The sequence below is a fragment of the Puma concolor genome, chromosome B2 (assembly GCF_028749965.1).
Source record: "Puma concolor isolate L17-30 chromosome B2, mPumCon1.1.hap2, whole genome shotgun sequence".
NCBI classification, from domain to species: domain Eukaryota; kingdom Metazoa; phylum Chordata; class Mammalia; order Carnivora; family Felidae; genus Puma; species Puma concolor.
This window is the reverse complement of record NC_141671.1, coordinates 17,934,876-18,043,176: the sequence shown is the minus strand read 5'-3', so window position 1 is coordinate 18,043,176 and position 108,301 is coordinate 17,934,876. Positions and strand designations below refer to the sequence as shown.

The 108,301-nt window shown below is 41.5% G+C and overlaps 1 protein-coding gene across 1 annotated transcript; it reads right to left on the bottom strand.

Moving 5' to 3' along the window:
• Positions 1–3,784: 3,784 nt before the first annotated feature.
• Positions 3,785–69,524, bottom strand: ELOVL2 (ELOVL fatty acid elongase 2). The gene is made up of 9 exons (XM_086708370.1): positions 69,371–69,524; positions 68,847–69,256; positions 22,666–22,729; positions 17,849–18,036; positions 13,480–13,557; positions 9,717–9,888; positions 6,676–6,800; positions 6,060–6,194; positions 3,785–4,278 (listed from the first exon to the last, which is right to left on the bottom strand). The coding sequence occupies exons 1-9, from the start codon at positions 69,522–69,524 to the stop codon at positions 4,153–4,155; spliced, it is 1,452 nt and encodes a 483-aa protein (XP_086564496.1). The 3' UTR covers positions 3,785–4,152.
• Positions 69,525–108,301: the final 38,777 nt, after the last annotated feature.

Below are 108,301 nucleotides of genomic sequence, written 5' to 3'. Positions count from 1 at the left end.
TGCACGGAGGGAGCAGAGGTCTGCCTCACCTGGGCTGCCGAACGTGACCTGGCCACAGACACCTTCCTCGAGGGCTCCCCGTGAGCTGCTCCGCAGATCCACGATGACCTGCGCCGACAAGCTGCCTGATGAGGGTACAAATTTCAGATTTGCGCCCTCCTGCTCTTATTCCAGTGTCCCCCTCTACACGCTTTAACAGGGCAAAATGACCTACACGTTGATCACGTTTCCTCTTCTCCATGACTGAAGGTGAAGAAGGTGAAGGGATATCTTAGGTGACCGTAGTCTTGTACGAGTGCCTCTTTGCCTGGGAAGACAGCCGTCCCCTAAGTATGTGAACGTAGCTGATTTTGAAGAAAGCCTGCTGTAATAAAAACACATGGCAATCTTCTTTGTATACAGAAACTAGGAAATGTGTTTAGGTGAATGCTTCCCACGTGTCAGGCAGCTCTTTCACTCTGCAACGAATTATTAGGCCTTGCCACAGAGACAAAAAGGTTTCTTTTTACACGTGAATTGGTTCCACCCACTGTTTAAAATGAAGCCTCAGTAGGTTACAAGGAAACTTTTTAAAATGTCCTCTCCCTCCCCCCCCCAAAAGCTCGGGTCCCCGTTCAGATAGCGAAACTGAACCTTCTCCCCTTCTTGCCACCTCTCGTACCCTTTCTCCCACCCCTGCCCCATCCCTGTTACCATCCAGGAATTTAAGCCATTTCGTAAACAGACTTTGAGCATGGCCTTTGGGCCTGTCTTGTTCTCTTTGATGTAACCATTCAAAACTCTCCATTGATGCACCACCCATCGGTGATCCTGCCCCATGACCTTGACTGACGTGTCTTTCCTGGGCTTCCCCATGGTCAAAGCTCACATCCCACTCCTGAGCGGAAGCAGCACCCTCTCTGCTGGTCTGGGCACTCTACAGAGTGATGGTCAGAGGCTCCAGAGCACTGTATGGTGTTTCTGCCTAACATCGTCCCCTCAACCAAGCTGGTGCTCCCACACAGTAAATTTAATATAACCATTATATTAAACCATTAAATTTATAATAGCCATTATAGCCTCTACTCCTCTAATTGGTCCTACGTTTTTCTTGTAATGACCATTTTCTGAAATAGTTTTACATAGTATTCATATACTAATAATGCTACATAAAAGGCCGTGCACTTTTTATTGAAATGAATTAAATGTCTAAAATTAATTACTAAAATATCCCTTTATTAAAAAAAAAATTCCTGAGTAAAATTGGTCATTTGGAATACCACGCAGGCACACGTTTTAACTTCTTGCAACCAAATAAGAATAATCTCAACATGCTTTGCTTTAGTGTAAAAATTTATTATACAACATACAGAATGCTTTTTATCTGTCTACAAAGAAAAATGGCTTCTCCTGCTTCCCTGTCCACCCCAATCATGATATTATGTTCTCAAGTACTTTCAAAAGAAAACAAAAAAGTGATATCCTTATTTTCCAAATAAGGAAGACTCTAGAAACATCATAAAATGATACGGAAGTATCAGAATGGTCTCTTACAAAGTGCGGTTCTGCCCATCACAGTAAATATCATTTTTCCTTACCAATAAAAATAGATACCTCTGACGGGGATAGGGAGGACCTTATCTTTCAATAAGCCTAACTGGTTCAATGTATAATTTTGATGGGTTGAAAATGTCTCATTTCCATTTATCATTCCATTTTGTTTAAAAAAATTGAATTTGTAACATGTGCTTATAGTATTAAATATTTTCATTCTAATGAGTAAAAGGAAATTCAGGCACAAAAGTTTTTAACAGATTAGAGAGTTTTTTTCCTGGTTCTAGGAAAATCACATTAAATGTAGACTTTTTTTTTTTTTTTAATTCCAACGCTTAAAGATAGGTTAAAATATTTACCTGATTCAGTTTTTGTGGCTAAGACTTCATAGCTCTTGTATCAGCCCTTGAATGGTTTAAGGCTAGAAGTGTTTGGTCGGCTTCACAAGAATGAAAGCCCCAGTGGGAAAATAGCATCCTAACGCCTCTAAGTTGAGCTTGGAAGTACCAACTACCCACGTTTTTCCCTTCGATCGAAGAGGTTTCGAACTGCCTTGTACTTACAGCTGTCTGGCTTTGCCATTCTGCCGAAGGCTGGCTTCCCTCCTTGCTCTGCCAGTATGGGGTCCGTGAGGTCACCAAAACTGCAGGTGTGATGCAGAGTCTGAGACTTTAGGGCCTCACTGACATTTGAGAATAAGCTGCTTACGATGAACAACCAGTGAGGTCTGGCTTCCCTCTGTGTCTCATTTTTACCTGGAATGCACTTTGGTCACCGATTTCAGCCCTTGTTTGGGACCCCAAACTGCACTGGAGTCCAGCTCGCGTTTTATTACAGAGGAGAAATAACAGAACTCCTGGAAGCTAGCCCTTGTTTTGAAACAGGTTTCTGGGAGAAGACAATACTCATAACACTGTTAGGATGGGATGGGAGGAAGTGGGGGTTAGGCACCCTAGAAAAATCAGCTTTAGAAAACTTAGAAAAATAAATCCAAGAGTAAGTGGGTGTCTGTTCGATAAAAATGGACCAAGTGCCCACATGTGACATGCACGCATCTGCACAGCACGTTTCCCACGAAGACCAGCTAAGGTCAGTCACCTTCTGCAAAGCAGGCTGGGCCTGAGAGGGTAGCGGCCACGAGCGGGAAGTGGGAGACCTGGATTGGTGTCCGTGCTCTTTTTTAAACGGGGGAAATAATTTTCAGACTAGAAAGCAAGGGGGGGATAAAGGACAGAGAGGCACTCCCAGATTGAACACTGGGTAATGGCGAGCATGCCTTTCTGGCACTTCCGTGTTTGACCTTAACATTATGACCTCAAAGTTATTTTAAAGGGAAGAGCGGAAAGAAAAAGCGTCAAAGTTGGCAAGTCTTTTAGTTTCATAGGGTATAAATCTTCCTCACATCTTCAAAACATATTGCTTCCATGCTTGATGCAATTTAGTAGTAAAAGTCCAATATTTAGGGAGGAAAAAAATATGTTTTCCTCCACTTTTGTGCCTGTTCTCAGGAGAACTCGTGTTACCTGGGCAGGGGTAGGATATACCGGGTTTGCCAAATTGGCACTTTTCACTGTGGCTCATTACCAGCCCAAGGCTCAATGTTGGGATCTTTCCATAGTCCTCTTTTTCTTCCTGTTTTCAAAAACTTAACCTGAAAAGAGTGACAGCAGGTATTTGGGGATAATACAAGAGTGGACAAATTCAATGTCTATTTTGCCCCAACTGCTCTGATTCATAAATATTCCAGTGGCTTAGTCTTCCAAGGAGAAGGGAAAATTCCTTGATCCGAAAGCGGGCAGCCAGATTCAGATGCTGCTTTTAAAACCGATCATGGTGTCCATTTACAACCTAAACTAGGGTAATTTAACATGGGAGGTTGACAGGACTATGTGAATAGTTAAGGAAACCAAATTAAAAAGTGAGAAACTACTCCTATCCGAAGCCCCTGAGCTATGAGGATTTGGCAGAAGAGTTTTTCTTCTTAGGAAAAGTAATTGTCAAAATCAAATACAAATTTCATTACCATATCACTAAGTTGAGACTTAGTGTAGGAATTTGACAGACTCTACCTTAAGAGAGAAAAGTTGTGCTAGATTCTCCTGTCTTCCGTTTAAAATCCATTTTCATATTTTCTGGGGTCAGGTCCTAATGGAACAAATGGACTGATTACACACTGGCGAGCAGTGCTTAATATAGATTAAGACACCCTGTAGTTAGAAAGGTAATTAACATTTTGTTTTAAACACTTCAATCTGAATAAAACTTTTTATTTGAAGACTGGCTTCGGAAAACAAGGCTCCGTGTTTCCTGGCTTTGTACGTGTATAAGGCGTTATACCGACGGTTCTGGTGAGGGGGTCAGTCTGTGGGGAGGAGACAGAGCCGCACCAGTTCTGAGGTCTACAGAATTCGGTGTCTGAGGTGACACGTATGTTGACGGAAGCATTCAGTTAACAGATTAACCTAATAGCAATATATTAATACATTCCGGGTACAAATGATTTATAAACTCAAAAGAAATTAGTTTATGCTAAAACATATATAACTTTCAATTCAGTCTTTGCTTTAAAACAAGCGAATCTGTGAGGCTATTATATATGCTTTGTCTATTACTGGGCATTTACTGTGCTTTCTTGTTTATTACCCCATTAGTTGCAGTGAAGCAGGCTTTGGAGAAACCATTCTTAACTTCTTTCCCTGCAGGTGGCTCTTGCGTATTTTTCTTCATTGGCTTTTTTCGGTACGTCTGTTGGATACATATATTTTGAAGAGAGGGAAAAAAGGATTCTTGAATAAGACTTCGACATGGCATATAATCTAAAACAGTTCATGATTTTATTGGGTATTGGACAGGTAATAATTTTAGTTTATCTATTTTGAGAGAGGGAGCACAAGTGGGGGTGGGGGGTGGGCAGAGAGGGAGGGAAAGAGAGAGAATCCCAGGGCTTGAACTCACGACCTGTGACCTGAGCCGAAATCAAGAGTCGGATGCTTAACCGGCTGAGCCACCCAGGCCCCCCACCAAAGAAGAATTTTTGTCTGACAATTTTTAAGCTAATGGTTAAAACTAAAAATAGGGTAAAAACTGAGACAAATGTGAATGAATTCCAATGAAAGGTTGTTTCTGTCACCTTCTCTACACTGGTTAGGATTTATGTATTACAGGACTGGCATTCAAATTATTCTGCATTAGTTGCTTACTTGCATTTCCTAAAAATTAGATCCTTTCCAATTCAAGTTGGAAAAAATGCTATTATCTTAAAAGTACCAGTATCCAGGATTCTGGCTTGATTTGGTTTTTGGCATATCCTTCTTATTCTGCCCAAATACCTGATTTTGTCTCATTTTTACTTTTTTTTTTTTTTAAAGCACCTATATTAACAAGGGTCAAGCCTGAAATTATATACTCAAGTCTAAAGGAGTAAGACTGTGTGAACCAAAAAGTAGGGTCAACGTTTTGAACGCCCACTGCCCACCCTGCCAGCTACCTGCTCATCCTCAAGGTTCAACACCAAGTGCCACGTTGACTCACTTAGCTTTCCTGTTAACAGTCAGTTTTGCTGTGTGAGTTGTTTTTGTTTTTTTGGGGTTTTTTTTTTTTTTGGGTGGCTTTGTTTGGTTCCATCAATGGTTATTTCTTCAGAAATTCTCAAAGGAAACTTCTATCTGTTATAAAAGACAAAGCCTAGCCAGTCCAATGGCGCTGAAAAGACTGTCAGCAGTTCACTTTCCCACAGTTGTACTTTGTGAGAAGCCACCACAGGTTAACCTTTAGCAAATGCCAACTAAAAAAAAAAATGAAGCATTTATTGTCTAAAGAAAGAAATACAGTTGATTTCAATTTGGAAAGTACTGTTTGGGATAGAAATGTATGTTCTCATCTTTTTTTCATGAAGCTTACTTTCTATTTCCCCAGCCCACAAAGGAGAGCAATTTAAACTCTACCACCACCTGAGGCCTGCACTCTGCTCCCCCTTCATCAGTTTTTGTATTAATGGAGTTGCTTTGATGTCGTGTTTTGGAGCCCTGTTCCATTTAAATTGTTGATTAAAAAGAAAATGACATTTAGTAAAGAAAAAGCCAATGTGACCTTTCCACGGTGGCTTGCCTTAAAAGAATTTTTTCCAGATCGTGAGGTTACAACATCACCGTGCTGATATAGAAATGATTTTTTAATATTCAATTCATTCAGCCTAAGTTCTTCTCCATTTGTATAGAGGCCCTGGATTCAGATATAAGACCCTGTTTCATGTTTTTGTCCCATGTTACCAATGTGTGACTTCATTCAACTTTTTATGCATGCACTGAAAAATGTTTAATAAAATGCCCACTAAGGCTATTCATGGTGGTTTTCCTTCAAGGGGAGGGCTTGGGGGCGGGGGGAGAGTTAGTTTTCACTCTCTACTTTGCGAGCCTCCATCACCGACCAGCACGTGCTAGTGGATTTCCTCGGGCAAATTAAACACCAACGTAAGGCGAGAGCGCAGTCTGCTATGTTCCGCCACCGGAGATGTACATTTCACTTACCTGAACGTAAAAATTTAAGAACAGGATGACTAAGGTGAGCATGTAGGACGACTGGAAGATGAGACAGCCGAAGGGGAAGCCGCAGGGTTTCACCACCGCGCTCAGCGTGTGCGTGATGGTCAGCACGAACTGCACCTGCGGGGGGGTGGGGGGTGGGGGGCGTCACTGGGGGGCGGCCAGGCCGAGCCACGCAACACACCATTTGGAAATACAAAACATTTAGAAGTCGACTCCTGTTACTCCCTAGGTTTTGCAGGAAGAAAGCAAAACTGTGGAAGCAGCACACTATCCTACCCAGAAATTTCGCTTGAAACGATGCTAGTCAGTATATTTAATTGCCTGCTCGTTTTCTCATGGAAGAGTAGCAGTTGCACTTATTTAGATAAAAATGAATCTTAAAATTAACGTCTGTGTTAAATCACTGTCACTTCGAAGCAAGGAATAAGGTAGCTTATTTCGACACACTAGATTTTAATCCTTAAAAGGTTCTTTTTAGAGGAAAACAGGCAGCCTCCTCACACGTAGCAAAGCCTCTGCATATGGGGACAGATTTCTTTCCTCCATGAGGATATTCGATGCTTCACAGGGAGAGGAGCTGAACGAAGGGATAACATACCAGCTGAGCCTGCGTGAGGTATTTCTTCCACCAGAGATACTTGTGCATAGATGGAAATACAGAAAGGCCATAATAGGAGTACATGAGAATGTGGATAAAACTGTTCAGTGTGGGTCCAAAGAAACCTGTAAAAGTATGGGATAAAAATTACTGCTCATTCTTCATCAAATGAGACGGATTCTTCCTGTGCAGCACGGCTGAAGATGAGTCACACCTGTGGCACTATCATCTGCCACAATCCACACGGTGAATTCACCCTCGTTTCCGAGCTCTTGCTCCAGGATTCCGCAAAAGTCACCGAGATAGGACAAAACTGGATGGTTTTTCAGTCAGAGTGCCAACCAAACAGGTAATTCCTGATTTGCAAAGGCTTTACTGTCCCTTAAGCTGTTGTTACTATCGAGTGATCAGGGAGAAAATGAAATGTTAGCTTCAAACCGGTGGCAGAATTCCTTTGAAAGAGAAGTGTCTCTGCTTCCACTACGCCTCTGATGAGCCATTCCGACTGTGGAAAGAGGGCCTTCGGTATAGGGCTTAACAAGGTGCTAAAGAGTCCAGGAGATCAGGCTGCTCTTTACATTTAATAAATTCTACCTGAAAGGGACCTAGAACCAGGAGAGCTAGAGCAAGGTGAGAGAAGCTGCAGCAAGAGAGAAGGCTGGGACGGGATGGGGCGGGGGGGGGGGGGGGGCGCGGAACGGACTGGCCAGTGAGGCTTCCCAGTGGCTGGACCATCTCATGGACTTCTAGGACAAGGAATATCTAAAATCCAATTGCAGGACATTTCTGTTCTAACTTGTGCCGTTATCACTCCCCTGCCCCTGCCGCCACCTTCGTGAAGTCCCTGTAGCTTCCGTCAACGTGGGCAAATGGTGTTTCAGGAAACCAAAGGAAAAAGAGAGAAGTTCTATGTTGCTCAGCTAAGAAGCAAAAGGATTTAGTTTGAAGGGGTGAGATGTCAGAGACGGGTCTATTTGTTGGAAACCGGGAACCCATTGTCGTGAGGATCAGACCAGTCGATACACACAAAGTGCTCACGACAGTGCCCGGCAAAGCAAACACTACCTCTGTTACTTTGGGATCCAGATGGCTGGGCTGTGAGCTCTCAGTCCTGCGGTGGAAGGGGCTGTGGGGCTAGAGGACCCCTATCAGCTATGTCCCCTTAGATACATTAGTTTTACTTTGTAAATTTTGATTCTGTCACCTGGGAAATGGGCAGGACAGTAACTGGCTCTCTGGGCGGTGCTGGGATTGAGTGCATGATGCTACGGAAACTGAAAAGTGCAGTACCTACGCTGGCTAATGAATTTAAACTCTGTAGCCTGGTTTTCCCAGTCTAAATCAAGGTCTGGTTAGATCCATGCAAATCAATGAATGAGAAACAGGGGTGTCTGGGTGGCTCAGACACCACCGCCAGAATCTAGTAAGTACTCAGCAAACACTGGCTGGAATAACCGGTTACAGCAGTATTTCTTTACCGCGTGAGCTTTCATTACTGTGAATTAATGGGGTATGATTAAAAAAAATTTTTTTTAATGTTTATTTTTGAGAGAGAGAGAGCATGAGTAGGGAGGGGCAGAGAGAGAGGGAGACACAGAATCCCAAGCAGGCTCCAGGCTCCAAGCTGTCAGCACAGAGCCCGACGCGGGGCTCGAACTCACGGACCGTGAGATCATGACCTGAGCTGAAGTCGGATGCTCAGCTGACTGAGCCACCCAGGAGCCCCTGGGACATGATTTTTATAATATTTTAGGTTGACTGTGAATTGTCACACACACAGCATTTCATCTACAAGAATCCCAGGTCTTTACACGGGGATTACATGAGAAGGAGGTTTAGATGTTGAGTGATTTGTAATGAAATTGTTGACAATCACAGAAAATACTTAAACTTGATAATTGCTTGATATTGATTACGGTCTGTATATTGATGACAGCATTAAGTCTATCATAGTTTTAATCACTAAACTCAAGAAGCCAGATTTGGTCCAGGAGAGAGTTAAAATAAAAACATCTTTCTGACCACTTCATCTCCAGCACTTTCCTGCTTCACACTCTGGTTTTAATTTGCATCTTCATAGTCACAGATATATTCCAAATATCCTTGACATTTTATTTATTTTTTTAAGTTTATTTTGAGAGGGAGGGAGAGAGAATCCCAAGCAGGCTCCACACTGTCAGCACAGAGCCCGACGTGGGGCTCGATTCCATGAACCGTGAGACTGTGATCAGACGCTGAACCGACTGAGCCACGCAGGTGCCCCTCTCCTTGACATTTAAAAAATATCTCTAAGATCCCCAAATCATTTTGACTTAAGTTTTACCTGTTCTGAGTTTTCACAGAAGATTTTTAAAGCTGGGGATATAAGACAATCACATAGAAAGTACCACTGTCTGCACTGCAGGTCAGAAGGGACCCATTAATGCCTATGAAATCAATGCAGTGAGAGCGGTCATCAGCTTTTTGAAAAAGTGCAACAGAATTAATGAAATGACAACAACAAAAACCCAAAGTGCATCACAGAGCTAGGGTAAATAGCTCCTGAAATTTCTGTTCCACACAAAGTGCATACACGTAAAGAGGCTGTGATATAAGGCGCATTGTAGCTCTCAGTTAAAACAAACGTTGGAAGCCACACAGAGATGTGCCTTTAACTTTTCAGAATGGAAAAAAAAAGTCCAATCTATAGGACAGCCGAGTGATGACCTCCACCAAGTGGAAGGTGCTGGATTTGTTTCGACAGGAGTCCTTCAGCCCCTGGTGCTGGAGTAAAATTACTCCAGCTGGGGTGCGTGCTTCTGGCCCGCGGACATTTGGCGCAGAGGGAAAACAAAATGTATTTTCACAAATTAAGGTAACGCTCCCATTCTGCAGGAACGAAAGACGCGAAACTGGCCACGCGGGCAGCCGCGTGCTGCGCCGTGTGCCTCCCTCTTCCGTCTCCAGAGCCACATCAGTACAACAATATTCGACCCCAGGCACCCACTAGAGGCCTCGCGAGACCCAGGACACGGAACTGAAAAAGCAACAACAGAACTTACTTTGCCCGCAAGGTATCCAGTTCAAAACACACCACCAGATGTTAAACATGGAGGCATGATGGTATACGTGAAGAAAAGTAATCTGACTGGTTTTTTTCCGCAAAACAAAGAAAATTGTGTCCAGGAACTCTATGGACTTGGAGAAGTAGTACCACCACAACACCTTGGCTACCTGTAAGGATGTTAAAACAGGAAAAAGAAAAGGTGAGCGAATGAAAACGCTCCCCCTGGCTGCCCCCCTCCCCCCAGCAACCTGCGTGATGCCGCACTCCACCAGTGGGCGTTTCTGTCTCAGGCCATCACCAAAGCACCTTCCTGGCATCTCTGCCCCCAGCTTCTCCTCATTCCCAGCAATCCACCCCACTCTGGTGAAAAGGAGTTGCCCCTCCCACACGCGTGATCTGATCAGGTGACTCCCCTGCACCCGCCGAACACGGGCTTGTTCTCCAGCCTGCGCCGGCAGGGATTTCCAGCACCCTCTCTGAGCACAGCACCGGGCGCCATCAAGGCCGTCTGCTCCCTCTTCCGGCACTCGCCGCCAACGGGGCCCCTGGGCCTCCTGGCACCCTTCTCCCCGCGTCCACCCTCCTTTCCTACCGCACGCCTGGCATCCTTGAGGAACACCCTTAAATGCCTCCTCCTAACCCTCGCCTCGCCTTTTCTCAGGCCTCATCAGCCACGTCTTCCTTTGCATTTGAAAACTGCTTTATGCCTCCGTTTTCAGTAACCATGGCTGTGTAGTGAGGGTTAATGCCACCGAGGGCAAATCACACAAGGCAGGGGCTGTCTCATCTCTGCTCAGGGCTCAGCACTCAACAGATCGCTGCTGCTCGTTACACTAGGTCTTAATTTTTTCTCTAGTTCCCTACTGTGTGCGTGTTTGGTCTCTTAGCTGTGCTGGAGCCCAGGAGCCGTCTGTAAGTGGACGACTACTGCTTTCGTGTCTCCTCCTCCTCGGAAGATTTAAAATTCAGGTGCTTCCAGGTGTCATATGGAGTGCTGAATCACTACCTTGTACACCTGAAACTAGTATTACACTGTATGTTGGCCAACTGGAACTTAAGCAAAAGCTTAAAAAAAAAAATCACGATGCTCCCCCCTCCTCACTGACGTGGTTGGTGGGTCGGGATTCCTACTTTCCCTCCTGAGCCCCTTCCAAGTCTCAGCCACAGGGAAATACTTTAACGGCAGTGTTTTTAGCACTAACATTTAAACGTATGAGGAGAGTGTGTGTAAAAGGAACTCTGAAGTCAGAATATCATGCTCTATTGTCTGCCTGCCAAGAAGACAAGGAGGTGTGCTGGTTTCCATCTTAATGTTTGAGAGTGTGATCCAACTTCACAGATATTAAGTCAAACACAAATGTAAAACGACAATGACCTTTAGAGAATTGTATGGTAGCCCAAAGTGCGCTGCTCTGTGATAATACGTTAGAAATAAAATGGGTGCAGAGAAACCTCTATATATACTTTTTTCATACTACGGCTTTGAAGATGTTTTTTAAAATGCATTCTGAAATGTACATCTTACTATGAAAGATTTTCATTAAAAGGTTTCTGCTAATAAGCATGTTTTTCATTATAGAAAATTTCAATCAAGGAGAGGAAGTATAAGGAACCTGTGTTACCTATCACTAAACTTCAAAACTTTCAATATGGTTCCAATTTGTTGGATCAATTCTATTTCTCAACATTTTTAGGGGCTGTACAGCATATTCTAAGCAAAGGCAAGGTATCATTTCATCTATAAAAACTACCAACAGAGAGGAAGGAAACTTTTACTTCACCATAACCACGATGTCATTAGCTAATAAAATCAGGGACTCCTTAATATCTACCAATAGCCTCATCCATGGTCAAAGTGTCTTAAAAATGGCCTTTTAGAACTGATTTAAATCTGGATGCAACCAAGGTCCAGCTTGCACTGATTTGATAAAGTTTGTTAGTCTTTTCTAATCAGTAACAGTCCCCTTTCCTTGCTTCCCCTCTTCCCGTCTTTTCTTCACAAAAACTAGATCAGTTATTGCATGGAATTTCTAATATTGTGAATTCCTAATGTTATTTAACTTCTCTATCCCCCACATTTTCTGAAGCAAAGCAATGAGATTTAGAGGCTTGATGGACTGAGACTTAGGGAATTTGGCAGGAACTCCGAGTCCATGGTTCTGTGTACTTCCTGGCACATCACGCTGGGAGGGCACATCATTTCTGGTCGTCCCGCTGGCGTTCGTGATAGAGTTCAGGTGTTAACAGCCAATCCAATTATTATGAAGTTCCGTTCAGCGTTCACCCGACAGTTTTATCCCTTATGGATGACGGCCGAACAGATCCATGATTTCACTAGGAGTTGCAAAAGGGTGATTTTCTAGTTCTCTCGTTACTTATGCACTTTTCTATAGAGAAGAGCTCTCTCTCTTCCTCTATTTGGAAATTCACACGTGAAAAGCAAAGATCAATGTTTGATTCTTTCCCTTTAACATTTTTCCCCTAGAAAGAGCTGGTGTTCTAGCAACCTTCAGAAGGCAACAATGTGTTTTTTAGTATCATTTTAAACTCATGGGTTTTTACTAAACTTGGTATGCTTCAACCCATTCCAGTCAGTATTCTTTTTGAATTGTCCCATCTTGCACGCTGGGAGTCCCTTCAAGATGGCTCCTCGGTCTTTTTGTCATGACCTGGGTACTCTGGACGGCTTACGTGCTTTCTGTCACCAGATGTCCTCGATTTTGCTTATACACATTTCCCACCCCAACCCAGGAATTGGCCAATTCTCTAAGAATCCTAATCCCTTCTGGTGGAAAATTATATTTAGAAAGCACAATCTGGGTATTCACTCCTCACTGCACTGGGCTGTCAGAGACTAACTAGGCCTTTTCTGTAGATAGAGCTAAATAACACATTTGTTTTTAGAAAGAATAAAGCTAATTCTGATATTTCCAATTTGAATCTATGATCAGTGTTCGCTTGACTTTTTAATTGGTATCTCTTTTCTAGGTCTCAAATACTAGTTGTAATGATATTAAGATTATTAAATACTTAACTTCATCCTACAGTGTACCTTTAACAGTCTCAGAGAAGCAACACCAGTATTTTCATTAATAGCAATCAAAAAAATTACTGAATACTGTTAAGATACATCCCCGAGGGATGGTCAGTCAAAACACCATGTTTTAAAGTCACTTAATACACGGGTATATCCATTTCTTTGAGTTTCCAAGTTTTGGGAGGAAGGCTGCCTTGCTTTCTTTTTAAAATTAATTTTGTTTCAAATAATGCAAAACACTTAATGGTTCCAAAATCAAGTATTCCATCCCTACCACCTCTGCCCAGTTCCTTCACCCAAAAGGAAACACTTTGTTGGGTTTTGGTTTATTCTACCATGGTTTGTTTTAAAAGCAAACACACACACATATATTCATATCACTTCTTACACAGAAGGTACTATATTACAAACACGGTCTGCAAGTTGTTTTGTTTTGTTTTTTATCTGAGATCACGTCCCAGAGATTACTCTGTAACAGTATAGAGATCTTCGTCATTCCGTTTTGCAAAAGGAACCATTCCTGGACAAGCCATGGTTTATTCAATCAGCTCCCCCATGGTTGGACATTTGAAAAACATTTTTGTTACCAAGTATTTCTATCAGAACATGACTCCCTTTCTTATGTAATCCCAGCTCCATCCTCATATCTGGAAGGATAAGGCCTCCTCTCCTTTTCTAGGAGAAACGGTTACAGATGGTCTATTAGTTTCTCAAGACTTACCCGGACATCGGCTTCCCCTGCACTCGTGAGATCTTGACACTGTAAATTGTAGCCTCCTTCCCAACTGGAGAGAATAAGCTGCCAAAGAAACAGAGGGGGAAAAATTAACATGAACATTTGAAAGAGAACTAGATTTCCCATTCATGTTCCTGACTGGCGTCTGTCTGTTCAAGGTCTGAGTAGAAACTTCCCAGCATCTGACTTTCTCAATCCTGTCCCCAAACATGTTATCAAAGGAATTAATTCTTGCTGTTGAATAGATACCAATAGTTGGTATGCTTTAATGGGTACAATTTACTTCTGAACTTTACATTGGCCCAAAGTAACAGAGTTTAGCTATTATTTGAGTAACAAAATATTTTATGTAAGGAATCATCTAGTCGTATGTTTCCACAGGTAAAACACAGCATTAAATATAAACAAATGCAAAAACTACACTAAAATTTTAATAATACTTTATATTGGTTTATATTTACCTTAGCTGATCATCTCCATAATTTTATTACGTACATATTTATTACCATTTTACAGATGGGAAAACAGGGCTCAAAGGTTCTTAAATCATTTTCTTCACTGTATTTATGCTACTTGGTACTCAATCATGTGTGTGATTATAAATGATTAATATTTATATCCCTCATTATGTTCAAAAACCAAAAGTCTCCATAAAGATCTGTGTGTTTTTTGCTCATCTTTGAATTCACCATTCCTTGCCCAATGCCCAGCACATAGAAAACACCCAATAAATTATGAGAAAATAAGCTTTTTATACTTTGTGGAAAATTCTGCCAAAGAAGTTCTCTCTCTCTTCTTTCTGGCTATTACTGTAAAAACTTAAGATTCTAGAATACAAAGCAGGTACAGACGGTATTTTTCCCCTTCATCAAATTTTATTTATAGGAAAATGTTTAACCTTTCCAACTTCAGCAATAGTAGGCAGTCGTTTACAATTGCTGAATGAAAACTATCTCTGGATATAAAAAGAAACCTATGCTCCTGACAAGTTTGCCAAGGACTTCTGCATATTTGATATTTGTGTATATTGTTAAATGATCACCATGAGGAGTCTAGTTAACGTGTTACATAAGGTATGCAAAGGCCTACTATTTGTGGCTGCTTATCAGAGATGTGTAAAGATACACCCTGCAGAGAAATACACAGGGGGAGTGATAGGATGTTAAAATCGAACACTGAAAGCCATCAAACTACTAAAAAAACCCATTCAGATTGTTTAAAACTGTCTGACAATTTAAAACCTAAATAGAATTAAGCAGCCGCTCTATGAAAGACTCTGTGCCTTGCACAGGTCCATTGCTTATCCCCTGGGGGGCTTGGCAGACGGGAGCCATCCATCCTGGGTGTTGAAGCAAAGGAAACCAGGCTGTTGGACAGGGTTAGCCTTAGGAGGTGGAGCCTAGCTTGCTCCAAAAGAGGTCTAGGATCCCTCTGCTTCTCCCCATTTCCAACTCCTCAGTCCAGGCCACCGGCATCTGTGACAACAGCGCTCCAACCGTCTCCTGGACTCTGCTTCCGCTCTTGCCCCCAGCTCACTGTCCCAGTTCATTTTCCATGTAGCGGACGCAGCCATGTATCCGAGATGGAAGATCGATCACTCCCCTCGTTAAAATCCCCCAGTGGCCTGCCACGATACTCAGAATAGAAGCCAAACTCTTTACAAGGCCCTCTATGTTCTGCCACCGCTCTGCCTTGTCATGAACCATCCCCTCCTCTGACCACGGAGGTCTAGCTGCACTGTTTCTTTTTTGTGGTCTTTGAACATCCCAAGCTTGTTCCTGCCCCAAGGCCTTTACGTTTGCTGCTTGTTCTGCACGAACACAGTTCCTTCAGATCTTCATATGCTTGATTTCTGCTCAAATATCAGAGGTCTTCCTGCCCCCCCACCAGCCCACCACTGGTCAGCGTTGCAAGGGGAAAGGCGGGGTTGTAGAGCCTAGAATAGAATCTGACACACTGTAGAAACTCCATACGTATTTGTTGAAAGACTCTAAGTAATTTTAGCAGTACCTTCCTGGCCCAAGCAAACATCTGAACTGGGCTTAACAAGTTAGCAAGGTTCAATCAACCCATCAACTAGTGGCTGTTACACATACCCCAAAAGTGTCTAAGACCGTATGCCTGCCCTGAAGAGGCTACAATCAGAGGACAGCAGGAGGCAATCAACAGCGGTAATTTTGAACCAAGAGCTATAGGAGTGTGAGAAGAGCACAGTGGACAAGCAATGGATAACATTCTTGTAGGGAAGGGACTAAGTACCGACGTTCTCCCTAAAAACGGGTCGAAGCCATTTACTTGTCCAAACACTACTGTTCTTATTCCTGTTAATGGTGAATAATATTCACCTTAATATTTACACAGTTTTTCACATTCATGAACTCCTGCTGTATACTGGTCTATGAGCTTTTCAAGTACAAAAATCACATGTTACCCATCTTAATATCTCCTTGGCTGAGTATACAATTCACAGCACCTAGTGGATGCTCACAGAATGTTGACTGAACAGAACTGACTAATCCTACTAGCAGACTCATGAGTTAAGTAGAACGAGGACCAAATCTCCATTTGACCTCTATTTTTTTAATGTTTATTTTTGAGACAGAGAACATGAGTGCAAGTGCGGTAGGAGCAGAGAGAGGGAGACACAGAATCCGAAGCAGGCTCCAGGCTCTGAGCTGTCAGCACAGAACCTGATGCGGAGCTTGAACTCACGAACTGCGAGATCATGACTGGACACTTAACTGACTGAGCCACTGAGGCGCCCCCCATATTTCCATTTTAAAGACAAGTCGTGTAAGGGTCAGAGAGCCTAATTAACTGCCCCAGAGTTACAGACAGTGACACCTGCATTCGCATCTGCTGACTCCACTACTCCAAAGTCTCCAGCTGGTATTCGGGCTTCCGGTGTGGTCAGACATTCGGCTGCCCTTCTGACACAGGTGCTGCTTCTGAAAACAATCTAAGGAAGAATATCTTTCCCTTTGTTTCTTCCCCAAGAAACTAACCCTGTCAATCACTGTCTCGCAAGCTCCTCTAGTGAACTAAGATTTACCTCGTTGAAAACCTACATAAAAATTCCCCTTCCAGAGTCAGGTAAATTAGGATCACTGATGCGACAGGACTATAGGGGGGGCTTTCTAGACCCTGAATTCCATCTGCAATCAGATCACGGAACTGTGGGCATCAGTGTTGTAAGTCATGTTAAGTAATGGTTATTAAGCATCTTCAGAATGGTGCACAGCAGAGCAATGCACAGATTGAACTCTGTGGCCGAGAGGATCTATATTTTACATGAGGATTTATCTTCTTTTAGAATTCAAGGACCAGGAAGGCAACTATACTTGTGCCATTGTCAGCCATTTGTAACTGACATGAATGATTTTATCCTGTTCCCTAAGAAAGGTTTTGTCTTGTTTTTGTTTTCCCTCTGCTTGCTGGAGCAGGTTTATTTGGCACTTGTTGATTTTCCTTTGTGGCAGGCAGAGTGAAGCAGGCTTTGGGTTGTACAGAAAGCGCAATTGTTACTTGTTCCCTTTCTTGTAAAATGACTTGGGTTTGGCACGTTACAAAGGAACGGGCGATGCATGATGTAATGAGGGCAGCAGGAGCGGGGCTGGAATCTCAGCCTGGGACTCCGAAGTCAGTCCTCAGAAACCGCGATGCCCCCGTCACGGGGGACCAAAGATGGAGGGAGTAGTCTTTAAGGGACTGTGTGTCTGTATTTCCAACTAACTGCATTTGATTTTTAACTTAAAAACTGCTCTGTCCTCAAGAGCCGTCTATTCTCAGGCAAGTCATGTAACTTTTCCAGGCCTCAGTATCATCATCTGTAAAAGGTGAAAACTGGCACATATGAGCTTTAAAGGCCCATTCAGATCTAAATTGTGACTTTGAATTATAGTGAAAGACTAAGGATTCAAGAAATAGGCCTAGGGGCGCCTCGGTGGCTCAGTTGGTTAAGTGACTTTGGCTCAGGTCACCATCTCACGGTATGTGGGTTTGAGCCCCACGATGGGCTCTGTGCTGACAGCTAGGATCCTGAAGCCTGCTTCAGATTCTGTGTCTCCCTCTCTCTATGCCTCCCCCCTGCTTACGCTCTCTCTCTCAAAAATAAATAAACATTAAAAAAAAATTTTTTTTTAAAGAAAGAAACAGGCCTAAATTGGGATGAGAAAAATTCTCAGAAACAAAGATTTCCCCAAGATTTTCTGACGAAACAGTATCAGACGCTGGAACAGCTCCTGAGATCTTGAGGAACGGTACTGAGAGCAGCGCTGGATAGTTCTGGAAGGCCAGATTTACTTCTCAGAGACGCTCACTTACCAGACTCCAGCGTTCCTACATAGACACTTACCTCTGCCAGCATATATACGGAGAGAAGTGTGATTCCGAGATTATACAAGGTGAGGATACCCCTGAGGGAGAGAGCATGTCTGTTCTTCATGTATTTGTTACCCAGCCATATTGAAAGCAGATACAGGACAGTAAGAAAAAAGGTAGGAAGGTAAGAGTCCAACATGAACCATCCTCTGACTCGAGAATCTGAAAGGAAACAAATACAGTGAGAATCCTAAAGGGGGGTGCTTCTGTTTAGTTTTAAAATATTATCACATGTATTTAAAAAGTTTTGGGTTTTTTTTTTGTTTGGCCTTTTGTTTTTTACTGAGGTAGAACATGAGTTTCAGGAGCACAACACGATTCAATATTTGCACACCCTACAAGATCATCACCGCAATAAGTGTACTTAATATCCATCACCTTACATAGTTACAAAAATTTTTCTTGTCATGAGAACTTTTAAGACCTCCTGTCACATATATTGTATGTTCCACACTGGATACAACAAATAACAATACGACAAGAACCCACAAGAACCCGAGTAATAAGCCGCGATAAACAGGACTGGAGTTACAGTTCTGAAGAAGAAACCCCTGGGGTGGGAGGAGTTAAGGAAGATCTCACGGAGCAAACAGGGCTTAGGCTGAACCCTGAGTGACGGGGACAGGTGATCAAGGCGGGCGGTAAGAGTTCTAGCGTCTTCTCCGGAACGGTTACTATGTTTATTTATTCTAACTCTGTAAACAGGACGTGCCATCATGCCATTCTGTGGATGAAAAACAGCTCAGAAAGCTACAGTAACCTGCCGAGGCCACACAGCAGGGGACAGCAGCGTCAGGATCTGAATTCACCTCTGCTGCCCAGCACGTTCCACCCGGTGCTGCCTTCCTCCGTGGAGTCTGGAGTAGGCAGGAGAGAAGGGGTATCGACAGCGTATACTGGTTCACACACCCCACACCCTGCAGCTCGGTGAGGACCACCGTGCGGTAAACCAGGCAGAGTTTAGAGCTCAGCTGAGCCAGAGCCGTGGGACTGAACCCAACAACCACGGGAAGCTGAAGAAGGCAAAGCCTTGGGGGCTGATGATTCAGAGGTGAGGGCAGAAAATATAACCGAGGACTGAAACCTGACCATGGACTAGAAGTATCAATAGCTAGGAGGCAAGAACCAAGATACAGCAAGTGTTCCTTGCTCTGGAGGGTGAAAACGTAAAAATCTACATAAAACACACATAATAGATCTGTAAGATAATTAGTTAACATCTGAATAGAACGGTAGGCACAAAGTGATTTTAGTTCTCTGTTCTACTCTTTTTTGTTGTTTCAATAAAGCAAATAATTTGGCCCACAATGATAAAAACTGGCACGTTGTTTTTAATCTCTGTAAATGCGGTTGGAAGGAGCTGGTTTCTCCAGCCCTTTCCTCCCTCTCTCTGCTCTCCCCAGGCCTCCGCCCCTCCTTCTGCTCTACTCTACCCCTCGCACGCCAGCCCCCCTTACTCCACCCCACCTGACGGACAGCACAGAGGAAAGTGCCTTCTCAGGCTCTGTCCCATCACCTGTTCTGTTGTAAACTCCTCCAGTTGTGATGGAGAGAACACGGCAGGTGAGGGGCCCACCTCAGCATTCGTGTGACTAGCAGAGACCTACCTTCACACAACCTGCAGGAAATCACTGGTCGGAAAAGTCTGTCCCATGTGCCACTTCCTAATGTTCACCTCTGAATCCAAATCCTATGCACCCATGGGGCGCCTGGGTGGCTCAGTAAGTTGAACCTTGATTCAAGAGTAAGTTGACTCTTGATTTTGGTTCAGGTCATGATCCCAGGGTTGTGGGATCGAGCCCCGTGTTGGGCTCAGTGCTGAGCCTGCTGAAGATTCTCTCTCTCCCCCTCTGCCCCTCTCCCCCACTCGTACTCTCTCTCTAAAATTAAAAAAAAAAGATAATAATAAAATAAAATACATCCTACGCATCCTCTAAAAACCAGATAAATGTCCTGCTGTCGGAAGGGAGCTGCTTCTTCTTACCCTTTCCTACCACAGCTCTCCACCTGCGTAACAATGTAATTATAATTTTATAATTAATGTGTTATTATGGCTGGAACACTGTTATCACAATTTATATTTACTGAACACTTAGTCTGTGCCAGGCACTGTCCTAATAAAGCTTTTTACATGTATTAACTTAATTCCCAAAGTAATCTAATTATATAGTTGATATCTCAAATAGTTTTGAGGTATAACTGATAAACCTGTACATATTTAATGTGCATAATTTGATGGGTTTGGACTTATGCAAACTCCCACGATGCCATCACCACAGTGCAGGTAACAGATGCATCCACCACATAGGTGATGTAATTATTGCCAGTTTATGTTTGAGAACAATTGACCCACAGAGAGTGAAACAGTTAAATATTTGCACTAAACTGCTACCCCACCTCTTGTTACGGTGTTATGGATTGAACGGTGTCCCCCAAAAGATATGGTTAAGTCCGAACTCCTGATACCCGTGTGACTGTGACCTTACTTGGACATAAGGTCTTCACAGGTCTGACCCAGTTAAGAAGATGTCGTACTGGACTAGGTGGGCCCTTGCTGTGACCGGTGTCCTATATTACAAGCGGAGATGTGGACACAGGGACGCGAAGAGGAGAAGCCACGTGCAAATGGAGGCAGAGAACAGGGAGATACATCTCCGAGCCAAGCAATGCCAGAGATTGCCGGCAACGCCAGAAGCTGGGAGAAAGGCAGGGAGCACTCTTCCCTAGAAACTCAGAGGGAGCACTGCCCTGCCAGCTCCTTGATGTCAGACCTGTAGCCTCCGGACCGTGAGAGAATCAACCACTGTTGCTTTAAGCCACGTGGTTTGTGGCACGTGGTTACTACAGCCCCGGCAAACCAACACACGTGGTCTGCTTCACTGCTTTGCAATTACCGTCGAGGTGGCAGTCTGACCTCCCGCCTAGAGACAGACCCCAGGTCTTACGCTCCCACCGTGTCTCACCCATACCTCCACTGAGTTCTGAGTCATGCAATCTAGGCCAACCGGCAGGATGAGCCCAGTACAAAATACAGCACCTCCAGTGGTTCGTTTTCTTTTGTCATGGTCCTGTAAATGCTTGCCGCTTTTGTCAAGGAGGAGAGTTAACTGTCCCAGCCCAGAGAGAGGAACAAATACTTGCAGTAAGATTTATCCTACCTTTGGGACGTTAATGGTTAACTGCATCTGCATCAGGTATCTGCCCAGGACAAGATCCCCTGATGCCAACGTGGAAAAGGTGATTACAGAAGAGACTTGGGGACACCCGGGAAGTCTGCTAGGTGGCCTGCCAGTCAACTTAAGCTTGTGCCACTTTTGGGAAAGGGAAAGGGATGCTGGACGGCCCAGATGCTAGATTCCCTGTCACCGTGGAGGTCACCCGACCCAGTTGTCAACTGTCAATCTTCCCATCTCCTCGCCACAAAGAACCTTCCATAAACATGACCAGAGCTGAGTAAACAAACTGCAATCCTCTCCGTACGTGGACCCCTAGCCACATAGTTCCAGATCACAGCAATCTTAGCAAAGGCACAGCTCGGTGTGAACAGAGACACTGTTGTTCCACGCTCTGGTGCAAGTGTCCAATAGAAGCCACAGTTGCCAAGAAACCCTGCGTGCCCTCTACGTGAACCGTCCTCCTCTGCACCCACAAGAACTGTGAGGCAGAGAACATATTCAATAAGGGAGCTTATGCGATACACAGATCCTGCCTTGCCTACCCCACGGGGTCACCACGAGGACAAATGGTGGTGGGGGGGGCCGGGGGGGAGGCGACTGAAAATATTTTTAAAGCTCTAATAATCACACAGCACCATTATATTAAAATCATACAAACAGTCGTTCATCAGACATTTATAAAGCCTAGGCAGAGACTGGAGTGGTCTAAGTAGTCTCTAAACGATGCTGTTTAGAGGTTTTTGAGAGACAGGAAAACCTCATTTCCCTCCATTTCCCTAACCCAACAGTGCTGAGGAAAGAACCCGGAGAGAGGCACAGATTCGCCACGGTTTGTGAACCAGCGAGGCCTAAGTGAAACGAAACACGTTGTTTGGAAAACATCCACTTGTTTGCGAGCTATGCAGGGTGACTAAGATGCCCAGGGAAGCGTAAGAAGCGCTGCAGGGGGACGGCACGCTGCAGTGAGTCTAAGTGACGGGTGACACACAAAAGGGGGCGCGCAGGGGCTCCAGCCCACAGCACGGGCGGAGCGAGCTCACCCCCCCAGACACACGAGGGCGGAAAGAGGGGAGGTGACTGCGCGGGTGAGGAAGGTGGAAGGTGTGTGGGCGGTGGCGCCAGGAGAGAAAGTAGTCCCGGTTAGCAGGTGGCTCCGGCCTGCTCTGGTGGCCCGAGAGACACGACGGGAAGGGCTTCGCTGCATTCTGTCCCTGCTTGTGGCTCCTGGAACTTTAATCCCAGGAAGGTTGAGCGGGTGCACTGAGGCTTTCTAGATGTTCTGGAGAAGGATATCAAAGGGGAGGGAAGTTAGATCTCTAAATGTTAAGTACCATACTGTCCTCAAGGTACCAGAGGGGTGCCTGGGTGGCTTAGTCGGTTAAGTGTCCGACTTTGGTTCAGGTCATGATCTCCCAGTCTGTGAGTTCGAGCCCCGCATCAGGCTTTTTGCTGACCGCTCAGAGCCTGGAGCCCGCTTTGGATTCTGTGTGTATGTCTCTCTCTCAAAAATAAAGAAACATTAAAAAAGAAAAAGAAAAAACACCAGAAATGACAAAACCCTCTTCTGCAACTAAATAGTTTCCTTCCACGTGAAATTCTCAAGTAGCTTACTCACCTCGAGGTCCAAACATATTGTCCAAAAAAGCATTGATTTCATCATCAAAAGCCTTTAGATGCTCCTGAAAAGATAAAAGAAAACATTATTTAACTCGGTTTTTTGGGAAATTCAAAACAGACATGTAGTTGCCAGAATCTCCAAGTCCTAGCTTCAAGGACTTTCGGCTGCAAACACTTACGGGAAGGGGACCAGTTAAACGCAGCCCCATCCTTCACAAGCTTGTGTAGATTTAGAAGGAAAAAATTCTGTTGCCTAAGGAAAGGAAAGAGGCAGTCCTGAAAAACAGGCTTGGTACATTTTTAAACACTGAAGGATTATTGACCTTAATTCCATTTCCCTCTAAAATGCTTAGAGGCAGAAGCTTTTCCATAAGCAACTTCTATTGTTGCAATTAACAGGAGTCACGTGCAAGCAACAGGGAGGGTCTACACCTGCAGGATATAATGTAATTGTTAAATAAAAATTCAGCTGAACTGTATTTCACGAAGTTCAATCTAAAGCTTTAAAGGGGACTTATTTTTCAAATAAGGCAATGAAGCACTATAGCTATTTTTTCCATAATCTAAAAACCTTTATATTTTGTTCGTTTTCAAAACCTTTCTTATACATGAATATATATTTAATATTACAATAAACAGCATCTCTAGGGTACATCAGGTGATTACTGCCACTTTAACTGGATTCAGGATAGGAGAATTTCTGCTAAGAACCTTATGGTTGCTAAACTGGCTACAGGCTCTGGATTTAGCTCCTGGTCATTCTGGTGTGCTATTATGTTGCTCAAAATACCTGTGACGGTGTTCCCTAACCTTGCCTACAATGGTCTAGTGCACCTCCTCAAGCAAAGGGAAGAAAAGACAAATTTGCCCAGTGTTCGTGGGAAAGGGATCTTTGATGATGATTTGGGGCTGGTGGATTGGTGAGGTGAGCGTCATCTCTCAGGATGTTCATCTAGAACATTCTGTATAATCAGCCACTGGAGTGCAGTCAAAGCATCTCATTTGCAAAGAAAGCGTAAGTGCCAAAGAAGAGAATTAACTTGCTGGCATTTGAAAAGAAGATCTGCAGGTTTGGTGATCAGCCTCTACCATTTAGACCTATTTCTTACTTGTCACTTTGATCCTGAGAAAATTTCAAGGAAACTTAGGTATTTGCGGACTTTAGGAAGCTCGAGAGAGTGGAAGAAGATTTAATGACAACATCTGTTAGCACCTACACCTGCTGGTCATGTATTAGGACCTTTATTATATCATAGTATCTCCATAAAAGGTATCTGGGCTAAACCAAGATTGGAAATGTTTAGAGTGTTTTGGTTTCCATGAAGGATATCTCAGGAGACCTCCAGTCTTGAAAAGGTCGCTAACCTCACATTTCAGTGTGACAGAGTTAAGATTTGTGTTGCCATTAGAACAGAGAAGATCTGTCCTGAGGCCTCTCATTCTTGAGCAAAGAATGTTAATCTCACTGATATATCCACCTTCATAACAAATACCAGTGAAATCTTCCTCTCATTGCCACATCCACCCACACATGTTTAAAGGTTTTCGGTCTGTTTGCTACAGTCCAAACTCCATTTTCCAACATCTGGAGGTCTAAGAAAACTCTAAAGGTCACAAAGCTTGTATTCGTTCTACAATGTTGCAGAAACTAAGTCACAGTAGAAGACCAGAAATAAAAGAAAGCAGAGGGGAAGATAATGAAGAGAGAGCAGAGAGTGAAAAAAATGAATAAGAAAGGGCATTCTACACCAATACCCTGATAATAAAACCAGACAAGGCACTACAAAAACATGACAAAACAAACAAAAACTACAGGCCAATAGCTCTGATGAACATAGATGCAAAAATCCAACCAAATATTAGCAAACTAGATTCAACAATACATTAAAAGGATTATTCACTACAATCGTGTGGGGTTTATCCCAGAGATGCAAAGGTGGTTCAATATTTGCAAAGCAATTGATATATCACATTAGTAAGTAGAAAAGTAAAAACCATATGATCATCTCAATAGATGCCAAAAAAGCATTTGACAAAATACAACATACATTCATGATGAAAAAAACTCTCAACAACATGGGTTTAGAGGGCCCATACCTCAACATAATAAGGGCAATATTTGAAAAACCCACCAGGAGCTAACATCATACTTGACAGTGAAAAACCGAAAGTTTTTGCTCTAAGATCAGGAACGAGACAAGGATGTGCACTCTTACATTTATTCAACATGGTATTGGGAGGTCATAGGTGCAGGAATAAGACAAGAAAAGAAGTAAAAGGAATCCAAGTTGGTAAGGAAGAAGGAAAAGTGTCACTATTTGCAGATAACTGAAATAGAAAACCCTAAAAGACTCCCATCAAAAATCATTAAAACAAATAAATAAATCCAATAAATTTGTAAGATACAAATTAATGTACAGGAATCTGTTGCATTTCTATACACTAATAATGAAGTAAAAGAATAAATTTAAACAATCCCATTTACAACTGCATCAAAAAGAATAAAATATCTAGAAATAAATTTAACCAAGGATGTTAAAGATCTGTACTCTGAAAACTAGAAGACACTGATGAAAAAAACTGAAGATAACAGAAACAAATCTAAAGATATACCATGCTCATGGATTAGGAATTAATATTGTTAAAATGTCCATACTACCAGAACAATCTACAGATTCAATGCAGTCATTATCAAAATACCAACCATGTTTTTCATGGAAATAGAATAATTAAGTATTAAAATTTGAATGGAACCACAGAAGACCTCAAATGGCCAAAGCAATCCTGAGAACGAACAAAGCTAGAGGTATCACAGGTCCAAATTTCAAGATATACCACGAAGCTGTAGTAATCAAAACAGTATGGTACTGGCATGAAAACAGACACACAGATCAATGGAAAAGAAAAGAACCCAGAAATAGACCCAAACCTATATGGTCAATTAATCTATGACAATGAAAGCAAGAATACACACAACGGGAAGACAGTCTTTTCAATAAATGCTGCTGGGAAAAATGGAGAGCTACAGGCAAGAGAGTAAAAGTGAACCACATTCTTACCACCATACTCAAAATTAAAATGGATTAAAGACCTAAATGTGAGACCTGAAGCCATAAAACTTCTAAAAGAAAACATAGGAGGTAATTTCCTGGACACTGCCGTTAGCAATATATTCACGGATGTCTCCTCAGGCAAGGGAAACAAAAGTGAAAGTAAACTTTGGACTGCACCAAAATAAAAAGCTTTCGTACAGCAAAAGAAACCATCAACAAAACGAAAAGACAACCTACTGAATGGGAGAAGATATTTTCAAAAGATGTATCTAATAAGGGATTAATATCCAAAATAGATAAAGAACATGGACAACTCCACACCAAGAAACAAATATTCCAATTAAAAAATAGGCAGAGGACATGAACAGACATTATTCCAAACAAGACACACAGATGGCCAAAAGACACGTGAAAAGATGCTCAACGTCACTCATTGTCAGGGAAATGCAATTGAAAAATGCAATGAGATACCACCTCGCACCTGTCAGAATGGCTAGTATCAAAAAGACAAGAAATAAAAAGTGTTGTTGGTAGGATGTGGAGAAAAGGGATCCCTCATGCACTGTTGGTGGAAAAACATATTGGTGCAACCACTGTGAAAAACAGCATGGAGGTTCCTCAAAAGATTAAAACTGAACAATCATATAATCCAGTAATACCACTATTGGGCACTTACCCAAAGGAAATAAAAACACTAATTTGATAAGACATATGCACCCCTATGTCTATCGTACCACTATTTACAATGGCCAAGATATGGAAGCAGCCCAAGTGTTCATCAACAGATGAGTGGATCAAGAAGATGTGATGTATACACACACTGGAATATTAGCCAGCCATAAAAAAAAGTGAGATCTTGTCATCTGTGACAACATGGGTGGACCTAGAGGGTATTAGGCTAAGTGAAAGAAGTCTGACAAAGAAAGACAAATACCACATGATTTCACTTATATGTGGAATCTAAAAAACCAAAGAAAAAAATATACTTAAATACCGAGAACAAACTGGTGGTTGCCAGAGGGGAGGTGGGTGAGGGGACAGGCAAAATACATGGGATTAAGAGGTACAAACTTCCAGTTATAAAACAGATAAGTCATGGGGATGAAAAATACAGTCAATAATACTGTAATAACATTGTCTGGTGACACACAGTGACTATTTATCATGGTGAGCACTGAGTAATGTATAGAACTGAAGCAATATGTTGTGTACCTGAAACTAATAGAACACGGTATCTAAATTATGCTTCAGTAAATAAAAATAAATAGCTCAGTTTTTGTGGAATCTAAAAAAAAAAAACAAAAACAAAAATCCCAAACTCACAGATACACAGAACAGATTGGTGGTTGCCAGAGGCAGTGGCGTGGGGAGGGTGGGCAAAATGGGTACACACTTCTGTGTAAAATGAACAAATCATGGGGACATAATCTATAGCATGATGACTATAATTAACACTGTACTGTATATTTGAAAATTGCTAAGGCAGTAAACAGATCTTCAAAGTTCTCATCACACACAAAAAATTTGAACTGTGTATGTGAATCAGACTTAGTGTGACAATCATTTTGCAATATATACAAATACTGAATTATTATGTTGTACTCCCGAAACAAACAAAAGAACACAGAGGTAGGAAATTTAATATAGGTCTCTTAAAAACAGAAGCCTTCCAGAAGGAGATGCTACTGCTGTTGAGTTCTGAAAGACTCTTAGGACATCGTCTAGATGGAGAAGGGGAAGAAAGAGCATTTCAGGAAGAAGAATCATCATATACAAATAGACTGAGAAGGGATTCACTCAGGAAATGTTTATAGCCAGGGTCTCTACTGACTCACATGATAGGTGGAAATAAAGTCAATACTGAGAAAATCAGAAACTGGAATAAAAATGACCTCTTTATTTCTGGACTATTTAATACAGTTAGCAAGGATACAATGTTAAGAGACAATGAGGAGATAAGAACAAATGAAAATTTACCCTAGATCAGTAAACCTAAGTGTAGTAAGTACAGAGTTGGGGTAGCATTAGTCAACTAAGGATGGAGGCTTAGCACAGCAGGGTAGAGCACCGCTTGGGTGATGCGTTAATAGCTGCTGTAAACGTCAAAGCATGTTTTACTGTAAACGTAAAAGCATGCTGGCTGATGTCCCAACACTAACACAATAACCTAGGAGCTAAGACAAATCAGCAAACTACAGTACATGCAGCACGTCAGTCATTCAGCCAACATTTTGAATGGCCATTATGTACTAACACTTTGTCAGACATATGAGGACAAAAAAGGCATAGTGATCAACTCAAAAGCCTACAGGCAAACTGGAAAGTGAGACCTACAGAGAAAGGCAAACAGCAAACAACTGAGAGGAAGGTACACAGAACTGCCACACTGATGGAAGACACTGCAGGAGTGAGGACTTAAGGTGGTTAGAGTTTGGACAGACTGGAAGAGAAGGGAACAGCACTGTCATTAGACCCATGCAAGGGGCATGCTGTCCTGAACTCATACTGCAGAGGGCCCCATGCTGGCCGTCCCAAGGCCATGCCCCTCGACACAGGAAATCCTATGAGCCAAGGGAGATGCCCACCCCTGGTCACAGCTTCCCCTTCAGACTATGTTCCAAGTCCCCCAGGCCACAGAATTCCCTGCCAAACATTCTCCCATCCCACTTCTAGAACAACCTCAGGGATTTCCCCTTGCCCACACGGTAATAAAGTCCACATTCCATGACTTTATTTTATTGAAGTACACTTGTTATGTTACATCAGTTACAGGTGAACAACGCAGTGATATGACAAGACAACTCCACAGGCTACGTTGTGCTTACCACAAGTGCAGCTCCCATATCACCATCCAATGCTATTACACTATCACTGGCTACATTCCCTAAGTGGCATTTTTCATCCCCATGACTTACCCATTCCATAACTGGAAGCCTGTGTCTCCTACTCCTCTTGAAGCATTTTGTCCATCCCCTCACCCACCCTCCCTCTGGCAACCATCAGCTTGTTCTCTGTATTTGTGGGTCTGTTTCTGCTTTTGTCTGGTTGGTTTTTTTTTTTTTTTTTAATTTTTTTTTTTCAATGTTCATTTATTTTTGGGACAGAGAGAGACAGAGCATGAACGGGGGAGGGGCAGAGAGAGAGGCAGACACAGAATCGGAAACAGGCTCCAGGCTCTGAGCCATCAGCCCAGAGCCCGACGCGGGGCTCGAACTCACGGACCGTGAGATCGTGACCTGGCTGAAGTCGGACGCTTAACCGACTGCGCCACCCAGGCGCCCCTGTCTGGTTGGTTTTTCAGATTCCACACATAAGTGAAATTATATGGTATTTGTCTCTCTCTCTCGGACTCCTTCCACTTTCACTCTAGGTCCATCCATGTTGTCACAAATGGCAAGATCTTGTTTTTTAAGGTTGACTAGTATTGCACTGTTGATATAGATCACATCCTCTTTATCCATTCTTATACTGATGGACGCTTGTGTTGTTTCCATAGCTTGGCCATTGTTAACAGTGGTGTGCTAAACATAGGGGTGCATGTATCTCTTCGAATTAGTGTTTTTGTTTTCTTTGGGTAAATACCCAGTGGGATGTTCCATGACTTTCAATTTAACTTATGGCTGTGTATAACAATATCTGAAGGATGGAAAGATTGGAAGTACAGCCTTCTTTAATTGTGTATTCCTGCGTGCTTACCACAGCTGCTGAGAATGTAAAATGGTGCAATCACATTGAAAATTTAGCAGTTTGGTAAAAACACATGATCTGGCATGCTACTTCTACGTATATTTACTCAAGGAAAAGTAAAACATATATCCTTGCAAAGACCTGTACACAAATATTTATGGCAGCTTTATTTTTAATAGCTAAAAATGGAAACCGCCCAAATGTCCATCAACAGGTGAATGGGTAAGCTCTGGGGTATCCATACAACGAAATATAACTGGGCAAAAATAAAGAACTATCGATGCACAGACAACATGGACAGATCTCAAAATTATGATGCTGCATGAAAGCTAGACCGAGAGAGAGAAAGAGAACATACCGTGTGTTTCCATTTACACAAAACGTGAGGAAATATGAACTTACATATGTGACAGAAAGCAAATCAGTGGTTGCTCGGGGACCACAGGCTAGGAGGACAGAATATCCTCCAAAAATGAAAGTGAAATGAGGACGTTTTCCTATTACGCGTAAGTGAGAGGCTCTGTAGCCGGCAGAACCGCACTGCAATGTGTGCTGGCGATAAGCCTCGTGCCAAAGGGAGAGAATTCCATATGGGAAGGATTTACAGAAGAGGATCAAGAACACCAGAAGTGGAGTCATCTCATGGAAGAGCCAGAGCTCAGAGCAAGCCAGCCTCCACCACCTCATTCCCAGCACCGTACCCGCCATCACCACCCCTCACACCCTGCTCATCCCTGCCAGCGGGAGCAGCGCTGCAGAACACCCACGTGATGTCCTGCACCTGCTCCTTGCCCTACTCCCAGCAGGAAGACCAGCACTTGGAGGTAGCGGCGACCCACCTGGACTGACTCCTTACGCGAAGCTGAGGTGGTCTTCCTAGCTATGTGCCGTGCAACTCCCAGTGCCGGTGGACACGCTCACCATGCGCTCCTGCCTCGGCTGCCATTTTCTGAGAGAACCTGGCAGCAGGAGAGCCATGAAGAGCACACCTACTTTTTTGCCACCACAATGCTGATTGGGACTCCCACCCAGTCCTGTGTCCGTGGAACTCCACTCCTTCCTCCCTCTCCTTCCTCTTCCTGTCTTCCTTCCCCCCCTTCCCTCATTCCTTCTCCGTGTTCCTTCCTTTATTTGTGTTTTCGGCATTTTGTGGGTTTTAGCATTATCTATCATGGGTATTATATCGTATAATGCAATGACTCAAGATCTTGGTGTTGATACAGTTTTGTCAATACGGCTTCGTGGAACCTTTAAAGACCCTTAATTCGATCAGAATAGTCATTTCCCACCACCAACTCCTTCCTCATTTCTTTTTAAAATGAGCAAAAGTCATTAAAGTCATGAGACAGACTATTAAGTTTGTAAGAAGACACACTCTCCAAATCCTTACCTTTAAAAAAAAAAAAAGTTTCAGAGAAGATGAAATCGGAAGCATTTGATGACGGCAGGCTAGGATATGGGATCCAACCAGCTCAGGAATGTGTCATTCTCACACTAACCAGACACAATCTGAAACATTCCTGGGACCCTCAAGGTCAAGGCTGAGTTGTACAGAACTGAGAGGGAGCTGGCATCTCCTTCCACAGACAAGGGGCACAAACCGGATTACTGTCACGCAACGAGGTCTCTGTGTTGTTCCCAGGGCTCAGGATGGCTGTCTAATGTTGCCAGTTCTTTTGACGGACCCTGAGGGATGGTTGCCAGCCAGTCTCTCGTGTGTTTGAAGAATCAGAATGTGTTTACATTTGTGAATAAAACCAGAAGGTTTAGAGAATGGCTAGAAGCGAACACATGGAATTCTTTGGCTTTCATGCAGCTGACGTCACATCATGTAGATTTACGTGTATTTTACGCTGAAACACCTGCCGGCTCAGCACCTACCTCCCAGCACCGTGCTCTGGAGGAAGCAACTAAGTGAGACTGAGGGTATGAACTAGGTATGGAACTCTTACTCATTGGTGGGAACTCTTACTCATTGGTAGGAACTCTGAATTGTTATTATTTGTCTTACGAAGTAATCTTCGTGAGGCTGAAACCATCTAAGCCAGGTATTGAAGCATCTGGGGGAACATATTTGGTTACCACGGCTGGAATATAAATGAACTGACCATAATGGTGAAGAATAGCAGTAGCACCTGCCAATCACTCATGCGCTGGCACTGGATATATATTATCTAGGACTTTCCCGGTAGCCATACAAGGTGCGTAGTCTTCCCAGTTTACAGATGTGGAAATGGACACCATGAGCTCAAGACTCGCACTGTTGTGTGAAATGTGAACAAAGTGCAGTAACAATCGGCAGTTTGATCCCTTCGGAGTGGGAGGTTTCAGAGCTGGGGTGGCAGAGGAAGGACTCTTTGTGGAGCTCCTGCTTACGTTTCCTGCGCTGCCCTACATCCCAGGACAATAAGCTGACAAAAAAAAAAAAAAAAAAAAGGTCGATTTTATCTGCATCCTGGGGACCCCTGAGGCCTCACAACAGTTTCACTCAATTAAGGAGATGAAAGGTCTATTTAGAGCAAGATGTGTGAGTGCAGTTTTGTTTGCTGCTTTCCATTTCCCCCACGCGGCTCTTTGTCTCATTTCGTTCAGTGTCTGGTCAAATGGCAACTCCTGAGGCGCTTCCCACAGCCATCTCTCTCGGGCCTAATTGCAACGGAAGGAGGAAAGCGTCTGCCTTGTGGTGCAGAACCAGTCTCCATCTCTTTGCTCTATTTTTTTCTTGACAGCACCTCTACAAACTTTCACTGGCGAGTTTGTTTATTGTCTGGGTCCTCCAATGGGCCTCCAACAGGCCGCTTTATCCCCAATTCTAAGAACAATGCCTGGCACATAATGAGCACTGAATACGTAGTGAGTGAATGAACGCAACTCTCATTGTTCTAAACCTTTACGGTATTCATTTGATACTTACATTCATATTACTTTGCATTCCTACCTATATTTTCCTATGTGCAATCTCGTTTCCAGTACATTGGGAAAGATCCCCAACGTCTTTTAACACCTGCTGTATCATCGGGGTATTCTGGACTCAATTTTATTTTTTGAGTTTTTCAGAAGATTCTTTCTTTCTTCCAAAAAACAACGGAAAAAAATGTGTATATTTTTAAAGTAGAATGAATCTTATTCTATTTTGCAATTAACAGGAGTCCAATGGACCCTATTATAAACCTGAATATCTTGTGGGATCTTAGTAATCTTATACTTTCTATATTTTCAAAACATTTTGCTATTTAATCATCCCAGAAATTAGCTCATTAATCAATCATCTAAATTTGTGCCAAAAAAAAAAAAAAAAAGATGAAAATGTAAGAATGACAGAAATGCCTAGAAGGACAATGAAATAATCACATAAGCCGTCACTACTGCACTGTTCTGCATTTTTCTTGTTCTCTACCCAAGAAATGGCACCACTCTTTAAGATAAGAGACACTTAGAGACATCTTCATAGCTTTTTAAAGATTTCAGTGAACACACCTGAAAGTTCACAATTTTTCCTGCTCTTAAACTTTAATTAAGAGCAGGGAGGGGGCCTGCATTTCTACCAAACTCCCAGGTGATGTCGATGCTAGTGGTCTACAGACCACACTTTGAGTAGCAAGGATTCAGACTAGGGTCTCTTGAAATGTGTTTGGAGTATAATCAAGGTATTAATGATTTATGTGCTTTTGTTATAAAAATACCAAGTTCTTGCTTACTTGCTACAAACCCACTGAGTATTTTATTACATATTCTGCTCGATGAAATTTACACTTGCTATGTATTATTATACCAACATTCACTTCACAGGCATTTTAGTAACTCTACAAACTCAGACAGTATCCACGTTATTCCAAACAGAAATAAAACCAGTGGTTCAGTTGTATTCTCCTTATGCTTGCTGTACCTGCATACGGTATTCTGAAAGCGGCCTACTCAGGAAGAGTGCAGACAGATCATGGCCTCTTCTGAGGCTGTTTCTACTGAGGCATCAGGAGATTGCATTCACACACAGTGCATCAGTCAGTACTTGTCAACAAGCATCACCAGGAGCTTTAGATGTTAACTGCTGTCCTTATACATCCTATACTTATACAACTCATTTTGTTGTTGTTGTTGTTTACTTAAGTGGGATTTTAAACTGTGGTTCTTTTTGATTTTATCTTGTTTCAGCTCTACCTTTGCGCTCTGATAAGATTATGCAAATTCTGGACTTCCAGGGAAAATGGTGGAGTACAAGGACCCAAAACCCACCTAGTCCCAGGGATACAATTAGCTAACACCCGCATCAGTGTAACAAACTGGAAAATGACCCAAAGACTGGCAGAACTGACTCTTCACAGACAGAAGAGGCCACATCAAAAAGGGTAGGAAGGGCAGAAACGCAGTCAGGAGCAAAACTGACTCACGAGACTGTCCTTGGAAGGAAGGGACACCACAGGTGTAGAGAAGGGAAAGGAGCAGAACCCACATCAGGCACCCCAGGCACAGGGGACCCACACTGGGAAGACAAATCCTCAAAACACTTGGCTCTGAAAACCAGAGGGACTTAACTTCATGAGTTCTTACAGTCAGTGGGGCTTAACACCTGAAACTTTAAAAGTCAGCAGGCTGGCTCTGGGAGAGCCAGGGGGTGAGAGGAAATGAGTTTGCATCCTTAAAAAGCACAACCAATAGCCCGCAGAGATATAGTATAGAAGCAGCAGTTTGAAAAAACCCCTGGGACATACTGGGGGGAAACTTTTTTTTTAATGTTCATTTATTTTTTAAGAGAAAGAGAGAATGCCAGCGGGAGGAAGGGGAAGGGGTGCAGAGAGAGAGAGGGAGACACAGAATCGGAAGCAGGTTCCAGGCTCTGAGCTGTCAGCACAGAGCCCAACATGGGGCTTGAACTCACGGACCACGAGATCATGACCTGAGCTAAAGTCGGATGCTTAACTGACTGAGCCACCCAGGCGCCCCTGGGGGGAAACTTTGCACTAATCTCAGAGCATGTGCTGGTGGGGCAGGGATCTTTGGGAGACTTCTCCAAGAACAAAAGAGTTGGCAGGTGCCATTCCCTACCCCCCCCCTCATTCTCCTGTGGACTTGACCGCTCCAATATGCCCTGGGTCAGAACGCATCCAAAGTGGTACCACAAGCTTGGCAGTGTGCAAACACCCTCAACAGGGGCCAGTAGCACTCCAGAATGACTCCTACACTGGGATTGGGGGGAAGATAACCACACACACCAGCCCTACTACAGCCCCAGCCATGGGCTGGGGGCAGACATCTGGCTTGACTGCAGATCCTGTACACATACAAAAGCTTTTCAGGGGACAACATAGGGAGAGCACCTGCAATTTGGTGCTAGTGAATCCTAGACATATGCCTGGTCTGACTCAACTCAAGCCCAGTGTGGTCGCATACTGGCCCACTAACAACACAGGGACCAAATCCTGCCTATGGCAGGCAAGGAGAGTCACTGACGACAGCTGAAGGCAAATGAGGCTCAGCCACAAGAGCAGAAGGCAGGCGACACACAGAGGAGACACCCCTGAAGTTCCAGGCTCTGATGAACAGGGGACACCGCACTGCAGGGCACTACAGGACTTCTTCATGAGGCCACTACTTTCAAGAGCAGGAGACATAGCTGACTTTTCTAACATACAGAAACAGACACAGGGAATTAGACAAAATGAGGAGATAGAGGACTATGCTCCAAATGTAAAAGCAGGACAAAATCACAGCAAAAGAGCTAAACAAAATGGAGGTCAGTAGTATGCCTGATAGAACATTTAAGGTAATGATCATAAAGGGGCACTTAGGTGGCTCAGTCGATTAAGTGTTTGCCTCTCAATTTTGGCTCAGGTCATGATCTTGCAGTTTGTGAGTTCGAGCCCCACATCAGGCTCTGTGCTAGCAGGGTGGAGCCTGCTTGAGATTCTTTCTCTCCCTCTCTCTCTGTCCTTCCCCCACTCATTCTCTCTCAAAATAAATAAACAAGAAAAAAATTATAAAATAATGATTATAAAGATACTGGCTGGGCTTGAGAAAAGAGTGGAGGAACTCAGCGAGACCCTCAACAAAGAGATAGAAAACACGAAAAAGAACCAATCAGAGATGCAGAACTCAATAACTGAAATTAAAAATAGACTAGATGGAAGAAATAGTAGACTAGAGGAAGCGGGAGGATCAGTGGCCAGAAGGACAGAGTAATGGAAAGCAATCAAGCCGAACAAGAGATAAAAAAGAATAATGAATGACAATAGATGAAGGGAACTTAGCGACACCATCAAGCATAATAACATTCCCATTACGGGGATCCCAGAAGGAGAAGAGAGGGAAAAGGGGACATGCATTGGAAGCAAATGCATTGGAAGAAATAATAGCTGAAAACTGCCTGAATCTGGGGAAGAAAACAAACATCCAGATCCAGGAGGCAGAGAGAGCACCCCCCCCCCCAAAATCAATCCAAGGAGGTCCACACCAAGACATATTAGTAATTAAAATGGCAAAAAGCAGTGATCAAGAGATAATTTTATTTATATTATCTATTTAACAGGAAGTTAAATTTTCTGCAAGAGTAAAATGATATAGCTTTATATTTGGGGCCAAAGAACATTGTAAAAGATCTATATATTTCACACCATCCACCTGCCTACCTCCCTTTTGGCAACCATCAGTTTGTTCTCTATGGTTAAGAGTCTGTTTCTTATTTCTCTTTTTTTTTCCTTTTGCTTGTTTTGTTTTTTTCAATTCCACATGAGTGAAATCATATGGTATTTGTCTTTCTCTCTGACTTATTTCATTTAGCACTGTACCCTCTAGCTCTATCCATGTTGTTGCAAATGGAAAAATTTCATTCTTTTTATGGTTGAATTATATGTATGTGTGTGTGTACATATTGATCTATCAATAAATCAATGGATAAATAACATGTGTATATGTATATATATACACACATATATATGTATACATATAGACACACACACACACACACATACATATACACATGTTCTTTATTCATTGATTTATCAATAGACACTTGGGGCTACTTCCATATCAGGGCTATAAATAACACTGCTATACATATAGGGGTGCATGCATCCCTTCAAATCAGTATTTTTGTACCCTTTGGGTAAATACTCAGTAGTGAAATTGTGGGATCTTAGGGTAGTTCTATTTGAACTTTCTGAGGAACCTCTGTACTGTTTTTCACCATGGCTGCACCAGTTTGCATTCCCACCAACAATGCAAGAGTGTGATAAAGAGAGAATTTTAAACACAGCAAGAGAACAGAGTCACACACAAGGGAAACCACAAGTTTCCAAAACCTTTGAGAAGAGCAAAAGCTCTTTTTTAGAGGCAAGTTTATAACAATACAGGTCTACCTCAAGAAGCAAGAAAAGTCTTAAATAAGCAACATAACTTGACACCAAAAAAAGCTATAAAAAGAAGGAGAGCAACAACAGCAAAAACCCCAAGTGAGGAGAAGGAAGGCAATAATAAAGATTAGAGCAGAAATAAAATGAAACTGAAAGCAATACAACAATGAAACCAGAAGTTGGTTCCTTGAAGAGATCAATGAAAGTGATAAACCTTTAGCCAGACTCAATAAAAAAAATAAAGGGGGAGGAGGGTGGAATGCTCAAATAAAATCAGAAATGAATAAGGAGAAATAACAAGTCACACCACAGAAATACAAAAATTATTACAGAATACTATGAAAAATTATATGGCAACAAATTGGATGACCTAGAAGAAATGGAAAAATTCTTAGAAACATATTACCTCCCACAAGTGAAGCAGGAAGAAACAGAAAATTTGAACAGACTGATTACCAGCAATAAAACTTAAGGAGTAATCCAGGGGTGCCTGGGTGGCTCAGTCGGTTGAGTGTGCAACGTCAGTTCAGGGCATGATCTTGCAGTTCATGAGTTCGAGCCCCGCATCAGGCTCTGTGCTGACAGCTCACAGCCTGGAGCCTACTTCAGATTCTGTGTCTCCTTCTCTCTCTGCCCCTCTCCCACTCACACTCTATCTCTCTCTCAGAAATGAATAAATGTTATAAAAAAAAATTAAGTAGTAATCCAAAACCTCCCAACAAACAAAAGGCTTCCCAGGGGAATTCTACCAGACATTTAAAGAAGAGTTAATACCTATTCTTCTCAAACTGTTCCAAAATAGAAGAGAAATGAAGACCTCCAAATTCATTCTATAAGGCAAGCATTACCCTGGTACCAAAACCAGATAAAGACACCACAAAAAGAGAGAACTGGCCAATATCCCTCGTGAACATGGATGCAAAAATCCTCAACAAAATACTAGCAAATCAATTCCAACCATGCATTAAAAAAATAATTCACCACAGTCAAGTGGGATTTATTCTTGTGTTGCAAGGGTGGTTCAATATTCACAAAGCAATCAATCTGACACATCACATCCACAAGAGAAAGGATAAAACCATTTGATCATTTTAATAGATGTGGAATAAGCAGTTGACAAAGTACAATACCCATTCATGATGAAACCTTTAACAAAATAGGTTTAAAGGGAACATACCTCAACATAATAAAGGCCATATATGACAAACCCACAACTAACATCATACTCAATGGTGAAAAACTGAGAGCTCTTCTCCTAAGATCAAGAGCAAGACCAGATGTCTATTCTCACCATTTTCATTCAACATAGACTGGAAGCCCTACCCACAGCAATCGGAGAAGAAATAAAAGGCATCCAAACTGGTAAGGCAGAAGTAAAACTTTCACTGTTTGCAGATGTCACCATACTATAGATAGAAAACCCTAAAGACTCCACCAAACTATTAGAACCGATAAATGAATTCAATAAAGTTACGGGATACAAAAATCAATATACAGAAACCTGTTGCATTTCTATACACTGATAACGAAATGAGCAGAGAGATAAACTAAGAAAACAATCTCGGGGCACCTGGGTGGCTCAGTCGGTTGAGCGTCCGACTTCGGCTCAGGTCATGATCTCACAGTTCGTGGGTTCGAGTCCCGCATCGGGCTCTGTGCTGACAGATCAGAGGCCGGAGCCTGTTTCAGATTGTCTCTCCCTTTCTCTCTGCCCTTCCCCTGTTCGCGCTCTGTCTCTGTCTCAAGAATAAATAAACATTAGAAAAATTTAAAAAAAAATTAAAAAAAAAAAAGAAAACAATCTCACTTACAATTGCACTAAAAATAATAAAATACCTTGGGATAAACTTAACTAAGGAGATGAAGGACCTGTACTCTGAAATCCATAGAACACTGACTGAAGAAAATGACGATGACACAACAAATGGAAAACTATCCCACGCTCATAGATTGTAAGAACAAATACTGTTAAGATGTCCGCACTACCCAGAGTAATCTACAGACTTAATGGAATTTCTATCAAAATACCAATAGTATTTTTCACAGAACTAGAACAAATAATTCTAAACTTCGTATAGGAAGTATAGAACCAGAGGAAGACCCCAAAGAGTCAAAGCAATCCTGAAAAAAGAAGAACAAGGCTGGAGGTATCACAATCCCAGATTTCTAGATATACTACAAAGCTACAGTAATCAAAAAAATATGGTCCTGGAACAGAAACAGACATATAATTTAGATCAATGAAACAGAACAGAGAGTCCAGAAATAAACTTATATGGTCAGTTAATCTGTGACAAAGAAAAAATATGCAATAGGAAAAAGACAGTCTCCTTGACAAATTGTGCTGGGAAAATAGAATAGGTCCATGCAAAAGAATGAAAAGTAGACCACTTTCTTACACCATAAGGAAAAATAAACTCAAAATGGATTAAAGACCTAACGGGAGGGGCGCCTGGGTGGCGCAGTCGGTTAAGCGTCCGACTTCAGCCAGGTCACGATCTCGCGGTCCGTGAGTTCGAGCCCCGCGTCGGGCTCTGGGCTGATGGCTTGGAGCCTGGAGCCTGTTTCCGATTCTGTGTCTCCCTCTCTCTCTGCCCCTTCCCCGTTCATGCTCTGTCTCTCTCTGTCCCAAAAATAAATAAACGTTGAAAAAAAAATGTTAAAAAAAAAAAAAAAAAAAAAAAAAAGACCTAACGGGAGACTTGAAACCATAGAAATCATAGAAGAGACCACAGGCAGTAATTTCTCTGACATCAGCCACAGCAATATTTTTCTAAATATTTCTTCTAAAGCAAGCAAAACAAAGGCAAAAATAAACTACTGGAATACACCAAAATAAAAAGCTTCTGCACTGCAAAGAAAACAATAAACAAAACAAAAAGACAGCCTACTGAATGGGAGAAGATATTTGCAAATGATATCTTTGATAAGGGGTTAGTATCCAAAATATACAAGAAACTTCTACAACTCCATGCCAAAAAAAAGAAAGAATCCAGCTGAAAAATGGGTGGAAGACATGCACAGACATTTTACAAAGACAACATACAGATTACCAACAGACACATAAAAAGATGCTCAACATCAGTCATTAGGAAAACGCAAATCAAAACCACGATATCACCTCACACCTATCAGAATGGCTAAAATCAAAAGCACAAGAAACAACACGTGTTGGTGAGGATGTGCAGAAAAAGGAACCCATGTGCACCGTTGGTGATAATACAAACTGGTGCAGTCACCGTGAACAGTATGGAGGTTCCTCGAAGAAAGTAAAAATGGAATTATCGTTTGGATGTAAATTAAAAAAAAAATATGGAATTATCTTAAGATCCAGTAATTCTGCTACTGGGTATTTACCCAAAGAATACAAAGGCACTAACTCAAAAAGATATATGCACCCCTGTGTTTATTGCAGCATTATTGATAACAGCCAAATTATGGAAGCAACCCAAGTGTCCATGAACAAATGAATGGATAAAGAAGATGTGGTACATACATACAATGGAATATTACTCAGCCATAAAAAAGAATGAAATCTTGCTATCTGCAACAACATGGATGGATCTAGAGGGTGTGATGCTAAGTAAGGTGGTCAGGGAAAGATAAACACCATATTTCACTCACATGTGGAGTTGAAGGAAGAAAAACAATCAAAGAAAAAATAGAGATAAACCAAAAAACAAGCTCTGTTTAACCAACAGGTGTTAACTAACACCTTGATGGTTACCAGATGGGAGGTGGGTAGAAATATGGGTGGAATAGGTGATGGGAATTAAGGACAGTTTGCTCTTATTTGCTCTCTCCCCCAGCCATGTGAGAGCACAGCAAGAAGTCTGCTGTCTCCAAGCCAGGAAGAGCACCTTTGCCAGAACTTGACCGTGCTAGCACCAGATCTCTGACTTTAGGCTCCGGAACTGTGAGAAAATAAATTTCTATAGTTTAGCCACCCAGTCTATGCTATTTTGTTATGACTGCTTGAGTTGGCTAAGACACTGAGTAAAGGAAAAAAAATAGCCTCAGAGAATGCCCTTCTTTTTTTTTTTTTTTAAATTTTTTTTTTTTTTTCAACGTTTATTTATTTTTGGGACAGAGAGAGACAGAGCATGAACGGGGGAGGGGCAGAGAGAGAGGGAGACACAGAATCGGAAACAGGCTCCAGGCTCTGAGCCATCAGCCCAGAGCCTGACGCGGGGCTCGAACTCACGGACCGCGAGATCGTGACCTGGCTGAAGTCGGACGCTTAACCGACTGCGCCACCCAGGCGCCCCCCTTCTTTTTTTTTTTTAATTGTTTTCATATTTATTTATTTTTGAGAGAGAGAGAGAGAGAGAGAGAGAGCAGGGAAGGGGCAGAGAGAGAGGGAGACACAGAATCTGAAGCAGGCTCCAGGCTCTGAGCTGTCAGCACAGAGCTCGACATGGGGCTTGAACCCACAAGCGGTGAGATCATGACCTGAGCTGAAGTTGGACACTTAACCAACTGAGCCACCCAGGCACCCAAAGAATGTCCTTCTATAAGCCTTATAGAATGACTTTGTGTAAGAAATCATGGCTTGAACTCATCTAACGTAAAGTACAATAGAAGCTTCACATGATCAGGTTTCATTTAAATTTTTTTTTTTTCAACGTTTATTTATTTTTGGGACAGAGAGAGACAGAGCATGAACGGGGGAGGGGCAGAGAGAGAGGGAGACACAGAATCGGAAACAGGCTCCAGGCTCTGAGCCATCAGCCCAGAGCCCGACGCGGGGCTCGAACTCACGGAGTGCGAGATCATGACCTGGCTGAAGTCGGACGCTTAACCGACTGCGCCACCCAGGCACCCCGATCAGGTTTCATTTAAATAAACAGTTTAACAAATGTCAATCTATTGGTCTATGCAGGTATATGATCAAGTATATATATGCATAGGAAAAATTTTGGAAAGGGACACATCAAATTGTTAACCGCAATTATCTCTGAGGGGGAAAGGAGAATGACAGGGGCAGGGAGATTGGAAAGAGAGAGATTAATTCTGGATATGGCTAATGTCTTAGAAATCACTAACAATATATTAATTATGTAATTAAAATATTACAACTATAAGGGAAATATTGTTAATGAAATGGCTATCAAGAAAGTTGTACAATTTCCTCAAGTCTTAACCAAAACACCAATCACAGTTTTGGATAGGTTGGTTTCTTCCTATTCATTTGAAATAAAAGATGAGATGAATAGGTACTATGATATAAAATGATTAAAAAATATAACCTTATGTGAAATTCTTGACTAAGTATATGACAGGTCTAAGTTTTCATCAAATATATATTTTAATATTTTGTAGTGATACAAAAAGATTAGTGATTACAGTAATCAGCCCAAAGCTATGTTTTCAAAAGGTAAACAAAATTAATAAAACTTTAGCTAGACTAACTCAGGAAAAAAAAAAAAAAAAGAGAACTCAAAATCAAATCATAAGTGAAAGAGGAGACATCACAACTCCTACCACAGAAATAGAAGGATCATGAGAGACTACTCTGAACAATTATACACTAACAAACTGGATAACCTAGAAGAAATGGATGCATTCCTAGAAATACAACCTACCAAGACTAAGACACGCAGAAATGGATAGCTTAACAAACTAACATGAGTAAGCAGACTGAATCAGTAATCAAAACCCCTCCATCACAGAAAAGTCTAGGACCAGATGGTATCACTGATGAATTCTACCAAGCATTTAAAGAAAAATGAATGCCAAGCCCTCTCAAAATTTTCCAAAGAATGACAACAGGGCACTCACAAACTCATTTTTACAAGGCCAGCATTATCCTGATACCAAAGCCAGATAAAGAAACTACAAAAGAAGGGGTGCCTGGGTGGCTCAGTCGGTTAAGCATCCAACTTTGGCTCAGGTAATCTCATGGTTTGTGAGTTCGAGCCTCGCGTCCGGCTCTGTGCTGACAGCTCAGCGCCTGGAACCTGCTTCGGATTCTGTCTGTCTGTCTGTCTCTCTCTCTCCCCTCCCCACTCAGGCTCTGTCTCTCTCAAAAATAAACAAACATTAAAAATATTTAAAAAAAAGAAATTACAAAAGAAGATTACAAACCAATATCCCTGTAGAATATACATGTGAAATTCTCAAAACAAAATATTAGCAAACTGAATTCCACAGCACAGTAAAAGAATCATACATGATCAAGTGGGATTTATCTCCAGGTTGCAAGGATGGTTCAATACACACAAATCGATAAATGTGACACACAACATTGACAGAAGTTAAGACAAAAATCATATCTCAACAGGTACAGAGAAAGCCTCTGACAAAATACAACGTCCTTTTATGATAAAAATGCTCACGGTATTGGGTATAGAAGAAGCACATCTCACCACAATAAAGGCCATTTATGACAAGTCCACAAAACATTAAACTCAATGGTGAAAGGTTGAAAGCTTTTCCTCTAAAATCAGGAGCAAGACAAGGGTGTCTACTCTCACCACTCTTACTGTATATAGTACTGGATCCTAGCCAAAGCAATCAGGCAAGGAAAATAAATAAAAGGCATCCAAATTGGAAAGGAAGAGGTCTTTGCCTACAGATGATGTGATCTGATATGCAGAAAATCCTAAAGACCCCACCAAAAAACTGCTAGGGCTAATCAACAAGTTGGGTAAAGTTGCAGGATATAAAATCAACAGACAGTTGCATTTCTACACACTGACAACAAAACAACTGAAAAAGAAAATAATCCCATTCCCAATAGCAATTATAATAAAATACTTAGGAATAAATTTAACCAATAAATATCTGTACACTGAAATCTATGAGATTTTGATGAACTGAAGAAGTGGTGAATAAATAGACACTCCAAGTTCATGGATCAGAGGAATTAATACCGGGGCGCCTGGGTGGCTCAGTAGGTTAAGCATCCGACTTCAGCTCAGGTCCCAATCTCATGGCTCATGAGTTCGAGCCCCACGTCAGGCTCTGTGCTGACAGCCTAGAGCCTGGAGCCTGAGTTAGGTTCTATGTCTCCCTCTCTCTCTGCTCCTCACCTGCTCATGTTCTGTCTCTCAAAAATAAATAAATGTTAAAAAAAAAAAAAGAAGAAGAATTAATACCATTAAAATGTCAATACTCTCCGAAGTCATCTATAGATTCAATGCAATCTCTGTCAAAATTCCTATGGCATTTTTCACAGAAATAGGAAAAAAAATCTTAAAATTTGTATGGAACCACAAAGATCCCAAATAGCCAAATTAATCCTGAGAAAGAACACCAAAGCTGCAGGCATCAGACATCTTGAACTATATACTACAAGCTATACTACAAGGCCATAGTAACCAAAACAGTATGATAGAAGCATAAAAACAGACGCACAGCCAAATGGAACAGAATCAAAAGCCTAAAAATAAACCCTCACATATACAGTCAACCAACATTTGACAGGGGAGCCAAGAATACTCAATAGAGAAAGGACAGTCTCTTCAATAAATGGTGTTGTAAAAACTGGATAACTACATGCAGAAGAATGAAATGGGACCTCTCTCTTACACTCACAAAAATTAACTCAAAATGGGCTAAAAACTTAAGTTTTATGTTTTATGGCTAAAACAAAATGGCCATAAAACTCCTAAAAGAAAACAAATGCAGAAAAGCTCCTTGGCCTTGGCAACATTTTTTTGGATGACACCAAAAGCACAAGCAACAAAAGCAAAAATAAGTAAGTGGGACCACATCAAACTACAAAGCTTCTGCAAAACAGAAGAAATAATAACAAAACGAAAAGGGAACCTACAGAAAGGGAGAAAATATTTGCAAATCATGGATCTGGTAAAGGGTTAAGAGCCAAAAATACATCGAGAACTCGCACAACTCAGAAAAACATCACCATCATCAACAACAACAAAACACCCGATTAAAAAATGGGGAGAGGGGGGCGCCTGGGTGGCGCAGTCGGTTAAGCGTCCGACTTCAGCCAGGTCACGATCTCGCGGTCCGGGAGTTCGAGCCCCGCGTCGGGCTCTGGGCTGATGGCTCAGAGCCTGGAGCCTGTTTCCGATTCTGTGTCTCCCTCTCTCTCTGCCCCTCCCCCGTTCATGCTCTGTCTCTCTCTCTCTCTGTCCCAAAAATAAATAAACGTTGAAGAAAAAAAAAAAATGGGGAGAGGAACTGGACATTTTTTTCAGAGACACAAACATGGCCAAAATGCACCCCAAAACACCACTAATCATCAGAGAAACGCAAAACCATAATGAGGTATCGCTGTACCCCTGTTAGAGCCGCTCTCCTCAAAAAGAGTTAACAAGTGTTAGCGAGGACGCGGAGAAAGGAAACCCTCATGCGCTGTTGGTGGGAATGTAAACTGACACAGCCACTACAGAAAGCAGTACAGAGATCCCTCAAAAAATTACAAACAGAACTACCACATGAGCCCGCAGTCTCACTTCTGGGTAGGTATTCACAGAGATCTCTCTGTCTTCATGCTCACTGCAGCATTATTCACAAGAGCCAACATATGGAAACAATCTAAGTGTCCTGGCAACAGATGAGTGGATACCGATGACACGGCTATATATATTCAATGGAATATTATTCAGCTTCTATTAAATACACTAAGCTACCAGAATTCAGCTATCTTCAAAAGATCAGTAACACCCGCAGCTGTCTACTCTAACATTTCTCTACAGGTTTTTCAGAAATGTCTGGAGAAGAAGGGTACAAGAGGGCCTTTGAAATCTTTAGTCAGTTCTACTCTGCTTTGTCCACTAACACACACCACAGGAAAAGACGTCTCGCTGAAGAATGACCTACTCCCACAGTAGAAGGACTTTCCTTCCATCGGAGCAAAGAAAACCAACAGGACGTCCCTCACTGAAGGTTTGCAGCAGTCTGTCCTCAGAGTACTGCGTCGGATTACAATTTAGTTAACAGTAAAAATAGGAGTCTTTTTCCTCCAGGAGATTGTAATTATACAGAAGTCAAAGCCCCAAAGCAAATCTAGTGACAGCCTCATTATTTTCATCGTTGTAAGTGTTGTTACTGTTATTACCAACATTTCAATACAGTGCAAATAGAGAGCTCAGAGGAAGGCAAGTCCATTATATCAGAGGACTGCATGAAGGGAGTCGAGACGCACGTACTATGCATTTTGACCTTGATCCTTGGCATCGACCTGAATGTTGCCGAAGGATTTACAACTTGTTTGGTATAAAATCTGAAGAATTTCAAAAAATCAAAATAATTGTTATTAAATTCTTTGGCTGACTGGGCCACAGTCCAATCACCTCCACCCACTTCGCTAAGCCTCCTCTCCTTCCAGATGTCTATGTGCAGGTGTCCCCTTTGCTCTAGGCACATCCAAGTACCTGAAGTTCCCCCAATGCCCCATTCTCGGTCTGTGCCATTGAAGGTGTTCCTCCTTCTGCCTGGATGACTCCTGATAGTTTTTTGGTTTTCCCTGACCACTCTCCTCCCAAACTGGTCAAGATCCTCTGTGCCCGGCACACACGAGGCGCTCAATAAGTGTCTGTGGAATGCACGTAGTAAGAAATGAATGAGTTTGTCAAAATCATACCAGGAACAGGGTTAGCAGACATCAGGGGTCTACTTTTGACCTCTTCTTTCTTTCACAACACTCTTCTTTGACAAGTTTAGAGAGTTCTCAGAATTATGAATATACAATGGCGAGGAAAGAGTGTTGGGGAGTAGGAAGAGAGAATGGAAACACTGAAAGATCTGATAAAGTATCACTGTATTATCGAGCAGAGGGATATTCAGGCAGAAGTAATTCCAGAATTGTAAAGAGAACCAAGATCCAGCGGAAATCAGCTAGCTAGACTCTAAAATAAAGTATTTTTGTCCCAGATATTTAAAATTTATTTTGAGAGAGAGAGAGAGAGATCACAAGCAGGGGAGGGGCAGAGAGAGAGAGAGAGAGAGAGAGAGAGAGAGAGAGAGAGAGAGAGAATATGAATGAATGAATATGAATCGCAAGCAGGCTCCACACTGTCAGTGCAGAGTCCAACATGGGGCTCGAACTCACACCGTGAGATCATGACCTGAGCAGAAACCAAGGGTCGGATGCTCAACCGACTGAGCCACCCAGGTGTCCCTGATCTACATTTTTAAGTGACGGAGATCAGTGTTTAAAAGTTACAAATTTCAATGATGTATTTTAATGGTTTTCCAGAATGCTGTCAGGGGAATATGTATGCAGTCACCTGCTATGTCTATCCACTGTGGGTGGTGCTTCCGGCTCACCTCCTGGCTTCAGAATCCTCTGCAAACTGCTGGGGCAGTCCACTTGGCACAAGAGCCTGAGCAGCATCTTGGGAGGAAACGCATCCTACGGAGGGTCACTGGTCAGATACTGACAAGGCTGTTTTGGTAACGAAGCTTTGCACACAAGAGGGGTAATGTTAAGGGTTGTCACTTGGGACTCTTCATGGTTCAGTCCCCTGTGGGTCCCAGGGAGAAAGAATGTACTCATGTAAAAAGAGGATGTGCTTAAATCTACCTAAGACATCAGGGTTGTAGGAGAGGAGTGCTCTGCAACCTCCCCAACACAGAGCAGAAAGCAACAGACAGGCCTTCTCAACTTTTCCACAGACTGCTGTGTGGAATCTGGGCCCTGCGAGGCTCCTCTGCACCCGCAGTGGGGCCCAGCGGAGTCTCGAAACCCGACGTAAGCCCCAGCCATCTCTGGCAAGCAGTGACGCTGGCCATCAGCACCCTGCAGATGTAGCGGCGGATGTCTGGTAGCTGTGGTGGCACCGGCCCTCCCCAACAAAGGGGGATCTGCTCGAGAGGAGTATCCCCCCAGACGTCCTGAAACAACTGGCCAGAATTATCCTTGAACGTGAACTACTGGAACTCTTGAAAGAACTGCCCAGGTATGGCTGTATGTCAAAGGTAGACGATACCGCAGGGAATGTGTGAGGAGCTGGGGAAGGAACTGGCAAGACGTAAAAACTAGTACAAAGTACCGCGAGCGAGGGTTCACGTGTGGATCTCTGGAGCACAGAATGGTCCCTGGTTAACAAAGATAGGAGGCAAGTATATCCAAATTGGTAAGTCTCAAAAATAGATTTGAAACACCTTAAAAATGATTTGTGAATTAATCCACTGGTCCCATAGATATTCGCGAAGTTTAAGGAAACTGACATTTTACTCAACAAACATGTATTCGTAATGGTGAATATAATAATATTAGTTTATTTCCAGTTACTTTGCAAATTATGGCCTTCTCTCCAAGAGCGTGGAAATAAAATCCAAAAACCCATTGCTTTCATAACATTCTGGGCTCATTAAAAGACACTGAATAACTTGCCAGTTTTGAGTGACTAAATGAAATCTGCACAAGAAAACAAAGAGTGTCAATTTCATAATTAAAAAATAGAGTCTTTCAGTGATTCGATACTGAATATGTAAGGAACAGAAAAGGCCAGTAACAATGCCATTAAGGTTGCGATTCAAGATACTTGTAATGATTATTACAACTTCTACTTCCACAGGAAGTAGTGAGTGAATATAAAACTCCTTGGAGATTTAATCCAAAGCCAGACAGTTGTATCCAGGACACCCTGGAACTGGACCAGTTTCTGAATTTGGGGACATGGGGAAGAATAAAGCTCTTTCACAATTAACAACAGCAATGAAAGGAGATTCTGTTCGTATGTGCCCTGGTTATCAAGTACGGACCAGAGGGGAAGCAGGTTGGTTATTCTGCATGTGTAAGTGGTATCCTTTTGAATGTGAGAACAGAGGAAAGCTTTTAATGATTTCTTGGAAAAAAATGAGCCAGATTTTATTTCTAATTGTTTAAGCAATAATCATACCTACCTATATCTGTATGTTCTATTTTCTCCCTATATATTTTCTATAATATATTTCTATAATATATTGATTTCGGCTCAGGTCATGTTCTCTTGGTCATGAGTTCAAGCCCCGCATAGGGCTCTGTGTTGAGCATGGAGCCTGCTCAGGATTCTCTCTGCCCCTCTCCCCCACTCACACATGCTCTTTCTCTCTCTCAAAAAATAAATAAATAAATAAATATTGTCTCTATTATAATAAGATTATATAATAAAAATTATAATAGAGAAAATACAGTATTTTATTTTTTAAAGTTTATTTTTATTTTGAGACAGAGACAGAGAGCAAGCAGGGGGAGGAGCGGAGAGAGGAGAGACAGAATCCCAGGCATGCTCCGTGCTGTCAGTGTAGAGCCCGATGTGGGACTCGATCTCATCAACGGCGAGATCATGACCTGAGCCGAAATCAAGAGTCAGACACTTAACCAACTGAGCCACTCAAGCATCCCTAATTTTTCTTTTTAAATATAGCTTTTTAGAGCTGTATCATTCTAGAAATGTTAACTGCTATAGTGTTTTCCCTCCCAACCTCTAAAAGGCAAGGATAAAGCCAGTAACATTAAGAAACAATGATTCTGGGCAAGGGAAGCAGTGGAGGAGAAACATTCCTGGGTTTTCTTCAAGAAGATTCTGGATGCAGACTTGTTTTTGGGAAGATACGGCGGAAGCAGCAACGGCAACAGTTGTAAGAGCCTGGCTTCCATTTCTGCCACCTGACAAATGCTTCTACCTGTGTCTCAAATAGTAGCCCAAATTAGCCTCTGGAGAAGTAAAGACTTAAGGAAAGTTTCCTAGTCTTACTGCATGAAAATAAATGTGTGTTGCATTTGAACATATTAGGAAAGTTAAAGAAGATGTCAGGCTACGAGGTTTTTGTTTTTTAAAGGAGAGAAGTCTGGCCAACTCATCTACATAGCTTTAAAACAGCCCTAGGACTGAAAATGGAAGTGACTCCCACATAGGCTTGAAGGTCAGATAATGCTGTGCTGGGCTACACAGAGGGCCGGGCAGCATGTGGCAGGAAACGCTTTGTGATCCTCCTTGGCTGTCACAGGAGGAACAGGCCAACTCCCACATGAATCCCAGACTCAGGGACGAAGCGTTATATTGCAGATCTCTGGGACAGCCACCAGGAACCTGATTCTTAAGTAGACAGTCTCCTTTGTTTCACTAGACAAACTAGGAATTGTGGGAAAATGGGAGCTGTTTATTAGTATTTTCTTCATGCCCATTGTCTCATTAATATAGGACTCTTAAGCCCAAGAGACTTAGAAGGTAGCAGCTGGTGACAATCAGAAGGAAAAAACCTTACAGTGCTTCCTTACAACTGCAAGGAAAACCTTATAATACTGATTTGCCACTTTTTCTAGCTCTTCCCTCTGAAGGACTGGAGTGAGTTGTTGGATTTTCACCTAACTGTTCATTCCAGCTTACTGCTCCTTCAGTGTCTAGAATCTCTAACATAGGAGTCACCTGAATAGGAGTCCCTTGAATGTATTCCCAAAGAGGGCTATTTAACTCCATGACGACAATGGTCACTTTGGCTTGCATCTTTGAGAATAAAACACATTCATGTCAAACCTGTAAGGACGAGCTTGCATGCACTTAGCAGGATGTCAGAATGTAGGATAAACTCAATGTTATATATGTATACATACACATATGTACATATACGTATACACATACACATATGTACACACGTACATATACGCATACATATATATATATATGTATGCGTATATGTACGTGTGTACATATGTGTATGTGTATATGTACATACGTTAATTAAAAACCCTATTGATCAAAAATGAGCTTTCCCAATTCCATGGGATCTCCTAAAGAGAATGCCCATACATTTAGCTACTTAGAAAACATAATTGCTTCATTATAATGTCAGTAATGTCATAATGAAGCAGAATGTGAATTAAGAAACCCAGGTTCTTGTCTTAACTCTGGCACCAACAAGTTCTGTCATCTTGAACCTCATTTACATAATACAGGGGAAAAAAACACCCTCCCTTCTTAAGATGACTGAATTAGCTGCTGTTAAGTGCCATTTGCTTAGAAACAAAGATCTTATGACAAGTATTCGTGAAACATTGATATGCCTTAAGATGTCCTACTGTACTTTAGAATCAGTAAAATAAGTACACCTTTATCCACGTGTAATTCTAACATGATCAGTGGATTAATGATATGAAATTTTTATCTTTAGCCACACTCTTAACTCATACAAAATCGCCTCTAGCTTTGGACAACATATCAAAATTGAAGAAATAACAGGATTTACTGCCAGTTTATAAACTGTAGCCTGGTTTCTTCATATGAATTTTAACAAAGCTATATGGAGTATTAATGCTATATCTAACAGAGTAACTATCGCTCTAAAGAGGAACTGTCTTTCCTTACATGGAGATGTAATGTCTTTAGGTAGAACAACATTCAAAAATATTTGGAATTTTTCATGCGATTACATCTCCATTTCGCAAACTTAACATTTCTGTGTTTTGTGAAAGATAACTTTTAAAATATTAGAGTAAAAATTAACATATTGGGGTTCCTTTCCCATCACAAAGCACTACAAAGTCATAAAAATTAGCCCTGCATAGTCCAGAATTTTTGTTATGAATAGCCACATAGAAAGGAGAAACACAGATTGATGTTTTAAACCTCAGATGAATCAAGGGGCAGCGTACTGGCTCTCATATCAGAGAATCACAGACCCCTAACTCAACTTTCCACCCAAAGCTGGAAATAACTGCTTTCTACAATAATTCCAATAGAAATTCACCCATCGTACTGGAAAAACTCCAGAGAAAGACTTCTCACTACTTTGCAAGGTAGCACATTCAGTTTTTAAAATGTTTTTTGTTTTTGGGAAACTCTTATTTTGAGCTAAAAAATCTTTCTGTATTCAAGTGTTACCCATCAATCCTGCTTCTTTCCTCTGACATTATACACAGCTAGTATTCTTTTTCACCTGAGAGCCCTTCAGACATTGACGACAGGCATTTCACACCATGCTTCAGCTTTCCTGGCTAACCAGCCTCTGTAAACCCACCTGCTCCCACCCTCCCTCCTCCCTACTGTGACCTCTGACCTTCCCTTCCTCCTTCCAGCCACAAGCATCAGTTGAATGCGTTAGGTAGTAGACATATGTCCATATATAGCACAAGAGCTCTAGACCCTTACACACTTCGGCATTCCTTTCTGGATTTATTCTAGTTGGTCAACGTCTTAAAAAAGTGAGCCCTCAGAAGTGAACATTTCCAGAATGTGACAGAACTATTACCTCTTACTCTGAAAGCCACATTTCTATGGAAATAACCATTTCCTTTTGCTTGTAACTAGATAAAAACTTCCCCTCTGATACCATTCCTCCAAATGGACCCAATTTGGACTTTTTTTGAGGGGTGGGGAGAATCTACAGACACTTGGATTTCTCTTCTCTTCCATCCACCAAATGAGGGCTGTGAGTTTCTTTATAGCAATGTATAAATTGCTTTGGTTGCTTTGAGGATTTGGTTTTGCTTTAGATTTGGATGTAGTATTTTAACTCCATGATAGATTAAAACAGGTCCGTGTCATGGCTGCCCTGATAAGCTACTACTCGACTGAACTATTTACTGACTGCTCAGTCTGGCCACTTTCTGTTTTTCGTTTTTTTTGTTTTTGTTTTTTAACATGAAATTTATTATCAAACTGGTTTCCATACAACACCCAGCGCTCATCCCAACAGGTGCCCTCCTCAATACCCATCACCCACCCTCCCCTCCCTCCCACCCCCCATCCACCCTCAGTTTGTTCTCAGTTTTTAAGAGTCTCTTATCCTTTGGCCACTTTTTGTAAAGAGATTTTATCGTCAGTGAGAAGCAGGTATAGACAAATGGGCTGATTGTCAGAGGACTTCAGTCCAAAGTATCTCCCTCAGAAGACTAAACTGCCTCCAAGTTATAATAATGGTCATAGGCTTTTTCTCTTCCTTTCTTTTCTTATTCATTGGTTTATGAAAAAAAGGATTAAATTCTCCCTCATGAGTTATCTACAGTTGCTATGAAGCTTGCTTTTTTAGGGTATTTTTTTCTTAAAACAATACATCTAGGAGTTCCTAATTTCAGAAACAGCCTGCAATTTCTTCATTACAGGCTGATTGATTTCTTCATTACAGAAACTACTGGTGACAATAATAAATGAAAATTGTTAGAAAGTGCTTAGTGGGTACCAACTGTTGTATTTACTGGGCATATTAATATTACATCCTACTATCTCACTTAATTCTCTCAACTACTCTGCAAGATAGGCATTTTATCTCTCTTGACAGATGAGTAAAGTGGGGTTTAAAGAGGTAAAGCAAGGTGCCTAACTTCAGAGAGGTAGTAAATCATGATCCACCACTGTTTACAGGAATGCTCTGCCTTCCTGCCACTCACTCACACGGGTGTCTGGGGCTGGTGGGGGGGGCGGGTGTCACTTAAAGCTATGGTTCGAAGAGGTAGCCTGGCACCCAGTGTGGTCCATTGCAAAGAATGAGAGTTCACAAGGGGTTCTAGTCTTGATTCTGACACTCAGTGGCACTGTCTCCGAGCAGTATCTTTGCTCTCTATAAAATGAGAAGAGTAACCCTAGTTTCAGAGGATTTCAAAGACATCTATGATAGGCTGGACACTAAGAAGAAGCTAAATAGGGGCGCCTGGGTGGCTCAGTCGGTTGGGCGACCGACTTCGGCTCAGGTCATGATCTCACGGTCTGTGAGTTCAAGCCCCGCGTCGGGCTCTGCTGACAGCTCAGAGCCTGGAGCCTGTTTCAGATTCTGTGTCTCCCTCTCTCTCTGACCCTCCCCCATTCATGCTCTGTTTCCCTCTGTCTCAAAAATAAATAAATGTTAAAAAAAATAAAAATAAAAAAAGAAGAAGCTAAATAGACAATCATTCATTCAGTGTCCTGCGTTTTCAAATCCCAATTCAGAGGCATACCTTATTATCTCCCACTGCCATCATACTTGGATAACCTAAAGGGAGTGACTACACACACACACACACACACACACACACACACACACACACACACACACGAAATATCCCTTCTTTAATTCGTGCTTGTCTCAACAGTGAAAGAGTTCTGTACCTTGAAAAAGTGCTCTCCAAGCATGTGCTATTATGATGATCACCATCTGGGATGCTGCCAGAAGTTCCTCTGAAGGTGCTCAAAAATCGAAAGTGTAATTATTCTATTTTATTTGAAAATGAACTGATAGGGAGTCAAGCCATGCAAGACACTAGAAGTCTCCCAGATAGGAAAGAATTTTATGTTGGAGGGCATCAGGGACTTTGACCAGAAACCCAGAGACTTCATTCTGTTTGGTCCAAAGCAGTCCTCCAGCCTTGCTGGGACCAGTCCTCGATGCAACAACTTCACACCAGCCAGGCTGGCCTATTCGCGGCCCTCAACATGTCTGATGGCTCTTCTACTTTTCCCACCCACCTCATCTTAGTCTCTTCTAACACTGTCTCCTCCTAGATCGGGCAGAAAGTCCTATATTGTCCACTTATTTCGTTTTTACCCATACACTTAAGTTTATAATCAATTTTCACTACTTCTAAACTGACAGGGGAAAGGTGGGAAGAAAAAAGTAGGGAAACAAACATGCATTCTCTTTCCTCATTATTTCCAATACAGTCTACAAATCCAATTTGTATGGATTTAGATTATTATCCACTCTACATAAGGTTTTAGTAACTGAAATAATGACAATCCAGTGGGAAAGGCAGAGAGCGGAAGATATGTTTTCTTATAGGGTAAATTTTTAAGGATTAAGGCATTAGATTAAGCACCATTAAGAAGCTCAAGACATAGGCAATTTGATGTAGGCAGCTGGGCAAACAGCTAAGGTTTAATCTGATTATGTGCAGCTCCCAGGATTTTCTCAAGTTATGATTCAAATCCATGCAACAATTTTCAAACTACATTCCGTTCCATAACATGAGTGCATCTATAGGTAAGAACTATTCAGCAGGAAAAACGGTTTTGTAACTAGCAAGGAGCTTGGTTTTTCATTTTTCACTAATTAACAGACCCCATGCAGCCGGAAGAGAAAAGGAACTAAGTATCAGAGAATGAAATTTTTATTACTCTTTCATTCTCTCCAAAAAAAGTCCTGAATGTTAAACTAAAATCCATTGCCACAGGAATATGAAGATTTTAAAAATGTACGTAAATGTAATCTAGTTTAACAATAACAACAACAAAATCTCTATTCCAGGCGCAGAGAAAAAAAAAACTTAGGATTGTAAAGATGAATCTGATTAAGTTTCTGTGGGTAACAGCCCCAGTTTTGAGCATTCACTATCAGCTAGCTTAGCTTGCATATTATGAGGAACTTTGTATGTAGGTTATCTCATGTGACCCAATCTCCACCATGTGTCATTATACACATTTTATAGATGAGGTAATTGGAGTAGAGAATTGAACCCACGAGTGTGTGGTTCAAGAAAGAAGTTTTTCAAATGTTGACAACGTGAAAACAAGGGAATACTGACATATTAGTTCGACCCCTTTATGACCTCCTTATCCAGGCTCTCCCAGCCCAGGTATTACGGAAATCAGGTTAATCTTCCTAAATGACGCTTTCATCATTTGACTCTCCACTCCAAACACTTCATTTACAAAATCTAGAAGGACCTTCTTAGATTCAAGACTCCTCAAAAATCTGACTTGACCCATCTCATAATCCTGTTGGTCCACAGCCTTCACGATTCAAGACATTTATTGAGCATCTAATGTAAGCTAGGCTCTGTGAGGATATAAGGCCCTGTCTGTAAATTGCTCACAGTAGAGCATTTCTCAAATATATCTGTTATTGCTCTGTGGATCCTTACCCAGTCATCTCCCCTAAATGGAATGTTCTGCTTGATTCTACATTCACCCTTTTTCTTATATATCAAAATCTAACCTAGTCAAGATCCAGTGTCGATCCCAATCCCTTCATGAAACATATGCTAAATATGTTTGTTAGTTCATTCCTCTGATCCCCTAGAATACCAGATTCCAGATTTACGTGGACTTGATTCCTGGAATGCAGATTCCAAAGCCCCTCGCTCAGAGATTCTGATTCAGTGGGTATGGCTTCATCCAGTATGGGAATGTGCATTTAAACACCTGTCTAAATTCCCAAGTTCTGGCCCCCATCTACCCATGTCACTTCCCAGACAACTGGTTTAATTTTTTCTCCTCTCACTGAATTGACTCATCTGAGTTCTCTGGTGTCACAGACAAAACCTTGGCTTCAGCCTTATCAATCCCGATGATTTTGGTCCTCAATTACCAACCACCTCCTGGTCCTGATCACATTCTTGGCTCAATAAAGAAGCTAGCCCTGATGTAGGCTGAGACTATTTTTATTCTTTTTTAACTAGTATGGCTGCTTTGCACTGGTGAGCTTGAAACAGACTTCAGGCAGTTAAATCTCAAAAAAAGTTGCAGCTCATGCCATTCTTTTTAGGAGTCTGAGTACAGAAAAGACCAAGGGGAAGGGGAGAATGCTTACCCTGAAACATTCAAAGAGGTAACAATTCCCTAGCCCATGGAGAAAGGGATGTGAATTGGCCTCTAAGGACAATCTTGACTGGGATGTCCTAGAAGTGGAACCGAGTATTTTCTGACAGCCCAGCGCACCCTCCTTAAGCATAACTGCACCGCTGACATTAAAACAGTCACAAAATATGCAATTCCCCAAATCAAGGAAGCTGCTGACTCCAAGAGAATGAATCTTCCCTGTAACAATTTAAGGAAAGCCCCTGGAATGAGAGCAGAAAAGGTCAAAGTATAGGCTCCTTCTTTGTCCTGCCATGTCTTGGGGAATACTGCACAGACCTCTCATAGGCAAAGAAAATAAGCTGATCAGAACTTTTTCCGGAAAAATGAAAATGACCTAATTTTATTTTCGCATTATGGACAACTTCTGTTTTCTTCTTTAAAGGGTTGAGTTAATTTTTAATCTGACTCTAACTAACTCTATCTAACTTCAGTGTAACTTAACAGTCAATAAACCTTGGACCCTACTAAAAGACTCAGGGTCCCCAAGTGGCCTTAAAAGCTGTTAAACTCAAAGATTCTATTAACCAAATTCTGCTCAGCAATATGGAAAAATCAATAACTTAAGTCTTTAAGTATTGCAAGTCAACTCAAATGATAAACTGTCATTATGAAACAAAACTTACGTGCAAAGCTACCACTCATCTCTCTGATCAATGTCTTAATACTGAAGTCATTCTATTTAAAAACAGCAACCACTTTATTTAGTTGAATATTTATTACTTGTCTACTATATGAGTGTCCTATTTATTATACTAAAAGATTACACTTGTAGAGTATGTATATGTACATACGTTGTCCATAATCACTTCCATTTACAAAAACACTTTCCCTTGCTGGCTCCGCTTTCCACATATTTGAAACGGATCTTTAGGTTTTACATATTTGTGTATATATGTGTGTATATATGTAAGTACACACATATGTAATATGTAAATACAAATATTATGTACATAAATACAAACATATATTTACCTATCTATCTATCCATCCATCTATTCTTATAATTAATGGGGAAGAAACTACATGGGGAAGTCATTCTGATTTTCCTATTGTCACCTATGATAATGGTAAAAAGTACTATTGCTTTCATCAGATTTATATGAGAAAAGTACATTTACACTGGCTCATGGATAAATCTATATGGAATACAATAGGTTATACTTTTGGAATCAGAAGGTTTATATATGCTTTTGCTACCTCTAGTATGTGACTTTGAATAAATCACTTATCTTTTTTTGAAACTCAATTTCCTCACCTATAAAGTAGGTATACTGATACAGGACTTGCCTCTCTCAAAAGTTGTTTATAAGACTTCAAAAAAGATAAATGTTTTTTAATGCAATTATACACACATTAACTGATTAATAAATATAAAATAATATTACCATGCTTATAGTGTATTTAAGCGACTAAAGCCAGAAAAGACAACATATATGTAAAAACCAAAATAATTACTCAGTAAATTCACAAATCATAGGTTTGTTTATACTACTATTAGGATATTCATTTTTTTAAAATTTCGGTAAGAATTTAACACTGTTCTAGATTTCATTATGTAAAGATAACAACATAATCTAGCCTCATCGACAAATTATAACAAGCAAATGTAACTATAGAAATGGATACACATTTTAATTTCAATAAGTATTTATAATAAAATTATACATTTCATTACTCAAAAAGGACATAACCTGACCCCTTCCACAAATACAATGATTGTGAAGTATAAATATAGTTGTAGGAATACAGATGCCTTATTCACTGAAAGGTTACACAAACATATGTGCATGGATAAAACAGCTACATTACTGAAACATGCCTAAGCTAAAATGTGATAAAAAATTGTGAATGCATTAAGAGATACTAGTCTTTAAAAGAACTGTACTGTGGGTATGTTTGCAAAGCAGACTGATGAGAAAAGAGCACTGCACTGGGAACCAGCACAACCGGCCTTCACTTTATCAGCAAACAACTGTTTAGCATTTACTATAGGTCAAGCATTAGCCTAGATGCTTGAGATGCTTTACTGAGCAAGGCAAACAAAAATCTGCCTTCATGAAGCTTGTAAACAAAGGGGGACATGAAGGGACAAAAATCATCTCACATAATAAGTAAACTAGTAAGATGTACAAAGTGCTATATAAATGAGTAGTCATTAGATTGTAAGTACTATGAAAAAATACAGCAGTGTAAGGGGATCAGGCAGGTGTGAATATGGCAGGGCAGGTTTTAGTTTTAAATAGAGTGGTTAGGGTAGGTCTAATTAAGAAGGTTATTAAGCAATAACCGAAATGAAAAATACACTAAAGGGAATCAACAACAGATTAGAGGATGCAGAAGAACAGATCAGCAATCTGGAAGACAGGGTAACGCAAAGAAAGCACCCAAGCTGAACAGCAAAAATCAAAAAGAATAATAAAAGGAGGATAGGTTAAAGGATTTCTTGGACAACACCAAGGAAAGGAACATTTTCATTATATGTGTCCCAGAAGGAAAAGAGAGAAAGTAGCAGAAATCATATTTAAAGCAGTAATAGCTGAACACTTCACTAACCTAGTGAAAGAAACAGACTTCTAGGTTCAAGAAGCACAAAAAGTTTCAAAGAAGATGAACAAAGGAGGCCCACGCCATGGTACATAATAACTAAAATGTTAAAGATTACAAAGAGAGAATTTTGAAAGCAGCAAGAAAGGAGAAACTAATTACATATGTTCATGGTAAATCTCAGGAGGCTGTCAGCTGATTTTTCAGCAGAAGCTTTGCAGGCCAGAAGGGAGTGGAATGATATATTTAAAGTGCTTAAAAGGAAAATGCTTGATGCTCTACCCGGCATCAAGATTATCATCCAGAATAGAAGGAACGACAGACAGTTTCCCAAACAAACAAAAGTTAAAGGAGTCATCACCGCTAAACTGGCCTTACAGGAAATGTTACAGGGACTTCATTAAGTGAAGAAGAAACAGTCATAATTAAGAAAATTAGGAACTTTTCAAAATTAGAAAATTATGAAAAGACAAAATTTCATGAGGAAAGGCAAACACACAGTAAAGAAAATAAACAATCACTTATAGAGCTACTATGCATATAACAGAACAAGAGCAGCAAAGTCAATTATATATTAAAAATTAGTTAAAGGAACTCGTAAAATAGAAAGATGTAAAATATGACAACAAATACGTAAAACGTGATGCAGGAGTAAAAATAGTTTCCTCATAATGTGTGTGAATTTAAGTGACCATCAACTTAATATAGACTGCCATATATTTAAAATGTTATTATGAACCTCATGGAAAGCACAAACCAAAAACCTATAATAAAAACGTTTAAAAAAAGAGAGAAAGAGAGCCAAACATAACACTAACGCAAGTCCTCAAGCACAAGGAAAGAGACAGGAAAAAAAAAAAGAAAAGAAAGAAAAGAACAGAGAACTATAAAAGAAAAAAAATCCCAGATAACAATTAACAAATGGGAGGAAGTATATATCTATCAATAATTACTTTATTTTTATTAATTTTTTTAATGTTTACTTATTTTTGAGAGAGAGTGAGAGAGACAGAGTGCGAGCAGGAGAGGAGCAGAGAGAGGGAGACAGAATCTGAGGCAGGCTCTAGGCTCTGAGCCATCAGCACAGAGCCCAATGCAGCACTCGAACCCCCAGACCTCGAGATCATGACCTGAGCTGAAGTCGGACCCTTCACCGACTGAGCCACCCAAGCGCCCCTATCAATAATTATTTTAAATGTAAATGGTCTAAATGCTCTAATCAAAAGATGTAGGATGGTGGGGGCGGGGGGGCTGGGTGGCTCAGTCAGTTATGTGTCCTATTTTGGCTCAGGTCATGATCTCACAGTCCATGAGTTCAAGCCCTGCGTCAGGCTCTGTGCTGACAGCTCAGAGTCTGGAACCTCCTTTGGATTCTGTGTCTCCCTCTCTCTCTGCCTCTCCCCACTCACTTGCTCTCTCTCTCTCTCTCTAGCAAAAATAAACATTAAAAAAAAAAGATGTGGGATGATTGAAAAAAAAAATGATTCATATATGCTGCCCACTTCAGATCTAAAGACACATACAGATTGAAAGTGAAGGGATAGGAAAAGATATTTCATGCAAAGGAAGGAAAAAAAAAGCCAAACTAGTGATACTTATATCAGACAAAACAGACTTTAAAACAGAGATGTTAACAAAGACTGGCATTATATAATGATAAAGGGATCAATATAACAAGAGGGGTGGCAGAAGAGGGGGAAAGAAAAGATCAATGAAACCAAAAATTGGGTCTTTAAAAAGATAAACAAAATTGATAAACCTTTAGTCAAACTCATCAAGAAACAAAGGGAGGACCCAAATAAATAACATCAGAAATGAAAGAGATGTAACAGCCAACACCACAGAAATGCAGAAGATTATGAAAGATTACTATGAAAAATTATACGCCAGCAAACTGGACAACCTAGAAGAAATGGGTAAATTCTTAGAAATGTACAGTCTTCCAAAAGTGAGTCAGGGAGAAATGGAAAATCTGAACAGACCAATTACTAGTAACAAAATTCAATCAGTAATCAAAAAACTTCCAGTAAACAAAAGTCTAGGACCAGAGGGATTCACAAGTGAATTCTACCATACATTTAAAGAAGAGGTATCATCAGTTCTCAAACTATTCCAAAAACAGAAGAGGAAGGAAGCTTCCAAATACGTTCTATGAGGTCAGCATTACTGTGATACCAAAACCACACACTACCAAAAAAAAAAAAAAAAGAAAAGAAAAAAAGAAAGAAAGAAAACTATAGGCCAATATACCTAATGAACATAGCTGCAAAAATCCCCAATAAAATATTAGCAAACCAATTCCAACATCACGTTAAAAGGATCACCATGATCAAGTGGGATTTAATACTGGGAACATGGATGGTCAACATCTGCAAATCACTCAACAGGATATACCACATTAACAAAACTAAGGATAATAATCATATGATCATGTCGATAGATGCAAAAAAGCATCTGACAAAATTTAACATCCAGTTGTGATAAAAATGTTCGACAAAGTGTGCTTAGAGGGAATATACCTTAACATCATAAAGGCCATATATGACAAACCAGAGCTAATATCATACTCATTGGTGGAAAAACAGAAAGCTTTTCCTCTAAGATCAGGAATAAGACAAGAATGTCCACTCTCACCACTTTTCTTCAACATAATACTGGAAGTCACAGCCACAGCAATCACACAACGAACCAAAATAAATGGTATCCAAATTGGTAAGGAAGAAGGAAAACTAGTTGTAGACGACAGGATACTATCTATAGATAACCCTGAAGACGTCACCACAACACAATTAGAATAAGTGAATTCTGTAAGATTGCAAGATATAAAATTAACATGCAGAAATCTGTTGCATTTCTATATCCTAATAACAAAGCAGAAAGAGGAACTGTGAACACAATTCCATTTGTAACTGCACCAAAAAGAATACTTAGGAATAAACTTTACCAAGGAAGTGAAAGACCTATGCTCTGTAAAGTATAAAACACTGATAAAAGAAATTGAAGACACCACAAACAAATGAAAAGATGTACCATTCTCATGGACTGGAGGAATAATATTGTGAAAATGTCCATGCTACCCAAAGTAATCTACAGATTCAATGCAACCAACATTGAAAATGAAATACAACAGCATTTTCACACATCTCAGAACAAATAATCCTAAAGTTGCTATGGAACCACAGAAGACCTTCAACAGCCAAAGCAATCTCGAGAAAGAACAAAGCTGGAGGTATCACAATCCAATTTCAAAATATACTACAAAGCTACAAGAATCAAAAGAGTATGGTACTGGCACAAAAATAGACACAGACCAATGGAACAGAGCAGAAACCCCAGAAATGAATTCATGCTTATGTTGGTTAATTAGCCTATGACAAAAGAGGCAAGAATATACAGTGGGGAAACACCATCTTTTCAATTAATGGTGCTAGGAAAACTGAACAGCTACACGCAAAAGAATGAGGCCGGACCACTTTCTCACACTATACACAAAAAGAAACTCAAAATGGATTAGAGACCTGAATGGGAGACCCCAAACCATCAAATTCCTAAAAGAAAATAGAGGCAGTAATTTCTTTGACATCGGCCTTAGTAATATTGTTCTAGATCTGTCTCCTCAGGCAAGGGAAACAAAGGCAAAAAAACACTACATAAATAAAAAGCTTCTGCACAGTGAAGGAAACTATCAACACAACAAAAAGGCAACCTGCTGAATAGAAGATATTTGCAAATGATACATAAATAACATAAAATTCAACACCAAGAACCACCCCCCCGCCAAAGAATCCAATTAGAAAATGGGCAGAGGACCTACCTGAAAAGAAATTTTTCCAAAGAAGACAGACAGCTGGCCAGGACACATGAAAATATGCTCAACATCACTAATCAAATCGAGACCACAATGAGCTATCATCTTACGCCTGCCAGAATGGCTAGGATCAAAGAGACAAGAAATAACAAGTGTTGGAAAGCAAGTGGAGGAAGAGGAACCCTCTTGCACTGCTGTTGGGAATGCAAGCTGGTGTAGCCACTGTGGAAAACAGTATGGAGGTTCCTCAAACAATAAAAAATAGAACTACCATATGATCCACTAACTTCACTACTGGGTACATATCCAAAGGAAACGAAAACACTAATTCGAAAAGATATATGCGCCTTTTTTTTTTTTTAACTACATTATTTATAATAGTCAAAATATGGGAGCAACTCAAGTGTCCAGCAGTAGATATACAGATAAAGAAGATAACGTGTATAAATACACAACAGAATATTACTCACCCATAAAAAAAAACCAATGAGATTTTGTCATTTGTGACAACACTGTAGGACCTAGAATGTTACGCTAAGTGAAATAAGTGTGACAGAGAAATACAAATACCACATGATTTCATGTGTATGTGGAATAAAAAAAAAAAAAAAAACACAAAGCAAATGAACAAAGAAAAGCAGAAACTGACCCATAAATACAGACAACTGGCGATAGCCAGAGGGATGGGGCATAGGGGATGGGCAAAATGGGTAAAAGCAAATGGGAGATATAGGCCTCCAATTATGGGATAAATAAGTCACAGGGATGAAAGGTACAGCATGCTGAATATATATGGTCAATGAGAGTGTGCTACTGTTGCATGATGACAGATGGTAGCTATGCTTATGGTGAGCACAGCATAACGTACAGGTTTGTTGAATCACTACATCGTACACCTGAAATTAATATAGCCTTGTGTCTCAGCTATACTTCAAAAAAAAAAAAGAGCGAGAGAGAGAGAGAAAACTTCTCTACTGTTTCCGAAGACTATTTTGATCCTAAGACCTGTTTTCTCTCAACAGTTAAGAAAAAAAAATTATATTAAAAAAAGAAGAAGAAGGTATTCAGAAGACAGCCACACAGCTCTCTGGCAGAAAGATCCAGCCAGCCAGCCAGCGGGAAGAGCCAGTGTAGAGGCTCCACTGATTCTGCCAAAACGATCTCGTGAAAAAAAGAATACCCCATTTTGCAGGTGAGTAAACAGTGTCTCCGAGTGGTGCGATTAAGGGAACAGAGCTAGTCAATAACAAAGCCAGGACTAGAAAGAAACCAGGTTTCTTGACTCTTGGTCCAGTGCCCTTCTTCTGTCTCGTACCTTTGTTCACCAGGCTCGAGGAAAGTGTTCTGTTTCCTGCAAAGCCCCGAATAAATGTAAGGTGTCACCACTGCTGCGGTTGTTGTTGCTATTATTATCATTCATTGGGTCCACTGATATTTCTTGAAAGGTAGCTAAAGCTCAAAGAATAATTTCACTGTCCCTTCCCATGGTTGATTTTTCTCCTTCCTTTATCTGTGCATCTTTCTGTAGGTGGGTCATTTCAATAACAGATTTTCAGGTAAAGGAATTGTGCATCTTTGGATATTTGATAATGGTGCGAAACCCAGGAATAAGGTATAAAATAGAAAGTGTAACAACGCACAGAAGAGCCCATGAGAGAATGGAAGAATGTGAAGCCCAGCGCCTGGGCGGTTCTGGGCAGTAGAGAACTTACCTCTCTCCAGAGGCAGGAAGGAGGCACAAGGAATGGGAGCACAGCACAGGAAGGCAAGACGGAAGCCTTGGAAATATATTAGGGCTAGAGCCCCCCACCTTTTGTTTTACTTTAATGTTTATTCATTTTTGAGAGATGGGGAGAGACAGAGCATGAGTGGGGGAGGGACAGAGAGAGACGGAGACATAGAATCTGAAGCAGGCTCCGAGCTGTCAGCACAGAGCCCGACACAGGGCTCGAACCCACGGACTGCGAGATCATGACCTGAGCCAAAGTCGGACGCTTAACCGACTGAGCCACCCGGGAATCCCTAGAGCCCCCCCTACCTTTAAGCTACTAACTGAAAATGAGGCCCCTGGCCTTGAAATAATGGACCTCAAGGAAAAAGGTTAAAAACTAAGGGACCACAAAGGAGGAAACCTGTTAAAAAAAAAAAAAAAAAAAGGCAAGACTAGTGGATAGGGGGTTGGAGAAGAGAGGAGACATAAAGACATTTTCAAGTAAAAATGTGAGATTCTACACGAAACAATAGAAGAAGGAGAGTGAGAATCAGATTTCAGACACAGTAGACTTGAGAGCTGGTGGAATTACTAACAGCCGAAGGGAACAGAGAGGACAGGGTGAAAGGCGAGTAGCTGACTTTTAGTAACACGAGGTTTAAGGTGGCAGTGCGATTCTCAGGAGCGGGGAGGGTCCGGCAGGTTAAGAGGGAAATTTGGAAGATGAGTATCATTTGGGGCTGTTTTGTCTGCACAGTAGCTTCTAACCACATGCGGCAAACCAGCACTTGAAATTGTGGCTAGCCTGAACTGAACGTGCTGTCGGCATAAAACACACAACCAGATTCTGAAGATTCCATGTGGGGAAAAAAAAAAAAAGAATGTAAAGTATCCAATTTTTTTTACATGATTACATGTTGAAATAATATTTGCATGAATTAGGTTAACAAAATATATATATTTTTAAGTTTACTCATTTATTCTGAGAGAGAGAGAACCAGTGGGGAAGGGGCAGAGAGAGAGAGAGAGAGAGAGAGAGAGAGAGAGGGTCCAAAGCAGGCTCTGTGCTGACAGCAGAGTCTCTGATGCAGGGCTCAAACTCATGAACCGTGAGATTATGACTTGAGCTGAAGTAAGACGCTTAACCAACTGAGACATCCAGGCACCCCATAAATAAAATATATTACTAAAATTAATTTCACAGTTTTACTTTTTAGTGTGACTACGAGAAAATTTAAAATTGCATATGCGGCTTGCATATTTCTACTGGACAGTGCTGATATAGAGCAATACTAGATACGTTTCAGAATCACATAAAGGGACAAGAACCCTGAGGTGAATCACAGACATTATTCTGAGGTCTTTCAACCAGAAACAGTCAGATAGGGGAGAAAGAACACATGTCATTATAAAAGATAATATTTTCTGAACACTCGAAGAACTACACTAGCCACATTTAATGTGTTATCTCATTTGTTCCTCCCAACAACCTTATGAAATGATATCATTCTTTTTTTTTTTTTTTTTTTTTTTTTTTTTTTTTTTTTTTTTTACAAAAAAACAAAAACAAAACAAAAGAAAAAAACACTAAGTTCTAAAGAAGCGAATCTGCCTAAGGTCACACAGTGAAATCTTGGCATTGGGAGTTCAAATCCTTGACTGACCCCAGATCTCAAGGTCTAAATTGCCACACGAATTCCAGAACAATTTATACTTTGCAACTCTTAAATTGTTAGATTTTAAATGGTCATGTTGAAACTAACAATTTATTAGAATGGTCCATTGTCAGGAGTCAGCAACATACCAGTGATGTCCCAATTCGATAAAGGAAAAATACAAATGTGTAAAAATTTTTAACTTCAGAATTTTGCCGAGCTACTCATGTTGGCATATTTTCACCCTGTTTAGCTGCAGTAAGAGATTAGCTGCAAGTAACTCTTGCCTCTTATCAACATCTACTCCTAAAAATCCAAAACTTTCAAGTTAGATAGTACATTGTCCAAGGGAGATGATACTGGGCATGACCCTCAACAGAAGGGCCCTGTTTTCTGAATATAACTAAATATAGGATATGGAGCCACTTATATTTTAAACACCCTGTGGAGTATCTGACCCTCCCCAACGGTGATTACAATGTTTTGAAGGGATGAGTTATACAATTTAAAAAAAAATGTTTTTTTAAGGGAGCTGGATTAAATTTCAACCGTTTGTTGAAGGAACAAAAATTTAGCTTACCCAACAGGGTAATTTCTACGCCTTGAAAATGCCATCTTTGAGGAATAGAAAGAAAAAAAAAATGGCTTGATTTTTTGACTGGAATCATTGCATAAAATCTAGAAATATAAATTGGGATCAAAAGAATGAGGGGTCTTTCATGTATGTTTGGTGGTTGGATTTAATTTCAAAGACAAACTTATTCCTTCCTTTACATCTTTACTTTTTACTACCTATCTGGCCAAGACAGCAATTATAGAACCGCTAAACTTGAACAGTGATGGCTATAATAATCACATCATTTTCAGGAACTTGCCCATGTAAATTTTACTACGCAGTTTGGCTCAGATTATAAAAACACATGTATCCAGGCTTAAAACAAAGGATTGCTATCCATTTACATTATAGAAATGGGAAAACAAAAGGAATTTGAAGGAAAAATATTTGCTTTGGAATAAGATTAATTAGCAGACCTCGTGATAGGCTGTTCATGTTGGACTTAGATCCAAAACAGTATCCTTCTGAAGGGACCTACTAGTTTATTTTTGAATTTAACCCCCCCCCCCGAAACCTTCCCACTCACAGCATCATTTTTTTTTTGAAGTGTGAGGACTTGTACGTGGACACATATATAAAAAGATCTCCTCTGAAAACCCAAAGTTTCTGAAAAACACTTTGCTATAAAGGTAGTATCACAGTAGTATAGGGTAGTGTTTGTAACAGCTAGCCCTTTATTTCGATTCTTTTAGATTAATTCCCATGACTCTTCCATCCAATTAAGGCGATATCCTTGGACTTGTGTCCTTACTCATTACAATTCATAATAATTTGTAACAAAGGCTCAGGCCCCCAAGGAGAGAGCCTGCTAGCACTAAAAATGCTTTGTCCTTCCCCGTGCAAAGGTGTTAAGAGCAGGAAGTGATAGACCCAGGTATTGAGACGGCCAGCTATATTTTCATCATCGAGGGTCACCACGCTGAGTCCCTCCTTTCCAAGAGTATCCCTCCTCTCAAACTTCCCTTGAGATTCTCATCATTACAAGCGTCAACTGGATAATCCTTGTAACTGCCTTGCCGCTTCCCTTTTGTACATCATCATTAGCATACTGTTTTATTGGGTTAATTTCCTCTTCGATGTACCGATCACACACTATGGGCCAGGCACCGTTTAGGTACTAGAAATACAGCGGTGAACAAAAGGACAAAAATCTCTGCGCTGACACATTCTAGTGGGGAACACGTTCAGTAAACAAGGTAAACAAAAGAGTGTGTTAAATAATACATGACGAAAAGAAAAAAAAAATGAAGCAAAAAGGGTAATATGAACTGTGATGGCTGGGGTAGGAAAGACCGAAATTTTAGACAGAGTGGCCAGAGAAGGCTTCACGTATAATAAATAGTAGATGGTATGCGCCTGAGAGGATAGAGAGAGCAAAATCTAGGACTGATCAGTGTCAGCTGAAGTGGGGAAAAGAAAGGAGATTAGCATATTTTAACATGCCCGGTAGTGGAGAAGAAACCATATGGAAACCGCATCACTTTCTCTTTTTGTAGTCCCAGAAACAGGTTCTTCTGCCAAAACTCTCAGGCAGTTCACGGGATACGGAGGCACGGGGACACACACGGACACACGCACCCCTCTCTGTCCAGGAACAGAGCTTAATGGCCAGCAGAAAGCGTTAAGAATTCAGAGTCAAGTACTGGCCTGGGAAACCGGGAACGAGAGTAGTTGTCGGAAAGGACACACCAGGACCCCCCGCCACCCCGCCACCCCACCACCCCCCCCCATCCCCGTTTACAAAAGGAAACCTCCCCGACTCCGCGATGCAACCCCAGGGAGGCCGGGGCAAGCACGCAGACACACCCCCGGGATTGCAGGCACGGTGCAGGGAGGAGAGGAGGCATGGATTCAACCGTTAGAGACAAAACCCCAGAATTTCCCGAGGCAGGGTCGGCACCGCGCGAGGGAAAGGCCGTCCCCCACTCCAGGGGTCGAAGGCCGGGGGAAAGCAGGGTCCGGGGGACGAGCGGGAATGGCCGCCGCGGGAGCGGGGGGCGGTTTCGTCGGGCATCCCCGGCGCCCGGCCGGCCGCGTGCTTGCAACAGGGGGCTGGACGCGAGCGGGCGCCTCGAGGTGCCGGGGCGGGACCGCGGCCCCGGACAAAGATCCCGAGACCGCGGCCTCGACCCGGCCCGCGCGCCCCCAACCCAAACGTTCACCGCCCCCTCCCCAGGCCCGCCGGGCGCGACGGGTTCCAGCGGTCGAACCCGCAGCTCCCGCGCCGCCGCCCGCCCGGCCCCTTCCCGCCCAGTGCGTTGGTCGAGGAGAGAAAGGAGAAGGGCGCCGGCGGCGCGCGGCGCCCACTCACCATGATCCGCGGCGGCTGCGGCGCGGCGACCCCGGCGGGCGGCGACGCGCTGTCCAGGGTAGCCGGCGTCCCTCTGCCCCGCGCTGCCGCCGCGCCCGCTCTACTTACCCACGCCCACACCCACGCCCGGCGCGCGCACGCCCGCCCGCCTCCCCGCCCCCTCGGGCTCGCGCTGCTCCCGCGCGGCGCTCCGAGCTCCAGGGCCGTTTCGGGCGCCCGCCGCTCCCCGCCCCTCCCCTCGCCGGGGCCTCGCGCGCCGAGGCGCGAGGAGGGCGGCGGGAGCGGGGGGGCAAGCGAGACGGAGACCCGGGCGGCCTCGCGCGCCCCCTCCCGGGCGCCCGGCTCCGCCCTCGCCGCCGCGGCGCCCCCTGCCGGGCGGGCGGCGATTTGCAGGCCCAGCCGGCGCCCGCCTCGTGGGATGGCCCAACGTTCGCAGAGACTTGGCGCTGCCCCGCAGCCCGCCTCTGGCCGCTGCCCCGCCCCCCCCCCCGCCCCCCCCCCGCGGCTGCGGCGGCTGCGGGGACCAGGGGGGCTGTAGAGGGCCAGGGCGCTGCTGGTCCTCTTAGTTGGACTCCGCGGTTTCAGGCACGCGTTAAAGGAGAAGGGCCCGAGCCCGTGCAGGTTTGCGGGATGTGGGTGTTTTAGATCCAGGTCTATCGGTCGGGTTCTGTTTGGCATGAGGTCCGGAGTGGATCAGTCTGAGCCGGAGCCTCCTTGTCCCCCACGATGCTGTCTCCAGAGGGTCTTATTCCAAGGTCTTCTTAGCTAATGCCACCGATGGTTAGTTTAACCCTTAATTGTGAATAGAAAGTATGGAATCTTAGATCCTGGGCTTCTATTTTTGTTGCCCGAGTGAACGATGCTGACAAAGGTAGACTTGTGATTAGCGTTAAGAATGTGTGCTTGCTTTTTTTATGTGGCCGATGCCGTAAACTGAAATGCAAGCAAAGGTGAATGTGTTTGTTGACAGTCAGGAACACCGTATCTGCATGTGCACAGAGGTACCTGCAAATACGCCTAGCATCCATACCTGAAGTGTTGCAGATGTATTTGCAATCTGGTAAAGCAGCAAAGTGAATAACCAAAGATGTCAGAGCTAACTCTTGTCGTATAATCACCTAGTATTTAGAGTTTCCTGTAGTTGGAGTGTTAAACATCAGGTACATACGTGCTTATAAGAGGTGGGTTAACTTTAGACCATGAACAGATAGGTATTTATTAACCAAGGCTTCTAAAATCTCACCATTGGTGGGCTTAGGAGTCAGCCCTGCCTCATACTGAGTGATACTGGTTTAGTTGCCTAACATCTCTGTGCTTCAGTTTCTTGATCTATAAAATGGAGGATAAAAATGGCACATTATATATTGTTGTTGGGATTGAATTAATATGAAAAGGCACGGGAAAAATGCCTGGTGCAAAAGTATTAATTATTGATTTTGTTATTGATCTGACACCTGTGAAAATCAGAAAGTGATATTCCTTTTAATGCTGGAATGTTTTTATAAAAAAATGCCTGTAGGGCTGAACCCAAATATACAATTTGATGCCGGTTCGATTCATTCATTCTCTTAATTCATTCAACACAATTGCATTTACAATTGCACCAAAAAGAATAAAATGCTTAGGAATATCGTACCCTGGAAAGGTGAAAGACTTGTACCCTGAAAACTACAAAACTGATGAAAGAAATTGAAAACAACAGAAGCCAATGGAAAGATATCCGTGCTCCTGGATTGGAAGAATTAATATTGTGAAAATGTCTGTATTATCCAAAGCAATCTACAGATTGAATGGAATCCTCACCAAGCTATCAAGAGCATTTTTCACAGAACTAAAACAAACAATGCTAAAATTTGTGTGGAACCACAAAAGCCCCCAAATAGCCAAAGCAATCTTAAAGAAGAACGAAGCGTGAGGTATTACAATCCCAAATTCCAAGACATACAACAGAGGTGTAGTAACCAAAACGGTATGGTACTTGCACAAAAATAAACACAAGGGCCCCTGGGTGACTTGGTTAAGTGTCCAACTCTTGATTTAGGCTCAGGTCATGATCTTGCAGCTGGTGAGATCGAGCCCTGCATCAGGTCCCTGCATCAGGCTTTGCACTGATAGTACAAAGCCTGCTTGGGATTCTCTCTCTCTCTCCCTCTCGCTCTCTCTCAAAAGAAAATAACTTAAAGAAAATAGACACATATATCAGTGGAACAAAATAGGAAGCCCAGAAATAAGCCCATTCAATAAATATTTGAGTACCTTTTATGCCAGGCTTTGTGGTATGAGCTGGGGATACAATAATGAACAAACAAACACAGCCCCAACATTAGTTTTCAGAATCTTGTGATGATCCATATTATGATATCCAGGGACTAGAAGGAAATTCACTGAAATATTCACCAAATACTCAGAGTTTCCTCCCGCCCCCGATAACAGTAGTATGGGATAGTGTTTTTGGTATTTTTTATTTCTCAGGCTTTTTTTTTACATGTATTATTTTATATTTTTAAAGCCATAAAAATAGCTTCTACATTCTTTGGGTATTGAACTGTAAAAATGCCAGATCTGTATTTCACTGTATCATGAATCTGATGTGGTAGAATGGGAATTCTTTTTTTTAAGCTTATTTATTTATTTTTGAAAGAGAGAAGCAGAGAGAGAGAGAGAGGGAAAGAGAGAATCCCAAGCAGGCTCTTCACCAACAGTGCAGACCCTGATGCGGGGCTCGATCTCCCAAACTGTGAGATCGTGACCTGAGCTGAAATCAAGAGTCAGACACTTAATCATCTGAGCCACCCAGGTGTCTGGAATAGGAATTCTTAACCTAGTGATTCTCAGACATTATTGTGTGTAAATTGCACCTGAGGCTTTAATCAATTTCAGAGACCTGGGACCCATGCGGGTCTCCGGTGAAGACCAGGAATACAAATTTTAAAAAGCATCACAAATGATACTGATGCAGGCAGGTGACCCATGGACCATATTTTGAGAACACAAGTCCATCAGGTGCTCCGGGAAAGCTTTAGTCTGTTTTTCTAACAGCTTTAAGGGAAAAAGACGCGTGATAGCCAGTGTCTAAGCTCTCTGCTATTTGCTGGCAGGAATTGTGCCATGGATGTCATCTATACCTTGCAAAGCACGCCAGGTTAACACAGAAGGAACTCTAACACTTTATCTGCTGCTTCCCATTACCATTTAGCCAGATAACTGTTATTTTATTTTATTTTATTTTATTTTATTTTTTATATTTTTATTTTTGAGACAGAGAGAGACAGAGCATGAATGGGGGAGAGGCAGAGAGAGAGGGAGACACAGAATCGGAAGCAGGCTCCAGGCTCTGAGCCATCAGCCCAGAGCCTGACGCGGGGCTCGAACTCACAGACTGCGAGATGGTGACCTGAGCTGAAGTCAGACGCTCAACCAACTGAGCCACCCAGGCGCCCCCAGATAACTGTTATTTTACATTTGTTGTCTAAAAACGTAGCTAGAACCAGAAGGAGATCTAAAAAGTTACCTATGTCTGGGGCACCTGGGTCGCTCAGTTGGTTAAGCATCCAACTCTTGATTTTGGCTCAGGTCATGATCTCACCATTCATGGGTTTGAGCCCTGCGACAGGTTTTGCGCTGAGCAGGGAGCCTGCTTGGGATTCTCTCTCACTCTCTCCCTGCCCCTCCCCTACTCACGCTCTAAATAAATAAACAAACATTTTTAAAAAGTTCCCTATATCGTATCTATTTCTTAAAATACTATTTTATGGCTTTCCTTGTCACTAAAACAAAGGAGACATCGTCATATGCAAGAGGGTATTTTTTTTCCCACCCATATCTCATTAAATAGAAAAGGAAGTGGTTCTACCTCTATAAACACAAAACTGGGAGGGTACCTTAACATTCTAATCAGAGGAAACACGAGAGTCCCCTCATTTATCTATCAATAAAAATATTTTAATATGCCATCAACATTCTTTTATAGGATTTTCTTCCTTTTATTTTTGCTCTCTTATATAGATTACACAAAAACTGGAATATACTTATGTTTCTTTAGCTGTAGGGCATGCCTACATGGAGCGTGTGCATCAGCTAAGGCACAGCAATAACAGAATTGGAACCTAATTATGCGTTAGGCACTGACATGAACACAGTGCTATAGGAAATGATCATTAGCATAATCTAAGAATCTTAAACCTAGGAATAGAGATCAGACTCCATATATATATGTGTGTGTGTGTATGTATACATATATACATATATATGCGTATATATATGTATGTGTGTATACATACATATATGTATATGTGTGTATATATATACATGTATTTTGCTAGGTGAAGAAAGTCTATCTCAGAGAAATTAGAGAAGACCAACAAGTAATAGGTCATAGTCCCAAAGCCTGATCTGCCCCCTGGTTCAATGTCCTCATTGTAACTACTGCCTCTCCAGCTCTAGCCTTCTAGTTCTCATCAAAATTATGAAGTGGGAAAAACTTTGTTTTCCATGAGTCTAATATTTTTGTGTGGTTTCATCTGAAGCATTCCTCCTTTGACACTTAGCACCACTGTATTTTATCCTAAGAAAAATACTCACTTATAATGTGCCTTTAACTTAATAGAACGCCTTTCTCCAGGGTTTTTGTATTTGTTACGTCGGATCAATCCTGGTAAGAAGCGTTTTATGTTGATTTAGTTAGACACATTGACTGAGTACCATGCTTCAGTACAATGTTCTAGAGTGGGGATCGGCACACTATAGACACGGGCCAAATTTGACCAACTGCCTCTGTTTGTAAATAAAGTTTTATTAGAACACAGCCTTCCCCATACATTTACATATTGTCTATGGTGATTTTTGCACTAAAATGGCAGAGTTGAGTGATCGTGACAGAAACTGCATGGCCTGTGTTAACCTTAAAAACAAAACAGTTATTTTACCAGCAAAAAAAAGGATTTATTCGGGAAGAGCAGAGAATTGCAATTTCAGACACGCAAGCTACAGCCAAACCACAGGTAAGTCCATCACAGGAGAGGAATATTACTTTTATGGAGAAGAAGGAGGAAGTTGGGAAGGGTGTTTTTGTTTTTGTTTTTTTAATGTTTATTTTTGAGACAGAGAGAGACAGAATACGAGCGGGGGAGGGGCAGAGAGCGAAGGAGACACAGAATCCGAAGCAGGCTCCAGGCTCTGAGCTGTCAGCACAGAGCTCGATGTGGGCTCAAACTCACAAATGGTGAGATCATGACCTGAGCCAGAGACAGATGCTCAAACCCAGCTGAGACACCCAGGCGACCCTGAAAGCTGCAAATCCTCACATATTTACTTGGCTCTTTACAAAAACATGTGGCGATCCCTGTAGGAGCAAGATACAATAAATAAGACCTTGAACAATATAGGTAGATCATTTTCTCTTATGAAGCCTGTATTTTATAGGAAGAAGACAACAAACAAAATAATTTTAGAGAGAAAAATGTCATAAAGAAATGATACTATGGTAGAGAGTTGACTTGGTGGGAGGGATGCTTGAGATAAGATGGCTAGGAAAGTCCTCTCTAAGCAGATAGTATCTCAATGGCAGAACAAGCCAGCTATGGAGCCACAAGTAAATCTAGAGGAAGTCCCTCTAGGTGGAGAAACCAGCAAATGAAAATACCCTGAGAGAAAAACTGGGCTTGTCTGAGGAACAGGAAGGTGGCCAGGATGTCCAGAAGTGTGACTCAGGTGTTAGAGTTGGATGCAAGCCCATCATCACCTTCACCCACTCTTGTAGGTGGAGATCCATATATTTGTTGACACCATGGCCATTAACCTCTGCCCTGCGGCCCTACCGTTGAGGATCTCAGCCCTAGGGAACCTGGTCCTGGAAGGACATTCTCAGATGATGTCTTCTGGTCAGCTGCAGGCATCCCAGTTCAGGAAACCATAGTGGAGCCATTACTTTGTACTCGTACAGCCACTTACCTTTTATCTTTTGTCTTTTTGTTATGCTCCTTTAATTGATCTTTTTTTTTTTTTTTCAACGTTTTTATTTTTATTTTTGGGACAGAGAGAGACAGAGCATGAACGGGGGAGGGGCAGAGAGAGAGGGAGACACAGAATCAGAAACAGGCTCCAGGCTCTGAGCCATCAACCCAGAGCCCGACGCGGGGCTCGAACTCACGGAGCGCGAGATCGTGACCTGGCCGAAGTCGGACGCCTAACCGACTGCGCCACCCAGGCGCCCCATAATTGATCTTATTTACTTGAGGCATTCATTCACATTTTGTCTTTACCATTGTCTTTAAAATATGCTGGTTCTGTTAAATTGCATTTATTTCCTTTGAATATTCTTTTAAAAAGCTCTTTTATGAATGTCAAGTAGCACAGGCATAAGGTGAGAGTGCCTATTTCACAAGGAAGGGGAGTTGTCCCAAGGCAATAGCTTTTCCAACACACATCATAGAGTGGCTGTTTCTACCTCGGGTGTACCTTCCATGATTAACCCCAGACAGTAGTCCCCCAGCCTCTTTTTGGTGCAAACCTACCCCATACTTAACATGAAGCCTAGAAATCAATTGAGGAAAGAGAGAAATTGCTGATTAAAACCCAACCATTCAGGGGCTCAACCTGGGTGGCTCAGTCGGTTGAGTGTCCAACTCTTGATTTTGGCTCATGGTCCTACGACTATGGCATCAGGCCCCAAGTTGGCTCTGTGCTGAGTGTGGAACTTGCTTGAGATTCCCTCTCTTTCTCTCTCTGCCTCTCTCCCCTGTTTTTGTGCTCGCTCTCTCTCTAAAAATAAATAAATAAGCTTAAAAGATAGCTGATCTATAAGAAATCATTTTCACATTATTGTAAATGATTGAGATGTTAACAATGTGAATGTCATAATGGTAAAATTTGCACGAACAGATAAAATGCGTTAGACTCCTCCCCTGACTATGCTTTATCTTAGACTGATTTGCCCTGCACATTCTTTCTCTTCTCTTCCTGAAAAAAAAGATTTTCAATACTAAAACCATATACGCCAACAAAAAACTCTACCCAAAAATATTGATTCCACCTAAATGAAAGCAGAAGTTGAATGGTTTGAGATGACAGGGGAATAAAAAATAGCTGGAGGAGTAGAGTTTTATTAGAAATTAGCTAGCGCGTTGTTATATCTGTTCTAGTTGGTATTCAGTGAGGATACAGGATAGTAATCCCCAAATAGTGAACATTTTATTTGACCAGTGTATTGGTGAATGGGTCTTCTAGACAGGATAGAAATGAAGAATCTAAATGAGGTGCAGATGCTTGAAGAGCCTTTTACCTGACCCAGATGTCAACCACATGCATTACTACAACCCAAGCAACTTCTTCAACATCTGGGAAACAGACCAAAGGGATCCTAAGATTCATCCGGAAGCTATTGCAGGCAGCCTCAGCTTATGACCTCATCATTCTTTTAGCTCAAGTGTGGTATTTGCAGGTAACTATCGGGTATCTAATATAAACCATGCCAAATGACTGACAACAGTAGATGAGGAAACTGGGGTCTAAAGAACGGAATTAGTGTACCGGGGTCACATAGGCAGTCGGGAAGTGGGGAAGCCAGGATGCAGTCTGAAGCCTGTTGGATTCTTTCTCTGACACCGTGCTGTGTTGAATAACCCTATCTTTGAGAATCCTGATAAATTTGGCAGAGAAACTCACTTTCTATGGTTCAGAAGAGGAGATGAAGTGTAAACTTTAGCGATTTGATTTTTTTTCATTATGAAAAATTTCGAGCATCTACAAAAGGAGACAGAATAATAATGAATGTCGATGCATCCCTCACTCATCTTTAAAAATTATTTATGCATGGCCAGTCTTGTTTCATCTATGCCCCTACCTATTTCTCCCCGTTCTATAATTTTGGGTTTTTTTTTTTTCTATTATTTTCAAGCAAATCCCAGATATAATCATTTGTCTGTAAATATTGCTTTTTTTTTTTAAGTTTATTTATTTTTGAGAGAGAAGAGGGGAGGGGCAGAAAGAGAGAAAGAGAAAATCCCATGCAGGCTCCATGCTGTCAGTGCAAAGCCTGACCAGGGACGCAATCTCACAAACCATGAAATCAAGACCTGAGAGGAAATCAAGAGTTGGACGCTTGACCGACTGAGACCCCCAGGTGCCCCTGTCTGTAAATATTTCGGTATGTATCACTGGAGACAAGAAATCTTTTAAAAACCACGCACAATCACAAACCCATCGCGATATGTTAAACATTAACCATAATTTCTTAGTAGCATTAATTACAGACACTGAATGTGCAAATTTCCCAAATTTGTCTTCACATTGCAATTGGTTGATGTATCTTTAAGTCTCTTTAATCTCCGCTCTCCCCGTCTATCTCTTTTCATTTTCTGGCAATTTGTTTGTACAGTAGAATTTCCCACAGTGTGGATTTTTTTTTTTTTGACAGCATCCCCAGGGTACAGTTTAGCATGTGCTTCTGACCTCTGTGTTTTTGTAAAATGATAACCGTAGCTAGCTCTGGAGGCTTGTTCAGACTCAAGTTAGAAATTTTTGGAAAGACTGCTTCAGAGATAATAGCGTGTGTTTCCATCAGGAGGCGCATGATATCCAATCGTGGCTCCTTTTGTGATGCTTTGGCACCCGTGGTTGATGCCAAGTGTTTACATCCAGTCATTCATTAGGGTTTGCGAAATTGTGATAATCTAGTTCTGTCATTCCTTCTTCGTTTATTAGCTAGGATACTTCCAGAAGTTTGCCCATATATGCTCTTTGATTACCTATGGTTGCATTTGCATGCGAAAGATGAAATAAACCCCAATGTTTCTAGCAGCACTTTCAGCCATAGCCAAATTATGGAAAGCACCTAAATGCCCATCAACTGACAAATGACTAAAGAAGATGTGGTTTATGTACACAATGGAATACTACTTGGCAATGAGAAAGAGTGAAATCTGGCCATTTGTAGCAATGTCGATGGAACTGGAGGGTATTATGCTAAGTGAAATAAGTCAGGCAGAGAAAGATAGATACCATATGTTTTCACTCATATGTGGATCCTGAGAAACTTAACAGAAGACTGGGGGAGGGGAAGGGAGAAAAGGAAAGTTACAGAGAGGTAGGGAGGCAAACTATAAGAGACTCTTAAATACTGAGAACAAACTGAGGGTTGATGGGGGGTGGTGGGGAAGAGGGAAATATGGGTGATGGGCATTGAGGAGGGCACCTGTTGGCATGAGCACTGGGTGCTGTATGGAAACCAATTTGACAATAAATTATATTTAATATAAAATAAAATAATAAAGTAAGGAAAAGTCAAAAAATAAAAAAATTTAAAAAATAAAATTTTACAGTGAAGAGCTGGTTCCCTAGCAATGTAAAAATTCAGAGAGAGTTCAAAATTTAGACTGGAGATAAGTTAAGAATGCATAGCATTTGGAAATACTCATGTTAGCCAGTGTCAACAAGGCCACCTTAACTATTGTTGCCCAACTTGCTTTTTTAAATATATACCATGTTCTATCTTAACTAGAGTGACTTTCAAGGATTTCTTTATTTATATAAGCTCTGAAAAGGAAAAAAATTAACAGGAGACTTTAACGGGATTGATCCTTTCCAAGGGAAGAGGTCAGAATGCAAGAGAATGAGTCACGGGAGAATTTTTAAAATAGTATTTGGTTCTACCATTAAATTAGTTGGATAGAAAAGTATATAAGGCAATAATCTTGATTCTAATTGGTCCCCACTCTAACTAGTTCTGTTAAAGATAATTAGCAATTACTTTTGTTCTACAAATACTTCAGCTTATATCAGAATTTGCCTTAAAATGCTAATTTCAATGGTCTTTTTAGCTTCTGTCACATAGCAAACATTCAATTAATATTTAATATACACTTCCCTTCCCCCCTTTTTTCATGACTACATGCCGCCTAGGGTTTCTGTGACATCCTAATAAGAATCTCATTAGATTCAAAGGCCTTTGAAAAATATAGTTTTATTATTGGCTAATAGAAATGCAGTTTCTGAGCATACAATATCATTTATATAAGCAATATCATGAAAAAATGTGACATTACTTTGTTGAGGCCTGCACCAGGCCAGCGCTGAAGTGTTTACCAAAACAATGGAAGACATATTTCTAGCTATCCTATATTAAGCATGATGGCTGCGTTAGGAGTCAGGGTTTTGTGCGTTCTAGCATTATCTCCCCATTTCTGATGGAGGACCTTAACATTGTACTAGCAGCAAGAAACCCTGCCTGAGCCAGTGCCCATGGGATCTGTTGAGTTCTAACATTAGCTGCAATTCACTGAACTAGGAAAACTTACATATGTGACAGCATGAGATAAGTCTAGCCAGCAAGTGTGTGGCCCAGAAAATTTTACCAATGAAGTAGATAAAATTTAGCTCTTTTGCATTTCTATTTTTTGTTCTTAAAAATACACATACTTCAATTCATGTGTACCTGTGCTGATCATCCTTCCCATAGTGCAACTGAATGAAGCATGGCTATGTGTCCAATAGAACTTGTGCTCACCTGCTTTTTATGTGAAGGTCTACAGCTTTAAAAGGCAATACACCAATAGCTAAAATTCCTGGTGCATCGATTTATATCATTTCTAATAAGCCAAAGTCACTACATTCTTAACTTTGATACATAGTAGTCATTAAGGACCCTATACGTGGAGGATGGCCTCTTTTACCATATGGAGGACTCATTCTGCTCCCCACCAACCCTCACTCTCACCTCCAAACTATCTAGCAGGTACTGAACTTGTAAAATGAACTTCTGCCAACGACTATACATAATTTCATCATCCAGACTAAGCTGTATTCAGTAACCAGACTACCTCCCAGAACAGAAGCATGCCCTTTCATAAGACTACTCAGAGCATAAGAATAAACACAAAGGCCTGACCACCTTTTGAATTCCTTAGACAAATAGTTTCAAACAAACTGATATCCTTTGGAACAGGCTGAGTTAACAGGTCAATAGCCTTTACTTCAGGAAAAAGAAAAAAAACAAGTAGAAAAAAAAACACGTTTTAATGAGATGGCTCAAGATCCTTGATTCTGACAGAACATAGGTAGCAAATCAATATTTAAAATATGAAATAGTAGAGACCAAGGGAGACGTACATAGTCTCAGAGACCTCTAAAGGACATCTAAGAAAGTCTTCATGAAAAGAAGGTAATAGCAACTTTTAATTCTTAGCTTAAATGAGGAGAGCTGAGGAAATAAACTGTTAGCTTTGAAAGAAGACAGAAATGCTTACTATGTGTCTTCTGGGACACGTTGTAAGGGTCATTAATGGACGTCCATCTACACTCTGTCTAGTAGCATTATCTTGACCCACTGATACCAATCAAAAGCCTAATTGAGAGATTTTTTAATGGAAATTCGTCATTTTTGTAGTCTTATTCAAATAGTCTCTATCCATTCCTGTATTAAGCCAGATCTTTAGAAAGCTGAAGACAGGGACCAAATCAAATTGGCCCCGCTAAACTGTTTGACTCAAATGAAGTTGGTATGATAGCATCATTTTGTATCAAGAAATGCCACAGGAAACAGCCCTATGAAATACTTTGTTGTGTTTATCTTAAAGTAGCTGACTTTTTTTGATTGATTGATTGACTGATTGATTGATTTAGAGCAGGGGATTGATTGTGAGCAAGGGAGAGGGACAGAGGGACAGAGAGAGGGATAATTGCTAGCAGGCTCCACCCTGAGTGTGGAGCCTGACCCAGGGCTCGGTCCTGTGACCTTGGGATTATGAACTGAGCTGAAATCAAGAGTCGGACACTCAACCGACTGAGCTACCCAGGCACCCCAAAGTAGCTAACTTTTCAAGTTTATTTATTTTGAGAGATAGAGACAGAGAGAGTGAGTTGGGGAGGGACAGAGGGATGGGGGAGAGAGAATTGCAGGCAGGCTCCGTACTGTCAGCAGAGCCTGACGCAGGGTTTGAACTAATGAACTGTGAGATCACGACCTGAGCCAAAACCAAGAGTCCGAGGCTTACCTGACTGGGTCACCCAGGAGCCCCCCAAAGTAATTGACTTTTAAAAAACTATTTTTTCTGCTAGAAGGGTCCAGAGATAAAGATACAACATACTTTTCTCTGGCTTTAGTGTATATGTTGGTACTAGAATAATCTTCACTTCATCTAGTTACCATAATAATCATCAACATGAATTTTAAGGAGGTAATCAGCAAATGCATTCAGGAAAGCCAAACCTCATTCATTCATTCATTCATTCACTCATTCATTCCTTCATCCATCCATTCAACGCGTTTCCTGAGCCATTTCATGGTGTATTTGCCACATTCATGCCTTCTTTAGTAAAGAATCTCTTCAAATCTTTTGCCCATTTTTTACTGCATTGTTTGTTTTGTTGTTGATGAGTTTTGACAGTTTTCCATATATTCTGGATATAAATCCTTTATCATATATGTACAGTACAATATTTTATTCTATCTATCCTATGGCTTCTTTTTTCTGTTTTCAACAATGCTTTTCAAAGAGAAGAAATCTCAGTTTTGATGAAGTCCTAGTTATTCTTTTATGAACTGTGCTTTCGGTATTGTATATAAGAAATATTGGGGCGCCTGGGTGGCGCAGTCGGTTAAGCGTCCGACTTCAGCCAGGTCATGATCTCGCGGTCCGTGAGTTCGAGCCCCGCGTCGGGCTCTGGGCTGATGGCTCAGAGCCTGGAGCCTGTTTCCCATTCTGTGTCTCCCTCTCTCTCTACCCCTCCCCCGTTCATGCTCTGTCTCTCTCTGTCCCAAAAATAAACGTTGAAAAAAAAAATTAAAAAAAAAAAAAAGAAATATTTGCCTTCCCAGAGTCACAGAGATTTTCCCCTTTATTTTCTTCTGGGAATTTTGTAGTGTTATATAGTGTTACAGTTTACATTTAGGTTGATGTGGTTCATTTTTAGTAAGTTTTTATATTTGGTGCAAGAGATAAGTCAAAGTTCTTTTTTCTTTTCTCCCCCCCCCTTTTTTTTTTTTTTGGTATGTGGATGTCTAATAGTTCCAGCACCATTTGTTGAAAAGATCATCCTTTTTTTTCTTTTGAGTTGCCCTTGCTCCTGTGTCAAAAATCAATTGACCATATATGTGTGGGTAAACATCTGGACTTTCCCTTCTGTTCTGTTGATTATGTGTTTACCTTTTCACCAATAGCAGACTGTATTGATTACCATATCTTTAGAGTAAGTTTTGAAATCAAGTTTTGAAAGTTTTCCACTCTCTTTCTCAAAATTGTTTCGGCTATTTCAGCTCCTTTTCTTTCCCATATAAATTTTTAGAATAAGCTTATTAATGTTACACCAAAATTCTGGCAGAATGTTTGACTGGGACTCTGTTGAATTTGTAGATCAGTTTGGGGAGAATTGACACCTTAATAATATTAAGTTTTTCTGTCATGAAGTAGTATTTCGTTTCATTTATTTAGATCTTCTTTGACTTTATTCATCAATGCTTTGTAGTTTCAAGCATATCTTGCATGCATTTCATTAGATTTATAACTAAGTATTTAATGTTTTTTTGTTCTATCATAAATGATTTTTTAAAATTTCAATTTATGAGGATGCCTGGGTGGCTCAGTCGGTTGAGTGTCCGACTTCGGCTCAGGTCATGATCTCGCAGTTCGTGAGTTCCAGCCGCACGTCAGGCTCCATGCTGACAGCTCAGAGCCTGGAGCCTGCTTCAGATCCTGTGTCTCCCTCTCTCTCTGCCCCTTCCCAGCTCATGCTCTGTCTCTCTCTGTCTCCCAAAAATGAATAAATGTTAAAAAAATTTTTTTAAATAAAAAAAATAAAAAATAAAATTTCAATTTATGGTTGTTTGTTGCTAGTATATAGAATTACCATTGATTTTTGTGCATTGACATTGTCTCTTGTAACCTTACTAAACTTATTAGTTCTAGAAGCTTTCTTTGTAGATTCCTTGAGATTTTCTACATATATGATCATGTCACCTGTGAATAGAGGCAGCTATATTTCTTCCTTTTTATCCATATTCCTTTTATTTCCTTTTCTTGATTTATTATACTGACTAGGACCTCCAATATAATGTTGAATAGGAGTATGACAGCGGAAGTCCATTCCTTGTCCCTGATATCAGGGGTAAAGCTTTCAGTATTTTGCTATTAAGTATAATGATGGTTGTTGGGAGTTTTGTAGATGTTCCCTATTAAGCTGAGGAAATTCTCTCTTTTCTTAGTTTGCTGAGAATTGTTTTCTATTATTATTATAAGTGGATGTCAAATTTGATACTTTTTGGCATGTTTATTGAGATAATAACATAATTTTTCCTTCTTTAAATCTGTTGATATGGTACATTTTATTGATTAATTTTTGAATGTTGAATTAACTTCAATTTCCTGGATAAAGTTTGTTTGGTCTTATATTGCTAATATTTTGTTGAGGATTTTTTTTTTTTTTTGTATCTCTGTTCTTGAGAGTTATTATTCTACTGTTTTCTTCTAATGTCTTAGTCTGGTTTTGGTATCAGAATCAAGTTGGCTCAATAAATAAGTTGGGATGTCCTCCCTTCTTTTCTTTACATTTTTAAAAAATATTTATTTCCAAAGGAGAGAGAGTCAGAGCATGAGTGGAAGAGGGGCAGAAAGAGAGAGAGAGAGAGAGAGAGAGAGAGAGAATCTGAAGCAGGCTCCAGGCTCTGAGATGTCAGCACAGAGCTCAACGCGGGGCTTGACCTCACAAACTACAAGATCATGACCTGAGCCGAAGTCGGACGCTCAACCAACTGAGCCACCCAGGCGCCCCCCTCCCATCTTTTCTATTTTCTGGAGAAATTTGTGATTTTAGAACTGATACTATTGTTCTTTAAAATGTTTTGTAGTATATAACATTGAACTCATCTGAGCCCAAAGTTTTCGTTCTTAGAAAAATTTCCAATGTGAATTCAATTTCTTTAAGACCTAGGACCATTCAGATTATTTATTTTTATTTGAGTGAGCTTTGATAATTTGTGTCATTCAAAAAATTTGTCCATTTTATCTAAATTGTCAAGTCTGTGAGCATAATTTTATACATGATCATATTTCCTTATTGTTCCTTAAATGTTTGTAAGATCTGTAGTGATGTTCTTTCTTTCATTCCTAATATTGGTAATCTGAGTCCTTTTCTATATCCATGATTAGTTTGGCAAGAAATTTATTAGTTTTATTGAACTTTTCAAAGAATCAGCTTTTGGTTTGACTATTTCACTGCTGTTTTTTCTGTTTTCAATTTCACTGATTTCTGCTCTTCTTTCATTATTTCCCTCCTTCTCTTGTTTTGAGTTAATTTACTTTTCTTTCCCAATTCCTTACGGTAGAAACTTAGATTATTGACTTAAGTTTTCTTCTTTTCTGATATCAGCATATACAGCATAGTTTTTCCTCTAAGCATTGCTTTAGCTATATCCCATACATTTTAATATGTTGTTATTTCATTTTTATTTGATTCAAAATATTTTCTACTATCCCTGTGATTTCCTCTTTCACCCATATATTGTTTAGTAATATTCCATTTCCAAAGATTTGGAGGTTTTCCAGATTTCTCTTTGTTATGGATTGTAGTTTAATTCTGCTATGGCTAGAAAACATACTACATATGGTTTTTTAATTCTTTTAAATTTGTGGAAATATTTCAGAATATGAATCTATTCAGTTAGCCTGGCATCTGGCCTATCTTGGTGAAAATGTTCCACATGTACTTGAAAACAATGTGCATTCTGTCATTTTGGGTGGAATATTGGCTTTACCCAATGTCAGGTAAGCAAACTGGTTCACAGTATTATGTATTCTATATAATTAGGTTGCCCTAATCTTTTATTTATCACAGGCTACCTTCAAATAATACTCTACTGCTTCTCACATAGTATAAGAATGTTATGACTATATGCTTCCAACTCCCCATTTCTATCCTTTGTGCTGTGATTGGCATACATTTTTCTTTTATATGCCACAATTCTACAGTCCACTGATACTATTTTTCTTTAAGTAATCAATTATCTTTCAGCACAATTAAAAACAAAATGTCAGGAAGAGAGTTAAAATGGTGAAGTAGGGGATCTGGATTTTCCTCATCCTTCAAACACAGCTGTACTAAGGTCAGATCACTTGGAACACCCAGGAAATAGATCTGCAGGGAAGCAGAAGGATCTCCACAGATCTCCTTGGAGGGAGAAAGCTTGGCAGAATGGAGGTGCATGTATGTGAGCTGGGGGAGATAAAACAGTGGGGCTAAGGAAGAAAGGAACCCTTTCTGTGGAAAGACAAAAGGGAGAGAAAGAGAGAGAGGTTGTGAAAGTGTGGCATCAGCACAAGAGGAAATCTCTCTGGACCATGGAATAGAGAGGGAGAAGTTCTGAGTGTATATATTCTTTTCTGCAAACAGCCTTTGGAGCTGAACTCTGAGGCTTTGGAAACACTATTTTCTTCCAAGCGGAGCTGCGGTGCACACTCCTGGGGAGGAAAAAGCTATCCTGAGTGCATAGCATGGTGTAGTAATCTCCAGGGTACGGTGAAAGAGAACAGTCCTCTTCCTAGAGTACTTTGGGAGAGGGTTTATTTCCTCCCCAAGGCAAAACTCCCTGCAGTTGCCAAAGGCCTTTCATCAGCAGGGTGGAGGGGGTCTACTCCAGAGGAGAGGAGTGGATCTGCACCTTGCCAGGTCCTTTAAGATTTCAGGTTTTGAATCCCAGCCAATCACCAAAGGGAAGGTGCAGGGAATTGTGGTGCAGGGCAAGCTGATTGCCCTTGCTATTCTGTGAGGGCTGCCTGAATAGAAAGACTTGAGATCCTCAGTCCGGGGAGGAGAGATGGGGGGGGGGGGGGCGCCATTTTCCCCTCAACACCAATGTGATTGGACTTCAGAGAGCAGCAAAGTGGCCCCTGGTGGAGGAGGGACACACTTATACCAAACCCCAACCCCGCGTGCCCGGCAACTGCTTATCTACTGGAGCAAGACTAACTGTCCCAACACACCCAGCGTCTCTTCCAGGTCAGCACAGCCACCACCCCAGGAGCCAATAGACAACTCTTTATTTTTCTTTTTCTCCTCCCTCTTCTTTTTTTTTCTTTTGGAATCATGCTCATGGTTTATGACTTTTTTTTTTTTTGTCATTTCTTATTATATAGTTTTAACTTTTTGATCAGACTTTTTTTATTCTATTCTTTCTTCTTCTTTTCTCTTTGCTTCTATTCTTTTCTCCTTCTTTCTTTTCCTCTCTCCTTCCTTGGAGTCAGCCTTATAGTTTTTTGATATTCTGTTTGTTTGTTTTTTTCTCCCCTTTCCATTTTCTCTTTTTAGGGGCTAGCCCTCTTTCTTCCCCCCCCCCCAAGTTACTTCAACAAACAAATAAAAGCACACCTAGTTAAAGATCCAAACACTCAACCACTAGAAGCAAGGAGGAGCCCGGCAGAGGACTGACCAGTGGGATAGAGCAGCCAAAACACAACAGCAGAGTGTATACCACATACACTGGAAACACTTCCTGAGGTGCCAGGCCCTTGACAGTGTATGACCCCTTTTTAATATGGTAGTACTGTCAGGTGCAGGACACATAACACACTTACAAAACGTGCAAAAGACAGAAACCTAGCCAAAATGATCAGACAGAGGAGTTCTCCCCAAAAGAAAGGTCAAGAAGAAATCACAGGCAGAGACTTGCTCAAAACAGATATAAACAGTATATCTGAACAAGAATTTAGAACAAAAGTCATAATACTAGTAGCTGCGCTTGAATAAAGCATGGAAGACACCTGAGAAACCCTTGCTGCAGAGATCAAAGACCTAAGGACTAGTCAGGATGAAGTCAGAAATGCTAGAGCTGAGATGCAAAATAAACTAGTACAGTGAGAGCAAGGATGGAAGAAGCAGATGAGAGAACAGGTGAAATAGAAGATAAAATTATGGAAAATAATGAAGCTGAAAAAAATAGGGAAAGGAGATTACTAGGTCATGAGGAGAGAATTAGAGAACTAAGTGATTCCATGAAACAAAACAATATCCATACCATAGGAGTTACAGAAGAAGAGCGAGAAAAAGGAGCAGAAGTTTTATTTGAACATATAGCTGAGAACTTCCCTAATCTGAGGAAGGAAACAGGTATCCATGTCCTAGAGGCACAGAGAACTCCCTTCAAAATCAACAAAAACAGGTCAACACCATGACATATCATAGTGAAACTGGAAAAATACAAAGATAAAGAGAAAATTCTGAAAGCAGCTAGGGACAAAAGGTTCTTAACCTACAAGGTTAGACACATAAGGTTAGTAGGAGACCTGTCCACTGGAACTTGGCAGGCCAGAAGGGAGGTGGCAGGAAATATTCAATGTGCTTAATAGGAAAAATGTGCAGCCAAGCATCCTTTATCCAGCAAGGCTGTCATTCAGAATAGAAGGAGAGATAAAGACCTTCCCAGACAAAGAAAAACTAGAGGAGTTCATGACCACTAAACCAGCCCTACAAGAGATTCTAAGGAAGACTCTGTGAGTAGAAAGCAGCAAAGACTACAAAGGACCAGAGAATGTCACCACAAACATGAAATCTACAGATAACACAATGGCCCTAAATTCATAGCTTTCAATAATCACTCTGAATGTAAATGGACTAAATGCCCCAATCAAAAGATATAGCATATCAGAATGGATAACAATAACAAGATCCATCTATATGCTGCCTACAAGAGACTCATTTTAGACTTGAGGACACCTTCAGATTGAAAGTGAGGGGATGGAGAACCATCTCTCAAGCTAATGGAGGTCAAAAGAAAGCTGGAGTAGCCATACTTACATCAGACAAATTAGATTTCAAAGACTGTAACAAGAGATGAAGAAGGGAATTGTGTCATAATTAAGGGGTCTATCCATCAAGAAGAGCTAACACTTGTAAATATTTATGCCCTCAACTTGATAACCCCAAATATATAAATCAATTAATCACAGACACAAGCAAGCTCATTGATAATAATAGCATTCTTGTAGGAGACTTTAACACTCCACTTACAACAATGGACAGATCATCTAAACAGAAAATAAACAAGGAAACAATGGCTTTGAATGACGCACTGGACCGGATGGACTTAACAGATGTATTCAGAACATTTCATCCTAAAGCAGAAGAATATACATTCTTCTCACGTGCGCATGGGACATTCTCTAGAATAGATCACATACTGGGTCACGAATTAGCCCTCAACATCTACAAAAAGATTGAAATCATACCATGACTATTTTCAGACCACAACACTATGAAACTTGAAATCAACCACAAGAAAAAAAATTGGAAAGCTCCCAAATACATGGAGGTCAAAGAACATCCTACCAAGAATGAATGGGTTAACCAGAAAACTAAAGAAGAAATTAAAAAAATACATGGAAGCAAATGAAAATGAAAACACGACAGTCCAAACCCTTTGGGATGCAGCAAAGGCAGTCCTAAGAGGAAAATACATTACGATTCAGGCCAGCTCAAGAAGCAACCTAACCCAAACCCTACACCTAAAGGAGCTAGAAAGGCAGCAGCTAAGAAAGCCCAAAGCGAGCAAAAGAAGGGAAATAATAAAGATTAGAGCAGAAATAAATGATATAGAATCCAAAAAAAAAAAAAAATAGATCAACGAAACTAAGAACTGTTTTTTTGAAAGAATAAACAAAATTGACAACCCCCTTGCCAGACTTCTCAACAAGAAAAGAGGACCCAAATAGATAAAATCACAAATGAAAGAGGACAGATCGTAATCAACACCACAGAAATACAAATAATTATTATAGAACACTATGGAAAATTACATGCCAACAAACTAGACAATCTGGAAGAAATGGACAAATTCCTAGACACTCACACTACCAAAACTCAAACAGGAAGAAACAGAGTATTTGAACAGGCTCATAACCAGCAAAAAAATTAAATAAGTTGTCAAAATTCTCCCAACAAATAAGAGTCCTGGGTCAGAGAGCTTCCCAGGGAAATTCTACCAAACATTTAACGAAGAGTTAATACCTATTCTCCTCAAAGTGTTCCAAAAGGTAGAAATGGAAGGAAGACTTCCAAACTCATTCTGTGAACCCAGAATTACCTTGATTCCAAATTCTCCCACTAAAAAGGACAATTACAGGCCAATATCCCTGAAGAAACTGGATGCAAAAATTCTCAACAAGATTCTAGCAAATTTAATTCAACAGTACATTGAAAGAATTATTCACCATAATCAATTGGGACTTATTCCTGGGTTTTAAGTCTGGTTCGATATTTGCAAATCCATCAACATGATACGCCACGTTAATAAGAGGAAGGATAAGAACCATATGATCCTTTCAAGAGATACAAACAAAACATGGTATCCTTTCTTGGTAAAAACCCTCAAGAAAGTGGGGATAGAAGGAACATAACATGATAAAGGCCATATATGAAAGGCCCACTGCTAATATCATCCTCAATGGGGAAAAACAGAGCTTTCCACCTAAGGGAATACGACAGGAATGTCCACTGTCACCACTGTTGCCCAAATAGTACTAGGAGTCCTAGCCTCAGAAATCAGACAACAAAAATAAATAAAAGGCATCCAAACCAGCAAGGAAGAAGTCAAACTTTCACTCTTTGCAGATGACATGATACTGCACATGGACAACCCAAAAGATTCCACCAAGAAATTGCTACAGCTGATACCTGAATTCAGCAAAGTCACAGGATATAAAATCAACATACAGAAATATATTGTACTTCTAGACACCAGTAATGAGGCAGCATAAAGAGAAATCAAGGATTCGATCCCATTTACAATTGTGGCAAAAACCATAAGATACCTAGGAATAAACCTAACCAAAGAGGTAAAAGATCTGTATGCTGAAAACTATAGAAAGCTTATGAAAGAAATAGAAGAAGACACAAAGAAATGGAAAAACATTCCATGTTCATGGATTGGAAGAACATACGTTGTTAAATGTTGATATTACCTGGGGCACATGGGTGGCTCAGTCGGTTAAGTGACAGACTTTGGCTTGGGTCATGATCTCACAGTTTGTGGGTTCAAGCCCCGTGTTGGGCTCTGTGCTCACAGCTGGAGCCTGGAGACTACTTCGGATTCTGTGTCTCCCTGTCTGCACCTTCCCTGCTTGTGCTCTCTCTCTCTCTCTCTCAAAAATAAATAAACAGTAAAAAATTTTTAAAAATGTTGATACTGCCCAAAGCAATCTACATATTCAATGCCATCCCTATCAAGATAACACCACCATTCTTCACAGAGCTAGAACAAGGAATCCTAAAATTTGTATGGAACCAGAAAAGACCCTGAATAGCCAAAGTAATGTTGAAAAAGAAAACCAAACCTGGAGGCATCACAATTCTGGACTTCAAGCTGTATTGCAAAGCTGTAGTCATCAAGATAGTATGGTATTGGCACAAAAACAGACACACAGATCAATGGGTTAGAATGGAGAACCCAGAAATGGACCCCACAAATATATGGCCAACTAACCTTTGACAAAGCAGGAAAGAGTATCCAATGGGAAAAAGACAGCCTCTTCAGCAAATGGTGCTGGGGAAACTGGACAGCAACATGCAGAAGAATGAAAATGGCCCACTTTCTTATTCCATGTGTAAAAATAAGTTCAAAATGGATGTGAGACAGGAAACCATCAAAATCCTACAGGAGAAAACAGGAAGTAACCTCTTTGACCTTGGCCACAGCAACTCCTTATTTGATACATCTCTAAAGGCAAGGGAAATAAAAGCAAAGATGAACTATTGGGACCTCATCAAGATAAAAAGCTTCTGCACTGCAAAGGAAGCAATCAACAAAACTAAGGCAACCAAGTGAATGGGAGAAGATATTTGCAAATGACATATTGGATAAGAGTTAGTATCCAAAATCTATAAAGAACTGACCAAACTCAACACCCAAAAAACAAATAATCCAGTGAAGAAATGGGCAGGAGACATGAATAGACGCTTTTCCAAAGAAGACATCCAGTTGGCTAACAGACACGTGAAAAGATGCTCAACATCACTCAACATCAGGGAAATAGAAATCAAAACCACAATGAGATACCACCTCATACCTGTCAGAATGGCGAACATTAACAACTCAGGAAACAGCAGATATTGGTGAGGATGCAGAGAAAGCAGAACCCTTTCGCACTGTTGGTGGGAATGCAAACTGGTGTAGCCATTCCAGAAAACAGTATGGATGTTCCTCAAATAATTAAAAATAGAACTACCCTACAACCTAGTAATTGCACTACTCGGTATTTGCCCAAAGGATACAAAAATGCTGATTTGAAGGAGCACATGCCCCCCAATGTTCATAGCAGTGTTCTCAACAATAGCCAAGTTATGGAAAGAGCCCAAATGTCTATCAACTGATGAGTGGATAAAGAAGATGTAGTATATATCTACAATGGAATATTACTCAGCAATGAAAAAGAATGAAATCTTGCCATTTGCAACAACATGGATGGAACTAGGGGGTATTATGCTAAGTGAAATAAGTCAGTCAGAGAAAGACAGATATCATATGACTGTACTCATATATGGAGTTGGAGAAACACAACAGAAAAACATAGGGGAAGGGAAGGAAAAATAAGAGAAAAACAGAGAGGGAGGCAAGCCATAAGAGACTCTTAGATACAGAGAACAAATTGAGGGTTGCTGGTGGGGAGGTGGGTGGGAGGATGGGTTAAATGGGTGATGGGTGTTAGGAGGGCACTTTTTGGGCTGAGCACTGGGTGTCATATGTACGAGATGAATCACCGGGTTCTACTCCTGAAGCCAAGACTACACTATATGTCAACTAACTTGAATTTAAATAAAATAAAAAATTAAAAGAAATGAATGAATAAATAACAAAAAAAAACCCAAAATGTCTTTTTTTTTTTCAGCGACCTTGGCACCCAGTGCAGAGCCAACATGGGGCTTAAACTCACGCCTATGAGATCAAGAGTTGGACGCTCATCCAACTGAGCCACCCAGGTGCCCCAAAACAAAATGTCTTTTATATTTTACTTTCAGTTTAATCACTTCTGGAGATTTTCATTTCTTTTCATAGATCCAACTTTCTGTTCCTTTGCCTGTGGAATTTCCTTGACCTTTCCTTTTGGGGAAGGTCTTCTGGTAGTTACTTCTCTCTTTTCATTTGTCCCATATTTATGTGACATTTTAAAATATTTTTCCTGAAGATGAATGCCATCAATCCTTTGTTTTTTCTCCTGTCAGCACAGCAAGCGGTAAAAATCTAGTTTCTGTCTCCTTGAACCTGGGCTGATCTCGTGACTTACGGTGACCAATGAATACGGCAGAAGTAATCGTGTGCCAGCTCTGAGCCTTGCCTATAAAGGGATTGGCAACTTCTGTATTTCTTGAGGAATCCAGCCACCCGGATGCAAAGAAGCTCAAGCACACACTGTATTATGGGACACCAAGTAAAGAGAAAAAAGTCACATGGAGGAACACCAGGCACCAGACGTGGAACTGAAACCATCTTGGACCTTCCATCCCAGCCCAGCTACCTGCTAAATTGAGCTGAGAAAGTGACTTCAGCTGATTCTACACACAGCCAGAGAGCCACCCATCTTATCCCTGCCCGGCTCTCAACCCCTTCACATAGTGATGATAAAAGTCAGACAGATGTTTTAGTTCATTTAAAACATGTTATTACATTCTTGTCAGACTATACACCCCCTTGTGGCTAGCACCCAGATAGAACTGCTCCCCCATTCCACTGACAGACCATTGAATAAGAGTGAAAAACCTAGGAGCGCCTGGGTGGCTCAGTCAGTTGAGAGCCCGGCTTCAGCTCAGATCATGATCTCACGATTCGTGGGTTCAAGCCCCACATGGGGCTCTGTGCTGATAGGTCAGAGCCTGGAGCCTGCTTCAGATTCTGCGTCTCCTTCTCTCCCTCTGCCCCTCCCCTGCTTGCACTCTGTCTCTCTGTCTCCCCCCCAGAAAATAAACATTTAAAAAATTTTTTAAAAATATTGCAGCAGAAGAGAGGAAGGATTGCTTTATCCTTCATTGAAACTGAATCACTGCTCTCTGGCTGCAAGTTTTAGCTGGTTATGCACACAGAAGGGCTGGTTACGCACACACTTGCCCGGGCTTCAGTGAGAGAAGAGTCCCTAGTGAGATAAACCAGACATCTGCCACGCAGCCTTTGTGGAACACAAAACTGACTGCAATAACGTGTTAACGAATGTGGCTCTCTAGGAGTTTTCTGTATTTTTATTTACCTTCTCTAGCTGCCTCTCGAAGGTGTCTGGAGGAAGCTACTCATCAGCCGGGAAGAAGTGTGTAAGTATCTCTTCTGTGGAAGAACAGGTCTTCCTCGAGCTATAACTGGTAGACAGCGATGAAGAGAAAAATGACTTCCTGAAATATATACAGAAATAAAACGCCTGCTTTGAGGCAGTCTTTGTTGAGGATACGAAAGATGGAGATAATGTACTTGAAATGGAATAAAAAGGGGTCGGTTGGTTGGTTTGTCGCTACTGACCAATATTTATCCTTGTCCACGTTCGCTTACTCTCCCGGTTGCTGTGAGTGTTGGCTTCAGATAGTCGAGCGTGTTTCTGGACTTAGTCTAGGCCGGAGAACCTTGCTGCTTGGCTCAAAGTTGTAGCCTCTCTTTTGCCCAGGTCATGGATACATCTAAGGGACCGGTCACGTGAGAATATAAGGGCTAGTTCCAATGATGTGCCATCCCGGCCTGAGCACCCATAGGATCAAGTGAATCCTCCTTCCATTGCCTGGGCTTCCTGCCTTCACTCCCTCACAGATGCTGATCCCAAGCGCATTCCCCAGAGAATTTTCTCCGTCTCTGAGACTGCTTCCCAGGGGAAACCCAACCCGTGACAAATATATTCAAGTAGCTGAGTATTTGTGGAAAACTTCAAAATTTCCAATGAGTGGACTGCATGTACCCATCACCCAGCTTCAACAAGTATCAACCAACAGCCAATTTAATCCATCTGAGCCTTTACTTGGTTCCCTTAATCCCACCCTAGCGATTTGTGAAGCAGATCCCAAATACTGTAAATTTTAACCTGTAAATGTATCACGCTAGGTCTCTAAAGGGTAAGGATTCTTCTTTTTAAAGATCATAAGTACGATACCATTGTCACATCGTAAAAAAGTAACAATAATTCCTTAATACCAATGAAGTCAGTGTTCAGTCAGATTCAGTTAGGATCTATAGAATAGACCCCCTACATTATACCTGATTGATATATCTTTTAATTCTCTTTTGGTCTATAGGTTCTCTTTTTCCCTCTTATCAGTTTTTATTATTTATTTATTTATTTACTACTGATGGGTTGAAAAAAATTTTTTTGTTTTTAGTTTTTTAAAAAATTTAATTCCAGTGTAGATAACATACACTGTTCTATTAGTTTTAGGTGTGCAATATAACGATTCTTATCAGTTTATAAACAATATACTTTTTTTTAAAGTTTATTTATTTTGAGAGAGACAGAGACAGCATGAGCAGGGGAGGGGCAGAGAGAGAGAGGGAGAGAATCCCAAGCAGGCTCCGGGGTGCAGAGCCAGATGCGGGATTTGAACTCATGAACCATGAGATCATGACCTGAGCCAAAACCAGGAGTTGGATGCTTAACTGACTGAGCCACCCAGGCATGATGTTTGATCACTGTCTTCCAAATGCTCACAATCCAGAAGCTGGGGTAGAAGGCGACAGACACAAGCAGGTGCAATGACAAGGGGACTGTGGTGCACGGTATCACAGAGCTACGGGTGAAAAGTGATACAGAACAGAGAGAGAGAAAGAATTCTGCTTTGGGGGATTAGAAAAAGCTTTTGGAGAACCTGGGAGCTGCAGGGCCCCTGAATGATGAGTAGGACATCAGCAAAGTTCAGGTGACTGGAGAGTGAAGATGATGAATATTGAAATATAATACTGCATTCTCGCGAAGTTTACTTGGGACGTCTGTTCCCCACTGTTGATTTTGCAGAAATGCACAAAGCATTCCTTGCAGCTTTCCCCACAACTCAGCAACTTGCACCTTAGGTAGGTGGGAGCTAACTCCTCACCTGCCTCCACCCCCTTTCCAGGCAGGATCTAGGTCAGGGTGGGGAGAGTAAGGGCATATTGATCATCCATATCCACTGCTAATTGTCTCTTTGCTGGTCCCTTTAAAAAAGCCGAGGATCGTGTTTGGATTGCCAGTGGCCGCGGTCCTTGGGGCCTGCTTCTGACCTAAAACTTCCTTCCACTTTGTTGAGGTCAGGCAACTTGCCAGCTCCATCTTGGCGGGAGAGCCTTGTTCCCCAGATAACAAGTTTTGTGCCTCTCTGATTACAACCTGATTACAACCCTGGATTGTTCCTGGTGAGCGGTGACAGCTGTCACTGCAGAAGGCGGTCAAACTCCCTGCTTACTGGCACAGCCACCTGAGATTCCTTTAGGTTTATTACATTAAGCAATGAAACTTGCGGCACGCGGGTGGCTCAGTCGGTTAAGTGCCTAGCTCTTGATTTGGGCTTAGGTCATGATCACATGGTTCGTGGGTTTGAGCCCTGCGGCGGGTTCTCTGCTGTCAGCTCAGAGCCTGCTTGGGATTCTGTCTCTCTCCCCCTCTCTCTGCACCATCCCCAGACTCCACATGTGCTCTCTCTCTCTCTCAAAAATAAATGAGTAAAAACTTAAAAAAAATAAATAAAAGGAAACGAAAACTCCTCTTTTCAGTACTTGGAAGGACTACTTCATTTTACAACTTTTTTTCTTTTTTTTGAGAGAGAGGGTGCAAGTGAGTGAGGGGCAGAGAGAGACCGAGAGGGAAGTGGGGCTCATCTGGGGTAGGTGTTTTTCCTGAAGCAGGGCTCGTGCTCACTTGATGCGGCGCTTGAGCTCACCCGATGTAGGACTCGAACTCACGAACTGTGAGATTATGCCCTGAGCCAAAGTCAGATGCTTAAAGACTGAGCCACCCAGGCACCTCCATTTTACATCTTTATTAAAGAAACCTGTTTCTCTGACTTCATGAGGTTAAGAGAAAAGGGAATGCTGGTTAGCAAATTTTCGTTTCTATTTTGTCACCCATCAGCAGCAAAAGGTTAGCTTCCAGCTGCTTGACCCTTTCTCCCCATCCTGGTTGTATCTCTTCCATCCTCTCACACCCACAGCAGCTATTGTGTGCTCAGAAAAGACAAGTCGGTTTTAACATTAATCAAAGCAAATCCTAAGTAAAGAAGTAAATCTACACTCCACCCCTCCCCTCCAAATCATACGTGGCAATGAATTTAAAAGCCAAAAGGAGAACAGCTTAATTATCCGTGCTAACAGTTCCTATCGTTAAGGAAGAAAGTTAGCGATACAGCCTACAATCCCTTACTTGGAAGATAAAATAACTTCAAAGTCAATGCTGCTGTATTATTTCTGATGACTTTTAATTATTATCGCATTTGTAGCATGTGGTAGTGACAAAGGCTATCAGCCAGATATTTCTGGCTTTCTTCCCATATGCATGTGTTGTATTTCCTAAACTCTACGTGTTAGGTGACACGGCCACGTGATTTGCTTTAGTGAAGAAAGTGTGAGCAAACATAATGGATGCCACCTCCGGACAAGCCTTGAGAGCCAATGCCTAGTCGCCCGTGCTGTTCTTTCCCTCTGCCATGGTGACTGGCGACTTTCAAGATGGGGGCTGCTCCGTCAACCTGAGTCCCCTTGTAAGGACAACACTGGGCATCGCCCCTGGACAACGACGTGATGGACACGAAGCATGAGCTACAAAGAAATCTTTGTTGTTGAAATCACTGAAACTGAGATTGTTATGGCAGCGTTACCCAGTCTTGCTTGACTGATTCTAGGGTTTCTTAAAAAGCTTCTGAGGAGTAAACAAATAGGCCTCCACATAACCTTGAAGATAACCTCCGCAAAGCTTTTGGATTGATGAGTGTGATAACACGCCCTCTACAAAGTTGAGGGACTGATGATAATTTTGCCAACCTTTCCAAAAAGGCTCATCTTCCAATCTTCTGGTAACTTACCTGAGGTATACTATACATATAATATGTATTGTATTATTTGTATGGCACCCTACAACAAGTTTTACCCCCTTGAACGTTAAGTATTTTACAAAGTGAGAAGATAGCACAGAGGAAATTACCTTTGTATTTCATTCAATATTGAAAAAACCTTATAAAACTTTTATGAGCTCTTATACCCATATTCTACTAGACTAGTCCTTTTTAGATAGATTTGCTGTATCTGACCATTAGAACGGAATAGGCAAATCTATTATGCAACTAAACAAACTTATGTTAGGCAAGCTTCACTGTGCCAAAGTTACATTTTAGCACCCTCTGCTGAAGAAACTATGTGGCCCTCTTGATAAATATAGGTGATTCCTGCCTGTGTGAGATTTTTGACTTGTGCTTTTCAAACATAGGCCCTGGAGCATATATTATTTATACTCCATACTAAAAGAAGTTTCACAAACTTCTCAAACAAATACCTTCTGATAAACTATTCATCGACCAATGGTATGTGTCTTCTATAGATCCTGTAGAAAAAATAAATACGGATGAATATGTCATTAAAGTGTTTATAATTTACACATTTACAATGCAAATATATACCTGGTGAAAACTAGACATTTGTGATACTATACGTCTCTCTCTAGCAACACCCTTGCCTCCCATGCTCACATAGGGCTCTCGAGCCTCCAAACTCTCCTTATTGTCTTCTGAGTTTTTTTGCCAAAACCCAGTACAAATTATGATATTAGCAAGTACTCACTCAACAGACTATGTGATAGGCATAGTGCTGAGGGCAGGAATTTCATGTTGAGCTCAACAGATGTGAAATCTGTCCTCCGGGAGTTGACAATCTTATCGTGGTGCTTTCGCCAAATGAGGAGATCAGCAAGTGTTTAATTATGAACTGGAACATGTGATTTGAAAGGATACAACTCTGCGAATATGCAGCAGGGAGACCTAACTTACGTCCACTAGTCAGAAAGCAGTGACTGAGTCGAGATGAACGGAGGTCGATGGACAGGTGCCGACCAGCTAAAGACCAGGGTGGGCAGGAGGAGGAAGAGCACTCCAGGCACAGAAAGTAACGGCGTGGCACTCTGGAGCCTGGATGATTGCAGAAGCGAAAGGCAAACAAGGTTCCTGTAAAGAGATCAAGGGGGAGAGGGGAGGGAGGGGAGGGAGGGGAGGCAGGGTCAGACTAAGGGCCTGTGGGTCATGGGTGGGAGATTTGCTCTTGGACTCAAGAATGCTGGGAGCTGGTGAAAGGGGTGGGGGTTAGAGTAGGTGCTACAGACAGGGCACCATCAGCTCTGTGTCTGAAAACAAAATTACTCCTGTTGGGTTTTGGAGAAAGAATAACATTTGATGTAACAAGAGTGTTTTCCCTTAGACTCTAGCATTGAACCTAGTGCCTGAGCATGACATTAGAGTTCTCCATGACTAGGCACTATTTTTCCAGTCCCACCCATTCGTAGGTGCTATGGTTGCTTATTGTTCCCTGAGAACACCCACCATGCTCATTTGACATGCTCGTTCTTCTTCTCTCTGCCTTCTCCGCTTATAAAAATGCCAATCATTCTAGTTTTTTTTTCAACTTTATTTAAGTAATCTCTACTCCTGACACTGGACTCAAACTTATGACCCCAAGATCAAGAGCCACATGCTCTGCTGACTGAGCCAGCTAGGAGCCCTGAAATGTCAATCACTCTTTTTTTTTTTTTTAATTTTTTTTTCAACGTTTATTTTATTTATTTTTGGGACAGAGAGAGACGGAGCATGAACGGGGGAGGGGCAGAGAGAGAGAGGGAGAGACAGAATCGGAAACAGGGTCCAGGCTCTGAGCCATCAGCCCAGAGCCCGACGCGGGGCTCGAACTCACGGACCGAGAGATCGTGACCTGGCTGAAGTCGGACGCTCAACGGACTGCGCCACCCAGGCGCCCCTGTCAATCACTCTTAAAAGACCAATGCAAGGGCCCCTGGGCGGCTCAATTGGTTAAGCCTCTGACTCTTGATCTCAGCTCAGGTCTTGATCTCAGGGTCATGAGTTCAAGCCTTGTGTTGGGTTCTGCGCTGCGTGTGAAGCTTACAAGGAAGGAAGGAAGGAAAGAAGGAAGGAAGGAAGCAAGGAGGAAAAAGGCCAATGCAAAACTACCTCTTGGGGAATGTTTCTCTGAGTGTCTCAAAATGAATTCGGCTTCTGCTTCCATAACATAGGATCTGCATTTATATACAACACATTTCACACTTCTCTCTCTACAAGATTGTAAAAAATATGATAGGAACAATATCCCCTTCATCTTTGTACCTCTTCCCCATATTTCCTAGGTCATAAACTCAGTAAAAGCAATTTAAAACTGAAATTTCTTTATGCATTTCATTAGACCCCCTAAGAAATTTTATTAAACCTACCATAGATATAAACTAATAAGGCTATACCTACGTACATAAAAACATTTAGATGTGCAATCCTAAGAGCAAAGTGGACAAAAGGTTAATGTTGTGCTTGGGTTGAGAGAGAACATAGTAGAAAGTAGCTAGAGAAAAGGAGAGGAGGTGGGAACGAATAGGGAGGTGAGTTAGAGCAGGTGGGCAAGCAGAGGAGATGGTGAGTAGTAAGTGAGGTGACCAGAGAATGAATGAGGACATAAATAACCATGCCTATCTGTAAAGCTATATATATATACGTGTGTGTGTGTGTGTGTGTATGTGTGTGTGTATTTATGGCAAGATGTAACTTATAAAATTATAAATATGTGGCGAGAGGCAAGATATAACTTGTGCCTACTATTCTCTCTTGCTGTTTTCTAATTTTGGGAAAAGCTCTATTAGATCTAAATCGATGAACATTCTCCCTGCTAGCATCTAAAAGTCCCGATTTATAGAGAGGCAAAGGATGAGATTAGTGCATACCCATCAGCTGGGGGTCTTCCAGCTTCTGACTGAGGAGGCCTGAGGTTGGGCGTGAGATTCTTCTTCAGGTGATGCTAGTTCCAGGGGTCTATGGACCACGCTTTGAATAGCAAAGAACTGGAAGTTCTTGGGCAATTATTTTGTTGGAAAAACTCCACTTTTTGGAGGCATTTACCTATAAATCTCTTCTAGCTTAATCTATACAGTTTTAGGTAAAAACAAAATAGAACATTGCAAGGTTCAATTGCAAGATTCAAAGGTTAAACAACAGTCTTAAATATAAATCTAGAGTTATTCTTTTTTTTTTTAAGTTTATTTATTTACTTTGAGAGAGAGAACACAAGCGGGGAGTGGGTGGGCAGAGAGAGAGAGAGAGGGACAGACGGAGAATCCCAAGCAAGTTCCATGCTGTCAGCACAGCATGAACCCTGAGATCAGGACCTGAGCGGAAATCAAGAGTTGGACACTTAACCGATGAAGCCACCTAGGTGCTTGTAAATCTAGAGTTATTCTGAAGGCAATAAAAACTGCCCAAGTAAGTGGTAAGTGCTAGGCCTGAATTTTTAAGCGTGTGCTTCAGTTCAGATGGACAGCCGCTGCTGAGTGAAGATTTGCTTCTAGTCTCTTGGGAAAGGGAATATATCGACTACTGGATCAGCAGATATCAAAGTTTTTTTGTTTGCAACCCACAGTAAGAGATATCTATTTAGGCTGTGATTCTGTACAAAAATAAGTTTCATAAGTAAAATGATACCTTTACTCTATGAAACATACTCCGACATTGTTATTCTATTGCAATCCATTAAAAAAAAAAATGCTTCTCCCAACTTGTGAATGACTGGTGACCTGAAAGTTTGAACTGGAGGACACTTTCAGCTTTCTGTCTTTTTGGTTTTGATTACTATTCACCAACAAAATGTCAGAAGACTGTATTGCCTTTAGATTCCTAACACGTGTACTTTTTTTTTTTCTTTCTCATTGTGTGAGATGGAAAGTTGCAAGGTGGGACCGCAGCATAGCCTGAATGGCAGACAGGACCTGCCCCGTCTTTCAGGAGCAATTTTATATGATAGGTCCCAATTTGATTTTCTTCCCCATCTACAACATGACTACATGTCTGATTCTTGGAATTTTACGGAGGCAAGCTGCAGTGTTCTTTCCGCCCATAACCAGACACCCCTCCCTTACACAGGCAGGGTAGTAGAGTGGTTAAGAGCTCGGACTTGGAGCTCACTGTCTGGCCTGCACCTTGGCTCTCCCATTTATTGGCTATGCAACTTTGGTCTAGCTAGACATTTAACCTTCCCTGCCTCAGCTTCCTCATCTATAAAATGGGAATCATAATAGTTTTTGCCCAGCAGAATAGAGGTGAAGATTAAATCTTAAACATCGTGGGGCGCCTGGGTGGCGCAGTCGGTTAAGCGTCCGACTTCAGCCAGGTCACGATCTCGCGGTCCGGGAGTTTGAGCCCCGCGTCAGGCTCTGGGCTGATGGCTCAGGACTGGAGCCTGTTTCCGATTCTGTGTCTCCCTCTCTCTCTGCCCCTCCCCCGTTCATGCTCTGTCTCTCTCTGTCCCAAAAATAAATAAACGTTGAAAAAAAAAATTAAAAAAAAAAATCTTAAACATCGTAAACAAGTACAATAGGAATGTTATCAGCTACTGTTAGTCAGACTTCAGTCAAGTTACAGTGTAAAGAGTTTGAGCCTAATTTTACATTTTCATGATAGGGTAAAAAAGTACTGTACTGACAAGTGCTTTTTGAACGATGGCTTGAACATTGTGACGTGAGCTATAACAAGTCCAATAAAAGTGTCTTCAGTCATCACCAAAGGCGATTCTCCCCAGTCTTGATTCAAATGGACCTTCAAAAACTTCATCAACTGATTGACAAACTATCCTGGGGAAAAAATATTCTACTAGAAATGAAAATTTTTGTAACTAGAAAAGAGAGATCCAGTAAAATGTCACATTTCTCTGGCAATGCAAGTGTTGGGACTTTATTGTTCAAATTGAAGGATGCAAACTCCATTCTGTGTATCACCAAGGGAAACAGCATGTGATTTAGGAATTCATTTCTTTTGTATTAGTGCCTCGCTCTGTTGTTGCCCATTTTTCTGATAGGCAGAAATAGCTGGGGTATTTATAAATAAGATAGGCTGAGCTGTTACAGGAAAGAAGCGTGATATGTTATGAACTGAATGCTTATGTCCTCCCAAAATTCATACCTTACAATCCTGCCCCCAGGGCACCCGGGTAGCTCAGTCGTCGAGCATCTGACTCTTGACTTCAGCTCAGGTCATGATCTCACGGTTCATGAGTTCCAGCCCCATGTTGGGTTCTGCGCTGACAGTGCGGAGCCTGCTTGGGATTCTCTCTCTCTTCCTCTCTCTCTGCGCCTTCCCTGCTTGCTCTCTCCCTCTCTTTCTCCCTCTCTCCCTCTCTCTCAAAATAAATAAATAAACTTAAAAAAAATCCTAGCCCCCCCAATGATGGTATATATATATATATATATATATATATATATATATATATATATTAGTGCCCTTGTGCAAGGGACCCCAGAGATCTCTCTCTCTCTCTTTTTTGGACATATGAGGTCACAGTGAAAAGACAGGCTTCTATAAACCAGAAAGTGGTCCCTCACCAGACACTGAATGTCCTGATCCCTTGGTCTTGGACTTCCCAGCCTCCAGAACCGTGAGAAATAGATGTCTGTTATTTAAGCCAGCCGGTCTGTGGTATTTTTGTTACGGCAGCCCAAACAGATTAAGACAGTATCCATTACAAATGTTCAATCTATTACCTTGTGAAAGTAAGAGTTTCTATCTTTAAATTTTTTTTAACGTTTACTTATTTTTGAGAGAGAGACAGAGAGCAGGTAAGGGAGGGGCAGAGAGAGAGGGAGACAGAGACTCCAAAGCAGGTTCCGGGTTCTGAGCTGTCAACACCGAGCCCACCGCGGGGCTGGAACTCACCAACCCTGACATCGTGACCTGAGCCGAAGTCAGACGCTCAACTGACTGAGCCACTCAGACGCCCCCCTCTCTATCTTTTAAAGTTCTAAATTGTTTAGCCTATCCTTAAGAAAACCTAACAAGTTGACCTAAACAGCTACAATATCATCTTTTCATCTGTACAACTGAATATTCTATTTGTCGTGGGAATGAGGAGACCAAGAAAGCAAGGATCAGCCACACGTACCCTCTTGCTAGTGACCAGCTGCTACAATCTGTATAGATAAAAATCTATTACTATAGTTAGCTAAGTTGCCATAGAGAAGCTGGTGTGTGTTCCATGCCTAACTATAACTTAAACCACTTCTAAAAATGGAAGCATGCTTATGTGGATTTCCATGAGGTCAGAATGAGAGGAGGAGACAGTGTATTCGAAATGAAGATATTTTTCCAAGGAAGGTCTACAGGGAAAATTTGAACTCTTACCTCTCCCTGGTTCCCCACATTCACAGAGCTTGCCCTTCTTAGTGATAGCTCTTGATCCCATCCTCTCCGTTCCCTCCCTGCCTCCTCCCCATGCCCTCGCTTTGGACTTCATTAACCCAAAGCTGCACCTCTTTGGCCTCCTTGATGTCACCTTGAGGCTTGCAGGTGAGGTAAGGTTCCTTCTCCACTCTCTTAGGGTCTCCAGATCGGCCTAAGAATTAAGCTGACAGGAGGCAGATTAACAGGAGAAAAGCATACAAGTTGTATTTAGAGATTTTACATGTACATGGGAGCCTTCGCAAGAAAAATGAGGATCTCAAGAAGCAGTCAGGGTCCATGCTTCTAGTTTGGACAAAGGGCAGTCAATTGTGAAAACGGGACAAGACAAAGGCACTGGTCCAGGGAGGTTGATGGTGGAGAAGTGGCCAGGAAGATAAGGGTTAGTTTAACCAGGTTTGTTTATACAGATCTCTCTTGACCTCAACTCTCCGCTCTGGTGGTAAGAATGCCTTCCTTCCTCCTGGTGCAGGGAGGGCATCTTTCCCATGGGAATTTTATCTTCTGCTTTCATGAAGAAAAGGAAGATCAGTGTGTCTTTCCTGTATATGCTGTCTCTCCTGCACCTTTAATTCAAAATACCAATACGATATGCTGGGGCGCCTGGGTGGCTCAGTTAAGTGTTGGACTCTTGATTTCGGCTCAGGTCAGGATCTCACAGTTCATGGAATCAAGTCTTGCATGAGGCTGGGTGCTGACAGCACGGAGCCTGCTTGGAGTTCTCTTCCTCTCTCCCTCTCTCTCTGCCCCTTCTCTGCTCACACTCTCTCCTTCTCAAAATAAATAAATAAACATTAAAAAAATATATATTAATATGCCAAAGTGGGCCTGCTGGGCCTAATCTTCTCCCCCCCCCCAAGATTTCTAGGTATAATCTTTTATTGTTTTAAAAATGTTTATTTATTTTTGAGAGAGACAGAGTGCAAGTGGGGGAGGGGCAGACAGAGAGAGAGGGAGACCCAGAATCTGAAGCAGGCTTCAGGCTCTGAGCTGTCAGCACAGAGCCCAACACAGGACTCAAACTCACAAACAGTGAGATCATGACCTGAGCCGAAGGCAGAGGCTTAACCAACTAAGCCACCTAGGCGCCCCTCTAGGTGTAATCTTAAGAACACTGCTTTGATCCTGTCACCTTCTTTTCTTATACTTTCATCCCTTCCTTCGCTTTCACATTCCCAAAGTGGCCTGACTGCTTTCATGAGCAAACTCCACACGCCGCCCCCCGCCCCCCCCCCCCAGCCCGCCCTGGAGCTCCTCCTCTGAATGTCTTTATCTAGACATCCTGCCATCATGATCCAAATCCAGCATGGCAAATGTCACCTTGTTCCCCAAGTCAAAGATTTCTGTTCAAGGTGCTGACTTTCATTAAGTCACTTGGGGTCACAATGTGGAAGTTATCATCAGCTCTTTGTGTGCCCTGAGCAGCACAGACAACTCATGGGTCCTGTCTCCATAGTGTTGGGCCCTTCTGCCCTTCCTTTGCTATATCCTCTGTTCAGTTCTTGTGGCTTTTTGCCCAGAGGAGTGGAATGTGAAATATGATACATTGAGAACGTAAAAGGAAAATATAAGAAAGTAAATATTTTTATTTGAAAAAGAGAGTAAACTTTCCTAATATTTACTACTATAAGGACGCTGAGGCCCTCACTTGTCCTTATGCTATATGATCACATGTCAACTAGACAAACAGGCAGTAACCTGAGGGCATAGTAGGGGCTCCACTTTTGGCGATCACTGTGTGCTACGGTTTCTTTGCTACGAGTTGTTTCCGATGGGCTTCATTTTACATAAAAACAAGAATTAAAAAGAATATGTCCTCATCAGAATGGCCGGCAAATATTTTGTACCACACAGGAGTTTTCTGATTTTCTCTTAGCAAAGAATTATGCATTATTTTCTCTTAGATGTTGGCGTCTAGGTTGGGTTCCTATGAAGGACATTCTGAGACACAGCCCTCAAGATGGTAATGAAGGGCATGCCCTTGGTTTGCAACATGAGTAGAAGGCAGAATAAGAAGGAAGCAGGACTGATCAGAAGGAGAAGTCAAGTTGCACCGCAGGCCAATGACTCTTGGGGCTGACCCCACAGGAGCTCTGGAGCTAGAACGGCTCTTTCAAGTTGTCTTGAGTTGTGCTCAGATGGCCAGATGTTTGTATTCGTGTGTGGATCAGTCGCTGGTTGTGGACAGCCTAGGAAGGGGTGGGCAAGCCAACCCCTGAAGTGCTCCTTACAGCTGGAGCTACAGTGTGGCACCGTGAAGGGGGTACACACGGGTGGCAGGTCGGTGTCATCCCAGAAGCCAACAATACAAAGTTTGCTGGTCTTTTCTGCAACGAAATGACAGAGTGGCTGTCTATAGTATAGTAGGTAGCTGACAGTTTGGAAAAACAGCCACATCTCATCTGTTTCCTCAAGATAAAGAGGATGTCTTAATAAAGAAGAAAGTAGTTACTTTGAAAAGAAGTGCACATGATGGACAGAATATTTTGAAAACACGTCCACTGTTCTATGACTTACTTGTCAAAAACTACACAGTTGCATCACTCGCAAACTTGAAACCAGAACTTTTTTCACTTGTCGCCAATTTTCCAAAGAGTCCTCATGGATTGTTAAGTTATTTATAAAAATAATAAAAATGCACCATCTCCCAATGAGTGCTCAAGAACAACTAACATGGGAAGGATGGAAATTTACTAACTGAATATTTACGGAACTCTTTGTATAATAAATGGATGGGGTTGACAAATGTGTATCCTCATTCAGAAAGTCAGTCAGAGATGCTCTGCTTTCATTTGGATCTCCTGATCTTTCTGAGGCCATCTTTTACAATTATGAAAAAACATTAGAATGAACTATAAGGTGAACTGAACTTAGATCATTGAGCTGCTGAATCTAAAACATTAATCCTTTCAAAAGATCTTCTTTATTGTAATGAGGACTGGTGATTGTTAACGGGTTGAATTGTGGCCCACAAAGAGATGAGTTGAAATCCTCACCTCCCGTATCTCAAAATGATTTTATTTGGAAATTGGGTTGTTGAAGATAAACTTCAGTTAAATTAATGACTGGATCCTTACAAGAGAAGACAGAAGCACAGAGGGAAAACAGCCTTGTAAAGAGGAGGCAGAGATTAGGTTTATGCTGCCTTAAACCAATGCATGCCTGGGGCTGGAAGAGACATGGAAGGATTCTCCTCTAAAGGCGTCTGAAGGGGCATGGCCCAACCAACTCCCTGATTGGGCACTTCTAGCTTCCAGAACTGTGAGAGAATATATTTCTGTCATTTTAAGCTACCCAGTTTGTGGTACTTGGTTATGGTACTTGGTTACTAAACAGTGGTGTTAAAATGTTTTCTTACCATTAGGCATAACATTTTGAAATTTTTAATATGTTTTTGGTCTCTATCATATTGTAAGCAAATAAATATGTATTAAAGGTGTGCTAATTTTTTTTTTTTTTTAAATTAAGAATGGCAAACGACAATTAAAAAAAAGCTTGAGTATGTGCTGGGAATTGTGTTCGAAAATTTATTTGTAAAAATAACTTGAGTCCGAGAATGGTGAGTTTCTTAATTTGTTTCTGCCAGGCCTTGGGGCTGTAGTAATCCAGGATTTCCTTAATCCAATTTCAGGATTTGAACTTTTCTGGGTCAGCCAGATCAGGCAAAGCTGACCCAGGCTGCCCGTTTATTTTTGGTTCCCTCTCACTCCTGTGGTGTGGCTTTCTGATTTCTCAGCCCCACGGGCCTGGTAGTCTTCCAGCATCCTGAGCCCGGGACTCCAGCTTTGCTCTTGTCCCCAGAGCTCTGGGAAGAACTGCTCAGCATTCTCTTCAGGACCTCCCCGTTGCATCTCTGGGTAAAAGAGCCCTTAAACGCCAGCTCTTGGTTCTGGATTTCCATTTCTGTCTCCTCTCTGATCTTGGACTGGTTATTCTTCATTATGTTATTAGTGTTTTTGACATTTAGAGTTTCTCTCAGTTCAGATTTTTAAGTTGTGTTCTGCCAGACGGTTGGCCCTATTGATCTTGTTGGAGAAATGAATAAAATACTGCACCAAAGATGGCTGATGGGACTAAAACAAACTCTGGTCTCTAGCTTAGACACCCTTCCTCCAGTTCTTCCTTTGTTTGCTGTGCACCTGAAAACCCTCACAGATATGGAAGCTAACAACTATAAATTACCCTCCCCACTTGCATTCAGTGCTCAGATCTTAGGAGAAATGGTCTCCTATGAGCCCGCCAGTGTTAAGTAAATCTCCGATCCACCAAGATCTCTGAGTGCCCCTTGGTTTTTCCACCAGTGTTCCAGCCTGGTTCCGTAACATACTGTCTACCATTACCAAAAGGACAATCAAAAAGAGTTTAGAGACCACTCTCCTAGACTATGCCCATGATCTCTTAACATCTTCAATCCCCTTCACCCCCAATCTCTCCTCCACTCGGCTGCCAGATCAAAGTTTTTAAGACATTTCCATCAGGTTATTTCCCTGTTTGAGAAAAAAAAATCCTCAATGACTCACTGTACTGTGGTTTAGCTAAGCTGGAATTTCCTAGAATTCCCTTTCCTGTACGGTTCTGGATCAGTGTTGGCCAACAGAGACATTTTTTTGTCCTCTTGTCAAATTGTATTTAAGTTCTAGTCATTTAGCATACAGTGCAGTATTGGTTTCTGGAGTAGAATTCAGTGATTCATCACTTACATACAACACCCAGTGCTCATCACCACAGCACCCCCCTTAATGCCCATCACCCATCTAGCCCATCCCCCACCCACATCTCTCCATCAACCCTTAGTTTGTTCTCTATCTTTAAGAGTCTCTTAAAGATTTGGGGTGCCTGGGTGGCTCAGTCGGTTGAGCAACCGACTTTAGCTCAGGTCATGATCTCACAGCTCATGGGTTCGAGCCCCATGTCGGGCTCTGTGCTGACAGCTTGGAGCCTGGAGCCTGCTTCGGATTCTGGGTCTCCCTCTATCTCTGCTCCTGACCCACTCGCATTCTGTCTCTGTCACTCTCAAAAATAAACATTAAAAAAAAAAAGAGTCTCTTATGGTTTGTTTCCTTTTC

Coding starts and splice junctions, on each gene's coding strand:
- ELOVL2 (XM_086708370.1), bottom strand. CDS start 69,524: ATGCCAAACAGAACCCGACCGATAGACCTGGATCTAAAACACCCACAT. Junction 69,257..69,370: donor GGCCCTCTACAGCCCCCCTG/GTCCCCGCAGCC, acceptor CCATCCCACGAG/GCGGGCGCCGGCTGGGCCTG. Junction 6,801..9,716: donor CTGGATACCTTGCGGGCAAA/GTAAGTTCTGTT, acceptor ATACTTTTACAG/GTTTCTTTGGACCCACACTG.